The 127,995-nt window shown below is 40.6% G+C and overlaps 1 protein-coding gene across 1 annotated transcript; it reads left to right on the top strand.

Moving 5' to 3' along the window:
* Positions 1-7,786: 7,786 nt before the first annotated feature.
* On the top strand, positions 7,787-126,908 carry LOC131272942 (transport and Golgi organization protein 1 homolog). The gene is made up of 20 exons (XM_071213640.1): positions 7,787-7,813; positions 97,649-97,735; positions 99,164-99,295; positions 106,248-106,269; positions 108,495-108,583; positions 108,819-108,896; positions 108,982-109,092; positions 111,283-111,402; positions 111,486-111,573; positions 113,171-113,223; positions 113,312-113,402; positions 113,581-113,719; positions 119,071-119,172; positions 119,790-119,850; positions 119,962-119,997; positions 120,082-120,149; positions 120,285-120,379; positions 122,046-122,119; positions 124,417-124,564; positions 126,727-126,908. The coding sequence occupies exons 5-20, from the start codon at positions 108,533-108,535 to the stop codon at positions 126,738-126,740; spliced, it is 1,329 nt and encodes a 442-aa protein (XP_071069741.1). The 5' UTR covers positions 7,787-7,813; positions 97,649-97,735; positions 99,164-99,295; positions 106,248-106,269; positions 108,495-108,532; the 3' UTR covers positions 126,741-126,908.
* The last annotated feature ends 1,087 nt before the right edge of the window (positions 126,909-127,995 follow it).

The following is a 127,995-nucleotide window of genomic DNA, read 5'->3' as shown; positions in this document are numbered from 1 at the left end:
GTTCCACACATTTAACGTCCATTTTCCCTTCCACCTTGGTGCCCTCAGTGATAGCCAACCTCCGTTTCCTGAGGAGCCACTTCCAGAGATAGATGGAATAGTGTTCAGGGCCTAACTTGCTCAACTGCCCCAATGCCCTGGGAGCCACCCTTTCTCTCGAGGGATACAGTTCCCTCTATTGGATGGCATTAGTCCTCCCCAGGATGTGGGTCCACCCCCACTCTCACTACTTGGGTTTCTACCCCATGGTGTCACCCACTCTGGCAGAATGAGCATTTAGACATTCCCCAGGAGCCCGTCCTGCATCAGACCCTCCCCTCCGAGCATTCTAAACAGGTAACCCTCTTTATTATATTTTGATATGATTTTCTCGGCATTTTACTCTCCACCAACACCTGACCCTCTCCTGGTTCGTATGCTACCCCTCCCTCCCCCCACTTTTGGGCAACGTTACCCACCCGTCCCTCCCCAGCCACCCTCAAACCCGCAAAGCCCCAAGCAAAGGCAACCCCTTGCCCCCCTTTTATCTCTTCTTTGTGTTCATACTTACCACTATCTCGTCTTAAATTCCACCCCTGCAGACATCGGCTCATATCCTTCCTCCACCCTCCGATTTCCTGCAAGCCTATCGTTCAGTCTCTTGCTATCTAGGGCAGCTTGTTTATTTCATATCATTGAGGTCATGTAGTATTTGTCCTTCAATGTCTGGGTTGCTTCACTCAACATAAGGTTCTCAAGATTCATCCATGTTATCACATGTGTTTGTAGTGTGTTTGTTCTTACAGCCGAGTAGTATTCCATTGTGTGTATATACCACATTTTATTGATCCACTCGTCTGTTGATGGGCATTTGGGTTGATTCCAACTTTTGGCAATAGTGAACAATGCTGCTATGAACATTGGTGTACATATATTGGTTTGTGTTCTTGTTTTCAGTTCTGCTGGGTATATTCCCAGTAGTGGTATTGCTGGGTCATATGGCAAATCTATGGCTAGTTTTTTGAGAAACCGCCATACTGTTCTCCAGAATGGTTGGATCCTTCTGCATTCCCACCAGCAGTGGATGAGTGTTCCCCTTCCTTCACATCCTCTCCAGCACTTGTATTCTTCTGTTTTTTTCATAGCTGCCAATCTTATGGGTGTAAGATGGTATCTCATTGTGGTTTTGATTTGCATTTCCCTGATAGCTAGAGATTTGGAACATTTTTTCATGTGCTTTCTTGCCATTTGTATTTCTTCTTCGGAGAAGTGTCTGTTTAAGTCTTTTTCCCATTTTTTAAATGGATTGTTTATCTTTTTATTTTCAAGATGTAGGAGTTCTTTATATATGCAAGTTATAAGTTTCTTATCAGATATATGATTGCCAAATATTTTCTCCCACTGTGTGGGCTCCCTTTTTACTTTCTTGACAAACTCCTTTGAGGTGCAGAAGGCTTTAATTTTGAGGAAGTCCCATTTATCTATTAGTTCTTTTGCTGCTCGTGCTTTTGGTGAGATATTCATAAATCCATTACCTATTACAAGGTCCTGTAGATGTTTCCCTACACTGCTTTCTAAGGTTTTTATGGTCTTGGCTCTTATATTTAGGTCTTTGATCCATCTTGAGTTGATCTTTGTATAAGGTGTGAGATGGTAATCCTCTTTCATTCTTCTACATATGGCTATCCAGTTCTCCAGACACCATTTGTTGAATAGGCCACTCTCTCCCAGTTGAGAGGGTTTGGTGGCTTTATCGAATATTATGTGGTTGTATATGTGAGGTTCTATATCAGAGCTTTCAATTCGATTCCATTGGTCTATATGTCTCTCCTTATGCCAATACCATGCTGTTTTCACCACCGTAGCTTTATAGTATGTTTTGAAGTCAGGTAGTGTGATTCCTCCAATTTCGTTTTTCTTTTTCAGTATGTCTTTGGCTATTCGGGGTCTCTTTCCTTTCCAAATAAATTTCATAGTTAGTTTTTCTAGTTCCTTAAAGAAGGCTGCATTGATTTTTATTGGGATTGCATTGAATGTGTAGATCAATTTTGGTAGGATAGACATCTTAATAATGTTCAGTCTTCCTATCCATGAACAAGGAATAGTCTTCCATTTATTTAGGTCTTCTTTGATTTCCTTGAACAATCTTGTATAGTTCTCAGTGTATAAGTTCTTTACCTCTTTAGTTAAATTTATTCCTAAGTATTTGATTTTTTTATTTACTATTGTGAATGGTATTTGTTTCTTGATTTCCTCCTGATCTTGCTCATTATTGGTGTACAGAAATGCTACTGTATTTTGCGCATTGATCTTATAACCTGCGACTTTACTAAACTCATTTATGAGTTCTAGAATCTTCGTTGTAGATCTCTCAGGGTTTTCTATGTATAGGATCATGTCATCTGCAAATAATGAAATTTTGACTTCTTCCTTTCCAATTTGAATGCCTTTTATTTCTGGTTCTTGCCTCAGTGCTCGAGCAAGTACTTCTAAGACAATGTTAAATAGGAGCGGCGACAGTGGGCATCCTTGTCTTGTTCCTGAGTTTAGAGGGAAGGAGTCTAGGATTTCTCCATTGTAAACAATATTGGCTTTAGGTTTTTCATATATACTCTTTATCATGTTCAAAAAATTTCCTTGTATTCCAATCATTTGGAGTGTTTTTATCAAGAAAGGGTGCTGTATTTTGTCAAATGCTTTTTCTGCATCAATAGATATAATCATGTGATTTTTTTCCTTCAATCTGTTTATATGGTGTATTACGTTGATTGATTTTCTTATGTTGAACCATCCTTGCATACCTGGGATGAATCCCACTTGGTCATGGTGTATAATTCGTTTAATGTGTTGTTGAATACGATTAGCAAGTATTTTGTTAAGTATTTTTGCGTCTAGGTTCATTAGAGAAATTGGTCTGTAATTTTCCTTTCTTGTGATGTCTTTGTTTGGCTTTGGTACTAGGGTAATGTTGGCATCATAGAAGGAGTTGGGTAATGTTCTTTCTGTTTCGATGGTTTGGAATAGTTTCAGCAGGATTGGTGTCAGTTCTTTCCGGAATGTTTTATAGAATTCACCTGTGAAGCCATCTGGCCCTGGGCTCTTCTTAGTTGGGAGATTTTTAATAACTGATTCTATCTCTCTGCTTGTGATTGGTTTGTTAAGATCATCAATTTCTTCTTTTGTCAATATGGGCTGTTTATGTGTTTCTAGGAATTTGTCCATTTCCTCTAGATTGTCATTTTTGTTGGAATATAGTTTTTCAAAATATCCTCTTATGATAGTCTTTATTTCTGTGGGGTCAGTGGTGATATCGCCTTTCTCATTTCTTATTTTGTGTATTTGCATCTTCTCTCTTTTTTTCTTTGTTAGTGTTGCTAAAGGTTTGTCAATTTTGTTAATCTTCTCAAAAAACCAGCTCTTGGTCTTGTTTATCTGTTCAAGTGCTTTCTTATTTTCTATTTCATTTAGTTCTGCTCTTATCTTTGTTATTTCCTTCCTTCTTCTTCCTGTTGGGTTACTTTGTTGTTGTTTTTCTAATTCCTTCAAATGTGCAGTTAGCTCTTCAATTTTTGCTCTTTCTTCTTTTTTGATATATGAATTTATGGCTATAAACTTCCCTCTCAGTACTGCTTTTGCTGCATCCCATAAATTTTGGTATGTTGTGTTATCATTATCATTTGTTTCAAGGTAGTCATTGATTTCTTTTGAGATTTCCTCTTTGACCCACTGTTTTTCTAAGAGTGTGTTGTTTAATTTCCAAATCGTGGTGTGAAATCTGGGCTTCTTTCCCTTGCAAATCTCCAGCTTGACTCCACTGTGGTCAGAGATAATGTTTTGTATGATTTCAATCTTTCTGAATTCGTTCAGCCTTTCTTTGTGGCCTAGCATATGATCTATCTTGGAGAATGATCCATGTGCGCTTGAGAAAAATGTATATCCTGCTGTGTTTGGGTGTAGCGATCTATATATGTCTATTAGATCGAGCTCCTCTAATATACTATTCAGATGTTTTGTTTCTTTGGTGATTCTCTTTTGAGATGTTCTGTCCAGAGTTGATAGTGGTGTATTAAAATCCCCCACTATAATTGTAGATGTATCTATTCTTTCACTTAGTTTTTCCAGCGTTTGCCTGACGTATTTAGAGGCACCCTTGTTAGGGGCATAGATATTTGTGATTGTTCGATCTTCTTGACAGATTTTCCCTTTGACTAAAATGTAGTATCCTTCTTTGTCTCTCACAATTGTTTCACATTTAAAGTCTATTTTGTCTGATATTAATATAGCTACTCCTGCCTTTTTTTGGTTATTGTTAGCTTGTATGATTGTTTTCCAGCCTTTCACTTTCAATCTCCATGTGTCTCTGGGTCTAAGATGTGTCTCTTGTAGACAGCATATGGATGGGTCATATTTCCTTATCCAGTGTCCCAGTCTAAATCTTTTGATAGTGAGTTTAATCCATTGACATTCAGTGTTATTACTATCAAGGAATTATTTGTGTTAGCCATATTTTGATTGGATTTGTGTTTGTCATATTTTGTTTGTATATTTTTTTTTTGTCTTTTTTGTTGTTGTTGTTGGTCTTATACTCTCCTCCAACTTTGCCTTTCCTGTTTTTTCCTTTCTTCCTGCAGAACTCCCTTTAGAACTTCTTGAAGGGGAGGTTTCTTGTTGGTATACTCTTTCAGTTTCTGCTTGTCTGCGAATATTTTGAACTCTCCATCATATTTGAATGCTAGTTTAGCTGGATAGAGTATTCTTGGTTGGAAATTTTTTCCCTTTAGTACCTTGACTATATCATACCACTGTCTTCTTGCCTCCATGGTTTCAGAAGAGAAATCAGCACTTAATCTAATTGAGCTTCCCTTGTATGTGATGGTTTTCTTTTCTCTTGCTGCTTTTAGGATTTTCTCTTTGTCTTGAGCATTGGATAATTTGACAAGTATATGTCTTGGGGTGGGCCTGTTGGGGTTTATGACTTGTGGAGTGCGCTGTGCTTCTTGGATATGTACATCTGTCTCTTTCAGTAGATTTCGGAAGTTTTCAGCCATTATTTCCTGCAACACTCTTTCTGACCCCTTTCCCTTCTCTTCACCTTCTGGAATGCCTATAATACGTATGTTTGAGCGTTTTGCATTGTCATTCAGGTCCCTAAATCCTAATTGGATTTTTTCTATCTTCTTATTGACCCCTTCTACTATCTGTTTGATTTCTGATGTACTGTCTTCCACATCACTAATTCTCTGCTCTGTCTCTTCTAGTCTGCTGATATTTGCTGCAAGTGTATTTTTGATTTCTTGAACTGTGGTGTTCATTCCCATCATATCTGTTATGTTTTTGCGTATGTCTGCAATTTCCCCTCCAAGTGATGTCTTCATGTTGTTAACCTCTTTCATTACTGCATCAAATTTGTCGGTGATAAATGTTCTGAGATCTTTCATTGCTTGTGCCAAGTTTTGCTCCCCTTCGTGATTATTGGTTTGTTGATTGGATTCAGCCATGTTTTCCTGATTATTGGTTTGGTTCGTAGATTTTTGTTGCTTTCTGGTCATCTCTTTATTTTGACGAATTTAATCAGTTCCTTAGCTTCTTTGTCTGCTCTTGGAGGTTAATTAGTTGTTATTTTTGCACAGGTGTTATATCTTTTCTTTGTCACTTTTTTCTTCTTATTCTAGTTACTTGTTGTTGGTTAAGTTCACTTTAGAGGAAAGTATTAGTGTTGGGGAAAGGCAATTGTGTAAGCAAGGGAAAAGTGTAAAGTTGTATTGGTGAAGTATGTTAATAAAGCAGGAATATGAGATCTGGAAGGATGGAGGTTAGATTCATGTAGATTGTATAGAGTTATAGCTGTAGGTAGAGTACCTTTTATGAAGTTGATGACTGAATTTGGGAGGAATATGTTATGAACTACACAGCTATTGTTTTCATGAGAGAGGGAAAAAGAAAAGAAAGGTAATAGTTTCAAGAGTGGATAATAGACAGAAAACAGAACAAAGGTATTAGAAATTAAGAGTTAGACACTTTGTGGATCAAAGAACGGGAGGTGGGGGGTGGAATATAGGAGAGACAGTAGATGGTAGTGGATATCAAGATGCAGGGGAAGGGGGATAGTGTAGGTAGCCTAAATCAGTTCACACAGAAATGAGGCAGTGGAGGATGGGAAAACCCAGCAAATGTGAGGTGTTCCCTGTAGCACCTATTGTATACTTGAATTAAAGTAAAAATAAGTGGAAGATGAGGGACAAGAGGGAAAGAGAAAACCGAAAAAAAAAAAAAAACTAATTATAATAAAGAAAAAAGAAAGGCAAGAAGAAAGGAAGAAAGAAAAAGAGGATGGGCAAACGGTGGGGAACGGATAGGGAGAAGAGAGATACAGGTACACACGTGTCACAATTGCAACACTATCTAAAACAACAACTTCCCCCCGCTTTGCCCTAAAACCCCCCCGTCTGTCTGCCCAAATGGGTCTGCAAGCACCTCCCTTCCCACAAACCCCCAATAGGCCGCCCAGGGCCCACAAACTCCCCAGTACTGCAGATGCTCAAAAAAAAAAAAAAAAAAAAAAATTAAGTAAAATTAAAAAAACAAAAAAGAAAAAACAAAAAACAAACAAACAAACAAACAAACAAAAAAAACCAGAAACCCCTCCGCAGGCCCGGCTCCGCCCGCCGCGGAGGCTTGGACCGGCTCTGCCCGGCTCCTCACGCCGCCTTTGCCTGGCCTGGCTCCGCCCAGCTCCGCTCGCTACAGCGGCCCAGCCGGCTCCGGCGTCCACCTCCCGCCACCGCGGCCTGGACCGGCCCTGCCCGGCTCCGTACCCGCCGCGGCCTGACCCGGGCCCGCCCGGCTCCAAACGCTACCGCGGCCCGCAGCCGGGGCCTGAACCGGCCCCGCCCGGCTCCAAGCGCTACCGCGGCCCGCAGCCGGGGCCTGCACCGGCCCCGCCCGGCTCCAAGCGCTACCGCGGCCCGCAGCCGGGGCCTGCACCGGCCCCGCCCGGCTCCAAGCGCTACCGCGGCCCGCAGCCGGGGCCTGCACCGGCCCCGCCCGGCTCCAAGCGCTACCGCGGCCCGCAGCCGGGGCCTGCACCGGCCCCGCCCGGCTCCAAACGCTACCGCGGCCCTGCTCGGCCTGGCTCGGCCCCGCCCGGCCCCGCTCACCGCCGGCACAGCGCGGCCCGACTCCGGCGTCCGCCGCTGCGGCCCGGCCTGGCTCAGCCCCCCCGAGCGGGGCTAGATGCCTCGTCTCCGCCTACCCAAGAAGGGAATCCTCTACAGGTAGCTGGGATCTCCGTGTATATTTCACAGACGAATCCTCTCTGTTACCTTCCCTCCAAATCGATGTCCAGACACCTCCGGACCAGCAAAAATCCCGAAACAATCCGGTCCCAAAGAGTCTCCAACGCCGCCCAGCCGATTCCCTGCAGAAGACTCTAACAGGGATGTTCACTCAGCCGCCATCTTGCCCCCTCCCTCCAATCTGGAAGTTCTTTTTGAGTGTGTGTCTGCTCTTGTCCACGCGGGGAGGGCAGTCTTGGGATGGGAGGCTGACCACTCAGGCTCGACTCAGTGGGGCGCATTCCAAATCTTATGCCAAGGTAGTGTCCCAAAGAGCTGGACAGAGGGAGGAGCGGGAGGGTGAAAGTAGCACTGTCACCAACTGTGTCATTTTGTTACTGGACTGTCGAAAGGGTGGTTCAAAATGAATCTGAAACACACCAATAATGCTTTCCATCTCGGCCTTTGCCCTTGCAGGGTGCCTGTGGCTCCCGGCTGCGCCGTTTGGACTCCAGTCAGCAGGAACGTGACGCAAAGCCGAGGGAGTGAAAGGCTGCCAGGTGAGTCTCCTCTTCTGCTTTGCCTCTTGTAGTCCCAGAGAGCAGTCACGCTGCAGGGGGCCGGCCTTTCCCTTTGGGGTGTGTGCACCTCGGCTGTCTCTGCGTGCCCCATCGGGCCTAGCTGCGGGCCATGGGGCAGGGCTCAGGAAAAGAAACAGGAAAGAATGAACAAAGGAGCATGTCTGTGCTCTCCAGAAGCTGCCAGCCCCATGGTACTGAGGAAAGCCTAGTCTTCACGTCGCTTGCTTGAAGTGAGTGTGTTTATTGATTGTTCCAAAACACCCCCGGGTCAGCGCTGCAGCCCCAGGCTTTATTCAGTTTTCCTTAATAACACGGGGAACATTCTATTGAAACATTGAGAAAGAAATGCAGATGCACGGGACACGGGCGTCTGGAGATGGTATTGAAACCCAGAGCCTGAATTAGACAAATGCAGTTAAAGCATCGTGATGTAACTCATGCTGCCCGGGATTTGAGAGCCGCGTGTTCCTAGAAGAATGCCGAGTGGGAAAAACATCAGAAAGATGAAGTGAGTTTATTATGAGTGTCCGATAGTTGCCGAGATGTGGAGGGGAGTGAGGAGAGGGCCTGGAAGGGAGTCTTCTCCAAAGTTATGTTAGCAACTTGCACGTTTGGGGGAGAGTGGAGAAGCTCAAGCATCTTATTTTCATATGTGGTGCAAGAAATAAAGCTCTAGATGATTCTCTGTCCTTATTAAAATCCAATTACAGAATAGCTCAGACTTAAACTTGGAGCACTGTGAATGCGGTGTAAAAGTTTAAACAGCGCATTTCACACGGCACTTCCTCCATTCACGTTTCTCACCATGGATGATCGGGTCTCAATGTGGAGCAACTTTCTGGGGTTTATTTGGTGAAGGGAATTTGAAAGAACCAGCTGCTGAATACATTAAATTGCATCTTCATGATTTATTTCTTTTCCTCCTTAAGGAAAGTGCCTTGCTTTCGCAGTCCAGCAATTAATACTCCTTGAGCTGGGCCGAGCTGCATCCAAGGTTAACGCAGCAAGTGTGTGGCACTTACTGGGCATGTGTAATTTTGCTCTGAGTGATGTAAACATGACCCAGACCAGTAAAGTCAAGAAGGAAAGGGCCAGCAACCCTGCGTGCTGGGAGAAGCAGTTTAAGAAAGGCTCTCTGGGGTGCCAGGGTGGGAAGTGGGGAGGAGGACGGAGGCCTGATGCTTGGAGGCGAAAAGTTCAGAGGCTTCTGAACACTTAGAAAGCTTAGAATGGAGAGGCAGCCAGACCCGACCACTCAGGCAAGTGGCAGAGCTGCTGGAAGAATCAAATGATTTCCCTCAAAAGGCATTTACCCCGCTGTTTTCCTATCATGTGGCTTTAGGGAAATATGCAGGCCAGGGAGGGAGAGACAGCAGCCAGGGAAGGACAGCGGCCAGGGAAGGAGGTACAGCAGCCCAGGGGGAAGTACAGTGGCCAGGGAGGGAAGGACAGTGGCCCTGGGGGGAGGGACAGTGGCCAGGGAAGAACAGTGGCCTTGGAGAGAGGGACAGCAGCTTTGGGGGGAGGGACAGTGGCCAGGAAAGGAGGGACAGCAGCCCACAGGGAAGTACAGCGGCCATAGGGGAGGGACAGCAGCCATGGGGGGAGAGACAGAGGCTGGGGAGGAGGGACATCAGCCAGGGGGAAAAGACAGCAGCCATGGGGAGAGGGACAGTGGCCAGGGAGGGGGGACAGTGGCTGGGGGGAGGGACAGGAGCCAGGGAGAGAGGGACAGTGGTCAGGGAGGGAGGGCCATCAGCCCAGGGGAAGGACAGCAGCCAGAGAGGGACAGCAGCCCTGGAGGGAGGAGCCGGCTGAGCCAAGCTGGGAGGAGGCAAACGGGCCTCAGGTCCCTGCAGACGCCCCTCAGAGTCTGGCTTGGCATTAACGCCCTGGAAAGCTTTCCCTGGGAAGAGGGTCCAGATGTCAGCCTAGGGAAGGGCTGAGTCTCCTGTGAACCATCCTGCCACTCGCGGGGAGTTGGCCTGGAGGAGGCTCCCCCCAGGGACAGCCTGGCCCATCCTGGAGGACAAGGTGGAGCGTTGCGGCAACCCCATCCGTGGTGAGCTCCGCGTGGGGCCCCTGGTGCAGATGCCCAAGGAGGTCCCAGCCCTGCAGGGTCCCGCGTCACTCAAGTCCAGGCCAGCGGCCCCAGGTGCTGAGTTCTTGGAGCTCTTCATGTGCGCTCTCCACGTGCCCCCAGGACGGCTCCACAACACGATCAAGGTCATCCCACTGACAGGTGCAGAGTGGGGGCTGCTCGGCGCGGGCGGCTGCGGTCATGGTCGGTCTCTGTCAGGGGCTCTGGGCTGCTCTCCCTCTGCTCTCCCCCTTGCATCACACCTCGGAGGACACAAGGGTGCTTGTGAGCCCCGGCCTAGCCAGAGGACCAGGACCTGCAGCCCTCGGGGATGCCTGCACCAACCAGCCGCTGGGCACGGGTGGGTGGCCAGAGGTGAGACGGGCTGGTGGGAGGGCATGGCATGGACTACGGGCCCCAGAGCCTCCCCAGCTGTTGCCCCGTCACCACCTCTGGAGCACGAGTCCCTTTCCCCTCACAGAGCAGCTGTTTGGCCCGAGCCCACGCTGGCCCTGCTCTGCAGCCACCGCGGGAAGTGAAAGGGTCTGATGGCACTGCAGGGTCCCTACACTGTGGGTCTGATGGCTTCAGGGTCCCCACACTGTGGGTCTCCTGGGGCCCTCGGGGTCCCCACACTGTGGGTCTCCTGGGGCCCTCGGGGTCCCCACCCTGGCCATGGAGGAAGATGGGAACCTGACTCACCAAGTGTGCACAGAATAAGGTGGGGAAATAGTTCTGGAGGAGAAAACCAGGTCATTCCTGATGCCAGCTGGAGCAAAAGCATCCACCTGGGAGCCTCTGGTCCTGTGGGGGCAAGGCAGGTGCACAGCGGGGGTCGGTCAGGTGGGTGCTCTGCTGCTTGCTCTAGAGGATGAGCTCTCGTGCTGCAGGTGTGCTAGGGAGGACAACCCGCTGTGGTCTCGGGAGCTGGGGGGCTGCAATGAGAAGGTAAGAGGGATGGGGGCAGGTTTGTTCCCAAGGCTGCCATCCCCCAGATGCTTGAACGTGGAGGTGTCTCCTCACCAAGCAGGAGGCCACAGGGCTGTGGTCAAGGCGGGGGCAGGGCGGCTCCTTCTGGAAGCTCAAGGGGGGACCGCCCCGTGCTCCCCTGCAGCCTCCCAGCATGGAGCTGCAAGCTCTGGCGTCTGCCTCGGTCTTCACACGCCTTCTTCCCTCCAAGTCTCTCCGAGTCTGAATCTCCATCCCTCTGTCTTCCAAAGATGGGGGTTCCTGGGGTGCAGGGCCCATTGGTCACCCTGTTACCTCTGCAAAGGCCTGTTCCTGGCAGGGCCCCACTCGGAGGCACCGAGGGTTAGTACTTGAACGTGTCTTTTGAGGGACACGGTTCACCCCTCTGCAGAGGGCGAGGGGGCAGGATTCAGATGAGCGCGGTGGGCTGAAGAGGGGACTGCAGGGGGGCACTGCATGCTGAGGGCGGCAGCTGCTTGGGGAGGTGGAGGCTCCGGGATGGGGAGTGGGTGGGGACAGGGACCAGAGGGCACCACAGGCAGCAGCTGCGGGGGTGTGGCCCTTCTCACGGGGAGGGCGGGGGAGGCCTGGAGCCATGGACGGAATGGCAGTGGCTGTGCCAGCAGAGGAAGGCGGCGGCACAATCCAGTGTAGGGGCGAGGCCCACAGCTGTGAGGCTCCCACAGGGAGCTCCACTAGCTCCTGGTGGCCAGTGGACTGTGGAGCGAAGCCCCCAAGAGAGGCCGGAGGAGGGGCCGCTCAGAGGAGGCCCGCCCCAGAGGAAGGAGGCGAGCCGGGCAAGATGGTGTGCTGGGGAACAGAGCGTGGCAGGGAACATGGCGTGGTGGGGAACATAGCGTGGCAGGGAATGTGTGGAGAATGTGGCATGGCGGGGAACATAGAGAGGCAGGGAACATGGCGTGGTGGGGAACATAGAGTGGCAGGGAATGTGTGGGGAATGTGGCATGGCGGGGAACATAGAGTGGCAGGGAACGAGGCGTGGTGGGGAGCATGGTGTGGCAGGGAACGTGGCATGGCGGGAAATATGAGGTGGTGGGGAACATGCAGTGCTGAGCCCTCGGGGGGCGAGTTTTGAGGGGTGAAGAGCAGTGGATACTGTGGGGCAGCTGGGGATGCGCTGACGAGATCCAGTGAGCGAGGAGGCCGTGGCGGGCACGCCCAGTGACTAGACCCCTGGCTGAGCCGTACAGCCCTGCTCCAGGGTGCCCTGGTGAGCCATGCTTGCACGGCTGCCCCCCTGGACAGTCCCCTCGTCCTTCCAGGTGGGAGCAGAGGGCCTGGGGGAGGTAGTCCTGCTGGAGGTCGGGCTTGACTTGTCCATGTCTGTCTGTCCTGGAAACCGTGGGTGACTGCTGGTCCTACAGTCGGGGGGGCGGTTACTGGCAGTCCCCTCCTCTCTCATCACCAAGCAGCATCTCAGGGCACTGGTGCAGGCCACCCCCTCTTCAGAGGGAATAAATCGGGTGCCTGGCTGGGGGGCTCCTTGTGCCGCAGACCCTGTGCGCAGAGGCCTAATTATCCTCTGTTGGGGGGAGCGGACCTGATGGAAAGCAGCAACAGCAGCAGTGGTTAGAGCTGCAGGGACCCAGCCAGGGGCTCCCACAGGATGGGGGGCAGGGTGAGGAAACCTCCGGGCCTTGCGGTCCCCACACACACATCCGGCTGCACAGTCTTTCCCTGGAAAAGGGATTGGGAGCTTTCCCTTTCGCTTTTGTGAACAGACCCCCCCTCCTGCTTGGGGAGGGGAATTGATGGAATGAGAACCGATTCATTCTGTTTCCATCTGCAGCAGTGGTCATGGGGTGATGTAACTCAGTTTCTACCTTAGATCATTGTTTTAATCTCGTACTTGAGCACCGTCATTTAATTTGCACATCCAACTGGAAACATTGATTTTCAGAGGCATTTATTCTGTGCATTATATAAAATCCTACTTGTACCGTACTGGAGCCGGGTTACTTGGAGGCTTCAATAACCTCCAGCTGGCTCCCTTTTTTCCTTGTTTCCCATTTGTGCCCACGTGTCGTGGCAGCTGTGACCCTCAGTGACTTCTCTGTGGAACTGGGAGGTCCCCGTGGCTGTGGTGAGAAACGTGGTGCTGGCAGATGATCTGGTGGAAGGCACAGAGCCTGGGAAGCAGCATTCACTTTGCTCAGTTTCCATGATCCCAGACTTGGAGAATGAGATCTAGACTCAATGTGTTTTTTAAAAGCTGGTGAAATAGCAGAGTCACGGCTTGACCAGAGGTCAGGAATCCTGCCAGAGCCTCTAGGCACCAGCTTGGGGAGAGCAGGCAGGCAGGAGCAGACGGCTGCGGGTTTGTTTGGATGCAGCAGCCCACAGAGGCTCCTGAGGTGCCGCACAAACCAGACTTGCTTCTGCGAGGGCGTCCAAGCCTGCACCACGGCTGGGCCCCCGGGGCCCCTCTCAGGGACACAACAGAGGAAGCATGCCACTCCCTGGGGCAACCTCTGGCATGGCGGTGGCACAGAAGGCACTTTCAGTCAGGTTCATTGAAAAGTCCTCCTACTCTTTTAGAGGCAATAAAGGAGATGACTGCCGTCCTCCTGTTGCAGGGAAATGAGCACGCAGGGATTGGAGAGCTTCTGCCCTTATACCTGAGCACTTCCTGCAAGGCGCATGGGTGGGTTTTGTGACCTGAGAGTCACCACAGTTCATCTCCCAGGAGGTGTCGACTTTTCCCATCGGGCAGATGAGGGTGTTGCGCTCCAAGGTGAGAGTTAGTGATTTCCTGACTTCAGTGGCAACTAGATGGGCAGTGGTCCCTGAGCCCACAGCGTGTCCTCGATCACCAGAGGGGGTTGGCGGGGGAGGGCCCCAGGAGGCTGCCTCCTGCTTACATGGGGGTCCCATTTGGGAAGAGCATCTACTGCAGTGAGGGGAGAACGGGGCTTAAAATGATAGTAATAAGGCCAGGCTTGGGGCAAAGGCAAATTGCAGTTCCCTAGAAAAGGTTTCAAGTGAAACGCTTTTAGAAATAAATTATATGTGGGGAGTCAGAGCCAGCTGCATAGTTTATGGGGCCCAGGACAAAAGGAAGACACGGGGCCTCTTCCTAAAGAAATAGGAATCCCAGGACGCTGCGGCAGAGCATTGCCCAGCGTGGGCTCCCTGAGGGCGGGAGCCCCAATCCCAAGCACAGGGCTACTAGAGTGTGGGACCCCCTTCATCCTGCTGTCCTCTAGAACAGACCCCATGCTCAGACCCTACAACCCAACCCCTGCCTGCCACCAGGAGCAGCCCTCAGCTTGAGGACAGCCCGGAGCTGACCCCGCTGGGGAATCTGTGCCGCTGACAGCAGCAGTCAGGGCTCAGTGTAACTGAGAACAGGGTTCCACCTTCCACCATAGGGTGCTGAGAGGAAGGGGGTCAGAGGGGGGAAGGGAGCAATGGGGGAGGGAAGGAGCAGAGGGAGGACCCAGGAGGGGGAGGAGGGAGGACAGGCAGTGGGAGGGAAGGAATGGGGAGGGGGGCAGAGACAGCAAGGGAGGGGAGAAAAGAAGAGAGGGAGAGGATGGGATGGGAGGAGGAAGGGAGGGGAGAAGAGAAAGTGGGAGGGATGGAGGAAGGGGACTGGGAGAGGGGAGGAGAGGGAAGTAGGGAGGGAGGGAAGGGAGAGGGAGGGAGAGAGGCAAAAAACTATGCACAAAAATTAAGACAGGCCCTGTCTTGAGCCCCTCTCCTCCCCTCCTGTGGGGTAGCACACTGGGCCTTTCAAAGGAGAGCTTGAAAAGAGCCTCTTTGAGTTGGAGCCGGAAAGGCTCTGGAGTTCAATTTTGAAAGGACAGTCCCCGTCAAGTGACAGAAGCACTGTGGCCCCATGACCTGGCGCTGCATGGTGTATGGTCTGCCTGTCCCCACACAGCTTCTGGGGCAGTGTCTGCTCACCTGGGAACCACCACCGGGTCTCCATCGGGTCGGCCCACCTAACCGCCTTCCTGGGAAGTCAGACTTACAGGCCCTGGTTTAAACAACGGGGCATTTGCTCGTCCCCATCATTCTTAATGTCCCCAGGCTCCCGTCTGAGGAGAAGGAGGGTTGATGGCCCTGGGGCTGTCCTGAGTGGCATAGAATCCAGTGAAGTCAGATGCTCGCCGTCGCCAGGAGAAATGGTGAATCCATTGCCATTTCATGGGCACCCCACTTTCCTTGAAGCTTTCCTCTGGTGTCTCCTGGTTTCAAGAGCCCTTTCTTTGGCAAGTACACCCTTCCAGCCCTTCAACTGTCCCTGTCATGCAAGGGAAAACACCATGTATTTCTGTAGCTTAGCATTTAATACTTAATGTTTTTTATTGTTTGTGTTGTTTTGTTTTGGTTTTCCTTAGGAAATACTGGGGATCGAACCCAGGACCTCATACATGGAAAGCAGGCGCTCAACCACTGAGCTACATCCATGCCCACTTAATGTTGATTTTGAGATCTCTCCTCATTGATACATATTAATCTGGTTCGTTTTAAAGCAGCTGTCATTCAAATGAAATTGCAACAATATATTCTCTATCCTAAGGATTTTGGGTCTTGTATGGACATTTCTACTTTTCACCAATATTTAAACCTCTTTCTCCATCAGGGCATCTGAAAGGATTGTTCTGCCTTGCCTCTTAAAGCTAAGTATAGCCTGCAGCTTGCTTTGACCAATGAGATGGGAGTGGAAATGATATGTGCCACTTTATTTAATTAAATGCTGAAGCATTTGGTTCCCCATGTAAGCTTGCCCAGGACCCTCTTTCCCACAGGGAGACCCATAAAAGCAAGCAGCTTGCAAGGCTGAGCCAACGCCCTCAGGACAGCTGGTCTGGAATGTTGCCCAGACCTACACCAGACTTTATCTAAGCTGGAAATAAACTTTTATTGAGTGATGCTTCCAAGATATTTTGGGTTGGTTGTTAGTGCAGAAAACCCACCCTATCCTGACTAACCAAAGTTGGTTCCAATTTTTTGTTATTATGAAATGTGCAGTGCTAGGCTTTTGTGTGCTCCATGTGTTTATGTCTCTCTGGTGCTATTGGCTGGACACAGAGTTGTTGGGCCAAAGGGCAGCTGCATTTTCAACCAGCACTCCTCGTGTGGCTAACGGGCTGCACTGGTTTATACTCACACTAGTGCAGGAAAGAGCTCAGCACTTGGTATTTTAGACTTTGAATTTCATTGATTTACTTTGCAATAGATAAACTCTTCAGCAGTACAGTGTAAGCTTGGGACCTCCAAAATATTAGAGTTTTCCATGTAATCAAAGTAATATATCTTTTAATGAGGAAAAATCATTTGGCACACAAAAAAGGACAACTCTTTATGTTGGAAAACAAGAGACGCACAAATACCTAAGAACTGAGTAAAGTTTTGGAATATTTATAATTAGAAAAGCTTAAAAGTATTGTTTTTTTTATTCCTTTTAATAAATGACTTGCATTTTAAAAGTCATCAAGGTGCTCTGTCCTTGTGATTACCAGATGAAAAAGTTGGAATGTCGCATTGGCCCTTCAGAAGCCTTTGACAAGACTATAAATGATGTTCGAAGTTCACTGTGATTTGGAAAAGTGACAGTTTCTTTTGTTAGGTAAAGTTTGGATGGCAGCAGCCTTTGGTTAAGTGATGAAAATGTTCCTAAATTCACTAATGTCGCTTAGCTCTGCTAATTTCGCAACCTTAATAGGTTTCCTTTGTCACTTACAACATTACCAAGCCAAGCAATATTTTCTAACTTCAGTCATAAAAATTAAATAAAAATAAAACAACAAAAAAGCTGACAACACATCTGTGATTTGTTGGGGCAGAGACAAACCAGTTGAAGGATTTTAAGTACGGGTAAGTGGAATGGCCAAATTACCCACTCAGCAAAGCTGCTGTAAAAGCTCATGGAATAACAGCTTTAAAACAGTGCCTTCCTAAATACTCTGTGATTACCAGTGATCTTGCAAGTGTCAATTGGCCATTTGTAATGTTTACTTCACAGGGTCTGGTACCTTCCTAGCCCTAAAGCTGCCTTGGGGAGGGCAAACAGCCTTTTCTCCCAACTGGAGCTGAAAGAGCAGCAGGTTCTCGGTCCCCTTCTCTGTGGAAGCAGCAGGAGCCTGGCCTGCATTCCCTCCACCAGCAGGAGGGTGCACTTCTTTGAAAGAGCTGGAAGGAGCACGGTGGGCCACCTCGGAGCTGGCCACATGAGGGTAGCCAGGATCTGGGGTTTCCTGGCCCTCCCCATGCCCTGCACCTGGCCCCTGGTGGAATGGAAGGTCCCACGAGACAGGGCATCATCCTGCTCAGTGGCGGTTTCCTTAGACCAGTGGTTCTCAGTCCCCGAGGGACATTTGGCACCACCTGGGGACTGTTTGCTGTCACCCCTGGGTGGGTGGGGCTTGCTGCTGGCATCAGGTGGGGAGAGCCCAGGAGGCTGCACACTGTCCTTCAGGGCTCAGAATGACCCTGGCCCCAGACAGCAGCTCCCCTGGCGTGCGCCGCCCCAGGTCCCTGAGCTTTCTGTGAAAGGGGGCATCCAGAAGCTTTAAGGTGCAATGGTTTTTACTTCTTAAACGGCTCATGTGAGGTCAACACGGAAGGAGGAGGGGCGGCATCTCGGGGGACAGTGGTGCGGCCATGTCTGGGAATTCAATGTGCTGAAGGAATTCAATGAGCAGATAAACAGGGAATGCCAGCAGGCTCACTCAGGAGCCCCTGCTGCTGGCTCTGGGGACAGAAGCAACCACCCCGCTGTCCTGGGTGAGAAGCCGGTGCTGCTGTGGAAGGGGGAGCCCATGTGTACAGTGCCATCGGGTCCCATGCTCATGCCCAATGAGGCTCTGCAAAGAGAAGGCGCCTGGCAAGTGTTGTGCTCTGCTGCGCGACATCAGGGCCATGTGGCCATTGATTGCTCCCATGAGCTCCTGCGGCTTTTTAGGAAGACCAAGCCATTTGTCGCCTTAAAAATTGTACTTAGAGTGCTAAAATGATGGCCATTTTCATCAAGTACACTTTCAGGAAAGGGCATCAATTCCATGAAATGCCCATTAACATTTCAAAATACTGCCGGGATGTAGATCACCGTCTTGGGTGACCTGTCCACGCTCAGTGTCATCTCTCCTGCTTTCTCACACCCACAGGGGCTGTGACCATCCTGTTTCCTGGATGTCCATGGGAAGGACCTGGCAGGCCACTTGGTCTTCACATCCAGGGGCTTTCCTAGTGCTGGCACCTGATACGAGGTCACTGCCTGGGTGCCCAAATCTCCCCCAGGCAGGACCCCCATCCTTTTTGTAAAGGCCAGCTGCTTTCCTTGTCATGGTCACTGGAAAAATTCTTTTCCCTTGTCAGCCTCCATTGTCTGGCTGTTGGAGCCCTTGGCAGAGGCAGCAAGATTAAAACTCATCTTTGTAGACTTGTGGCATTCTGGCTTGGCACTAACAGGCAGGGAGACGTGGGCTTTGTTCCACACATAAAGTCGTGTGCGGGTGTGTTTGTGTGTGTGTGTGTGTCACAAGGAGATGTGAGCCTTGGACATTCACGCTTTGTGTGATCAGCATGCAAAGGGCTCTGCATGCCGCTTCCCAGCATGAGTTCCAGCTTTCGGTGACAAAGCAAAGTCTCTCACCACATAGCTGAGTCACCTAAAGTGCTCCAAAATTCTGCACAACTCCAAGGCAATTTTTTACCCCAAAATCTAGGTAGATTCCTGTGTGTGTGTGATAATCTAGGTACACATGTGTGTGTTTTCTCTCTGTGCTGCAGTAGAGAAACTAGTAAATGTGTGAAAACAGAGCTGGTGACATGATTTACATACTGCACCCAGTCTTGGGTATGAAATACAGGAAGAAATTCATCAATAAAACCCAGGGAAACTTTGCTTTAGGGGGATAAATATCCGATTGGGAAATGTCAGCTGGAATCTGCTGGAGGGGTGAGGTGGTGGTTGTCGTGCCCCAGGGAGTCCTTCTTTTCTGAAGTAAACACGCAGAAAAGCAGATATGAGGAAAGGGAGAAGTGTCCATTAGACACAGTAGAGGCCCCAGAAAGAGAGACAAGCTAAAGAATTAAGATAATAATGGTTTTATGTAGGGGAGCAGCCATTTTGGTAAGGTTAGCATGATACTCCACAGCTGGTCTTGTGGAGAGAGTGGTAGGTCTCAGGGCACGGCTTTTATGGATAAACTGAGAGGGTATGAAGAAAACTTCAACACAGAGTTAAGCAAACTCTCATTTATTATGTCTGCAGAGGTAAGGAGCCCAGGCCAGTTCAAAGTGATTCAGCCGGAACTCCCTGTGCTGTGATTTTACTCTTGCTTAAATACCTAAGTTACTACTTAGCATTTGCTTTGATTATGCATTAGCTTTTATTATATGGATGAACACACATTGCTTGTTATATGATTATATGATTAGAATGTTCAGGAAATCACACTGGCACATACATTGCATGGTCAAAAAAGGGGTGGACAAGCCCACCCCTGGGTGGGAAATTTCCTACGTTATTTAAGCAAGTTGAACTAAGGAAAGCAAGGGGCTTCTTCTGTGCAGGTCCCGCCAACTGCTTGAAGGTGCTTTGCATATTTCATTGCTTCAACAGGATATTCTTGACCACCAAAGAGAATTTGGCAGAAAGAGAAGGTTGCCTCTCATTACCTTTTGTTTCTGTTATTTTTTAAATTAATTTATTGAAGTATATCACTCATACATAAACATACATAAATGATAAGTTTGGAGTAACAATTGTGAACTTAAAAACGAGCATATATAACATCATACAGGACTCTTATGATTCACTCTACCACCAATACCTTGCATTGTTGTTATACCTTTTAAACTAATGATTAAAGAGCATTGCCAAAATATTACCATTAACCAAAGTATTTTCCCCTCAACCCACCCTATTATTATCTTTATATCATTTATATATGAATATATTTCAGCAATTAAGTGTATAGTAAAAGTTGTGAACTTATGAAGCAAACATGTGTAACATCATACAGGAGTCCCACACATCAACCCTCCACTAACACCTTGCATTGTCTTGAGAAGTTTGCTACAAATTATGACAAAATATTGTCAGAATCTTACTACCAATTATAGTCTTTATCTTACATTTGGAAGTGTTTTCCCCCAACCCACCCTATTATTTTTAAATATATTTTATGACATATTGTAAACTTATAAAACAATCATGTACATGTGCAGAATTCCCAAATAGCACCCCTCTATCAACATGCCACAGTGTGGTGAACATATGTTACAAAAAAGATAATATCATCTGATTGTTACCATGCCCATGGTGTACATTTGGCTCACATTTTCCATTATGCCTCATTATCAACACAGTACATCTTTGGCATAGATGCAAGAATATTTTTACTGCTAACCACAGTCCATAGGTCACTACAGTTGGATTTTTCCCATGCTTCGTATTCCCAACACCCTGCAGTAGTGATGTACATTTCCCCTAGCACACAAAGGACACTTTTGCATCTGTACCATCAATCACAATTCTCATCCACCTGTTGGTTTACTGAGGTATTCAGTTCCTAGATTATTCTATAAAATTCTGGCATTTGCCATTTACGTACCTAGATGACCATTTTCAGTCACATACCCATTTACAAACTAGCTGTTACTCACTGTTTGCTACCATTCACTCTACACATTTCCATACTTTTACAATAAAGTTAATTAAAACTTCTACATACATTAAACATCAGTAGTCCATGTTAGTCCTCCTCTTATCTCCTTTAAGAATCCACCACTTACCACCAGGGCTTGAAGATATTTTCCTACAATTTCTTCTAGAAGTGTTATGGTTCTTGCTTTTATTTTTAGTTTTTTGATCCATTTTGAGGTAATTTTTGGATAGGGTGTGAGGTAGGGTTTCTCTTTCCTTTTTTTGGCTATGGGTATCCATTTATTCAGCACCATTTCTTGAATGGACTGTTCTGTCAGAGCTATGTGGGTTTGGCAGACTAGTCAAAAATCACTTGACTATACGTGTAAGGGTCTGTTTCTGAACCATCAGTTTGGTTCCATTGGTCTATGTGTCTGTCTTTATGCCACTACCATGCTGTTTCTTACCACTATAGCTTCAGGATACTATTTAAAGTCTGGAGATGAGGGTTCACTTTCTCTTTTTTTTTATTTTTTTATTTTTTTATTTTTTTATTTTTTATGTTTCTGACTACTCAGAACCCCTTACCCTTGCAAATAAACTTGATAATTGTGTTTTCAATCTTTTTTTTAAAAATGCTGGTAGAATTTCTATCGGGATTGCAATTTGAGTAGAATTGACATCTTTATGATATTTAGTCTTCCAGCCCATGAGCATGGAATGTTCTTCCAGTTATTTAGAACTTTTTTTTATTTTAATATTGAGCTGCAGTTTTCTGAATACAAGCACTTTATATAGTTGGTTACATTTATTCCTATTTGAGTTTTATCTGTCGTATTTTATTTTTACCATTCTTTTGACACATTATTTACTTTTATTGATACAATCTTTATTTCTAGATGCTCTTCCAGGCCTTTCTCTCCTGCCTTTTATTTTCAGGTTCTAGCACATCCTTTAGCATTTCCTGAAAATCTGCTCTCTTGCTTAGAAATTCTCTCAGTTTCTGTTTATCATTGAATACTCTAATTTGGCCCTGATTGTTGAAAAACAGTCTTGCTGGATATAAGATTCTTGGCTTGAAGTTTTTCTCTTGTAGTATCTTAAATATATCATACTCCTGTCTTCTTGCCTCCATGGTTTCTGGTGAGAAATCAGCAGTTAATCTTGTTGGGTATCCCTAATATATTATGCATTGCTTTTCTCTTGTTGTTCTCAGAATTCTCTTTGTCTTTGGCATTTGACATTCTGATTAATATGTGTCTCAAAGTTGGTCTATTCAGGTTTTTACAGATGGGAGTATGTTGTGCTTCTTGAACATGGATATCTACTGCGGCAGCTTGCTCGGTCGGTAGAGGTGGGGTTTGGCTGCAGACGAGGGGTCGGTCCAGCTTAGGACGAGGGGTCGGTCCCACTTGGGACGAGGGGTCGGTCCGGCAGCAGACGAGGGGTCGGTCTCACAGGGGTTGCGCAGTTCGGCTGATGGGGTCGCCCGGCGAAGCCGGCGATGAACTGGAGACAAGGGAGTCCAGGCCCTTGTCGGGGGCTCTCAGGACTGGAGGGCGCATGGCAGAAGAACTACCGCGGAGACAAGGTAAACACACAAGTCCAACTTTATTGAGGGAGAGGCAACAGTTTTATAGGGGCTGGGGAAGGCTGATTGGTCGAAGCCATGCCCTGTTCTGATTGGTTGCCGGAGAAAGGTCAGTGGGAGGTACTGGAAGGGGGAGGGGTGGTGGTTAGGGATTGGCTGTTGTTGTTGCTGGGGGAAGTGGCAGGGTTTAGGGATTGGTGGCTGCTGTTGCTGGGGTAGAGGGCAGACTTGAGTTTCCCGCCCACGCCTGGCTGTTGCTGCTGTCGGGGGGAGGGGAAAAGGCAGACTGGATTTTTCCGCCCTGCGCCTGCGCAGGGAGAAAGAAGAAGAAGGGTGTTGCCTCATAAGGCATAATGTGGTGCTATCTGGGAGGAGGGGCGGCTGCGGAAGCATGGCTGCCAAGAAGGGGAGACCTGAGGGCACTCTGCGCCCATGCCGAGTTTCCTTCAGGGGTGGCGGTGGGCCCGACCAACCACCCTATTATGGGGGCAATGGTTTGGAATAGGTCTACCGCGGCTGCCGCCCCCCGCCAGGTCAGCAAACCACACTTCAGCCCGAGGGGTGACCGCAATCTACATCTGTCAATAAGGTTGGGAAATTTTCTACCATTATTTCTTCAAATATTCCTTCTGCAACTTTTCCCTTCTCTTCTCCTTCAGGCGAACCCATCACACATATGTTTGCATGCCTTTTGCTGTCTTTAAGTTCTCTGAGACCTTGTTCAATTTTTGCATTCTTTTCTTCATCTGTTCTTTTGTATGTTCACTTTCAGAGGCCATTTCTTCAAGCTCACCAATCCTGTCTTCTGCCTCCTCAAATCTGCTATTATATGACTCCAATGTGTTTTTTTTATTTCATTTATTGTACCTTTCATTCCCATAAAATCTGCTATTTTTCTATGTATGCTTTCAAATTCTTCTTTGTGATCATTCAGTGTCATCTTAACATCCTTAATCTCTTTAGCCACCTCACTGAATTTATTAAGGAGATTTCTTTGAACATCTATGACCAGTTGCCTCAATTCCTTTATGTCATCTGAAGGCTTATCTTGTTCCTTTAACTGGGCCCTAGCTTCCTGGTTCCTGGTGTGGATTGTAATTTTTTCTTGGTGTCTTGACATCTAACTTACTAGATGCAGTTCTGGGTGCAGTTTTTCTCTTTAGCTTAGGGCTCCCTGCCCTTTCTCCCTTGCTGGTTGTGCAGTAGCAGCCAAGGATGTAATTGGTGCTATAAACTGTGGAGGCTCAAGCTGCCTTCATTGCCCCAGAGACCAGTGAAACGTCTCTCAACTTTCTCCTTTGCCCAGAGTAGGAACAGAGTCACAGCTGTGTGGAATAATCCAAGTTGTGCAGGCCTAGACTGTAGTTGCCCAGAGAGATTGATGAAGCTTCACTGCCTGGGGTAGGATTGGGGCTGCAGGTGTGGGGCCATCTATGCAGTATGGTTCAGGATGACCGCAGTTGCCCTGGTAGACTTCCAGTTATTCAGTCTGTGCCATCCAAAGGTACCTGCAGTTAACTGGATAGGCTGGTGCAGGACCTGCCAACCTCCTCCCTGCAGAGGTGGGGCTGAACCCTAGTTTATGGCTGCAGGTTGATCTGGGTGAAAGAACCCAGTTCCTACCATCACTATGATTTTCAGTGAGGCTGGCTTCCCTTCATGGTGGGGGTGGATCAAAATGGTAAGCACTGACCTCTTTCTGACTAGGACAGATTCACACCCCAACTCTTCCCAGGCTTATACCTTAGCTAGCTGATCCTACTAATCAGTAGCCAAAATCAGTAGCCACCCATCTCCTCCTTCCATTTTTGGGAAATGGAACTTCTAATTCCAGCCACAGAATAGATCCTGGGGCAGTTTGCTCCACCAGAGTATGATAATCACTGGTTTCTATGGCTTGGCCGGTAACTTCCCAGAGGCTGGCACAGGTCTCCTCAGCTTCCTCCCTGCTGGAGGTGGGGCTGGAGCCTAGACTGGAGCTACAATCTGATCTGGTTGGAAAGAAGCCGGTCCCCACCAGCTCTGTGATTTTCAGTCCTCCCTGCTTTCCCTCATGCCAGGGGCAGTGTAAAGATGGTGGCTACCAGCCTCTTTCTCACTTGGACAGGCTCAAACTTTAGCTGTTCTTAGGATTATACTTTAGCCTGCTGAATTTACTCATCAGTAGCCTGAATTGGTTCCCAGCTGTCTCTTCCTTGCCCACTTTTGGGAAGTGGAGCTTTCAAGTCCAGCCACAGAACAGCTCCTGAGGCAGCTTGTGCCTCCAGTGGAGGGTGTGCACTGGGCTTCATGGTGTGGAGCACTCTACTTATGAATCTGGTCTGAAGATGGGCAGTCTCCTCCTTCCATTCCTTTAGGTATGTTGCAGGATGCTCTTCTGGCCTCCCAAAGCCCCCAATCAGGTGCTTCAGCTAGCTCCAGATAACTCTGGGTGTTTACTAACTGCCCTGTAGCAGGAGCTGACTCTAGGAGCTCCTTACTCTGCCACCATCTTGCTGATTGTCCCATCTCATTAACTTTTGATTTATATACACTGCTTTCCTCTGTATCCTAGCAGAAGGAAGAGAAGTTATTTTCAGGCATTCAGTCATCCTACAACTATCGATTCCCTCTTCTACTTTTTGGCAATATTCTTATTGCAGGGGAAAGGGAGAAAGCTTAGATCTTCTGTAACTACTTCCTGCTGACATGGGTGTTGATTTTTTAGGAAACTATTGTAAGAGAGTGGTCTGAGGAGTAAAAGTCAGTTTATAAATATTCGCAATTGCTTTTCAATAAAGCATTGTATGCATGATATAAGTACAGGTGAAAATGCTAAGTTTTATGTATGGGAGCAGCCATTTAGTAGGGTTAGATGGGTTCAAAAAAGGAAAATTTCTCTCGTGTTATGAGGTCATTGACTTTGTTCTTTAGTTTCTCAGTGCTTTCAAGGACTTGGCTTGATTCCTTTACATAGTAATGGCATTTTTCTTTGAGGAATAAACATGTTCCTTTTTGTGCGGCTGCTAGCAAATTACATGCTCAAAGGTTTTGCAGCACTAGTGCAGTTAAGGAGTTTGTTTTTGGACTTTTAAGATAGTGCCTGCTAGCTGAGCTATATTTGCTCCCAATTCCTTGGAGAGATCAGTAGCTAGGTACAGAGATGCACCTGCAGTTCCAGTGGATACTGCAATTTCTAAGAAGGTAAATAAGGGGATTAATAGGATTTCTCTCTTTGTTCTGGGGCGAAATCATGTTGTTACTGGGAAGGGTAAGATGATGCTGTCATTCATTGTGAAAACACAGGGAAAATTTATCTAAGACTACAAAGTCCTTTCCAATACAGTGGAAGGGAGGAGAAACAGAGGTTCCATGAAGAAAATATATTCCTAATTTTGGATTTAAGCTAGCAGTAAAAGTTATATTTGCTACACCTTTTTTCCAGTTTCTCTTGCTTAACCGCCAATTGTAGTATGTGAAAAAGGGAAACTTATTGTGTTAAGTCAGCACTGAGCAATGGGTCTATATTTGGGTGATGGGATTGTTTTCCACTAGGAGTTTAAAAAAAGAACATGGATTTAGCTTCATTGTAAAACATGTTAGGATGAGTTACATAGGAAAAGTTTAGTTGTTGCAAGTTTGATCATTTTTGGTAATGAGGATGTTATACATGCTTTGGGGTCTACCTGTACAAAAGTTTGTTGAATTTTGTTTTACATTTCTTACAAAAGCACGAATATATGTTTGTTTTTTTTTTTAAGAATTTGCGACCTCAGTTGGGATGCAAAGTAAAATGGTAATTTGTTGAGTTAGCAGTATACACATTTGCACTATTCTCATTAACGTTTTGTGGGGATACCCAGGCAGTCAAATTACATTGATTTGGGCACAGTGAGCCAAGATGGGGTTCAGCCTTGTAGAACTGGCAAAAATTCAAATGCTATATCTATGATTACTGTTATCTACAGCAAACATTTCTCCAGTTATTGGAGGTTCTGCAGCGATTTGATATGTAGCATTTAGGTGCTGCACAAGTGAGTTGAGTGAACTTTGTTTAAACGGGTTTTCCTGACCACTGCTTTCGAGGTGCAGATTAACTGAAGCATTCCATAATATAGTTGGCCTAGGCAACAGTGGATATTGATGGTGCAAATTTACACAGTGCCAACACTTGGTTCTATTGTAGAGGTTTTGGATGATCTGCAAAATAGGTGTGAGGGATGATCAATATTTTCTCTCAGGCTAGTTACTGGCAGGTCCTGTAGAAGAAAGAACAAGATTAGTATTTGGTGGAGGTTTTTTCTTCTTGAACAAGAGCCCCACATCCTGAAATGGCTGCATTTCATATTTCACTTCATGCTCTCATGTGATCCCTGGCTTAGGGCCTCCTTTATCTCCTGGCTCTGATAAGTAGTAAGGTTTTGCTCTGGTTTGATGGACCCAGAGCTTGATTGCCTGTAACTTAAGAGAATGAGAAGTTGATAGTACTTTGTATGGTTCCTCCCATTTGGGTTTAAGCTGATCTTCAGGGTGTTTGTTTTTCTAAACTTTTAAAAGAACTTGATCTGAACTGAGAAGGGGTAGAAAGGCCGGTTAGTGGGTCTTTTAGGTGCATATTTGCATATGTGTGCATGGTGGTGAAGAGCTTTCCTAACTGCAAGGCCCAATTATGGAGGGCTTCCTCTAAGATTTTTGGTGAATTCGGTTTTTCCCTTGGGTTGTTTAGAGCATAAGTTCGAAAGAACTTAACTCAAGTTATTTTTCAGGCACCACCTAACCCAAAGGAGAGCTAGGTTAAGTGTTTCTGTCTTTTTAAACTGTGTTTCTTGACAAATTTTACTTAAAGTTGTCTTTAAAATATAGTTTATTTTTCCACCTGATGACTCAGGTCTCCAGGCTGCATTTAATTTCCACTTAATTCTAAAACACTGGTTGACATTTTGCATGACAACTGAAATAAAAGCAGGTTCATTATTTGACTGAAAGGTTTGGGGCAGCCCAAACCTGGGGATGATTTCCTAGAGCAAGAACTTCGTTATCATTGAATGCTGTTCTGTACAGCAGGGAAAGTCTTCCACTCCCCCCCCCCCCAAAAAAGCTGTCTACAAATACCAAAAGATGTTTAAACTTTTCTGTGGTTTTTGGCATTACTGTGTAGTTTATTTGCCAGTCTTCAGTTGGAGCAGGTCTTTGACTTTGTGTCCCAAAAGAGTCCATGATGTTCCTTTTGGGTTATTTTTCTAGCAAGTAAGACAGTGGTTAGAGACTTCCTGTACTGCTTGAAAAAGGTGAGATCCCACCCCCAGTCAATTGAAGAAGGTGCAGGAGGGCTTGCTCTCCCAAATGTGTGGTTTGGTGATAGTAAGAGACTAGGGGATATACTAGATTTTTAGGCAGATAAAATTGTCTTTGGCCGTTTTTCAGCCACTTGTCCCCTCTTTCTAGTTTTTCTGAATTTTCTTGAAAATCCTATTCTCTTGTACTTTTGAGGTCTGCAGAGGTATGGGCCAGACAGAAAACTTCCTCTGTATGTTGTGGAATCTGAGGTTTAATGAGTGCAGCTACATGACTAGGGGGGTAGCCTTTTCTTGTGGGCTCTTTTGCTACTTGGTCTGCTTGCTTGTTCATTATGTTGTAGAAGTCAATAGAGGTTAAGTTATTAGCATATAGAAAGGCCAGGACTCAGGAATGATTTTGAGAATGAATAAATTATTTATTGATGACTGGCCAGACTTGGGAGCTTTCTGTTTCAAACCTGAGCCCCCAACAAGATTTTTGAATTCCTTTTATACGGAGGAACGGCCAAATGGTTCTTTGTTTCAGTGCTCAATAGGCTTGAATTAGCATTTATCTTCCAGATCCTACATAAGATTTTAGCATGGACTTCATACATTCTAGATAAGCTTTTAGCACATTTCTTTGCATTTTCCCTGAATATTTAAAGTTTATAAAGTTTGCATTGCAAAATTGCCTCCCAGGACTGGAGTCATTGCCGTGGACACCAAGGGCAGGTTGCAGCCTCTTACTGTCCCACACCCATAAGTCATGACACATACAGCTTAGGTTATCTATGAAGAGATGAACAACCTCCCACCCATAGCCCACATCAATTAGGGTTATATAGGAGTCTCCCTTTTGGTGTCCCCAGCAATGCATTACAGTGGGTAGTTTCACTGCTTCCTGAAGTTCAGTGATTTGTGTGTCATGTTTTGTGTCTTTTTGCCTAGATGACAAAAGTCCTGTTTCCTTCCAAATGGCCCTATGTACATGCAAGATAAGAAAACCATATTTTGAGTCAGTACAAATGTTCACTCTTTTTCCATCTTCTCTTTGCAGGGCTCTAAGAAGAGCAACAATCTCAGCTTTTGGAGCAGAACTCCCTGGGGTTAGGGGTGCAGCTTCTAGTACTTCCCCAGCTGTTACAAGAGCATATCCAGCTTTTTGAACACCCCCTTCAGTGAAGCCGCTTCCCAGTGAAGATTTGTCAATGTAGAGTCAGTAGGGGAGGAGCCCACAAGTCCTTCCTGGAAGAGTAGACTCTTTTTTTTAGCATTTCTATACAATCATGAATAGGCATTTACTTAGTGCTTGATGGGATTCACTCTATTTAAGGTTGCACAAACTTCTAATTTAACTTCTGTGTAGTCTAGGAGTGCTGCTTGATATTTCTGAAGCCTCCCTTGGGTTAGCCAAAGATTTCCTTTTCCTTCAAGCAATGTGAGTACTGGATGCGTGAGGGACTATCCTAATGTCTATTTTTCAGCTTCTTGTAGTAAGACACAGATTGCAGCAACAGATCTTAAACATGCTGGCTCCCCTTTTGCAGTACTGTTTAGCAATTTAGAGGAGTACACTCCCGAACGAGGCTCACTTCTCAATTTCTGGGTTAATACTCCAAGGTCTACAGTTTGCTTCACATGGACAAATTAAAAGGCTTTCTGAGATATAGTAATTCCAGGGCAGAAGCACTCATTAGCTCCCTCTTTAGTAGGCAAAAGGCTTGCTTATATTCAGAGGTCTATTGGAGGGGCTCTGCATACCCACTAACCAAAGTTGCATGTAGGCGTTTAGCTATTACCTTAAAATTTGGAATCCAAATTTGACAGAATTCGGCCATGCCTAAAAATCCCTGCAGATGGCAACAGCTTTTTGGGCTTTTTTGTTTCTAAAATACCTTTTACTCTAGCAGTTGTCAGGGTTCTTGTTCTTTTTAGTTCAAACCCAAGATAGCAGACAGATTTCTGGACTAACTGCCCTTTATCCTTCAAGACTTTGTACCCTAAGTTTGCTAAGCTATTTAGTGTTTCAGTTGTATCTTTAATACATTTTTCTTGGATTGGGCTTGCAATTAGAATGTTTTCTACATACTGAAGGTATTGCCCATTTAACATAACTCTCACAAGTCCGGATTAATTGTTTATTATAAATGGTTGGGGAATTTTTGAACCCTTGGAGCAGCACGGTTCACCTATATTTTTGTTTATGTCCTGCACTTGGTTCTTCCCACTCAAAGGCAAAAATTTGTTGAGGATCTATCCAGAGGAATGCAAAAGAAGGCATCTTTTAAATTTAATACTGAATGCTATTCATTTTTTGCACTGAGAATAGTAAGCAAGGTGGGTGGGTTTCGCACAATCGGGTGAATAACTTCAACTCTTTTATTTATAGCCCTTAAATCTTGGAGAAACCAATACTCTCCATTTGTTCCAGACTTTAACACTAGAGTGTTATATGGTGATCTGCAAGTTCAATAGCCATTGAATTATCAGAGCTAACCCCTTTTTTGCTTTAAAAGGAAGCGGTTATAGCTTGATCAGAATTGTCTAGGCATGAGATTTTAACTGTATTTTTATCAGATTTCCATGCACAGCCGGGCTGGAAATTCCTGTTGCCCAAATACTGCATTTACCTGAGTTTTTTTTTGCAGGGGGTAGTTATTATTCTCTTCATGCTCTCCTCCCGCTTCTGCTAAGAGGACAGCCTGGAGGACCCATGCTTGGTTTGTTGGGACTCTCACATTTAGATATCCTTTTTAAAAAGTGATTTCTGCTTGAAGTTTAGCAAAGAGATCCCTTCCTAAAAGGGGAATTGGACACTCAAGGCATGTAGAGGAATTGGTGAAGACCAGGTCTTTCCCAATCTGGCAGTTTAAAGGGACTGAAAACCACGGTTGTGAAGTTTTTCCCATAGCCCCAGAAACAGTGTTTTTTGTTTTTTGTTTGTTTGTTTGTTTTTTAGTAAGAGGGCCTAGTTGTTCATTAACTACCAGGAAAGTAGCTCCTGCATCCATGAGAAACTTGTCTTACTTCTCTCCCACTGTTGCTCTTACTCGGGGCCATTGTTCCAAGATGAGGATACTGGGTGCGAGGCTTTAGTCCCTGAGCTCCAGGCTCTGTTATTTAGTTACTGTGGGTTTCGCTGGCTACCATCATTTGGGGTTTTCTGCTGTTAGCTTGGGGCACTCCTTTTTCCAGTGGCCTTTCACTTTGCAATAGGCACACTGCTGTGGTCCTCAGGTAGGGTGCTCAGAACCCTTCAACCTTCCTGGCTTTGTGTGCCCAAGATTGCCTATTGCTTTGACCTCCCCTGAGCTGGTGCCACTGCCTGTAATGCTGCTTCTTTCATCTGCTTCTGTTATTTTTCCTCAGTGGCTTGGTGCCTCTTTGTGTACACTTTAAAGGTCACTTTCACTAATGGTGAGATAGGCATACCAAGCCTTCCATCTAACTGTTGCAATTTCCAGTGAATATCAAGCACTTTGACTAATAAAGGTTAAATTTACCATATGTGCATTTTCAGGCTTTTCTGGGTCTATGTCATATATCTGCAAAAAGCATTACAGATACGCTCAAGAGGAGCAGAGGGATTTTACTGCAGTTCTTGTTGGACCTCCTGTAATTTAGTGATTGATTTTTGCTTTGGAGCACCTTTCCATAGCCCAGCAAGAATGCAGACTTTAAAATGCACAAGGTGGTTCATATGGCCTCGGTCATTAGAATTTCAATGAGGAACAGGGACTACCTTATTTGGGGGTGTTGTAAATAGGGTTTTGAGGTGCCACCTGCTGCAATGCCTCAGCTTCTTGTTGCACTTTCTCGAGGTCCATATATGCCTTTCCTCGGGGGCGATCAGGATATTTACACAAGCTTGTATATCAGTTCAGGTTGGGCTGTGTGTAGCAAAAATGTAAACAAACAGGGATGTTACTTTCTTGGGATCTGCACGATAAGCTGTGGTGTTATTTTTCTAATTAAACAAATCGCAGGTGCTGAAAAGAGTGTGTACAAAAAGAAAGATTCAGGGTCATCCCTGACCATCAATTCTATTTGGAACTTGCTGGAGTGGGAACTGACCTACAGCCTCATTTGGGTTGGGGGTTCTACCCTGGCTGAAAATATCTCTGCTCTGAGTGTGGGAGGGATATTGGAGGAATGGCCCTTGTGGGAGAGAAAAGGGGCCTAAGGGAAGTGTGAGTTTTGGCAGTGGCCCTGTGGATGAGGAGGCAGGGACAGTCCAGAATAATGAGGTGGTGGGGTTCTTAAGTCTAGGAGTTTATCAATGGGTTGTAACAGAGGTAAACTTCAGGACCTCAACCCTTTATACAAACAGGGCTGAAGGGGACCCACACAACATTAACCCACAACTCTTTCTAGTTTCCTTTTCTTTCCACAACTCAAAGAAGACTTGGGCATATGGGGCTTCTGCCCATTCTCTTGCTGTTTACAAAACAAGTCCAATTGCAATCTAGAATTAAAATTCAAAGACCCATTTTCTGGCCAAATTTCTCTGTCATCTAATCTGTATGTAGGCCAAGCTTCATTACAAAAAATAGTTTATTTTTCTGTAACCTAGATCCCTCAAAGTTAGACCAGTTTTTCAGGATGCATCTTGGTGCTGAGCACTTGGATACCAATGCCTTGTTCCTCATGGTGACACAGAGAGAAAAAGGACAGACAAAACAGAGACACAAAGAGGCAGTGAGCTTCCCCTTTAAGGGAGCAAGGGAGTGAGACTCAAACCCACGAAACCTCTTGAACTACCATCAAACATTCACTGCTTTAGAGAAGGTAAGCCAAGTGCTAACTCACAGGTAGCTAAAGCCAAACAGTGGGTTTCCCTTTAGGGGAGTGAGGGAGTGGGACTGAAACCCACCAAAACCTCTCTCACTGTAACCAAACCTTCGCTACTTTAGCAAAGGTAAACCAAATGCTAACTCGCGGTCAGCTAGAAGAAAAAAGAGGATATGAATAATGGAATGAATTCACAGGCCAGGGAAGGAGATGACCCTGTCGTCCATCCTAGCCTCCTGAGCCTTGGGTCCTTTGGCAGCTGGAAAGGAGCTCTGCCCCAGGTAACTCCAGAGTCCTAGGGAAAATTCCCAGTGGCTGCTGGAGTCAGGGAAGACCCAGTGCAGACAACCCCCTCTGCAGTTCACCTTGGACGCATTCTCTGGTTACTACCTTTATTTTATTTATTTTAGTCCTGGTGGAGTCACCAATTTAGGCCTCAAGGCAGGGCCTTTATGGATAACCAGAGAAGGCATGTAGAAAACTTCAACATGAGAGTCAGGCAAATTCACATTTATTATGTCTGCAGAGGGAAGGAGCCAAGGTCAGTGCAAAGTGATTCGGACCCAACTCCCCATGCTGTGGTCTGACTTTTGCTTAAATACCTGAGTTATCACTTAGCATTTGCTTTGATTATGCATTAGCATGCATTAGCATGCATGTAGATTATGCATGTAGATGAACACACATAGCTGGTTATATAATTGTGTGATTAGTATGTTTAGGAAATCACACTTGCACATACATTGCATGATCAAAAAGGGATAGATAAGTCCACCGCTGGGTGGGAAATTTACTATGTTAATTAAGCAAGTTGAAGTAAGGACATAAAGGGGCCTCTTCTGTGTAGGTCTGGCAAACCAGTTAAAGCTGGTTTTCATACTCCATTGCTTCAACAGGATATTTTGACCACCAAAAGCAGAATTTGGCAAGAAGAGAGGGTTGCATCCATTGCCTTTTAATTTACATACAAGTCCTGCCTTTGTATTCTAGCAACAGGGAGAGAAAGAAGTTATTTGCAGGTCTTTCATCATATTATAACCATCAAGAGAGCAGAGGAGCTGAGCCAAGAGATAAATGAGCCCTGGGAGAGATGAGGCTTATCCCAGCCTACGGCTGATATTGGAAGAAGCTGGGACCATGGAGCCTTAAGAGGAGGAGGAAGCTTAAACCCTTGCAGATGTCAGCAGCCATGTTGTTCCAACATGGGCAACAGACTTTGGTGAGGGAAGTAACTTGTGCTTTATGGCCTAGTAACTATAAGCCTTTTCCCCAAATAAATACCCTTTATAAAAGCCAACAGATTTCTGGTATTTTGCATCATTAGTCCTTTGGCTGACTAATATATAGGGATTGCATTAAATCTGTAAATGAATTTGAGTAAGACAGGCATCTTAATGATGTTTAGTCATCCGATCCTTGAACAAAGAATATTCTTCCATTTATTTAGGTCTTCTTTGATTTCCTTTAATGATGTTGTGAAGCTTTCAGGGTACAAGTCCTTTACTTTTTTACTTAAGATTATTCCTAGATATTTAATTCTTTTAGTTGCTCTTGCAAATAGAATTTTTTCATTATTCATGTGCAGGAATATTACTAATTTTTGCATGTTGGTCTTATATCCTGCTACTTTACTGAACTCTTATCAACTCTAGAAGCTTTTTTGTAAATTATTCAGGGCATTCTCCATATAGGACCATGTCATCTGCAAATAGTGAAATTTTACTTCTACCCAAGTACATCTAACACAATGTTAAACAAGAGCTTTACTGTGGGCATCCTTGTCTTGTTCCAGATCTCTGAGGGAAGGCTTTAGCATTTCACCATTGAGTATGATGTTAGTTGTGGGTTTTTCATATATACCCTTTATCTTGTTGAGGAATTTTCCTTCTATTCCTGTCTTTTCAAGTGTTTTTTTAATCAAGAAAAGATGCTGTGTTTTATCAAATGTTTTTTTCTGCACCAATAGAGATGATCAGGTGATTTTTTTCTTTTTATCCATTAATGTGGTGTATTATATTGGTTGATTTTCTTATGTTGAGCCACTCTTGCATGAAACCCATGATCAATATGGTGTATAATTCACTTGATGTGTTGACGGATATGATTAGCAAGTTTTTTTAAATGACTTGAGCATCCAGGTTCATTAGAGAGATTGGACTGTAGTTTTCTTCTGGCATCTTTAAGTGGCTTTGATATTAGGGTGACGGCATCATAGAATGAAATAGGTAATGTTCCCTCCACTTCTACTTTCTTGGAAGAGTTTAAGCAGGATTGGTGTTAGTTCTTTTCATAACCGTTGGATAAATTCACCTCTGAAGACATCTGGTCTTGGGCTTTACTTAGTTGAGAAGTTTTTTGATGACTAATTCAGTCATAATCATCAAAGAATTTGTGGTTGTTCTGTTGAGTTCATCAATTTCTTCTTTGGTCAATGTAGGTTACCTGCTTGTTTCTAGAAATTTGTCCCTTTCATCTAAGATATACATCTTACAGGCATGCAATTTTTCAACTTATCCTTTTATGATACTCTTTATTTCTGTGGGGTCAGTGGTGATATCCCCTCTCTTGTTCTTTATTTTATTTATTTTTCTATGTTAGTCTAGCTAACATTTTGTCAATTTCATTAATCTTCTCAAAGAACCAGCTTTTGGTTTTGTTCATTTTCTCTACTGTTCTGTTATATATTCACTCTTTCTTCTTTTTTAATATAGGCATTTATGGCTATAAATTTCCCTCTCAGCACTGCTTTTACTGCATTCCATAGGTTTTGCTATGTTGCGTTCTCCTTTTCATTCTTTTCAAACTACTTAATAATTTCTTTTGCAATTTCCTCTTGACCAATTGATAGTCTAAGAGTATATAATATAATGCCCATATACATATCTCTAGTCTGATTCTCTGCCCCTTATTAACTTCTAGCTTCATTGTCATGTGGTCAGAGAAATGACTTTGTATACTTTTATTTTTTAATAATTATTTTTAAAGAAGCTTCAGATTACATAAATGTTACATAAAACATATAAGGGATTCCCATAGGCCCTACACCCTTCCCTCCCCACATTTTCCCACAATAACACCATATATTGAATCATGGCTATTAATGATGGACTACAGTTTGCATTATAGTTTACACTTTGTCCCACAGAATTTTGTAAGTTTTGAAAAAATATGCAATGGTCTGTATCTGTTCCTGCAGTGTCATGCAGGAGAAATCCAATGTCCCCAAAACTCCCCCATATTACACCTGTTCTTCCCTCCCTCATCCCTCAGAACCTCTGGCAACCAATGCTTTTACATCAATAAGAGTTCTTCCATTGCTAGAATAATAACAAGTCTATAGTAGAATAATAATAAGTCTATATTAGTCCATTGTTCACTTCCCCAATCTTTAGGATTTTGAGATGGCATTGCACGCTCTGCTTATAATTGAGAGGGGTCCTTAGATCTCATGGGGTAGATGGATGAAGCTATCTTCCTTGCAATTATAGATATTCTCTGTTCCTTGGGATGGGCATTGTCTGTCATCCTCTTGTTAGTCATCCCGGGTCAGTCCAATGAACTGGTGAGTAGATGTTGCAACATTGCTGAAATTCAGGGTTCAAATGGCACATGACCAGACCAAAGATTTAAGTCTCTGGGACATATATTTATAAAATATAGTGCTGATTATAGGTTCAAATACAAGGGACACAAGAGCCATGTGTAGTGAACTCACAAATGAGTATAACACATTACACGGGGTAGCATAAATTCCAAAGTAAGGCCCGTGACATGGTACTAAATTCCTGCACTGTCTGTCCTGCTTATAGTTTCTGGATATCTCTGTAGCCCTCAGGAGCTCCACAATTTGAGGCACTGTTTACTGTGGCAGTCAATGAGATCCTTCTGAGATATGCATAAGCATAACCTCTGGAATGATCTCCTCACTCACCTTATCCTCTTATGATACTCTTTATTTCTGTGGGGTGAGTGGTGATATCCCCTCTCTTGTTCTTTATTTTATTTATTTTTCTATATTAGCCTAGTTAATGTTTTGTCAATTTCATTAGTGTTCTCAAATAATCACTTTTTGGTTTTGTTAATTTTCTCTACTGTTTTATTATATTCACTCTTTCTTCTTTGTTAATATAGGCATTTATGGCTATAAATTTCCCTCTCAGCACTGCTTTTACTGCATTCCATAGGTATAAAAACTCATTTGTATTTACCATTTCCCCCTTTTGGTCAAAGTTTTTTTCCAAATGCAGTTCTAGTTGGTGCTTGATAATGATCCCTCAGTGCCAGGGAGTGTGGGGCTCTTCCTCGGGAATCATGCCCCACAGTGGGGGAAAGGTAGTGAGTTTTATGTGCTGATTTTGGCTTAGAGAGATGCAACATTTGAGCAACAAGGAGGCTTTCAGAAACACTCTTAGGCAGTATATAATACTAGGCTTAGTTTCAGTTTCACAAGAAAAGGTTCATAAGTACAATCATCACTGCCAAGGACCTGGTAAAAGAGTCTGTCTTCCTTCACTAGACATTGATCTTCTGCTCTGCAGATTCTTGCTGCCCTATAGAGAATGTAGCAGAACTCCCCAGGATGGGAATTCAATATTCTTTGGTTATTGTGTGGCTCTCCACCTACCAAGATGATGTCCCGTGAACACTTGAACATATTAGACATGCCCCAAGTGAACCCCTTCCCATGTGTGCCCACATCACTGGTACCCTGCACTGGTAACCCTCTCATGCCACTGCTGTGACCCTTCTGTGATCCAAAACCTCTCCAAAAATGAGATCAACAAAATAAGCAAATAATTCATAAGAAAATGAAATAATAGTTTTAAAAATAACCAATAAAAAATTTAAAACTATTTGTAATAATAAAAAAATACAAAAATTTTAGGCATTGTATCTTTCATCACTGTAAAATCTGTTGTCGTGCATGTACAGTGACATTTTCTTCCATCTATTCTCCCAGTGTCTTATTTTTTACATTTTATCTTCAAAGGAGATTTAGGATAAAGGAAAGTAACATAGAGAATACAGGTGACTCCCTGTATATACCCAACATTCTCCCCCTTTCCCCCTCCCCCTAATTAATAACATTTTACATATGGGTGATATATTTGTTACAATCAATGTACAAATATTGAAGCATTGCTACTTACCATGGGTAGTGGTTTACATTATGGCTTACATTTTGAGTTATATACTGTTATAAGTTTTGAGAAAATTTGAAGTGGCCTATACCCATTATTGCTAGATCATGCAACAGTTCTAATGTCCTAAAAATGCCCTACATTCCATCTCTTCTATTCTTCCTTTCCTTTCCCCCAAAACCTAAAGTAATGTTAAGTTTAAACTTTTATAGGATAAGATCCATTGTTACTTGCAATAATATTGAGGACTTGACATATTGGTTGGTTTCCTTTTATTTTGCACTGCCTATGTTCTCAAGGGATACTAGTCCCTCAAAAGAGATCACAGCAGAACTTCCTAGGATGGGAGTTTAATATTTTCTTGTTTATTATGTGGGTCTCCACCCATTGATATAACACCCTCTGACACAATGAAAACTTAGATATTCTATCGAATCCAGCCACAGGTGCACCCTAACTAACCCATATACCCCCCCACACACACACCCCCAACAACCTACACCAGTATCGCTATCCTGCCAAATTTGCCTAAAGAACATTTCCCAACATGATAGGTGTAACCACAGAGCTGCAAATCCCAGAGTTCATCTGCTTCTTCCCTCAACCCTCCCTCCAGTCCCATGGATATTCCAACCGAAACCCCACCCTACTCCTCCTCACAAACCAGCACTGCCAAACCCAGTAACGATACTGCACACTGTCATGCCCATCCCGTGCCCAAACAAACACTTCCATCTTATCATAGATTTTGCCCTTATGGGCATTGGCTCACCAGACTCTACTCCCTTTCTGTTTCCTGTGAACCAGTCTTCCAGACTCTTACATCTGGAATTTGTTTAATTCATTATTTGTTTAATTCATTATCAGTAAGGTCATGCAATATTTGACCTTCAGTGCCTGGCTTCTTACCCAACATAAGGTCTTCAAGATTCATCCATGTTATCTGTGTGATAATACTGCATTCCTTCTTACATCTGAGTAATAGTCCATTGTGTGTGTATACTACTTTGCTTATCCATTCATATCTTGATGGACATTTGGGTTGCTTCCAACTTTTGCCAATAGTGAATAATGCCACTATGAACACTGGTGTGTGTATATTTGTGTCCCTGCTTTCAATTTCTGGGTGTATACATAGCAGTGGGATTGCTGGATCATATGGCAATTCTATTTAGCTTCCTCAGGAACCGCCCAACTGTCCTCTACAATGGCTGTACCATTCTGTATTCCCACCAATGGTAGATAAGCATTCCCCTTGCTCCAAATCCTCTCCAACTCTTGAAGTCCTCTATTTTTTTAATAGCCTCTAGTCTAATCATCATAAGATGATATCTCATTTAGTTTTGATTAGCATTTCCCTATTAGCTAATGATGTTGAGCATCTTTTCATGTGCTTTTTAGCTATTTGCATTTCTTCTTTGGAGAATTGTCTATTCAAATCACTTGCCCTTTTTTAAATGGTCTGTCCTTTTATTTTCAAGTTGTAAGATTTCTTCATATATAATGATAATAGGCCCCCTATCACCTAGATGGTTACTAAAAATTTTCACCCACTAAGTGGCCTTTTCACTTTCTTGACAAACTTCTTTGATGTATAAAAGTTTTTCATTATGAGGAAGTGCCACTTGTTTTTTTCTTTCATTGCTTGTGCTTTGCATGTAAATTCATGAAACCATTTTCTAATACAAAAATCTGTAGAAATTTCCCTTCATTATCTTTCAAGATTTTTATGGTCTTGGCTGTTATATTTAGATCTTTGATCCATCTTGAGTTAATTTTTATAAAAGTTGTGAGATAATGCCCATCTCTCATTCTTTTGACAGTGGATATATCCAGTTATCCAAGCACTGTTTATTGAAGAGGCCTTCCTCTCCCTGTTGAATGGTCTTGATGGCCTTGTTGAATATCAATTGGCTTAATATGTGAAGATGTATATCAGAACACTCAGTTTGTTCTGTTGGCCAGTATATCAACCCTATGCCAATACCATGCAGTTTTGACCATTATAGCTCTATAGCTTTGTAGTATATTTTATAGTCAGATAATGTGATTCCTCCAATTTCATTTTTTTAAATATGTCTTTGGCTATTTGGGGTATCTTGCCTTTCCAAATAAATTTCTCCACGAGGCCAGCTGTAGATTTTCAGGCAAATGGCTCATCTCTCTTACCAGGGCCTCCTCCATGTCTAATCTAGGTTTTTCTCTGCTTCTCTGTGTGCTTACTTACCAGGCTCCAGTATTAAAACTCCAGTTTCAAAATTCCAGCTAACTCCTCTGCTCTGCTGTGTAGTTTTATCTGTGATTTCCCCTACCACCAAGGGAGTGGGGACTCAATGTCCTACTGACATGGCCTAATCAAAGTCTTAGTCGTTAATCAAGTAAAAGTGAAACCTCTGAATCCAATACAATCTAATGTGCATGCAGGCCAGTATGCAAACATAATCCGATATCTATTTTTGGAATTCATAAATAATACCAAACTACTACACCATCCTTGCATACCAGGGATTAAATCCACTTGGTCATGATGTATAATCCATATGATGTGTTGTTGAATACAATTGCCAAATATTTTATTGAGGCCTTTAGCATCCAGCTTCATCAGAGAGACTGGTCTGTAGTTTTCCTCTCTTATGATGTCTTTATTTGGCTTTGGCATTAGGGTGATGATTAGAAAGAGCTAGGCAATATTCCCTCCACTTCTATTTTTTGGAAGAGTGTAAGCAGGATTGGTGTTAGATGTTTCCAGGATGTTTGGTAAAATTCATCTCTAAAGCCATCTGGTCCTGGACTCCTTAGTTGGGAAGTTTTTTGATGACTCATTCAATCTCGTTACTTGTGATTTGTCTGTTGAGTTCATTATTTTCTTCTTTTGTCAATGTAGGCTGTATGTTTCTAGAAATTTGTCCTGATCATCTAAATTAACCATCTTGTTGGCATACAATTTTTCAAAGTATTCTCTTTTGGTACTCTTTATTTCAGTAGGGTCAGTTGTGATATCCCCTTTCTTGTCTCTTACTTGATGTGTTTGTATCTTTTCTCTTTTTTTCTTTATTAGTCTAGCTAAGGGTTGGACAATTTTAGGAAACTTCTCAAAGAAGCTTTTGGTTTTGTTAATTTTTTCTAGTTCTTTCTTATTTTCAATTTCATTTAGCCCTGCTCTTATCTTTGCTATTTCCTTCCTTTCTACTCTTTTTGGCTCACTTTGTTGTTCATTTCCTAATTCCTCCAGGTGTTCAGTTAGGTCTTTGATTTTAGCTCTTTCTTCTTTTTTAATATAGGCTTTTATGACTATAAATTTCCTTTTCAGCACTACTTTTGCTGCATCTCATAGGTTCTGATGTTGTGTTGTCATTTTCATTTGTTTCAAGGTAGTTACTGCTTTGTTTTGTGATTCCCCCTCTTTGACCCACTGTTTGTCTAAGAGTGTGTTGATTAACTTCCATATCATTGTGCCTAATCTGGTTCTCTGCCCCTTACAGATTTCTAGCTTCATTCCATTGTGGTCATAAAAATTTCTTTGTGTAATTTCAGTCTTCCGAATTTGTTGATTGTTGTCCTGTCACCTAGCATATGGGGTATCCTGGAGAATGATCCATGTACACTCAAGAAGAATGTATATCCTGCTGTATTTGGGTAAAATGATTTATATATATTAGCTTTAGATATGGTCCTATAATTCATGTGTGCATTCCACTTCATTTCTACACTTGTCATTCAAAAGGATTTGCTTTTATTCAATGTGAGGATGTTCTTTGTGCTGAAGATGGATTACATACTTTGGACAGAAAATGGATTTGTGGACATCAAATTGAAATCCATTTTGTACAGGGGGATCAGAAGACACCAAATCAGATGAAAGCTAAGGAAGAGTGGAATGTATACAGTTCTTCATGCTATGATGATTATAACAGATATGGATGTCCTAGAAGCTGGAGTTCTGAAAGCAGTGTATCAAGAAGTCAGTCTTTTGATTACAACTATAGAAGATCTTATAGTCCTAGAAATAGACTGACTAGAAGACCACAGCATAACAGAAGCCATTCTGAAAATGATAGCCCAAACTACAACTGGAATACCCAGTATAGTTCTGCTTACTACACTTCAAGAAATATCTGAGAAAGTGTTAAAAGAACCAAAGAAGGGTAGTTCAAGTGAACAAAGAGTTGGTAGAAGGGCTGCAGTTTAAACACTATACAAATATTTTGATGCTGATCTGAAAAGATAAAAGAATGTTATAAAAAACTACATGGAATAATTGAAGTCCCTTCAAGTTTGAAAGTAGGCACTTTAGGACAAATTAAGGGAAATTCAACTTTGTATTTGTGGAAATTAGCTCTTAAATATGATTAGGTTCCTATTGATTCTTGGGTAATAGGTCCATAATAAATTATTGAAAACTAGGATGTCTGACTATCAAGGAAGTCAGCCATAGCCTCTTACAGTGCCTCTGTTGGTCTGTCTCAAACTGAATTGGGTGGGAAAAATCATGGTCCAATATAAATTATCTCTTGGTTGTCAGTTCCAGTTTTGCTGTTATTGGCAAACCTTACCTATGTTTATTCTAGTACCAGTGTTGTTCTGCTTAATTGTTTATTTTGATGGCATCTGAGTTTATTTACTTACACATCATATGCAGCTTACACCTTCCTCTTTCCCAGGTAAATTCCAAATATGATTCTTGATATCCAGCTAAGAAGGTTCATCTCTTCTCACCTCTTACATAGTCAATATTTTCAGCAAACATTTACTGTGTCTTTAATATTGGTCAAAACATTTTATTGGATAATTGGAGAGAAAAAAATAGATAAAATTCATTTATTCAGTGAAGTCCTTTGAGAGGGCAATTTAGTGAATCATTACAGTACGACATCATTGTTTTGTTTGAGTTGTACTGATAACAATATTTTACACCACATCTATCCTAAAGTAATTATAAAATCCAATATATACTATCAAAGATAAATAATTTTGTGGCTGATGTTTTCAAGTATTTCTGTTTGCAACCATTAATACAAATAATGAAAAAATGATTTATTTTAATATGCAATAAACTGATTTATTGTGTAGTGACTGTAATATACTATAGTTATATTAAATTGTTAACTGTCCCCTCAAACACATTAGGAAATAACCCCAAAATATTCAATTTTACATTAGATATAAAGGAGACTGTCAGAATCATCGACCCAAAGGGTATCAGGAATGGAAGACAAAGAGAGATTGGGAACAGGGGACCTGAGAGCATTGAATCCTCAAGCTCATCAGACAAGTTTATTAATTTCAGGGGCTTCCTTTTATACCCCTTCAGAGCATGAAAGCAGGCAATTATTCCTAGTTAGTTATTACCATTACATCAACCCATTCCAGGAAAAGTAGATACTCATCTAATGTACAGAACCTACATGATTACACCTCTAAGTACAAAATCACCATGTTCTTTAACACTATTCTAGAAACAAACCTGTAAACATTGTTGCTCACTTTGCCTTATTCCACCTGAACACATGCATCTCCTTGCTGACCTTGTGACCTGCACGTAAAGCCCTGGTGATAGTATGTTGCAGTTGTCAAGGAAGTAAATTGCTTAATGGAAAGAATGTGCCTTTGATTCCCACAAGAGACCCTTTGGGTGCTAAAATTATTCAATTATTTTGAGGCAGACAAAGCTGTTACCCCAACTGATTTGGTATGATCTGTAATTGAGAAAATGTTGACCAAATTATACTTTTCAGTGTACATTTTATAGGGGACATGATCTGTATATAGTGAATAAATAACTTTTACAGCATCACAAAAGTGTTTATGATTGTTCTTTCTTGATCAATTACCCTTTTCATTAATACATAGTGCCCTTCTTTGTCTCTTACAATAGTTTTGAATTTAAAGTCTATTTTGTCTGATATTAGTGTAGTTGCTCCACAGTTTTTGGTTATGGTTTGCAAGTAAAATTGTTTTCCAATCATTGATTTTCAACCTCCTTGCATCCTTGGGTCCAAGGTGAGTTTCTTGGAGACAGCATATTACCCTATTCATTCTGCCTATCTGTATTTCTTGACTGGAGAGTCTAATTCACTAATATTCAATGTTATTACTGTGAAAGCATTACTTACATTAGCCATATTTTTTAAAGCTTTTTTAATTAAAAAAAATTTTTTTAGATTTATTTATTTCTCTCCTCCCCTCCGCCCCCCCTCCCCCAGTGGTCTGTTGTCTGTGTTCATTTGCTGTGTGGTGTTCTTTTTGTCTGCTTCTGTTGTTGTCAGCGGCACGGGAATCTGTGTTTCCTTTTGTTGCATCATCTTGCTGCATCAGCTCTCCATGTGTACAGCACCATTCTTGGGCAGGCTGCACTTTCTTTCATGCGGGGCAGCTCTCCTTACGGGGTGCACTCCTTGCACGTGGGGCTCCCCTAGACGGGGACACTCCTGTGTGGCACAGCATTCCTTGTGTGCATCAGCACTGCACATGGGCCAGGTCCACATTGGTCAAAGAGGCCCAGGGTTTGAACCGTGGGCCTCCCATGTGGTAGATGGATGCCCTATCCACTGGGCCAAGTCCGCTTCCTGCCATATTTTGTTTAGGTTTATATATATCATATGTTATTTTCATTTCTCTCTTATCTTTTTAGTTTTTCTAATCAATAATGTTCCTTTCTCTACTCTCCTCCAACCATCCCACTGTTTTTTCCTTTCAACCTGCAGAACACCCTTTAGTATTTCTTGAAGGGCAGGTTCCTTGTTGACAAACTCTAAATTTCTCTTTATCTGTGAATATTTTGAACTCTCCCACATTTTTGAATTGGATACAGAATTTTTGGCTGACAGTTTTTCTTTTAGCACCTTAACTATATCATACCAGTGCCCTCTTGTCTTCATGGTTTCAGATGAGAAATCAACATGTAATCTTATTCAGCTTCCATTGTATGTGATGGATCTCTTTTCTTTTACTGTTTTCAGTATTCTCCCTTTGTCTTAAGCATTGGACTATTTGATAAGTATATGTCTTGTGGTAGGTCTGTTAGAATTTATACTGTTTGGGGTATTTCATGATTCCTGGACATATACATCCATGTCCCTCAAAAGAGTTGGGAAATATTTAGCCATTGTTTCCTCGAACACTCCTTCTGCTCCCTTTCCCTTCTCTTCTCCCTCTAGATGCCTATAATGCATAAGTTTGTGCATTTTTTGTTGTCATTCAAGTCCCTAGGGCCCTGCAGTATTTTTTCTTTTTTATCTATCTGTTCATCTATCTGTCTGATTTCAGATGTATGGTCTTCAACCTCACTGATTCTTGCCTCTGCCCATTCAAATCTGCTGTGATGCGCATCCAGTGTATTTTATTTCTTGAATTGTGCCATTTATCACCATCAGATTTTTTATCTTTTTATGCATGTTTACAATTTCTTCAGTATTTTCCCTCAGTGTCTTCTTAATTTCCTTCATATCATCCTTTACTTCATTAAGTTGATTCATGATATCTGTTTGGACATCCTTGATAGGTTGTTCTATGTTTTGCATTTCCTCCTATTCTTTAGTTTGTTCATTAGACTCAACTGTGTCTTCCTGTTTCTTAGTATGGCCTGTAATTTTTGGTGGTGTGTAAGCATCTATTTATCTTGATGGGCTTATTTGATTGGTTAGCTCTCTTTCTATTCTAAGATTTTATTTTGCTGTTCCTTTGTGTGTGGTAAGATTCCTTTTTGATACTTGGGCAATTTTCCACCATTATTCCATTATTCTGTGTCCTTGCAGTTGTCTCTGTTCCCTTGCAAAAGAGTTTTAGGACCAGAGAAAGGAAAGAAATAAGAGAAAAAGAATAATAGTAATTATTTTTAAATGGTAGAAGAGGAACTGTCCAAGATCTAGGAAAATTTTTCCTTTGGCTTCTTTTTCTCTTTGTCCCACTCTCTCCTGGATGATGCTCTGCAGCCTCCTCTTCTGTAGATTCCCAAAGCAGCTCCCTCAAGTAGGTTTTGCCCTTTCTCTGCTGTTTTTCACAAGAGAGTTGCGCAATGCCTACCTATATTGATGCCATTTTCCCAGAAGTGTCTTGTCTTTCCTTTGTATACTTTAAATCTTTTGAAATTTATGGTGATCTGTTCTGTAACTAACGTGTGGTGTATCCTGAAGAATGATCAATGTGTGCTCAAGAAGGATGTATATTCTGCTCTATTTTGGTGTAATGTTCTGTGTATGTCTATTCCCTATACATCCTCTAATGTATTGCTCAAGGTCTTTGTTTCTTTATTGACCCTCTGTCAAGATGTTCTATCTAATGGTGATAATGGTGTATTAAAGTCCCCCACTATAATTGTAGAGGCATCTATTTCTCCATTTAGATTTTCTATTGTTTACCTCATGTGGGACACCCTGTTCAGGTAGGTGCATAAATGCTTATGATTGCTCTTCTTGATAGAGAACCCCTTTTATTTATATATAGTGTCCTTTCTCTTACAGTAGTTTTGCATTTAAAGTCTATTTTGTCTGATATTGCTACTCCCAGCTTTTTTGCTTATTGTTTGCATGTCAAACCATTTTCCAACCATTCATTTGCAAACTCCTGGTGTCCCTGTGTCTAAGATGAGTTTCATGTAGACAAGTGTAAATAAGTCACATTTCCTTATCCATTTTGCTATTGTGTCTTTTGTTTGGAGAGTTGAATACATGAACATATTCACTGTTATTACTTTCAAGGCTGTCCTTACATTAGTCATTTTTTCTTTAGGGTTTTATATGTCATAATTTGTTTTCATTTCTTTTTATTTTTTAATTATTCTTACTAATAATATTCATTTCTACACTCTTTTCCAATGCTCTCTCCTGTTTTTTTTTTTCCTTTCAACCTGCAGAACTCCCTTTATTATTTCTTGATTGGCAGGTTTCTTGTTTACAAGAATAAGAAATGTCTGTTTATCTGGGAATACTTAGAACTACCCCTCATTTATGAATGTTATCATTGCACAAAATTCTTGGCTGGCAGTTTTGTTTTTTTTTTTTCTTTTAGCATTCTTAACTATGTCATACCACTGCCTTCTCACCTATTAATCTTATCAAGCTTCCCTTGTGTGTGATGTATCTCTTTTCTCTTGCTGCTTTCAGTGTTCTGTCTTTGTCTTGAGCATTTGACAATATGATAAGTATATGTCTCAGGGTAGGCCTGTTAGGATTTATACTCTTTGGAGCGCACTGCACTTTCCTGAACATGTACATCCATACCCCTCAATAAAGTTGAGAAATTTTCCACCATTATGTCTTCCAGCACTCCTTCTGCCCCCTTTCCCTTCTCTTCTCCCTCTGAGTAGCCTATAATGCATATGTTTCTGTGTTTCATGTAGTCATTCAACGCCCTGAGTCGCTGCTGATTTTTTTCTTTTTATCTAACTGTTCTCTGTACAATTTCATGTGTACAATCTTCAGTGTCATTAATTCTTTCCCTGCCTGTCCAAATCTGCTGTTATATTCTTCCAGCATATTTTTTATTTCCTGCATTGTGCCATTCATCACCTTCAGGTCTGTTATCTTTTTATGTATGTTTACAGTTTCTTCAGTATGTTCCCAATGTCTTCTTAATATCCTTTATCTCTTCCTTCACTTCATTAATTTGATTCATGATATTTGTTTGAACATCCTTCATTAGTTTTTTCACATTCTGCATCTCCTCTTTTTCAGTTTATTAGACTGGTCCATGTTTCATGTTTTCCTGTTTCTTAGTATGGCTTGTAATTTTTTGCTAGTATCTGTGCATCTGTTTTTTATTGATGGACTTATTCAAATGGTTAACTTGTCTTTCTTTTCTGGTGTTTTATATGGTTTTCTTTTAAGGTTTTCTCTTTGATGCTTGGTTCCCCTTATTTTATATCCTTGTAGTTGTCCATTGTCCATGTGCCCCCAAAATTATTAAGTCCATAGAAAAGTAAAAAAAAAAAAAAAAGAAGAGAAAAAGTATATAAAAAGATAAAGATGGAAAATGGACCTTAAAAGAACCAAGAAGAAAAATTAAGTAATAAGAATGAAAAATCATAAAAAGTAAAAAAAAAAATGAGAATAAAAATGTGGAATAAAAGAAGAAATTAAACAGGAAAAAATAGAACAAAATTTTTAAAAATGGAAAGACAAAAGAAGAAAGAAAATGAGTGTCAAACAAGAGAAGGTGGAATGAAAGAAAAGCAATGGAGGAGGAGAAAATGAACAAAAGAAAAGAAATAAACTAAGGAGAAAAGAGAGGTCAAAGATGGGGAAAAAACAACAAAACAAAAATCCAGGAAGAAACAGGCTTCCCTCTCAAACCACTAGCAACCATTCCTGGCTGCCAGTGCTGACCAGTCACTCACCTTGCAGCCTGCCCTGACAGTACCCAGGTGTAGAGAAAAGAATAAGGAATAACATTAAAAAAATAAATAAGTTTAAAAACTTTTCAGTTTAAGTTCCCTGCCCCCAGGTTGCTTTTCTTTAACTCCTGCTCCCTGCAGTTCCTGGGGTACCTCTCTGTGTCTCTCCACTCCTTTCATTACTCAGGACAATTAGGCTCTTTTATTTTTTAAGAGGTACCAAGGATTGAACTAAGGTACCAAGGCTCTTTTATATGTTAGCAGGTACCAAGGATTGAACCCTTACGTATGTGAAGCAGGAGTTTAACCACTGAGATACACCCACTCCACCTGTTAGCTTCAGCTTCTGAAGGCTTCTGAAGACTTGTCATCTGCCTCTGCCTCCCCTTTTTACCTCATACTAGGTAGGCTTCTGATTTGCCATTGCTTCTCCAGGCTTTCCACTCTCTCAGGTTGCCAGTGCACCCCCTCACTGACCTGGTTCCTCCTTCTCCCAGGGCAAGTAGGTATGAGAGCCTGCATGATAAGCTCACTCCTCCCATCTCCCTGCTGCAGCTGCTTCAGCACCTGCTGGCATTGTTTCTGTTTCTGGTCCACCCACCCTATCTCCCCTCCTTTCCTACACCTCTCTCCCCCTGACTTGGCTGTGTGATGATCCCCCACACCTTTTTGTACTGAAGCTCACCCACCTCAAAAGCCAGCTGGGTATCAGGGCACTCCACTGGTCACCTGGGAGACAGATTTAACTCCATCTTGGAGCCCATGGAGGGCTGATATTCCAGCCAAGTCAATTCCCTGGCTTCCTCCACCCTCTGAGGCAGCTTGAGTGCCCTATCTCTTTTGGGTCACTTTCCTCTGGCCAACTGGGTCCTCCCTCTCCAATTGCCCCCACACTCCTGCAGCTTCCTTTCTGCTAGCTAAACCTGCTTATATTCCCAAAGTTTCTGGAGGAGGATTGAAGCCTGCCATTCCCTACTCCTCCATCTTGCAGCTCCTCTCCTTAACTTCCTGATTTGCCTGAATGTTTCAGAGTGGAAGGGCATGTTTAAGGTCATGCAACACCCAAAGCTCTATGTGAACAGTCACAGATGGCTGAACATAATCCAGGCCCATGACATGTCCTTCCTGATGGGCCAAATAGCCTGGTAGTTGGGGGGAAAAAAAGGTGTTGAAAATTTTGTTTATCCTGGGAAGGGAAATTGTCCTGTTCCTCCTATGAATCCCACATGAAACACTGCAGATGAAGTGAAACACTGCTGATGAAGCAGCTGATATGTTTCTTACACATTGACTGTGCCCATTACTGAGGTAATAGTAAATTCTGTGATTAAGATGGCCCTTTTGCATGGGAACGCTATGTAAGTTACTGCTGCAAAGTCTGGCATTGGTTTGAAAAACATTAATGAATTTGCTTCCTCAACATCCCCTGATGGGTCTTTTCTTTTTCTTTTTTAAAAAGATACATAGATCACATAAATGTTATATAAAGTATAGAGGAGTTTATGGCTCTTATAGATGCTAAAAAAATATTAGAGTATTTCACAGGAAAATGGATGAAGACGAAGATGAGTCAAAGGGCTTGTCCCAACAGGGTGGAACTATTTAGGTGGTTATTAATAAATAGAATGGATAAAGCAATATTGATGGGGTTGAAATGAAGCAAGACTATCATAGGTTAACAGACAAACATAGAGTCCCTTAAACAAATCTGCTCACTTTATCCTAATATGGAGAAATTTTAAAAAGAGGAAGTAAAAGATGATGGCAGAACTCTAACCTGAAATTGCCTCAGGCAGCAGCCTGGCAGTTAATCAAGAGGGAATGTGTTTGGCCACATTTGAGCAACAAAGAGACCCTGAAGAGGTAACTTTTGGGCAACATATAATACTAAGCTAAGTATCAGTTTCAAAAGAAAAGGATCATAAGTACAATCGTCAATATCAAGGGACCATCACAATGGTCTGTCCTCCTCTAGGCATCACCCCTGTATTTGGGGGATTCTTGCTGTCCAATTAGAGAATGTAGCAGAGCTCCCCATGATGGGGATTCAGTATTCTTTTTGTTATTGTGTGGACCTCCACCCACTGTGACAAAACCCCATGAACACTTGAACACATTCATATGCCTTAGAGGTATGCTCCAGCTGAACCCCCTCCCATGCATCCCATCATTACTGACAACCTGCACCAATGATCATCCCCTGCCACTACTGTGACCCTTCTGTGATCCAAAATCTCTCCAAAACTGAAGCCAGCAAAGTAAACAAATACAATTAAAAGAAAATGAAATAATAATGATAGTTTTTACAATAAATAAAAGAGAGAAAAGTTTTTAAAAATTGAAATAATAAAATTTTTAGGCATTGTCTTTCATTGCCAACCCAAAATCCTCAAGATTGGGGAATGAACAATGGACCAAAGTAGACTTGTTATTTCTCTATTGTGAACTTATTTTTATTCTTGGAGTGGCAGAACTTGTATCATTGATACAAAGGCAATGACCACCAGAGGCTCTGAGGGAAGAGAGAGGGAAGGATAGGTATAATATGGGGGCATTTTTGGACAATTGGACAATTTGAAATTGTCCTGGATGATGTTGCAGTGATGGATATAGGCCATTATATATTTTGGCAAGGTTTACAAAACTTTGTGGGACAGACTGTAAACTATAACGTAAGTTATAATCCATGGTTACTGGCAATGCTTCATTATGTGTTCATCAATTGTAACAAATATATCACACTAATGAAGGACATTGTTAATGTGGAAAGCATGGGATGAAGAGGGAATGGGACACATGGGAATCCCCTATATTTTCATGTAACAATTATGTAATCTAACGTATCATTTCAAAAATAAAATGTATTTTTTAAAAAGATGAAATGTGACTAGCCAGGGTCCCGTAGCCCAGACTCCAGCTGGGGACCCAAGGCCATATGTACATGAAAGGGTAAAATGATGAGAGGTAAGAGAAGTTTTGGGGATTCTCTGACACAGTAGTCCCATGCTCTGTGATTTCAAAACTTATAAGGGAAATCCAAATGGGGGTCATGATTAGATTGGGAGGATATGAAAATGCAAGAGTTAATGGGATTATGAAAATTGTTATGCTTGAAAAGACTGTAAAGTGTTTGTGTCTCCTTTGCCTGAAAGTTTTGTGGGATTGAACATTAGATCTGACTGAAGAATACTTGCCATATATTATTATGATCCTGAAACCTGTTTTTAGAATGTTTCAGCAGACTTTATGTCAGGTGAGAGTTTCTCCCTTACTTGAATGTATTTTGGGAATGGATATTATTTCTGACCTGGGAGCATTTCCCCTACCTGGTATTGAAAAGCACAAGGGAGCTCCAGGAAAATGGTGCTGAGTTGGCTGGTCAGAGACTGACTCTATTGGAAAAAAGGAGCAGAGAGCAGGCTGAGACCTACCCAGAAGAGCTGCTTTTATATAGAGAATGGGACAGTGCTCTGAGCCATCTAGGGGGGTGCTGGCAATATAAAGAAGCCAAAGGAAAACCAGGAATTGCTCACCCCTGTGGCTGGAAAAGGCACATACACCCCACCCTCAGGACAAGGAGCCTGGGTGGAGCCCCAGGACCACTACTTCGAGTGGAGTGTGAGAGCATTCCTTGGGAGGAAGAGGGGTCTGGGAGGGTGGAGAGTTGTTTATTTGCAGTGAGTTTGGCCAGCTGAGCCCCCTCTGAATCTCAAAAGGGACCCCAGTCAAGTGGAGAGAGGGGAGGGACTATCTCATCAGGCAGGCAGTCAAGCCTAGCTACCCACCCCTGTAAAGAGCAGAATTAGAGAGGCACTAGAGACAAGCAGGCAACTAATCAGCATTGATCTGGCAGACTACTAGGAATATGCCCTGCCAGAGGGAAAGAGGGGTGGATAGGTTTCTGAAAGGCTAACTGTCCTAAAGAGACAGTTTAGTTCAGTGTAAGAATTCTTGTCTTGTATATACAAGATCCCTGGTTCAATTCCTGGCTCTTCTTAGAAATGACCCACTGGTTGTCAAGCATCCAGCTGATACTTTATGACAGAGAACATAAAGAACATTCTTTTGGTATGAGTTTTTCTTGGATCTCTTCTTTTTTTAAGAAAGGTTACTTTTCCCTCCCTAATTTTACTCACTAAAACCTGGTTGAAAACATGCAGAGGGCAAGCTGCAGGATGATTGATTGATGAAATACCAGCAACCTGAGAAGCCCCTTATGGACCTAAGAGGAAAGGCTGTTTTTCTTTGTGTTTCTTTGTTTTCTTTTGTTTTTTCATTCTGTCCTTTTTTAAAATGTTTATTTGTTGCTGCTGTCTTGTTTCTTGTTTGTTGTGTTTCCCCTTTCTTTGTTTTTCTTTTTTCTCATACCAATTTTTCTACCTATGCTATTTCCATTCTTTCTGTCATTTCTCTATCTTCTGTTTTCTTTCATTGTTCTTTCATTCCACCTCTTTTTGTTTGGCCTTCAATTTTTCTTGCTTTATTTCTCTCTCTTTTCTGTTTTTGTTCTTTTTAAATTTTTCATTCCTTTTTCATTTTTCTTTTCTCTCTTCTTATCATTATGGTCTTTTAATTCATTCTATATATTTTTCTCTATTTTGTTTCTTATCTCATTATTTCTATGCCACATTTTTATTCTTATTCCTCTGCACTTCTTACTCATGTTACTTCTTTTCCTATCTCTTGTATGGTTCCTTGTCTACCTTTTATTATTATTACTATTATTATTCTTTTTCTCTTATGTCTTTCCTTTTCTCTGTCCCTAATTTCTTTTTGAGGGAACATAGAAAAAAGCAAGGAAAAAGAATAAGAGGAAAGAAGTGCCAAACTGAAATCCTACACAGAAACAAAAACAATGAAATAAAACCCTAGAGTAGAAAGAGAAGTTAACAAACCAATACACCCATCAAGATAAATAGATGCCTAGATACCAACAAAAAATTACAAACCATACTAAGAAATAGGAAGGCAAGATCCAATCCAGCAAACAAACTAAAAAACAGGAGGAGATGCAGACATGGAAAAACTAATCAGAGATGTCCAAACAAAATATCATGAATGAACTTAATGAAATGAAGGAAGAGATTAAGAAGACACTGAGAGAACATAATGAAGAAATTATAAACATACTTAAAAAGATAACATATGAAGGTGATGAATAGCAAAATAAAAGAAATAAAAGATACGCTTAAAGCACATAACAGCAAATTTGAAAATGGAAAGAATCAGTGATGTAGGAGATAGTATAACTGAAATCAGATAAATAGTAGAAAGATAGATAAAAAGATAGAAAACATCCAAAATGGATGTAGAGATTTCAATGGCAACACAAAATGCACAAACCTATGCATTATAGGCATCCCAGAGGGAGAAGAGAACGGAAAGGGGACAGAAGTATGGAGGAAATAATGGCTGAAAAATTCCCGACTCTACTGAAGAGTGTGGACATACATGTCCAGGAAGTGCAGCACAACCCAAAAAACTATGCTAACAGGCCTACTCTAAGATATATGGTTGTTAAATAGTTCAATGTTCATGACAGAGAATACTGACAGCAACAGAAAAGAGATCCATCACATACAAGGGAAACTCAATAAGATTAAGTACTGATTTCTCATCAGAAACCTTGGAGGAAAGAAGGCAGCAATAGGACATAGTTAAGGTGGTAAAAGTAAAACGTTCCAGCCAAGATTCTCTATCTAGCAAACCTGGCATTCAAAAATGAGGGAAACTATAACCCATGCTGTGTCGCAGTGCTCCAAAATGTAGTCATTAAATACAATGAAATAAGTAGTCAATGTGGCAGGAGTGGGTGGTGTGGGGAGTGGGATTTTTAATGTAAAGTTTTGTGTGATCTATGTATCTTTTTAAAAAAGATAATTAAAAATCATTAAAATGAGGGAAATTTCAAAATACTCACAGATATACAGAAATTGAGAGTTTGTCTACAAGAAACTGCCCCTTCAAGAAATACTAAAAGGAGTTCTACAGGTTGAAAGGAAAAAAGGGGAGAGAGATGGAGGGTGTAAGAATAACTAAAAAGATACAAAAGGAAATAAAAATAACATGTGGCATAAATAAAACTAAAGAAAATATGACTAAGTAATTCCTTGTCAATAACAACATTGAATGTTAATGGATTAAACTTTCAAGTCAAGAGACACAGATTGGCAGAATGGATGAAGAAATATGACACATCTATATGTTGTCTACAGGAAACTCACCTTAGACACAGGGAAGCAAGGAAGCTGAAATTGAATGGCTGGAAAACAATTTTACATGCAAACAATCAGAAAAGAGCAGGAGTAGCTGTATTAACATCATACAAAATAGACTTTAAATGCAAAACTATGGTAAGAGACAAAGGTGGCCACTGTATATTAATAAAATAATCTGTCAAGAAGGAAGAACAAGCATAAACATATATGCATCTTACCAGGGCACCTCAAAATACTTGAGACAAACACTGAAAAAACTAAGTGGAGAAAAAATGTCTCTACAAAACTAAGTGGAGAAATAGTGGGGGACTTTAATACACCGTTATCATCATTAGACAGAATATCTTGACAGAGAATAAAGAAACAAAGACTCTAAATAATATAATGGAGGAACCTGACCTAGTAGACAAATACAGAAAAATATACACAAATAAAGTGGGATGTACATTTGTAGCAGTTTGATATAATTGATGAATTCCAAAAAGAAATATTGGATTATGCTAGTAATCTGACCTGTACCTGGGCATAATTGAGTTATGATTAGGGCGTTGAGTCCCCATCCATTCCCCACCCCTTGGTGGGTGGGGATTCACAGATAAAAAGCATGGCAAAGAACAGAGTTGAGGGTTTCTGATGTTGAAGTTTCGATATTGGAGTTTGATGCTGAAAACTTAAGCTGGAGCTCCAGGAAGTAAACTCACAGAGGAAAGAGAAGCCAGCCCCAGGAAGGAAGGAAACTTGAACCCAGAGAAAAGCAAGCCCCAGGACTTAGGAACCCAGGAAGCCTGAACCCTTAGACTTTGGCAGCCATCTTGTTCCAATTAGACTTTGGTGAGGCAAGTAACTTATGCTTTATGGCCTGGTATCTGTAAGCACCTACCCCAAATAAATACCCTTTATAACACCCAGCAGATTTCTGATATTTTGCATCAGCATCCCTTTGGTTAACTAAATACAACATTCTTCTTGATTGCACATGGATCTTTCTCCAGTAGAGGACCACATTCTAGGTCACAGAAACTCTAAATGAATTCATAAAGATTGAGATTATACCAAGTAATTTCTCTGACCACAATGGAATGAAGCTCGAAATCTGTAAGAGGAAGAGAAGCAGATTAGGCATGAAGATATGGAAGCTAAACAACACACTCTTAGACAAACAGTAGGTCAAGGAGGAAACCACCAAAAAAAAAAAAGGAGTAGTAACCTTCAAACTAATGAAAATGACAACACAACATATGAAAGCATATGGGATGCAGCAAAACCTGTACTGGCAGGGAAATTCAGAGCCAAAAGATTAGAGCAGGGCTAAACAAAATTGGAAAGAAGAAATAACTACAAAAAAACAAAACAAAACAAAACTAAGCACTCATTCTTTAAGAAGATTAATGAAATTGACAAACCTTAGCTAGACAAACAAAGAAAAAAAGAGAGAAGATTCAAATACATACAATAAGAAATGAGGAAGGGCGAACCGCTACCAGCAACACTGAAATAAACAGTATCAAAAGAGGATACTTTGAAAAATTGCATGCCAACAACATAAATAATTTGGGAGAAATGGACAGATTCCTAGAAATGCACAAGGAGTCTACAATGACAAAAGAAGAAATTGATGAACTCAACAGACCAATCCAAGTAACAAGATTGAATTAGTCATCAAAAACCTCCCAGTGAAGAAACAGGACCAGATGGCATCACAGGTGAATTCTACCAAATATTCCAGAAAGAACTAACACCAATCCTGATTAAACTCTTTCAAAAATAAAAGTGGAGGGAACATTGCCCAATTCATTCTGTGATGCCAACATCACCTTAATACCAAAGTCAAACAAAGAAGCCATGAGAAAGGAAAATACAGACCAAACTCTCTAATGAACATAGATTTTAAAATCCTCACCAAAATACTTGCTAATCATATTCAACAACACATGAAACAAATTAAACACCATGACCATAGGTATTTCATCCCTGGTATGCAGGGATGATTCAACATAAGAAAATCAATCAATGTAATACACTACACAAACAGATCAAAAGGAAAAGTCACATGATCATATCTATACATCCAGAAAAATCATTCAACAAATTACAGCACACTTTCCTGATTAAAGAAACACTTCAAAAGTTGGGAATAACAGGAAACTTCCTCAATATGATAAAAAAGTATTTGTGAAAAACCCAGAGTTAACATCATATTTAATGGTGAAATCCTAAAAGCTTTCTCTTTAAGATCGGAAACCACGCAAGGATGCCCAATGACACCACTCTCATTTAACATTATGTTAGAAGTACTTGCTTGAGCACTTAGGCAAGAAAAAGGTATAAAAGCTATCCAAGTTGGAAAGGAAGAAGTAAAAATTTCACTGTTTGCAAATGGCATGATCCTATCCATAGAAAGGCCTGAGAAATCTACAACAAAGATTCTAGAGCTTATAAATCAGTTCAGTAAAGTGACAGGTTATAAGATCACTGTGGAAAAATCAGTAGCATTTCTGTACACTGATAATGAGGAATCTGAGGAGGAATTCAAGAAAAAAAAATCCGATTTACAATAGCAACTAAATGAATCAAATACCTAGGGATAAAATTAAAGATGTAAGCAACTTGTATGCAGAAAATTACATGACACTGGTAAAGGAAATCAAAGAACACCTAAAGAAATGGAAGAATATTCCCTGCTCATGGATAAGAATAAACATCTTAAGATGTCTATCCTACCCAAACTGATTTGCATATTTAAAGCAACCCCAATAAAAATTACCACAGCATAATTTACAGAATTGGAAAAGCTAACTCTGAAATTTATTTGGAGGGACAAGGGGCCCTGAAGAGCCAAAGACATATTGAAGAAGAAAAGAGAAATTGGAGGAATCACACTACTTGACTTTAAAACATCCTACAAGACTGCAGTGGTCAAAACTGCATGGTATTGGCACAAGGACACACATATTGACCAATGGAACCAAGTTGAGAGTTTTGATATAGATCCTTGCATATAGAGTCAACTGATTTTCAACAAGGCCACCAAGCCCACTCAACTGGGAGAGAATGGCCTTTTCAAGAAATGGTCCTTGGAGAGCTGGATATCCATATCCAAAAGAACAAGAGAGGAACACCATCTCACACCATATACAAAAATTAACTCAAGATGAATCAAAGATCTAAATGTAAGAGCCAAGACTATAAGATCTTGGAAAATAATATAAGGAAGCATCTGCTGGATCTTGTATTAGGACTGGTTTCATGAACTTTACACACAAAGCATGAGCAACGAAAGAAAAAAATAGATAAATGGGACCTTCTCAAAATTAAAAACTTTTGCACCTCAAAGGAGTTTGTCAAGAACGGGAAATGGCAGTCAACTCAATGGAAGAAAATATTCGGTAAACATATATTTGATAGGGCCCTAATATCCAGCATATATAAAGAAGTCCTATACCTTTGGGGGAAAAAATTTTTTTTTAAATAGGCAAGTGATTTTAATAGACATTTCTCCAGAAAAGAAATAGAAATGGCTAAAAAGCACATGAAAAGATGCTCGACATCACCAGCTTTTAGTGAAATGCAAATCAAACGTAGAATGAGGTATCATCTTATGCACATTAGACTGGTAGCTATTTAAAAAAAATTAGACCTGCCAGTGTTAGGATGTGGAAGAATGCAAACTCTTATCCACTGCTATTGGAAATGTAGAATTATTCAGCCATTGTAGAGGACAGTTTCATGATTCCTCTGAAAGCTCATGATAAACTGCCATATGATCCATCAATCCCACCCAAAACAATTGAAAACAGGCATAAACAGATATACGCAGGCCGATGTTCATAGTGACATTATGACAAGCCAAATGTCCATCAACAGATGAATTAATGTACAAATTGTGGCATATACATACAATGGAGTATTACTTAACTTTAAAAAGGAATGCAGTATTAACACATGGGATAATATGGATCAATATTGAAGACCTTATGTTGAGCGAATCAAGCCAAGCACTTCAGGACAAATATTATGTGGCCTCAATGATGTAAATTAAGCAAAGTAAGCAAAATCACAGAACTAAAATCTGGAAGGTAAGTTTACAGGAGACTGAAAGGGAGAAGAAAGTTGTGAGCCAATGCCCATATGGGCAAAATCTATGATAAAGTGGAAGGATGTAGTTGTGCAGTGGGTGGGTATGACAGATTTGCAGTGATGATATTGGGTTGGGCAGTGCTGGTTTGTGAGGGGGTAGGGTGAGGAATGAGGGTTGGACTGACCAACGAACTGCAGGGAGGATTGGGGGCTGGAGCAGGTGAACTCTGGGCAATTGCAGGTCTGTCATTGAAGCTTCAGTGTTGGGAATTTCTTTTGGCAAATATGGCAGTGAAGGGTTACTGGTTTAGGGTGTTGATGTGGGAGCAGGCAGGAGAGGGCACACATTGGGCAGGTTTCTAGGGAGTGTGTGAGACTCTCTTGCCATAGTGTGTCATATCAAGATGTGGAGACCCACATAATGAGCTGAAAGGTGTTGGACTCTCATCCTGGGGAGTGCTGCTGTGTTCTCAAACAGAGGGGTGGTAGTCTCTTGAGAGCATATGAAGTGCCCGATAGGGGAGGACAGGCCAATGTGTTAAACTCTCAATGTTGTTGCATGTATCTATGAATCTTGTTCTTCAAGGAGTGGGGCTTGATGGTTACAGTGGGTCCAGAGGGGAGGGGGAGGGAGGAATAGAAAAGTGGGACATGGGGCATTTTAGGGGCAATGGAATTGTTCTACATAATCTGCAATGATGCATATTGGCCATGTTAAATTTTATCAAAATTTTCAAAAGGTTGTAATCCAAAATGTGAACCATAATGTAAATCATTGACCATGGTTAATAACAATGTTTCAATATTTGTATATCAACTGTAAGAAATGTACCATTCACATGTAAAATGTTATTAATAGGGGAAAGGAGGCAAGGGGGAGGATGTTGGGTGTATGAGAATTCCCTATATTCTGGGTTCTTTTTTTTTTTTAATATACTTTTTTTAAAAAAGATACTTGTATTACATAAATGCTACATTAAAAATACACCTGTGGTTGGTGTTGGGGTTTAATGTATACTCAGGGGACCTGAATCTCTGGACTGTCCATATGATAGCCAGACCCTGAGCCTCAACAGGCTTGCAACTCCTACTCTCTGATTTACTGGACTTACCCCAGCCAGCTAACAGGGAGGTGAAGAAGGTCAACCACCACACGAGGTAGCCAAGAGTGCCTGCAACTGCAAGCAAGAGAATTGCATCCATCATCCAAGTGGAATCTAAGTACCCTCTCGATATAGAGGTGGAGTGGACATAACCATCCCAAGGTCCACAGGCTGGAGGAATAGAGTATGGATTAGAATGGACTTACTGATATTCTATGCTGGAACTATTGTGATTAGTAATGGAAGTAAATGTAGCACTGATGTGGAGAAAATGGCCACGGTAACTGCTGAGGGTAGGGAGTGGGAAGAAGAGATGTGATGGGGCATTTTCAGGACTTGGAGTTGTCCTGAGTGGTACTGCAGGGACAGTTACTGGACATTGTATGTCCTTCCATGGCCCACTGGGTGGACTGGGGGAGAGTGTAAACTATAATGTGGACCATTGACCATGTGGTGCAGCCAGTGCTCAGAGATGTAGTCACCAAGTGCGGTGAATGTTCCATGATGATGGAGGAGGTTGTTTTTATAGGAGGAGTGGGGTGAGAGGGGTGGGTATATGTGAACCTCATATTTTTTAATATAACATTAAAAATATATAAAGATAAACACTAAAAAAAAATACAGAGAATTCCCATATGCCGTGCTCCCAACCTCTCCCACATTTTCCCACATTACTAGCATCTTTCATTAGTGTGGTACATTCATTACAATTGATGAACACATTTTGGAGTACCATGATAATGCCCCATGAATACTTGAACACAATTGTATGCCTTATAGGTATGCCCCAGGTGAGCCTCCTCCCATCACTGACCCCCAACACCAATGATCCTCCCCTGCCAAAGTTATAACCCTTCTGAGATAGAACATTTCTTCAAAAATGAAGCCAACAAAATAACCAGACACAAGAAAATGAAATAATAATGATAGTTTTTAAAACATAACAAATAAAATACCAAAAAAAGTTAAAAATTGGAATAATAAAAAATAGAAAACTAAAAAGAATTTTTTGACATTGTCTCTCATCTCTGTAATATCTTTTATCTTGTAGGTACAGTGACATTTTCTTCTAATTATACCCCCAGTGTCTTATTTTTTCCATTTTGTCTTCAAAGAAGTTTTGGGTTACAGAAAAGTCATGTACAGAATATAGGGGATTCCTGTCTAAATGCTCATTCTGCCAGAGTGGGTGACACCATGGGGTAGAAACCCAAGTAGTGAGAGTGGGGTTGGACCCACATCCTGGGGAGGACTAATGCCATCCAATAGAGGGAACTGTATCCCTCGAGAGAAAGGGTGGCTCCCAGGGCATTGGGGCAGTTGAGCAAGTTAGGCCCTGAACACTATTCCATCTATCTCTGGAAGTGGCTCCTCAGGAAACGGAGGTTGGCTATCACTGAGGGCACCAAGGTGGAAGGGAAAATGGACGTTAAATGTGTGGAACCAAAGTAAATGGGGGGTAAGAGAGGAGTTTCTTGAGAGTACACAAGGATGGATATAAAACATGTAATATTACACCATAACATATAGGAGATGACAGACTGATAATGTAAACCATAATGTAAAACATAGGATAACTAAAAATGTAAAGAACTGTGTATCCTAAAGTATGCACCATAATGTAAACACAGATGTCACCTTGTTAGAAAGCTAATGTCTCAGACTCTGTACATCACTTTAAGTAAATATGATATGAATAGGGCGTAAGAGTATCACTGTGGAAGGGAAAAGGTTTTCTGGTGGATGTGTGGGAGTGCTGTATATTATATATATACATTGCTGTGGTCTAGGACTCCTGTGAAGAAAAGCTGAATAATTGGGGGGGGGGGGGGAAAGAAAAAAAAAAAAAGAAAAAAATAGGATGTGGAATTTTTTCAAGTCAACATTCTTTATCTAAGTTCTTTATCTAACTTTATCCAAGTTCTTTATCTATCCTTTAAACTCATCGCTATATGCCATTCCCTAGTAAGGGACCATGACATTATATTGGGCTTCAAATTTCGGGGAGTTCTGGATCACAGAGTGTTTCAACAATGGCAATGGAGGGATACTGGTATGGGATACCAATGACAGGTGATATTTGACTGACAGGGAGCTGTACAGAACATATGTCCAGGGTGCATGGTAATGTTTGGATATACTCATAGTGGCAACAATTAAAAACCACAGTAGGGGGGGTACTGGGTTCCTGGCCAGTGGTGCTCTGTCGTGGTCCCTAGGGGAGCAGCGACAGTCTCCCAGGTACAGTGGTGGGGACCGGGAGGGAGTGAGGGTTCAACAGTGAGCCCCTGATACTAATGACTATGCTTGTGAGCTGATAAACCCAAAATAATAACAAGGCCTAGAGCAACTTTGTGCCTGGGAATTTCCTTCTGTCAGCCTTCATGTTACTCAAATGTGGCCAGTCTCGAAGCCAAACTCAGCATGTAAATGCAATGCCTTCCCCCCAGCGTGGGACATGACACCCGGGGATGAGCCTCCCTGGCAACGAGGGACCACTATCAACTACCAACTGATGATGCAACTGGAAAATGACCTTATACGGAAGGTTCAATGCGGATCAGCAGAATATCCATGTCTACATAAAATACCATGACTTTAAAATGCTGTTTGACCTAAAGTAAGGGGGAAATGGAAAGGAGAAATGAGTTTATATGGCTACGAGTTTCTAAAAAAGAGTCTGGAGGCTGGCAGAAGGTTTGCCCTCATGCACAACTGAGCAGAGTCAGAGAGACAGATAAAGCAGATACAACCCCCAGATATTGGTTCCTTTGAGGGCTAAAGAGACCCATGGGAATTATGGTCATGGCCGATGGGGTTAACTACCAGGGCAGATGGCCCCTCTTTGGAAATGGTGTTTATGTGTGATGAATCTGGACTCAGATGGGATCTCCCTTCATAAGACTTTCATGCTAATGTGCTGGAGGTGCAGTTAATGTTGGGGTTTAAGATATATTTAGGGGATTTGAATCTCTGGACTGACAATGTGATAGCCAGATCCTGAGCCTCAACAGACTCCAGCACCTACAATCTGATTTATTGGACTTACCACACTCAGCTAAGATGGAGGTGAAGAAGGACAACCACCACACCATGGAGCCTAGAGTGATTACAACTGAAAATGGGAGGATTGCATCCAGCATCCAGGTGGAATCTGAGCCTCCTCTTGACATAAAGGTGCAATGGACACAACCAATCCAGTGTCCACATAGAAGAGGTGGCATTGGATTGGGAAAAGTGGACATAATGGACAAAGGGTATGGGGAAAGGCAGGAAGAGATGAGAGGTGGAGGCATCTTCGGGACATGGAGCTGCCCTGGATGGTGCTTCAGAGGTAATCACCGGACATTGTAAATCCTCACAGGGCCTACATGATGGAATAGAGGAGAGTATGGGCCATGATGTGAACCAATGTATATGAGGTGCAGAGGTGCCCAAAGATGTACTTACCAAATCCAATGGATGTGTCATGATGATGGGAACGAGTGTTGTTGGTGGGGGGGGAGAGGGGGGGTGGGGGGGTGGGGTTGAATGGGACCTCACATATATATTTTTAATGTAATATTATTACAAAGTCAATAAAAAATAAAAAAATTTAAAAAAAAAGAATATAGGGGATTCCATATAACCAACATCCTCCCCCCTTTCCCCTGTTAATAACATTTTATATGAGGATAGTATATTTGTTAAAATTGATGTACAAATATTGAAACATAGCTCCCAACCATCATCAGTGATTTATGTTATGGTTTAGATTTTGGACCATACACTCTAGAAATTTTGATGGAATTTAACATGGCCTGTATCTATCACTGCAAAATCATGTAGAACACTTCCATTGCCCCTAAATGGCCCATTTTCCATCTGTTCTATTCTTCCCTCCCTCTGCCTTTGGGACCCACTGCAACTACAAAGCTTCAATCTTTGAAGAACAAGAGTCATAGTTACAGTTACATGCAACAACATTGAGGGCTTGACATACTGGTTTGTCCACCCCTATTAGGCACTGCCTATGCTCTCAAGAGACTCCCACCCCTCTATTTGAAAACATAGAGTCCCATACTTTCCTGGTCATTGTGTGAGTCTCCACCCACTGATACAACACACTATGACAAGAAGAACATTCGCAGACTCCCTAGAAGCCTGCCCCAGGTGCACCTCATCCCTAATGCCTCCCACATCCAACACCCTAAAATGTGACTCTCCCTGCCATATTGCCAAAGGAACACTCCCAACATTGTACTTCCAACCACGTATCCACAAGTCTCCAGAGTTCACCTTCTCCCTCCCCCATCCTTCCTCCCAGTTCCGTGGACATTCCAAACCACACTCCCCCACCCTATACCACTATACCCCTGAAAAACCAGCACCACCCAACTCATTAGTATCACTGTACCACTGTCGTGCCCATCCACTTCACAACGTCACACTTCCATCTTATAGATTTTACCCGTATGGACATGCCTCACAACCTTCTCCTCCCTATCTCTTCTAAACTTATCTTCAAGACTCTAACTCTGTAGTTCTGCTCAATTTGCTTAATTCATATCAGTGAGGTCATATAATATTTGTCCTTAAGTGCCTGGCTTGCCTCACTCAACATAAGGTCTTCAAGATTCATCCATGTTAGCCCATGTGGTAATACTGCATTCCTTCTTCCAGTTGAGTCATAATTTCATTGTATGTGCATACCACAATTTGCTTATCCATTCATCTGTTGATGGACATTTGGCTTGTTTCCAACTTTTGGTAATAATGAATAATGCCACTCTAAACGTTGGTGTGCATATATAGTGTTGGTGTCCTTGCTTTCAATTCTTCTGGGTATATACCCAGCAGTGTGATTGCTGGATTATACGGTACTTGTATAGTTAGTTTCCTGAGGAACCACTGAACTGTCCTCCACAACGGCTGCACCATTCTACCTTCCCAACAGCAGTGGATGAGCTTTCCCATTCCTGCACATCCTTCCCAAAATTGGCAGTCCTCTTTTTTTTAGCAGGCTCCAATCTAATGGGTGTAAGATGATACCTCATTGTAGTTTTGGTTTGCCTTTCCCTTACAGCTAGTGACGTTGAGCATCATTTCCTGTGCTTTTATCCATTTTTATTTCTTCTTTGGAGAAGTGTCTTTTCAATTCATTTGCCCATTTTTTTAATAGGTTCTTTTTCTTTTTCTTTTGAGGTGCAGGATCTCTTTATACATGCTGGATATTAGGCCCCTATCAAATATATGGTTACCAAATATTTTCTCCCATTGTTTAAGCTACAATTTCATGACAAACTCCTTTGAGGTGCAAAAGATTTACTTTTAAGGAGGTTCAATTTATTTTTCTTTAATTGCTTATGCTTTGGGTGTAAAGTTCATGAAACCAGCCCTAATACAAGATCCAGTTAATGCTTCCCTACATTGTCTTCCAAGATCTTATGGTCTTGGCTCTTATATTTAAATCTTTAATCCACCTTGAATTAATTTTTGTATAAGGTGTGAGATGGTGTTCCTCTCTCATTATTTGGATATGGATATCCAGCTCTCCAAGCACCATTTCTTGGGGAGGTCATTCTCTCCCAGTTGGATGGGCTTGGTGACCTTATCAAATATCAGTTGACTATATATGCAAGGGCCTATATCAGAACTCTTTAATTTGGTTCCATTGGTGAGTAAGTCTATCCTCATGCCAATACCATGCACTTTTCACCACTGTAGCATTGTAGTATGGCTTAAAGTCAGGTAGTTTTTCCTCTGACTTCATTTTTCTTTTTCAATATGTCTTTGGCTTTTGGGGGCCTCTTGCCTTCCAATAAATTTCATAGATAGATTTTCCAATTCAGTAAAACGTGGTAATTTGGGGGGTGGGGGGTGGATTGCCTTAAATCTGAGAATCGGTTTGGGTGGGATAGACATCTTAATGATGTTTAGTCTTCCGTCCATGAACAGGGAATATTCCTCCACTTATTTAGGTCCCTTATGATTTCCATTAAGAGTGTCATGTAGTTTGTGTGCACTAGTTGTTTACATCTTTAGTTGCTATTGTAAATGGGATTTTTTCTTGGTTTCCCCTCAGATTGCTCATTATTGGCGTACAGATATGCTATTGATTTTTGCACAAAAATCTTATAACCTGCCATTTTACTGAACTCATTTATAAGCCCTAGAAGCTCTGATGTAGATTTCTCAGGACTTTTGAGGTATAAGACCATGTCTCTGCAAATAGTGAAATCTTTACCTCTTCCTTCCCAATTTGGATGCCTTTTATATCTTTTTCTTGCCTAAGTGCTTGAGCAAGTACTTCTCACACAGTGTTAAATAAGTGTGATGATAGTGGGCATCCTTGTCTTGTTTCAGATTTAGAAGGAAAGCTTTTAATATTTTACCTTTGAACATGTTGTTAGCAGTGGGTTTTTCATTTATACCCTTTATCACACTGAGGAACTTTCCTTGTTTTCCTATCGTTTGAAGTGTTTTTATCAGAATAATGTGCTGTATTTTGTCAAATGCTTTTTCTGCATCTATAAAATGATCGTGTGATTTTTTTTCTTTTAATCTGTTTATGTGGTGTAGTATTTTGATGGTTTTTCTTACATTGAAACATCCTAACATACCAAGGATGAAACCCACTTGGTCATTGTGTATAATTCAATTGATGGGTTGTTGAATATGATTAGCAAATAGTTTACTGAAGATTTTACCATCTAGATTCATTAAAGAAATTGGTCTATAGTTTTCCTTTCTTGTGGCGTCTTTGTTCGACTTTGGTATTAGGGTGATGTTGGCAAAATAGAATGAGTTAGGCAATATTCCCTCCACTTCTATGTTTTAGAAGAGTTTAGGCAGGATTGGTGTTAGTTCTTTCCAGAATGCTTGGTAGAATTCACCTGTGAAGACATCTGGTTCTGGGCTCTTCTTAATAGAAGGTTTTTGATGACTAATTCAATCCTGTTACTTCTGATTGGTCTGTTGAGTTCATTAATTTCTTCTTTTGTCAGTGTAGATTGTTTATGTATTTCTAGGAATTTGCCCATTTCCTCTAAATTTTCCATTTATTGGCACACAATTTTTTAAGTATCCCCTTAATGATACTCTTTATTTCAGTGGGGTCAGTGGTGATATCTTCTTCCTCTTTTCTTATTGTATGTGTTTGCATCTTCTCTCTTTTTACCTTCATTAGTCTAGCTAAGGGTTTGTCAATTTTATTAATCTTCTCAAAGAACCAGCTTTTGGTTTTATTTTTTCTAGTGCTTTCTTATATTCAGTGTAATTTAATTTTGCTCTAATTTTTTATTCTTTCTACTACCTTTGGGGTTAGTTTGTTGTTCTTTTTCTACTTCTCCAGGTATGCAGTTAGGTCTTTGATTTTAACTCTTTCTTCTTTTTTAATATAGGCATTTTTGGCTGTGAGTTTCCTTCTCAGTACAGCTTTACTGCAACCCACAGGTTTTGATATGTGGTGTTGTCATTTTCATTAGTTTGAAGGTTGCTACTCATTTCTTTTGCAATGTCATCCTCAACCCAATGATCGGCTGAGAGCGTGTTGCTTAACTTCCATATCTTAGTGCCTAATCTGCTTCTTTACCCCTTACAGATCTGCAGCTTTATTCCATTGTGGTCAGAGAAATTACTCTGTATGATTTCAATCTTTCTGAATTCATTGAGAGTGTTTCTGTGGCCTAGCATGTCATCCTACCTGCAGAATGTTCCATATGCCCTTGAGAAGAATGTATATCCTGCTGTTTTTATGTGTAATGTTCTGTATGTCTATACGGGCCAAATCCTCTAATGTATTATTCAAGGTCTTTGTTTCTTCATTGATTCTCTGTAGAGATGTTCTATCTAAAGGTGATAGCTGTGTATTAAATTCCACCCCCTCCCCATAATTGTAGAGACATCTATTTCTACACTTAGTTTTTCCAGTGTTGGCCACATGTATTTTGAGGTGCCCTGGTTAGGTGCATAAATGCTTATGATTGTTCTTTCTTCTTGACAGATTATCCCTTTTATTAGTATACAGTGACCTTCTTTGTCTCATAAAATAATTTTCCATTTAAAGTCTATTTTGTCCAATATTAGGATAGCTATTTCCCTGTTTTTGGTTATTGTTTGCATGTACTTTTTTCCAACCACTCACTTTCAGCTTCCTTGAGTCCCTGGAGCTAAGGTGAGTTTCTTGTAGACAGCATATAGATGGGTCATATTTCTTTATCCATTTTGCCAATCTGTGTTTCTTGACTGGAGATTATAATCCGTTAACATTCAGTGTTATTTCTGCCAAGCATTTACTTACACTGGCCTTATTTTCTTTAGGCTTGTGAATGCCATATGTTGTTTTTATTTCTCTTATCTTTTTAGTTGTTCTTACACTCTCCTCCAAGTCTCTTTCACCTCTTTTTTCCTTTCAACCTTTAGAAGTCCTTTGAGTATTTCTTGAAGTGCAGGTTTCTTATTGACAAACTCTCATAATTTCTGTTTATCTGTGAATATTTTGAATTCTCCCTCCTTTTGAATGTCAGCTTTGCTGGACAGAGAAGTCTTGGCTGGAAATTTTTTCTTTCAGCATCTTAACTATGTCATACCACTGCTTTCTTGCCTTTATGGTTTCAGATGAGAAATCAGCACTTAATCTTATTGAGCTTCCTTGTATGTTATGGATCTCTTTTGTCTTGCTGCTTTCAATATTCTCTCTTTTTCTTGAGTATGGACAATTTTTCAAGTATTTGTCTTGGAGTAGGCCTTTTAAGATTTATAGTGTTTTGGGTGTCCTGCACTTCCTGGACATATATATCCATGTCCCTCAATAGGGTTGGGAAGTTTTCAGCCATTATTTTCTCCAACACTCCTTCTGTCCCCTTTCCCTTCTCTTCTCCCACTGGGATCCCTATAACACATATGTTTGTGCATTTCCTGTTATCATTTAAATCCTTAAGTCCCTGCTAGATTTTTTTCAATCTTTTTATCTATCTGTTCTACTATCTGCCTGATTTCAGCTGTACTGTCTTCCACATTGCTGATTCTTTCCTCTGCATGTTCAAATCTGCTGTTATTTTTTATATCTTGCATTGTACCATTCATCACCATCATATCTGTTATCTTTTTATGTATGTTTACACTCTCCCAATGTCTTCTTAATGTCCTTAATCTCTTCCTTCACCTCATTATGTTGATTCATATTTGTTTGGACATCTCTGATTATTTGTTCCATGTTGTGCATCTCCTATTTTTTGTTTGCAAGTTAGACTCAACCATGTCTTTGTTTTTCTTAGTATGGCTTGTAATTTTTTGTTGGTGTCTAGGGATCAGTTTATCTTGGAGGGTTTACTCAGTTGATTAGCTTCTCTTTCTACTCTAGGGATTCATTTTTTTGTTTCTGTGTGTGTGTGATAAGTTTTCACTGTGGCACTGTTGTAGAATTTGAGAGAAGTTCAACTGTTTGAGTATGGAGAGGCCAGGACTCAGGAATGATTTTGAGAAGGAAAAATGGTTTATTGACGGCCGGCCGGACTCGGGAGCTTTCTGTTTGAATCCCGAGCCCTGAACAAGATTTTCAAACGTCTTTTATACAGAGAGGAAAGGCCAAATGGTTCCTTTGTTTTAGTTTTCAGTAGGCTTCAATTAGCATATATATCTTCCACATCTTAGGTAAGCTTTTAGCATGGACTCCAGATATTCTAGATAAGCTTTTAGCATATTTTTTTTTGCATTTCCCCTAAATAATTAAAGTTTATAGCCCTTGCATTGTTAAACTGTTTGCTGGGACTGGAGCCCGTTGCCATTGTCCCTAAGGGCAGGACTGCAGCCTCTTACCGTTCCACACCCACAGCCTTCAGCTTAGGTTATCTCTGAAGAGACAAAGAGCCTTCCACCCATAGCCCACATCAGCACAATCATTCCTCTTATTCTATTTCCTTGCTCTCGTCTGTGTTCCTTTGAAGAAGAAATTTAGGAGCAGAGAAAAGGAAAGAGGTAAGAGGAGAAAAAGCACAATAGTAAAAAGAATATTAAATGTAGAGGATGAACCGTGTAAGACCCAACAAAATGAATAATTAACACACATAGGAAGTAGAGAGGAATAAGAATTAAAAAATGGAAGAGAAACAATGAAATGAAAGGCAGAATAGAGAAAAACATATGGAATGCATTAAAAAGGCCAGAATTATGAGAAGAAAGGAAAAGAAAAAGAGAAAAAGTAAATTAGAAAAAAAAAGAGAAATAAAAGGAAAAAAATTGAAGACCAAACAAAAAAGATGAAAGAATGACAGAATACAGAACATAGAAAAATGAAGGGGAAAAAAAAAGAAATTGTATAGGTAGAAAAAAACCAGTAAAAGGAAAAAAGGGAAACAAAGGGGAAGGGTAATCACAACAAACAAGAAACAAGAAAGTGGGAACTAATTTTTTTAAAAAGGAGAAAGAAAGAGAATAAAAGTAAAACAGACAAACAAGCAAAAAACAAACAATGAAAAACATCCTTCTCTCTTAGGTCCCTACAAAGCTTCTCAGGCTGTTGGTGTTCATCAGTTAAACTCCCTGCAGCCTACCCTCTGCAGGTTTTGAACCAGTTTTTGGTGAGTAAATGAAGTTAAATTAAGGAAAAGAACTTTTATTTGAAAAATGAGAGATCCAAGAGAAGCTAATACGAAAAGAATGTCTATATGTTCCCTGTCATAAAGTACCAGCGAGGCCTGATAACCTAGTGGGTCACTTCTCTAAGAAGAGCTAGGAATCGACCCAGAGACCTCATATATATGCAAGGCAGGAATTCCTCCACCGAGCTAAACTTTCTCCTTAGGTTAGTTGGCGTTTCAGAAAGCTATCTGCCCCCTTTACTCTCCAGGGCAGGTTAGATTCTTAGCAGTTTGTCAGAGTCCTCCTGCTTAAGTCCCTGTCTGTCCCTGCCCGTTCTCTAGTCTAATTGCTTTCTCTCCCAGGGTAGCTGGGCATGACAGCCTGCCCGAGCAGATTCCCCTCCCTATCCTAGTCAGGTCCAGGTCCCTTCTGAGATTCAAAGGAGTCTCAACTGGCCAAAATCACCACAAAGAAACCACTGTCAACTCTCTGCCACACCCTTCTTCCTCCCAGAGAACCCTAAACAGGCTTTTGGAAATTTATTGAGCTCTTCCTACTGTCTGTTTCCCTTAAGCGAGTTGGGCTTTTAACAGTTTTCAGTGCCTGAGCTAATTAGTGGCCTGTCTCTGCCCCCTAGGCCCTGCCCAAGTTCCTCTCTCCCAGGGCAGCTGGGTGTAATAGGTGACCTGAGCAGATTTGCCTTTCCCTTCTCCCCCCTGAACCACCTCTGTGCTGGTTGGTATCTTCCCTGGGATTCAAAGAGGGCTCAGGAGGTGGCTTGGGGGGATGGGGTTGAATGGGACCTCATATATATATTTTTAATGTAATATTATTACAAAGTCAATTAAAAAAAGAAAAAATAAATAAATAAATAAATAAAAACAAACAAACAAACAAAAAAAAACAAAAAACAAAGAGGGCTCAGGTGTCCAAACCCACAGAAAGGAAACCACTCCCCACCCTTTGCCAGAACTCTCTTCCTCCCACTCAGTTGACTTCTGAGAATCAGGGGATCCAGTGAGGCTATTTGCCTTGAGGGTGGGGCTTAGCTGCCCATTGTTTCCAGCCACAGGGGCAAGGAACTCATGGTTTTCCCCTGGGCTCTTTATCTCCTTCTCCAGTTTCCTCCAGATCAATGCTCTGAAGCTCTGTGGGTTCCCAAAACAGCTCATTCAGGTAGGATTTTGCCCCTTCTCACCCATTTTTTTGTGAAAGAACAGGGCGGTGTCTCCCTACAATGATGCCATTTTTCCAGAACTCCTCTAACGCTTCTTAGAAGACAAAATGAAAAACGTAAGACACTGAGGGGATAAATGGAAGAAAATGTCACTGTACATACAGGACAACAGATCTTACAGTGATGAAAGACATACTGTCAAAAAATTTATTGAATTTTATATTTTTAAAATATTCTTATTCCAATTTTTTGTTATTTTTTTGTTATTTTTACAACTATCATTTTTTTCCTTATTAATTGTAATTGGTTATTTTATTGGCTTCATTTTTTAAAGTTTTGGATAACAGAAGGGTTACAACTGTGGCAGCTGGGGATCATTGGTGTAGGGTACCAGTGATGGGGGATTCATGGGAGGAGGTTCACCTGGGGCATAACTATAAGGCATATCAATGTCTTCAAGTGTTCATGGGGCATTGTCACAGTGGGTAGAGATTCACACAATAACCAAAAGAATATTGAATTCCCATCCTAGGGAGGTCTGCCATCTTCTCTAGTGGGACAGCAAGAATCCCCCAAGTACAAGGGCAGTGGCTAGTGAAGTAGGATGGACCACTGACAGGCCCTTTAGATTGATGACTGTGCTTATGAGCCTTTACTTTTGACATTGAAACTTAGCCTAGTATTACAGGGTGCCTAAGTGTTACCTCCTAAGAGCCTCCTTATTGCTCAAATGTGGCCTTTCTCTAAGCCAAACTCAGCATGCCCCAGCATGGGACATAACTCACATGACTCACAGGGATGAGCTTCCCTGGCACAGAGGGATTACTACCAAACATCAACTAGCAATGCAAGTGGAAAAGAAAGCCTTGACCAAAAGGAATAAAGGGTAAAGAAAAATTAGTTTAAACAGCTAAGAGACTTCAAAGTGAGTCAGGAGGTCATTTCAAAAGTTACACTTAGGCACATTTCAGCAGGATCTCATTAACTGTCAGAGTAAATATTGCCTCCTGTAGCTGGACTCCTGAGGGCTCTGGAGACATCCAGACACTATAGCCCGGATGGACAGCTCAGGAGCTTGGTGCCCTGCCAGTGGGCACTACTTGGGAAGTTATGCTCCCCAGGTTGACAAAACTGGATTCAGTTGTGGTTTCCCTACACATTGCTCTTCTGCCCCTTCTACTTGAACCTATAGTTAGTACTAGAATTGATAGGTGTATGTCCAAGAGACTTAAATCTTTGGGCTGTCCATGTGCCAGCTGGTCCCTGAATCGCCACAGAGTTGTACCACCTATTCTCCAGTACAACACTCACCCAGCACAAATAACAATGAGATGACGATGGGCAATAACCATCCCAAGGAAAAGAGAGAGCCTGCAACTGCAGGCAAGATAGTCCCATCCACCTGCCTCATGGGCTCTAAGCCCACTCTCAATTAGAGGCAGACTGCATGTCCATCCCAGAATCCTTAGGACTGGGGAATGAATGGTGGACTAAAGTAGACTTACTGTGATTCTACTATAGACTTAATGTGATTCTAGGAATGGAAGAACTTTTATCACTGATGTGGAGGAAGTGGCCACTGGAGGTTCTGAGGGGAGGGAGTGGGAAAAACTGGTATAATACGGGGGCATTTGCAGGACTTAAGTATTGCCCTGAATGGCATTGCAATGACAGATACAGGCCAATATATATCTTGTCAAACTTACGAAGTTGTATGAAGACAGTGTAAACTACAATGTAAACTATAATCCATGGTTAGTGGCAATGCTCCAAAATCTGCTCATTAATTGTAACAAATGTACCACATTAATGAAGGATGTTGTTAATTTGAGAAAATTTGGGAGGGGTACAGAGCATGGCATATGGGAATCCCCTATATTTTTTATGTAACATTTATTTAATCCAAGTATTTTGTTTTTAAAGTAAAAATATATATATATATATATTAGTAAAAAAAGCTCAATGCATGTAAATCCACCCTTTAGGTTATGTTATTATAATTGGGTATCCTAAAAGAGCCAAAAGTTCAGAGCCCATGCTGGTCGTTAATTTAAAGGAGTTTAGTATAGTAGCTAGATTGCTGGTTCAGGCCAATTCTCTGTATAATATATCTGTGTGCTGAGCCTAGGCTGGTGCTATGGTTAGATTCTGTGAGTACCACCCAGCAACAACCACTGGGAATTTGGAGCAGTAATCTTCCATCTGAATGTCCATTACTAGCTGGATGTCAGACTTTGATTTAGACTGTCCTTATGACTGAATGGCATAAAATAATCTTGACACATGAAATACTCATAATATTTTTTTGATGGAGTGGGTGTTAGAGAAATACTGTAATAGGAATTGCAACCCCCAGAGGAGTTCCTTAATAAAATGAAAAGGTTTATTCAGGAACATGCTATCAAGGGAATGCAAGGAGATACTTATGAGTAAATAGGGTCTTTTACTCTAGGACCAGCTCTGGAAATACACGAGTAGTTGCCTAACCCCATTGCCATTTGAGTGGTGCACTTGTAGAGTAGTGGTCTGATAGAGAATTGGAATGGATCATTGAAACACTCGTTGTCTAAAATGGAGGGAGTAGCAACGTGAAGAGTTGGCTCACATGCCTCCATGATGTATCTCCCATTTAACAACTCAACATCTCAACATGTCAACGTCAGGGAGTGGGAGTGACCTCAGTGGTTGAGCACTTGATTCACATGTATGAGGTTCCTGGTCCAATGCCTGGTACCTCCAAAGAATAAAAATAAAAACTAAAATTCACCATGGGAAGAGAGTACTGAAAAGGAGGGTCTCAATTGGATAGATTTAATTCATAGGGGCCCGATAGTGAGGTGTGTGCTTTCCTCCTGTCTGACAAAAATGGGTTTAACAGTAAATGCAGCAAAAGCAGTGGCATTGCCTCATGTAGAGATAAGTCACTAGTCCTGTGCCTGTGTAAATGTATATGAATGGGAGTGGACTGAGGAGGTAACATTTGCTAGAGTGGTATTGCTGCCTACACTCTGGAACAAAACAGTGGCCAAAGCTAAAGTTTTTTTCCCCACAAGTGGAAGATTTGGGGGTAAAAATAAATGGCAAATTGAGTGGAGAGATAGCTGAGAGTAGAGAAATGCATGAGTGGGTTCTGCAGTAAGATAATTTTGGCCAAAGACCAGAGGGTAGTCTGTAGTATAATAAAGAACTTCACTGGTGTATGTTCCTGGTCCTAAGAAGTACCCTCCCCATCTTTAGAATTTCCTGTAAGAGTGCCTCATGTTGTTCATATGCTAACAAGAAGAGAATATAGGGCCGGCCCTACCAGTAGTCTTGTGGTGGTCACACCAGAAAGACCAACCATGGATTTAGGGGTTTGGGGCTTTGATCCACTATGTCCCTGACTTCTGAAGAGGGATGGGGAGCTGGAGATTGCTTAAGTCTCAGGAGCATTAATTCCCTAAATTATGCCTTTGTAGAAACTTCATATAGATTATGGACACACTCTCTCTCTCTCTCTCTCACACACACACATACTTGATATTAGGGAACTAAGAGCAGAACTAAACTCCTATACTCTGGGGCAGAATCAAAAATCTTTGGTTGCTTCACATGGCAATACCCTGTAATCTCACCCAGTACACCTTGGTGAACACAGCTTGTCAATGTAACTCTGGAGACCTGGGTCTGAGTAGTTTTCATCCATTCCCTGCTGCTTCTCACTTTCTTTCTTTTCCCATTTTCAATGTGGGCCATGAGTGTCTGCATTAGAAGGCCATACCATCACTTCCACAGTGATGGTATTTGCCAACCCACTCTTCTATGGCTTCAGGTGGGATTCCATGAGTATCTTGTTCTTGAGAACCCAGTGCATTTTTCATTGCTGCTGGCTGGGAAAATACCCTTCAGGATCTGCCTTCTTTGGAGTGAACTATTTCTTGCTTGGAAGCTTCTCCAGGGCAGAATCATAGCTTTCTTCTTTTCCAGACCCTACTTTTCCTAGAATCTGGGAGAGGGTTTGGCTTACAACAACATTAATAGAGGCTTGTTGAACTGAATCATGACTGCTTGACAAATGGCAGGACTCCTCCAGGTCACTCCTGTCTCTGCTTAGAGCCATGCAGAACTGCTGACATCCAGAAACTAGGATCCTCAAAGGGATTCATTTTTTATAACTTTAAGGATTAATGCCTACATCCACGAAGACTAGGCTAGAAATTTAATCCCTGTAAAAATAAATCCATGGTATCTTGAGAATAAAGTGTAAGCTAAGTTTATAAAGGAAAGCTTATAAAGGAAAACTCAATTTATTTTTTGAGTTTTTGTTTTAAACAAGTGAATTATATTGAAGAAAAGAAAAGATCCCACCATCTGGTATCTGTGATGCTGGCTTTCCCTAACTCATCTCTTTCAGCCAAGCAGCTTTTAAGATGCCAATTGAAGAATTTCTGACCACAATTTCACAATTTCATGAGGGGGGGAAATGTTTATGCAGACCTCAAGTCAGAGAAAAGTGTGAGTGATAGAGCATGTGCTCTCAAGGCATAGTCTCTATAGATTGGAGTTTGACCCATGTTAGGTCTTCAGGATCCCATTCTGAGACATACTTCAACATAAATACACACACATATCAAAGATCAGGGAAAGATCGCCACATGAGGTGGAGAGAAAAGCTGCCTGAGGGGAAGAACCAGGGGACCCTGTTCTAGTCAAACTCCCTTCTCATAACATCACATCTCATAAACACAAACACAGCTGGACCCCAGCCCCTCTTTCTCCTCACCCATCCCACCCCACCACACAGCCCCCATAGAGCAAAGAGGATACCTTGGACTTACTTTTCCTACAGTGTCATAGAAGGCCATCCTGTCAAAGTTGCTTGAGTGTTGCCATTACTGAACAGCCCACCACGATCTGTTCTCCAGGGTCCTGCTAGGCTTCAGGTAGCCCAGGGATCAATGCACTGGGCTTAATCTCTCTTTCAGCAACATTCTAAAAGCACTTCCCTGTTCCAAGCCCTCCACTACGCCTACCCCCACCCCTCATCACTTCTATCTTGCCTTCTATTCCATCATGTCCTCCACCCAATTTTCATTATCTCAGGAACTTTACCTTCAGGATACCTTTCACACAGTATCAAATAACAATTTTAGGAATCATATCTGTAAGGCCCATTATAGTGCATGGACTTTGTTTTGGCCTCCCTTTGAGTTCCTTTTGAGTACTCAATTTCATTGTGCATAGAATGCCCTGGGTGAGTGCATTAAAATACACATTCCATGGTTCCTTTCCCTGAATCCCAGGACTTTAATAACCAGTTCCTTGGGTCCCCATTGGGTGGGGAGACTGCAGTCCCAGAGATCCAGGGTGTGAAGAGCTCAAGTATGTTACCAGAACTAAGGGGTAATGTAACCCATGGCCATTAAGAGAATCTTGGACTGGATCAAGATTAGAAATAGGCTGCCTGATAGTATTTAAGACTGGTCCAAATGCAAATGCAGAAGTGATCAAGAATGCAGGGAAACCATTAGACTGAAACTAGGTCTTTGCAGGACCAATTTCAATTATTCACTGGGACAGTGGGATTCTTTTAAGAGTACAACCAAGGGAGCACAACGTGTAAGTGAAACAGTATCCTGTGCTCTATAGAGGTTGGCCCATAAATTACTGAGGGGCCATACAGAATTGAGGGAGAAGGGTCATCTGGGTGTGAAAAGACAAAATTTCCAAGACCTCTAATGACTGCCTCACTCACATTCACAATACAATCGTGCAAGGACTGGGACTTCTTGACCATTTGCATATTCACTCTCTCTAGCAAAGGCAATCTGGCTTGCATGAGTTCTTTTGCACTCCCACATTGCTTTTTAAGAATGATAGAAATAGTGAAAATTATAACAGTTTTCATTTAATAAGGCGTACTGTGTGTCAGGCTCTTTGGTAAACACGTAATATTAGCACAGGTAATTTTCTCAGTAATCCCCTGAACTAAGTATAATTGTTTCTCCTATCAGACAAGGTAATCAAGGGTGAAGATATTAAATGGCCTGCTGAGGTTATCATCCAGTGAGGGGTAGCCCAAGCATGTCACCACTATGTATATTCCATGACCTTCCTATTCTAAAAGAAATTCTCCGGAACAGTGTGTGGGAATATCTCTAAAGTTCTGTCTGGTCCGCACACCTCTTATGCTTCCCTCTCCCCCGGAATCGATATCACCTTGGCTTAAGGCCTACATTGGAAGGTGAAGTACACTGGGAGGAGTGTGGTTTGTGTAGTCAGACACCTCAATTCAAATGGTTGATCCTCACTTCACAACAAGAAAACTTGTATGAAATTTATTATTAGCAATATGATACAAAATTTAAAACTTACTGAACTCGCAGGGGATGAGAGTCAATTCAAATAAATAAAGCAAATGAAATATGTTAGAAACTGCAAGATTGAGGATGCATCTTCTATGACATACCTCCTTGCCCTCGTGACCTAAATAGTCCAACTACTATTGTCAATCCCCAAACCTTCTTTACTTGAATGCTTCAGGAAAATCCAATGTCTCCTTATTAGGTAGTTGCTTACAAGAGAAAGCAGGGCACCAGGACTTTGGGGAATGTGCCTCCAGGTTAGAGACTCTGAACACTGTATGGCAGAAGTTCTCATAAATAGCCTTGGGGTTCAAGGAGAAATCATCCAGCCAGGGATGGACTGGTTGGTGGCCTGGTCTTCCTCCTGCGAAACCCCATGTAGAACTGGCCTAGTGATGACTGAAGGGATGACAAGGTCCAGCTAAGTAGGTGGTAGTGGACTTAGGAGGAAGGTTTGGGGACCACCACCACTCAGTACCCTGGGTACCCCAAAAGATGGTGTTGGGTAAAATGACTTCACAACAGAAGTTACTAAGAATCAGTTTGGAGGACATTCAACACCCCTCATAAGGTCCCAGTTTCAACCCAAATGAGGGAGATCCTAGGAAAGACTAAAGGCTGGGTTTTGAGGGGAACAGCTGGGCCCCTTTCTGTTTTGACCTGGACAAACAACTTGTAAGTCCTATCCCATAACATCTGGTCCAACATACACTCCCATCTCCTAGCACTGCCCACCAAAACACTTACTAGCGGTCCAGCTTTAGGCCCCTCCTGCCCCTGCTGTTCAGTGATTACAACCACCACTCAGGAAATTGTTCCAGGGGGTTCATATGTGAACTACATGCTAAATTCCCCCAAGATTCTAGAACTTAACAACCAGGAAGGAATGGAGACTTAGAAGAATGGTCCTAGAAATGATGGAGGGGAAGGTGAATCAGGGGACAAGTGTTCCCACGCTTTAAGTAGGTGCTGGCCTTGTTAAATTTTATTGTTTTAATTAGAGAGGGCAGCAGCACCCAGGATGAGAAACAGTCCAGGACACAGAGAGTACACTGCTTCCAGCAGATTCTTAGGGTTGCAAGTAAAGGAGTGAAATATTGGTACCTAAACAGGAGTAGAATGTAGGAATGGGGAGAGTTGGAGGTCAGGTGGGGCTGGGTGGGGAAGGGGAGACATCCCATGAAAGAATCTCACAGGTAGGCAAAAAACCAGAAATTTCCTTCAAATTATGGTATGGTAACAGAATTTGAATGTATCCTTTCAGGGCAACTTGTCAATGATTTCTCAGATTTATAGCTCAAAAGCTTATTCCAAGTTCCCCATATTTCAATTCTTTATATAAAAAACTAGTTTTGTGGCCCTCAATCCATCAGGCTCTGCCACTATAGGGGTCAGTTTTTCATTTACTTCAATGAGAAATCCAGAGTCAAATGATGAGTTTCTGTTCTCTCAGAAATCACAAACCTGGTCTGCTTATTATCCAAGACCTAAAAGCCAATACTTAACACATTTTGTCCAGTGTGTAGTTGTTTATAGGAGAAGGGCTTGCACCTCCATCATGGCTAGTTTATAGGAGGAGGGCTTGCACCTCCACCATATGGCCACAGTGGACTCCCTATCCAGCATGTGAAAAAATATATATATATATATATATGTATGTATGTATGTATTTAGAACAGGTGAGGTTTTAGAGAAAAATCATGCTAACAGTAAGGAGTTCTCATATTATCCTCCTCACACATGCAGTTTTTCCTATTATTATTTTACTAAGAATGGTATCTTTGTTACAACTGATGAACAAATAAATTATAATTCTATTAACTATAGTCCATAGTTTACTTCAGGGTTCATTTTTTGTGGAATTAATTGCATTTAATTATGTTCTTTAAAAAACATATTTTATATAACCAAGAATTTGAAGGACTTGTATACTGAAAAGTATAAACATGGCTGAAAGAAATGAAAACTGACTCACATATATGGAAAAATATCCTTTGTTCATGGGTAGGAAATATTGTTATATAGTTAAGATGTCATTACTACCCAAGGTTATTTACAGGTTCAACACAATACCTAGTAAAAGGCAAGCAGTCTTTTATTATTTTACAGAAATGGAGACGCTGATACTCAACTTCATTTGGCCATGCAAAGGGCCTCCAATAGAAAAATCAATGTTGTAGAAGATGAACAAAGTTTGAGGTCTCACACTTCCCAGTTAAAAACTTACTACAAGGCCACTATAATCACAACAGAATGGTATTAAAAGATAGATGTATAGATCAATGGAATAGAAATTAGCGATCAGAAGTTAACCCATACATGTTTGCCCAACTCATTTTTTACATTTTTTACAAGGGTGCCGTGATGGTTAAGCTCATGTGTCAACTTGGCCAGGGTTTGGTGTCCAGTCATTCGGTCAGGCAAGCACTGGCCTGCTTGTTACCATGAGGATATTTCTTGGACTTAAATCATTAGTAAGTTGATTGCATCAATGGTTGATTTTATCTACAGTCAGCTAAAAAGATTGCCTTCAACAATGAGATATCTGATCCACTCATTGTAAGCCCTTAAAAGAGAAGCAGTCAGGAGAGAGAATTTCTATCTCTATTTCAGCTAGCCAGCTTCTCCTGGGGAATTCAGCAATGACCTTCATTGGAGTTCCCAGCTTGCAGGCTGTCCTAATGAATTTGAGCTTGCCCATCTCTACAGTTGCATGAAACCATTCTTACAAAGATCTCATAATATTTACAGATATATCTCCTATTTGTTCTGTCTCCCTAGAGAACGCTTAGTAATACAAGTGTAAAAGACATTAATTAGAGAGTCATCTCTTCAATAAATGGTACCAGAAATACTGAATACCCACAAGCAAAAGAATGAAGTTGGAACCCTATAACATTTCATGTATAAAAAGTAACTCTAAGTGGATCCAGGACCTAAATTTAAGAATTAAGAATACAAAACTTCTGGAAGAAAACATAGGGGAACATCTGGACCTTTTGTTTTATGCAATGGATTCCTGGACTTTGCACCCAAACACAAGCAACAAAAGGAAAAATAGTTAACTCGGGCTTCATCAAAATTAAAAAAACTTTTGTGCAAAAAGAACATTATCAAGAAAGTGAAAAGGAAAGCAACAGAATGGAAGAAAGTATTTTAAACCATATATCTAATAAAGATTAAATAGTTAGAATAAATATAGAATTCCAACAAATCAACAACAAAATGACAAATAATCTAACTTAAAACTGGGTGAATGACTTGAATAGACAATTCTTCAATGAAGATATATGAATGGCCAATAAGTACTTGAAAAGATGCTCAACACCACTAGCCATTTGGAAATCAAAACCACAGTGAGATGTCATTTCATATGCATTAGAATGTCTATTATTTTATAAAACAACAGAAAAAAGAGGTGTTTGAAAAGGTGTAAGAAAGGGTAATCATCATACATTGTTTTGAAAAATATATGTTGCAACCACTGTGGGTAACAATTTGGCAGATATTTTAAAAGTTTAATGTAGAACATATGACCTGGCAATCCATCTTCTGGGCATATCCCGAGGAGAAATGAAAGCAGGAACTCAGCCAGATATTCCAGTGTTCATTACTGCATTAGTCATAATAGCTGAAAGATGGACACAACCCAGATGTTCACTAATGGATGAGTAGAGTAAATATAATGAGATATATACACACAATTGTAAAAAAAAAAAACTGAGATGTTCTGATACATGCTGCGATGGTTAGGCTCTTGTGTCAACTTAGCCAGGTAATGACATCTGGTAGTCTGGTCAAGCAAGATCTGGCCCACTTGTTACTGTGAGGACATTTTGTGGACTTAAATTGTTAGTAATTTGATTGCACCTACGGATGACTGCATCCACAATCAACTAAGCCGTTTGTCTTCAGGAATGAGAGATATTTTAACCAATCAGTTGAAGACTTTAAAAGGAGAAGTGATGATTTCAGCAGAAAGAAGAGAAAAAACTTTCATCGCTACTTCAACCAGCCAGCTTCTCTTGGGAAAATTATTGAGGATCTTCATTGGAGTTCCCGGATTGCAGCCTGCCCTATGGACTTTGGACTTGTGCATTCTCACAGTCATGTGAGACAATTTTATTAAAAATCTCATAATATATACAGATCTCTCCTGTATGGTCTGTTTCCCTAGAGAACCCTGAGTAATACAGCTTGATACCAAGAGTGGGTGGTTCTTGAGAAAGAGAATCTTAAAAATGGGATTTCTGAATTGGTTCTGGGTTCTTTGTAATTGGCTCTCTACTGTGACTAGATTCAAAGTCAGTAATGGCTTTATTTCCAATGATCAAGATGCCAATGAGAGTTCATGGTGTGAGTCGGCAATAGGTTTGCAAAATATCACCACTGGATATGGCTAATTACATGTTTATAAGAGGCAAGGCTCTGGGTAAGAGTAGTGTTTTTGACACCTTAACAGAGTATTGTGGAATTGAAAGGTATAATGATGTTGACTGGTTGCTCCTAAATACACTTGATACAGTTAAAAAAGAAAGGATGAGTTGAAGGCTTCAGATTTTCAACTTAAGTGCTGATTGAAGGATATGAACGTTTCTATCTGTGCACTGAAAGAAAATCTCATTTCATGTAGTCACAGACTTAAGATGTCTGAAAAAGAGACCCAGAGTCTCACTGTGAGAGTAACAGAGTTGAAATGAAAACTAAACATCTCAACCTTGCAGAGTGCCTGCTGTAAAGTGAAGGCATTGATTGGAAAGGAATGGGATCATGAAAATCAGAATGGAGATATATGGGTTGATAATGATGGCAATGGGGACAGTGAAACCCTAAATTCTGCTAAGTCCTTGCTAGATAAACCTGTAATGTTTCCTGAGGAAACAGCAACTTGACCTATGGCTGAAGGAAACAATGCCAGACCTCCAGTCTACCTTAAAGAGTCTGCTGTTTTACCTCCACCTGAAGAGATTAATCCTTTCTCAGCTGATGAAACTGGAAAGGAATGTCCTGAGGTAATTGGCTTGCAAGAAACTTCTAATCTCTCTTGTTTACCACCCCTCTTTACTTCCAGGCCTATAACTAGAATAAAATCCCAAAATCCCAACAGACCCCAAAGAGTGAGGTACAAAGTTTGAACCATGAGGAAGTACACTATTGTCCAAAAGAACTACATGAGTTTTCTAATTTACATAGCATAAATCTGGAGAATATGTGTGGGAATGTATATTAAGGGTATGGATAAATGATGGAAGAAATATAAAATTGTGTTAGGTTGAATTTATTGACATAGGACCACTACGCATAGATGCTGGATACAAAATTGTCGCTCATGGATTAGAAAGGATTCTAACAGTTTGTTTGCCTGGCTGACTGAAACATGGATCACAAGATGGCTAACATTACTGCCCTGGTATACTGTAGATGAGGGGACCCAAAGGCTTAGAGAGATTGGAATACTAGAGTAGATGTAGCATGTAAGGCCTGCTCGCCCATGCCAGGAAGGTCCAGAAGATACACCTTTCACTAGGACTGTAAGTAATAAATTTGTGGAACTAGCTCCATCTTCCCTGAAGATCTTGGTGGTTACTCTTCTCTGTTGTCAGATTTTGCCTTGGTACCAGCTGTCACTGAATTGGGATCCTTAAACACAATAGGAATGATCAGGTCTTGGGTTAGCAGAAGCCAACTGGCAGCACTTAATCACCAAGATGAATGTGATAACCACAATGAACAGCAGACCGAAAGCAGTAATCAAAATAATCTTAGCTGCAGAGACCTATAACATTGTCTTGTAGATCATGGGATACCAAGACATAAAATATAAGACAATATACCAAATTCCTCCCGGATTTTTAAGAGCAAGAATTCTGGACCAAGTGAACAAAATTCTAATTTGAATTACAGAAATAGAGAGCCATGGCTCCTTAATCAATTCCCAGACTTGAGACAGTTTACTGACCCAGAGCCCCTTGAATGACACGAGGGCTGGGTCCCTTTGGGGAAGGACCATATTACACTGCCAAAAATATATACTATGAATATGACTCCTAGTCTTCCCCAAAGAGACTTGTGGCCTTCTACCAGGGTAACTGTGCTTTGGGAAAAAGGAAAAGATAAGATGTTTTGGGGATTATTAGACACTGGCTCAGAAATGACATTCATCCCAGGAAACCCAAAACATCATGGTGATCCCCCAGTCAGAGAAGGGGTTTATGCAGGTCAGGTGATCAATGGAGTTTTAGCTCAGATCCATCTCACAGTCGGTCCAGTGTGTTCCCATTCTGTGGTTGTGATCCCAGTTGTGGAATGCATAATTGCTATAGGCCCACTTAGCAACTCACAGAATCCCCTCATTGGTTCCTTGACTTGTGGAGTGATGGCCCTTAAGACCAAGTGGAAACCACTAGAACTGTGCCTACCTAACAAATCAACAGCAATACCAGATCCCTGGAGGGGTTGCAGAGATCAGTGCCACCATCAGGTACTTAAAGGATGCAGGGGTGGTGATTCCCATCACATCCCCATTCAACTTTCCTATTTCACCTGTGCAGAAAATAAATGGAACTTGGAGGATGACAGTGGGTTATTGTAAAATTAATCAGATGCTGACCCCAGTTGCAGCTTCTGTTGCAGATGTGGTATCATTGTTTGAGCAAACTAACACATCCCCCACCTGGTATGCAGCTATTGATCTGGCAAATGCCTTTTCCCCAATTGCTGTTAGTAAAGATCACAAGAAACAGTTTGCTTTCAGCGGGAAAGACCAGCAGTATGCTTTCACTGTCCTACCTCAGGGGTGTATCAACTCTCCACCCCTGTGTTATAATATTGCCCAGAGGGACCTTGATCATCTCTCCTTCCCAGAAAACATCTCACTGTCCTGTTATATTGATGATATCATGTTGATTGGATCTAGTGAGCAATAAGTAGCAAGTACTCTAGACTTATTGGTAAGGTGTGTACATGTCAATGAATGAGAGCTAAGCCCAACAAAACTACAGAGGCCTCCCACCTTGGTGAAATGTCCAGTGGCATGGGACATGTTGAGATATCCCTTATAATGTGAAGGATAATTGTTGCCTATGGCCCTTTCTATGACCAAAAAGAGGCACAATGCCTAGTTCACCTCTTTGGACTTTGGAGACAACATATTTGTTATTTGGATGTGCCTCTCCATTCCACTTACTGAGTGACCAGAAAAGCTATTAGTTCTGAGTGGGGACCAGGACACTAGGAGGCACTGCCACTGGTCGTTTGCTGTATAAGCTGCTTTGCCCCTTGGGCCATATGATCCAGCAGATCCAATGGTGTTGGGAATTTCAGTGGCAAATAAAGATGATGTCTGGAGCCTTTGGCAGGAACCCAAAGGAAAACCACAACACAGACCGTTAGAATTTTTGGAGCAAAGCCCTGCCATCCTCTGCAGATTACTGTTCTCCTTCTGAGAAACAGCTTTTGGCCTGCTTCTGAATCTTAGTAGAAACGAAACACTTAATCATGGGCCACCAAATTACCAGAAGACCTGAGTTTCCTGTCATGAGCTGGGTGTTGTCTGACCCACTAAAACCATGAAGTTGGGTATGCAGAGCAGCACTGCACCATCAAATGGAAGCGGTATATGCCAAGAAGGGCTTGAGCACATCCTGAAGACACACTTTTTTATGAGGAAGTGGCCCATATGCCCATGGCCTCCATCCTGCCACATTACGTTTCCTTTCCTAGTCCATAGCTATGACCTCTTGTGGAGTTCCTTACAATCAGTTTTCTAGGAAGATAAAACTCAGGCTTAGTTTACAGAGGGTTCTGCACCATATGCAGGTGCCACCCCCTTTCTGGAACATCCCTGAAGGGCAGTGGTGAGTGGAAATCCTGCCAGTGGGTAGAACACTGAGCCGTGTATCTGGTCGTTCATTTTGTTTGGAAGGAGAAATGGCTAGAAGTGAATTTGTAAACTTTTTCACAAGTTGTCTCCAAAGGCTTGGCTGGATAGTCAGGGACTTAGAAGTAATGTGATTGGAAAATTGGTGACAAACATGTCCGGGGAAGAATCATATGGGTAGACATTCCAGTGTATGGAAAAAAAGCATCTACATCCCATGTGAATGCTCAGCAGAGAGTAACTTCAGCAGAGGAATATTTTAATAGCCAAGTAGTTAAGATGGCCCATTCTATGGATACCAGTCGGTCTCTTTCCCCAGCTACTCTCACTCCCCTCTACCACAGCTCAGCTGTGAGTTATAAGGAATATGGCCCATCTCTTTCTGGGTTTCATCTCTTCAACTTCAGGCTGCTCTGCTGCTTCCAGCCTCTGGTTTCTCTCTCATCCTCTCAGGGTTCCTCTGTCTTTCTGCAGCTGTTGGCAATCCTGGAGTCTTCTTTCACATAGCAGGGTAAAATGGCAGCTGTCTTTCTCTCTGTGGGTTGGTTTATATAAGACTCCAGTAAAATGATTAAGATCTACCCTGGATCCCATAATCTAATCAGAGGCCTTTAATTGATGTGGCCTAACCAAAGGTGATCTAATCAAAAGGTCTCTTAACTGAATCTAACCAAAGGCCCCACATACAATAGGCTTCCATGCACAAGAATGGACTAGTTTAAGAATGTAATTTTATGAGGCCCACAAAAGACTAAAACCCAATGTATTAGTCAGCCAAACAGGGTGCTGATGAAGTACCAGGAATGTGTTGGCTTTTATGAAGGGTATTTCTTTAGGGTAAAAGCTTACAGTTGCAAGACCCTAAAGAGCTCAACTCAAGGTTAGTCCCTCACCTAAGTCTGTTGTCATGTGTTGAAGCAAGATGGCAGGCCACATCTACAAGGATTCAGCCCTCCTCTCTCCTCTTAAGTTTCCATGGGCCTCGCTTCTTCTGATCTCAACTGAAGGCTGGAGGGCTCATTTCTTTCCCAGCCTGCTCAGCTTCTCAGGCTCTGGTTTCTTCAGCTGCAAACTCTCAGGCGAATGGCTCATCTCTCTTCCTGGGGTCTCAGCTGTCTCTCTACCTCTGTGTATCTCTTTCTGTGGTCTCATTGAGTGAGTGTCCATTTATATAGCCCACTGAGGGGGCAGGGACTCAAACTGAGTCACCCTAATGATGTGATCAAATCAAAGCCTTAATCTTGATTTAATCAAGTAAACATAAAGCCTTTGAATTTGAACGAATCACAAAAGGGTATCATGCCCAGAGGAATGGACCAATTTACAAATATAATATCACTTTTGGAATTCATAAGTAATATCAAACTACCAAACCCAAACACTTGCCACTGAACATGTCACTTCTGGCTTAGAGTCTACTGTGGATGCTCTACTGTCTATAGGGTGAGATCAGGGTTCCTGAGTAGTGTACAGGGTGCTTCCTCATGGTTGGTCACTTCCTGGCCCAGTTCATTCCCTGTTGTCCAGGGCCTCTGATCAATAACTTCCACAAAACCCTCAATCTATAGCCCATACAGGCCAATAATGGATATTGTCTGCAGGTTCTCCAATCTCTTAGCGCTACAGAACCTGGTTTACTGTCTACATATGGTGAAGACTCAGAACAATGCTCCCCAGTCCCACCCAATAAGCATATTATATCCATACTCACTCATACACTTACTCAGAAACACATACATCCCACAATGACCACACACCCACTGACCACATGCAAATGCTGACAACGTACACACATATTCCAAATGACTATATAGGTTTTACTACACACAAATAGAGTGACTGAAACTTGTCCCCAGTCCCACACATCTATACATATTCTAACCATATCAAACCTAAAAAGCCACACATATCCTGAAATGATCATTTACTTTCTGATAAGAAACAAGCACTAAAATCATAAGCACACACTAACAAAATACTTTGCACTTGCTCATGTTCCACAATATCCATACACTCCTTGCATATACACAAACACTGTCAAAGCACACACACATTCACACAAAGAGTTACCAGGCTGTGTATGAGTGGGCCCTGATAATGGGGCCTCTCATACCTCAGCATCAACATAGAAATCCATAGATTGTGGGGGGAGGCATGTGGCACAAGGACAGAATGCAGGATGTGGTTAGTTTGCACTTGCATAAAGTGCATCTTAGCATTACTGAGCTGGTAGGTTCAGAGGTTTGTGAAATAAGATGAATAGACAAGAGGATCTGGAATAATTCAGAAGTAACAGTTACACATCCACTTCCAAAAAGAATAGAAAGAATCTATTTAGACTCTGCGGGAAACATGTAAAGGATCCGATATGTTTCCATTTGAATGTAATGATGGAGAATTATTTCTAGAAGAATAGTCATTATTGCTGGTGAAATTCCTGTTTAATTGCCACTCTGTATAAACATAAATAAGTTATATATACCCAAAGAAGATGAAAATAAGGTCTCAAACAGTTAACCGAGACACACACTGGGACATTTCCAGGGGTTATGGTGGCATACCTTGGTTTACCAGAGGGCTGGCAATACAACAGACCAGAAATGTGTTTGCTTTTATAATGGGAAATTTATTAGGGTAAAAGCTTATGTTCAGAGGCCGTGAAATATCCAAATCAAGGCACCATCACAGATTCCTTCTCACCAAAGTCAGCAGGTGGTGATCCTGGCATTCTGCCCCATGACGATCTGGCATATGACAAGCAAGGCTTGTCTCCTCAGCCTTCAGCTGCTCTGTGGGCTCAGCCCACTGGGGGCCTCTTTTCTTGCTTCTGTGCTATGCTGTTTCTAGACTCTGGGACCTTTCTCAGCCTCTTGGGACTTCTCTACTTTTCTACGGCTGTAGGAAAACTTGGAATCTCTTTCTACTTTCTCCTTTCTCTCATATGGCAGGATGAAAGTGGCAGCTTCCTTTTTCTGTGTCTCTGTGTCTCCATTTGTATAAAGTCCCAGTAAGAGGGTAGAGACTCAACCTGAGACATACCTCACTGATGTAGTCCAATCAAAAGGGCTCCACACCCACGAGAATTTATTAGTTCAAAAACACGATCATTTTCTTTTGGGAACTCATAAAATAACTTCATACTCGCACATGAACTCACCATTTCTGACCCTTAGAAATAGGGACTGAATCCCTAGAAAGCTTAAAAGCACTGTCCCATGGCCAGGCAGGCCAGGTCTTGTGTTTCTACTCTGCTGCTCTGCAGGTCTCTGGCCTTGGTCGGGTATTGTTCTTTTACCTCTCTTAACCTCAGTCTCTCCATCTGTCAAGGGGTTAACAACTACATATGGGGAGGCCGTGATGTCGACATGAGATATTAGCAGTGATAGAAAATTTCCTTTTTGCAATATATTTACTTAATTCTAAAGCATGATGAAGTTTGAAACATTATTCTTGTAGCTTCCATGTGCCAGAGTGACTTTAGTAACCATGAGTGCAATCAAGCAGATAAATACACCTAGGCCGCTCAGAACAGGGTCCCAGAGAGATGATCAGCGGTGGAGTTATCCCTTGTCACCTTGGTCCCTGGGACCCTGTCTGCCTGTTCCACACCTGGCACCCCTCACTCCTGGTGTTGACAAGCAATTGGGGTATTATCTGGTTAAACCCCAAGGGGAGATGAGGAAGAACTTTCTGAGTAAGCTCTGAGTTGCTTGGTCTTCCAAGGGGCTTCAAGCACTAGAATAGCCTTGGATTTTCCCCCCATTCATGTTCATAACTTAAAGCCCAGGCTCATGGGCAGGAGGATCCGTGACATCTTCACAGTTGTTTAACATTTAGGTTAATAAGCAGAGATTTTAAGTCAAAATCTTTCCAAACCAAAGAATTCTCAGACAAGAAAGAGACAATGTTTCAGCCCTTATTATCATGATCATTTCCATTGAGATGAATTTTGCTCCCTTTTTCTTTGAAATTTCTTCTACAAGTCATGTTTTACTTAGAAGGGCACCTCTCAATTTCTAAACATATGTAATATTTCTAGTATTTTATCACTGATTTATACCACAACTACCTTATGAGGAGAGAGCATGTTTAATTTTATATCCCTGAAATGTATTGAGAGTAATTTTTGATGAAAATTAATTTTTTTAATGTTAATGTTTTAAAAATACTGGATTTTCCACAGTTGTTAGATATAATAGTCTGTCTCTCTCCCTCCCTCCCCCCCCTCTTTATATATATATACACAGACATATACATATTTCACTGTAAGGTTTAGATGTTTTGCATTGCATATCTCCTAAACCTTTCTGAATTTTTGACTGATTCTATCAATTGTTGGGCAAGGGTTGTGATAATCCTCCACTCTGCCTGTATATTTGCTGTCTTCTTGAAGTTTTGAAATCATTTGCTTTACAAGGTTTGCTAAGGTTTGCTGCTAAGACTGTCCATTGAAACAACGGGATTTCACAAAAGGAGGGAAGCAAAGAGAAGGGGACAAAGGGTGAAGTGGACAGCGAAGGGGCAGAAATCCAAAAGCCGGCCAATGTTCCAGAGAGGAGATATCAGTTGGAATGTCGTTAGGTAGGGGGAGGGGGAATCCTTAGAATGGGGTCGCGAGGGCGTCCACTATGATGGGCAAGGAGCAAAGGCAGGGGATTGGTCGAGGAGAGATGCAAAGCATCCAGGTTGCCAAGGCAGCAGCCACACAGGAGAAGGCAGGAAGGAGGACGGAGCCTAGTCCTTGTCCTTCACTTGCTCCTGGCAGTTTAAATTGGCCTGCACCTAGTGCCGGCAGAACTTGCGTACCTGCTGACTTACTGATACCCTCACCTACTGAGCTGAACCCTATTCCACTCTCCAGCTAGATCCCTCTCCTTCTACCCTCCCCTAAATCCCCCCAACCCTGTCTCTTCCTCCTCAGAGATATCCACCCACTCTGCCCTTTCCCATTTCTCACACCTCAACTCTGAGCCTGGCCACACCCTCACCCCATTTGCATTATCGGGACCACCCCCACCCTAGACCCAGCCTTAGCCCCTCCCCTTCCCCTCTTGGTGGCGCCAACACCGCCCCCCAGGGAGCCAGGACATGGGGTTATCCTGGCTACTCTTCTGGCTCATTCTGCTGGGATTTCCAAGTGACCCACCCATTACCGTGAGTAAATGTTGGGCATACCTGCTTCCTTCCGTTTTATTGGACTCTCTGTTTCATACTGATTTAAATCAGGTTCTTCTTGGGTGCTTTGAGTGGGCTCTCCTTACTCCTGTAGAAAGCTGCAGTTTCCTAACTAGCCTTATTAGACTGGCACCATCTGTCCAGGTGGGGTTCTGTGTCCTCCAGATCCTACTTATTTCACACACAGGAAATGATGAAATAGTTGAAATGTGAAGATAGTAACTTTATAACCTCAAAAGGCAAAGAACTGTACATGTTCTAAAAGCTGTTGAATTGTACAGTTTTAATGGGGGATCAAATGGTATGTGAATTATCTTAATGAGCCTGTTCTATGAAAAAGGAAGAACCTCGTATTTGATCAGACTCCTGCTCATTACACTTGATCTTGGAAGCTCTAGTAAGGTTCTCCTTCAAATCTACGGTTTAGATTCCATCCCATGTACATTTACTTTTTTCTTAAGTATATTATTCATATTTCTGAAAGCATGTCTGTGATGGGAACTGTTTTTCCTAATAACTGGTATTATTAACACTGTGTGAAAAAAATATCATTGACCTTTTGTGCTTTCTTGTTTCTTCCTTGGCTTTAACAACGTCTGAGTCATACCTTTCCTTCTGTGCCTGGGAGCTGCCCCAGGTGCATTTCAATATTTACTTCTGAAAGGAAGATGAAAAGAAATCCTGGTAAAGTCATTCTAGTTTTGAACATGATAGTTGATTATGTCCAACATACTGTCTAACTAAAAGCAACTGCAAAAGTTGAGAAAGTATGTAAAACAGTAGAGGGGAAGGCATTGGAGAACCAAACCAAAAGGACTTGAAGTACTACATCCCCGAAGGAAAGGAATCACCCTGATCTAAGCACCACATGCATACTCTCTTTCCCCTGAAGCACTTTCTAGTTTTGTAGGTGGAGAAATAGAATCCCAGCAGAAAATGACAGTCATGCTGGACTGAGAGGAGCTTGGCTTTTAATCCTGGAGAAGGGAATGGTACTTACACTTCCAGGGAGATGTAACAAGCAGAGGCATAACAGTAATAGGAAAAAAAAAGTGGTTACCTTACAAAACTTGCTTATTGGAAAACATCAGAGCCAACCAGGGGACTGAGAAAGTGAAGTAATATAACTAGATTAAAATTTCAGTAAGAGAAGAGCCATTACTAGATGAACTAGAGGAAACCAGTCATTTCCTACCTAAGGGAGTTTGATTAGTCTGTACCCTGAGGCTGAGACTGCTGTAGACAAAAAGCCCCTACTAAGGAAAAATAAGCCAGTAGAGCTTTAAATGTGGGTTGGAATCTGGGAGAGTCCTAAACACATTCCTGGGTTTTCCTGTAGGGTATTTGCCGAGGACTGGGATGGTAAATGCAGCTGTAGGTTAATATTTTGGCCCCATCTGCTGCTGTTGGATTGTTCCCATAGGGTGTTTTACAACCATTCCAGCCACTTTCCAGTCCAGGGTGTGCGCTGGAACAGGAGAGTCAGAGGTGAACATACTGTATGTGTTCTTTAAGATGCTACAGACAGTCTGGAAGGTGGACCCTGTTCTCTCCAGACCTAGGACCAGGAACCTGCAGAGGGAGCGTGAGCTGCCTCTGTACAAAACTGGGGGAAGGCTAGTAAAAGTGCTGTGAGGTTTTCCTGCTGTTCTTAAGTTGCCTTTTTCTTGATTCAGCATTCATTTGGTTGCTGTACACCTTTGACTGTTTCCCCAAAGTTCTCATTTATTTGTTTCAGCCAGTCTCTGCCTGTTTTCTAAGGTGCTGTGAGGAGACAGGGTTTTTAAACTTCTTACTCAACCATCTTGGTCAGGTAAACCCCTTCCTCAGATGCTTCTAATTGTTTTAGCATGGCACGTACTGCAACCTAGTCAGAAAAGATGAAAGATTCCACCCTATGTACATTTGAAAGCAATTATAAGTTTTGTCATGGCCATTTTGCCAGGATCTTTTCTTTCAGATTGAAGAAAATTTTCTGATATCATTTCAGTTATAAAGATGAAAAATTGCTGCTGAATTACACACACAAAAAAAAACTAAACTAAAGATTTTCACATATATTTCCATTTAGTTTTAGTCATTTTTATCTTCCCATAAGTATTCCATTTGTAATGTCTTAAATTTACTAAGGTAATGTTGCCTATACTATGTTTTTTATAGTTCTTTTAATCTGTATTTCTCTTTCTTTACTAACTCTTGATTTTGAAATGGTTTGTTAATTGTTTTAGAATGTGTTCTCAAATGTTTGATGTTATGTCTGCCTATTCTAATCACAGATGTTTACTTTTTTCTGTTATATGTCTGTAGTTTTTCTTTTTGGCCCTTGTCCATATATCCCTTTTTCCTAAAAGTCAATTCATGTACCATTTATATTGTAGCTTTAAGAAAGGAATTTAAGGTTTTTTCCTGAGAAGTAAAATGCTGAAGCAATCATAAAATAGAAATTGTCTGTTTCTCTAAAGGAAAAATGAATGTATATAGAGGCAAACAGTACAAGCAGAGATAAATACAGGGAGAAGTCATGAATGTGTGCCAGGAAATAAAACTGAAGACAAGAAAGAGGATGCCAAATGCTTAACTATGTCCAAACAGTTTAGTGTTTCCTCCTTCAAGTCTGCAATTTAGATTCCATGCCATGTGCACTTGCATTTTTGTTAAGCATATTACTCATATTTCTGAAAGCTTGGCCACCCTGGGAACTATGGTGTCTAATAATTGGTGTTATTACTACTATGTGAAAAAAAGCAAAATATCATTTGCATTCTGTGATATCTTGTTTCTTCTTTGGCTTTAACAACTTGCTTGTCATACCTTCCCTTCTGTTTCTGGGGACTCCCTCAGGGATTCTGTGTCCATATAGTTTAAGGGGAGCCCTCAAAAGTCTGTGACATGAAAATAAATGGCTGTTACTTGCTGGGATTGTTAAAAAATGAGTGGATTTATGGCATGGAGGACATGACAGGCAGGAAGATGAGTTCCTGTCCTCATGTGGTGTTCAGACTCCTGATACACCCAGAGCAGAAAGGGTCAGTGGCGACCTTAGTATCTTCTTTCTCTCTCTCTCTCTCTCTCTCTCTCTCTCTCTCTCTCTCTCTCTCTCTCTCTCTCTCTCTCTCTCTCTCTCTAAGATATTTTGATTACATAAATGTTACAGAGAATATACAGGGGATTCACATATGCCTTAGTAGCTTCTAAGCATATAGAAATATCCAGTGTCAACTGGGAAGATTTCAAAGTAAGCCCTCCAAAAGAGGGAAAGAAGCAGAGGAAAGCAGAGAGAAAGATTGGAAACACACTTTGGAGATCATTAATTTTTCTTTCTTTTCTTGCATGCACCAGTTACCAAGGAAGGATCTAGAAAACTCCAGTGGGACCTTGTATTGACACAGAACCAAGACAATTGAACCACTCCAGGAAGAGAAAAATCTAATCTCTTCCTTGTGAGTCTAATATATGGTGTAATTTCATGATAGCCTTTATTCTTGCCTTTTTTTCCCCATTTAGGTTTCATTTTTCATAGCTCAGTTAAGCTCTCTTTCCCTAGTGCATCTGTGAGCATTTGGATAAGTTAACCCATTTTTCATTTCCCACCGCTACCCTTGTTCATGGCCATGTCCACCAGTAAAATCCTGAAGTCAAGTTATTTTATCCCACTTTAGTAAAACCAGCTTTAGGACCAGACAAAATATATCTTTGCTCTTTTAGTATGTGTCCATGATGCTTTGCTTCCCTTTATCAGAAGCATTTGTATTCATTGCTTTGTAAGACAGTTAATTTGTTTACATGGTTTTGTCTCACCTAGAAAGTCACAGCTCTGTACAGAAAGGGTCTTGTCTGGCCCATTCACCTGCATTCCGGGGTATTTCCATACAGGATGGTTGTGAAGGAGACCGGAACAACCCATAGGCTCATCCCTCGGTATGGCAGAATAGACAGGCACACCAAACTAGGCTGGGAAGGAAAAGGGGCTGTATTAGCTGGAGGAGGAGAGTAGACCTAATCAATCTCAAATCTGAAATCTGCCTCCCTGCCAAGGTTTTTTTTTGGTTTTATTTTAACAACTTTTATACAGGTTTGAAACAAAGAGAATTAATTGTAGCATGATTTGAAACAAAGAAAATTAATCATTGGGGAGGGGTTGGAGGAGCTTTTCTAATGTTTCTGCTCTGGTTAATATTTAAGATACATATTGTGCCTGTTGCCTCTAAATTTCACGGGGGTAAGAGTAGGGAATGAGTGAAGCATTACGAAGGTATATTTTTCTCTACAAAGAAAGAGAATTAAAATGTCTAGTTAATGTTCAACTCAACATGCAACAAAAGACACAAGAAGAAAAATCATGAGAGACACAACAAAGCAGGGAACGGAAATGACTCCAGCAATTAGGTGCCTCCCTCCCAGGTTGGAGGTCCTGGGCTCAGTTCCCAGTGCCTCCTAAAGACACAGCACACAGTAAGTGCAAACAAGGAGGGGATGGGGAGAGATAAATAAATAAAATAAATCTTTAAAAAAACACATTGAACTCGACAGAGCTATGTGCTTTTCTTTAGAGACTTTATGCCTATTCTAAGGTGCTTGCTAGGTTACAAGTATATTGTATTCTGTTCATGCTACAAATCCCCCCGGTTATTCTTGAGCTACAGATTCCCTTTGATTTTACTTTTATTTCCAATCGTGGAATTAATTTTGGGGGGACTCAGTTGTTCGTTCTGGCTGCTTCCTACTGAAATGGGTTGTAGTAGTTACGGGGTTTCTTGCTGGAAACATTGGTCCATGGTATGTAAGCAAAATTGATCATTGTTCAAAGGATTGGGGGTAATCTTGAAAGTAGCTCTAGGCGAGGACTCCTGACTTAGGGATTCACAGGTATATTTTTATGTTCAGGATCTTCAGGTGGGTTGCTGACAACAGCTGCTTTTTGGCGGAGTGGTAGAGAATCACTGTGCAAGATTGGTTGTAGCTTGACTCTAGTATGATGTATCCATGGTTTGATGCTGTAGTTTAAGAGAAGAGTGAGTGTGAAGCAACACCAGATATGCTCCTACCAATCTGGAACTTAGTTGTGTTTGGGGGTGTAAGTTTTTCCATGTTTGTAACCATATCCAATCTCCAGGATGGGAGTTGTGTAAAGGAGCGCCTGCAGGGAACTTAAGATAGTTGGAAGCTTAGTTATTGATTTCAGTTAGAGTTCCTCCTAGGGGTTTTATAAGTTGAATAGTGGGTAATTCAAAACTAGGATGTATATTCCCAGCATATTCTACTTTTAGAAATGGCCTTCCACATGTCATTTCATAAGACTTAAACCTAATCCACTTTGGGGTTCTACTCATCCTCAGGAGTGCAACGGGCAGGGCTTTATCTCATTTTAACTGTATTTCCAAACAAATTTTTGCTAGATGTTCTTTTAATGTTCTGTTCATTCATTCTTTTTTTTTCCCCCTGTGGATTGAGCTCGATAAGAGAAGTGAAGCCACCAATCAATACCCAGTAAATCGGAAACATCTTTGACTACATTAGAGACAAGGGCAGCACTATTATCACTTTGAATGGGCAGAGGGAGCCCAAACCCAGAAATAATTTCTTTTAGAAAACACTGAATAACTTCATGGATTTTCTCAGTTAGACAAGGGAAAGCTTCTACCCATCTAGTAAACTGTCAACAAATACTAGCAGAGATTTCAAATTTCCAGGTGCCTGAGGCATTATGGTAAAATCAATTTGCCAATCATCACCTCTGCCTGGTCACCGATAGTGTACTCCTTTTGTTAAAGCTGGTACTTTAGGGCGGGCCAAAGATTGACTAGAGTGCATGTTATGCATGCATTAGTTACAGCTTGACTAGTTCGGCTTAGGTTAGGTCTGCTTAGAAAATAAACCATTTGTAAAGGGTTTCTCGTCCATAGTGTGTGATTTGGTAAACGTGTGTTATGATGGGTTTGAGGAGGTTTTCTGGGACATGAGTTTTACTCATCTCCCTGCATTCATTTTCATTTTGTAAACATCCCTGTTTAATTAGACTTTGAAATCCCATTCTTTTGCCCTTGCTAAGTCTTTTTCTGAATACTGAGGTTTTCTAAATGTCTCTAGTTCAGGTCTTCACTCACTGTGAGGTAATAGTGTGTGGTTTGGGTAAAACTAAGCAAGGGTTGGAAGGGTAATTTCCCCTTTGGCCACCTCTCTTGCTGCTTTATCTGCCTGTCTATTGCCTTTAGCTTCTTTGCTATCAGTAGCTTGATGTCCCTTACAAGGAATAACTGCCAGTCTTTTGGCTGTAAAACTACAGTTAACAACTGCAAGATCAAGTCTACACGTTTTGATATTTTTATTGGCAGTGCTTAATAAACCACGTTCTTTCCAAATGGCTCCACATGCTTGTAGGACAACAGAAGCATGTCTGGACTCTGCATATATGTTTGCCTTTTGTCCTGTACTTAGCTGCAGGATGCTTACGAGAGCAACTAGTTTGGCTTTTGGTGCTGAAGTTCTTTGCTTCTAATATTCCAGTGAGAGTGACTACCGAATAGCCTGCTCTGCACTTTCCATGGTCCATGTAGCTGCTTCCATCTAATATTCCAATTTTATGGGAATATTAATCCCAGGATAATATAATAACTGCCACCTGTATCTCTCAGTTTGTCCATAACTGCAGATACTTCTTTAATTTATATCTTTAGTACAGAATTTTTTAAAAGACTAAATCCTTTTATTTATAATCAAATTATACCACCCATATGAACTTTGTAATTTGAAGGAGCATTTCCATTATCCAATGTTATTTTTTAAAATTTTAATTAGAGAAGTTGTTGGCTTACAGAAGCATCATACATAAAATACAGAGTTCCCATATACCACCCTATAATTAATATCTTGGATTAGCATAGAACATTAGTTGCAATTGATAAAAGAACATTTTATAATTGAAATATTAACTATAGTCCGTGGATTTACCTTAGGGTTCATAGTTTGTGTTGTACGTCTTATGTAATTTTTAAAAAATTTATTCTGGTATCATATATACATTCCAAAATTTCTCTTTTTAAATATATATTTCAGTGCTGTTTAATTATGTTCACAATCTCACAGTACCATCGCCACCATCCATTACCAAAATGTTTCCATCTTCCCAAATAAAACTTTGTACAATTTTAAACATTAACTCCCCACTTCCTACTCCCACCCTGGCTCCTGGTAACCTATATTCCAGTTTATGACTCTATGAATTTATTTATTCTAATTGTTTAATATTCATAGATCATATAATATCTGTCCTTTTCTGTCTGGCTTATTTCAGTCACCATGATGTCTTTAAGGCTGATCCATGTTGTCGCTTATATCAGAACTTTATTCCTTTTTACAGCCGAATAATATTCCAACGTGTGTCTATACTATATTTTATCTACTTCTTGATTGGTGGGTATGTGGTTGACTTCCATCTTTTGACAGTTGTGACATATGCTGCTATGATAATTTTGATTTCTGTTTCTCTGTTCATTCTACAGGTTGAGCGTACGTTTGGAAATGTTCCAAAAGATTTAGTCCAGTTAATTCATAAGTATATCAAAGAAGATCTATACTTTACATTCCATGTAAGTCTGAATTTATATTATTTTGTCAATTACAAATCGATTTATAAAATGATAAATTAAATTAACAATATTTAAAAATGTGCTCTATTTTGATAGAAAAATAACAAAGTTAGTATATCCAATTTTTCCCCCTAATCCTTGAGTCATATGTAAGTGATGTAAACAGCACCTATTTAATATATAAAATATGTTGAATTTTGACATGTATATGTAACTATGAAATAATCACCACCGTGAAGATAATAATCATACCCAACAAGCCCAAAAGCTTTTCTGTGCTCCATTGTAATCCATCCATCCATCCCCTCCATCTTTCCTAATACCCCTTCCTCACAATTACGGAAGGACATGGAAAGTTTTCTATTATTGGAGCAAGATTCTTTTTAGTAACATAATCATTTTGACATTTACCCTTGTGGTTTTATATATTGATGGTTTTGTTCATTTCCATTCCTGGGTAGTATTCCATTTTATGGATATACTACAATTTGCTTATTGTTAATTCTTATCCTTGGTAAGAAATTTGGGGCTGATTCATCCATAAAAACATAAACCCAGAAATTAGCACCTCTGCAGAATTCTACCTGCGCATAGTTATAATTTGCAACTTATGCTGAATTGAGAGTGTACCTAAAAGCGTTTATATACCTACCATTTAATAGCAATTGCTTTTGAAAGGCTTGCTGAAAAACGCAGAACAGAAAAAGTCAAAGCACTGCTATGTGTTATTTTGGTTTTGCTCTTATTCTGACTTTTTTATTATGAAAATTTTCAGCCTTAAAGCAACATTTTCCATTAACAGTTCACTAAACATAATCACCTACCTTCCTATCCAACCATCTATTCATCATATTTTAGTGCATTTCAAAGTAAATTGGAGACATCAGAATATTTCCTCCTAAATACTTTACCATGCCTGTCATTAAGCATTGTTAAATATTTATTTACAGATTTTTCTTTTAATGTGCAATTTACATAGAGTAAATAAACAAATCTTAAGAGAACATCATGGAAGTTTGACATACATATACACATGCATAATACAAACCCCTTTCAAAACGTGTTTCTCTTGCACAGTAGAGGCCCAGATGGCCTGAGGGGGGTGGGAAACACCCCAGAAAGTGTCATTACCCTACTTTCATTCAATCTTTGCCTTCATTATAACAATTTTACTTGTTCTAGAATTTCATATAAATGGAAGCACGTTATATGTACTCTTCCGTGTGTGTCTTTCTCTGCTCAGTATAGTGTTTCTGAGATTTGTTCTTGTTTCTGCATGGATCAGTAATTTATTCTTTTTCATTCCTGATTCCTATTCTGTTGAATGAATCTCTCTTTTTTAATACTTTGTATTTTAAAATGTACAGTATTGTGAATTACTGTAAATTACTTTGAGGCTTCTCATTATTTCCGATATTGTTATTCTAGCTAGCTGATCTACTGCCTGACAGCTTTCCTTCTGGGTCTGACTTGTACAGATTTTTTTGGAATTGTATCATTACTACTGGCTACTTGGGAATTTCTTTATTTGCCATTTTCATCTGGAGCAAAGTCCTTGCTGTGAGTATATTAAAGTACCTTGTAGGTAAACTTTGACTCATAAATAATAAGTAGGCCATTTTTTAGTTGCTGGTTTTTTAACTTGTTTCCTTTATTGTATTTTATTTATTTATTTGTTTGTTTGTTTATTTATTTATTTCCCCTGCTCCCCTGCTCTGGTTGTCTGTTCTCCGTGTCTATTTGCTGCATCTTCTTCTTTGTCCACTTCTGTTGTTGTCAGTGGCACGGGAATCTGTGTTTCTTTTTGTTGCGTCATCTTGTGTCAGCTCTCCGTGTGGGTGGTGCCATTCTTAGGCAGGCTGCACTTTCTTTCCCGCTGGGCAGCTCTCCTTACGGGGCACACTCCTTGCACGTGGGCCTCCCCTATGCGGGGGACACCCCTGCGTGCCATGGCATTCCTTGTGCGGATCAGCACTGCGCATGGGCCAGCTCTACATGGGTCAGGGTGTCCCAGGGTTTGAACCGCGGACCTCCCATGTGATAAACGGACGCCCTAACCACTGGGCCAAGTCCGCTTCCCAAGTTGTTTCCTTTAGATTGCTGAAATATGAATAGAAATTAATGTTTGAAATGGAAACTAACCTTGTAAAATAATCTAAATTTTAAATTAATATCTCAGTGAACACATGAACTATATAGCTTTGATGAGAATATTTTAATTTAGAAATCCTTTCTATCAAAAATAAATACTAACTATTAACTATTTATGGGCTTTTTCATGTACTGTTCATGAAATTGAAAATTCTCTTGAAAAATAGTTTAATATAATTTATCTGACACCTTTAACATGTTCGTATTATTTTTAATCACTGTATTTCCACTCCTTGTTATCTGCCCTAATGATATAAATGTTTTTGAAATCTTATATGAGGATTTTCAATAAAATAATATTTATTACAGCAAAAATATGGCAACTACCAAACTCATCCATGACGCGGGAAGTACTGCACATCCTTACAATGGAATAAACAAAGATCTTAAAATTCATTCTTTCAATGTCATTTCAAGAAAAACACAATGCTGTTGATCTAATGTCAATGAGAAAAAACAGAAACAGGCAGCTTCTATGTAGTCTGGTTTAAAATATATACACCTCTATACACACATAGAATAAAAGAATGCTGCATGAAAATACTATAAAATGGTTAGAAATACTAGTTTCTAAGGGATTTTTTTTTATTCCTATCCCTGATATAACATTATTTCTAAAAATTTCTAACTGAATTATATACTATTATATTCAGAAAATATATTTTGTTTGAAAATACAGAGTAGGTCATGCCTAAATTCTAAAAATTGGATTCCTTTGGGTACTTTTGTTTTCCGCAGTGGATCTTGCGCATCGTTGTGATAATGTATTCCACAGTACTTAAAAAATAAAAGTCTTAGACTTTTTAAAAATGAAAATTGCTGACTGGTTTTCTGATTATATCTATAATATCCATCACCAAATACAAAATATGGTGCATTTTCATATACCACAAATAATCCCTTACACTTTTTGCAGTCTAATCCCTCAACTCCCACACAGGCCCAAGCACCAACTGATCTGCTCTCTGTCACTGTGCATTCCTTTTGCCTGTAATAGAATTTCACATACATGGAATTAATTACACAGTGTGTACTCTTCTGTGTCTGATTTCTCTTACCAGGCACAAAGATTTTGAGTTTCATATTGCAAGTATCAGTCATTTGCTCCTTTCTGCTGGTTAAAAAGTATGGTTTATCTACTCATTAACTGATGTTTCTCATGTGTCCTACTGAATCAGCAGCAGCACTCACCCTTAAAGGAGAAATGGGGTGACCCAGCTGGGATGGCCCCAAACTGCCCCAAAATGAGGCCTGTTGAGATTTTGAGGAAAAAGTCACTGAACACCAGGGTGATTAGTCCTTAAGCATTTATTAAGGGCATTTACAGAGAACTGCTGTTACCTGGAGATGGAAGGCAAGAAGTTCCTTCAAGTAATTAACATAGGGCTAGGCACCAAAGTTGGCTGAATGCCACAGGCTCAAATGCATATATTTCATTTTATTTTTTAAGGTTTATTTTTTTTTCCCCACCCCCCATTCCCCCCATTGTCTATTCTCTGTGTCCATTCACTGTGTGTTCTTCTCTGTTTGCTTGTATACTCATTAGAGGGCTCCAGGAACTGATCCTGGGACCTTCCGGAGTAGGAGAGAAGGGATTGCTCTCTTGCACCACCTCAACTCCCTGTTCTGCTATGCCTTCTTATTTTCTCGCCTCTGTGTCTCTTGTTGCATCATCTTACTGGGCCAGCTCTCAGCACTGGCCAGCACTCTTGCATGGGGCAACATTCCGGTGTGGGCTTGCACTCCATGTGGGCCAGCTCACTGCATGGGCCAGCTTGCCCTCACCAGGAAACCCTGGGCATCGAAGCCTAGACCTCCTACAGTAGATGGGAGCCCAATTGGTTGAGCCACATCTGTTTCTCTGAATATATTTTAAAAACATCTTGTACGTGCACTTTTCTCAAAACAAGATGTGCTCAGTATGGCAGCATTCAAGAGTATAGCAGACAAATCTCAGTGTGCATCCAAGGAGTTATGGGAAGAGATGACTTGTGGGTAAGAGTGGGTTGGGTGTTGGGTGGAACAGGGATGAGGACAATACTCAATCAGGCAGGAGATGCTATATGTATCATATATTTGCTGTAAAGTTTTTGCCCATGTATTTCACTTAAAAGTAATCCTCTGCATTCCTACAAACTCATATGTAATTTTCTCCTAAAATAAAGGTCTTTACTTATTTTTTATTATGCCAATAATACATGCACCTTGAAAAATCAGTGTATAAGAGGAACAAAATTCAAGTCAAGTGTGATCCCTCCCTAAAAGTCCCCTTTTTAATTTGAGTTGGTTTACCCTTAAATTGAGTTGAACTTTCTGCTCAAACATATTCCCACATTTAAGTAAAAGAGAGTTTTTCTATGCGTACTCTTTTAACTTTTTAATTCATGTGCTAGTTTGAATCTTTTGTGGACCCCAGAAAATCATGTTCTTAAGGTAACCCATTCCTATGCATGTGAATCTATTGCATGTGGCAACTTTTAGTTAGACTCAGTTAAGGAATCTTTGGACTCGATCATTTTTTATTAGATCACTTCAGTTAAGGGCCTTGGATTAGACTGTGGAACTTCTAATCCTCTTTTGGGAGTCCTGTCTAAATGGAGGAGAAGGGAGAGAAAAGGAGCCATCATTTTACCCTGCCATGTGAGAGGACTCTAGTATCACCTGCAGCCCCAGAAAGGGAAATCCTGGGAGGCTGAGAGAGACCAGAGGCTGGACGCAAAGGAGCAGCCCAAAGGTGAAGCAATGAACCCTGGAGGAGCAGGAGAGTTGAGCCACGAGCCTGGTCACCCACAGCTGAGCCCTGGGAGAAAGTGTTCTGGAGGAGAAGGCAGAGATCACTTCCTGTTTTGTCTTACCATGTGGCAAAAGTCTAGGATCTCTGGCCGCTGACCTTTGGTGAGACAGTATCTCTAACAATGCCCTGATTTGGACAATTTCATAGTTTCAGAACTGTAAGCTTTTACCCTAATACATTCACATTATAAAAGCCATTCCATTTTTTTTATATTGGCAGCCTTTTGCAAACTAAAACAACTCAATATGTCAATATATGGATAAATGTATTAATGAATGCAAAATATTTTAACAGATGTTATACCAGTATTAGACCTTGAGACTTTTTCATTTGTTTTACTATTATAAATAACTCACCTGGCATGAGAAGAAAAATCTTAATCACTAAACTAAACCAAAATTTGAAAAATATCTATCTTTTTTGTCTGTTTGTGTGATTAAAATAATATCAAGACCACATTTCATTAGATAAATTTTATTAGGTTAAATATTCCAAATCTGCTTTGCTTTATTTTTTTATATATTTTTTCTCTGAATTAGAAAAATCCTTACAAAGTCCTAAAAAAATCTGGAAAACGAAGGTAAAATGCAAAAATAAAAATCATGCAATCATACCACCAAACTAATATTATCATTTTGATATGTTTCATTCACATTTTCTACCTTTATTCTTCCTTTCTCACCCTTGCCCCTAGAGAAACCTATAAACGTATTGTAGTGAGTATGTGCATATCGCTATGCTTTCTTCTCTGTGGTTTTCTATAATAAATTTAGAAGCGTATGATGTATACTTGTAAGTATATTTAAATAATAATTAAAATCTTTACAATACTCTGTTGGAATTAATGCATAATCTCTTATGGATATCTTGTAGTTTATCTTTCCATTTAACACTCTTTCCATATAGACAGCATTTAAGTTGTTTCTGCATTTATACTTTGAAGATGATTTAAGGAACAACTTTGTGTAAATCTCATCTGAGTATTTTAACTTTTGGGGGTATTATAAATTGGGTGTTTGCGTCAAAAAGAGGGTGCTGTAAGCAGATGTAGCTCAGTGGTTGAGCACCTATTTCCCATGTACAAGGTCCTGGGTTCAATCCCAGGTACTTCAAAAAAAAAAAAAAAAAAGAGAATGCTGGTACACAACTGAATGCATCACTCTCTTATGGTTTGTCTCATGTGCTGGGCAAAATCAATTGATTCTGTGTGTTCCCAGACCAGTAAAGTAATTTTATTTTCTATGTAGAAAATAATCCATTTCCGACTCATAGATGTAAGAAATAATTATACTCACCAAATATTTGTTGCATGGGTTTTCTTATGGTAGACCAGAATGAAAACTGAAGACCTGGATAGACTGAGGCCAACACTAGGGCACAATTAATTGAAACATAATGTGCCATTTAGAAATGAAATGATTTCTCATGCCAGGCAAAAAAAAAAAAAAAGTGTGTTCTGCTCACATGTTCTGACATATCCCCTCATTTGTTCCACATTCAAGGAGGGAGGTACCTTTGGATTTGATTTGTAATTTAGGTTCTTTTTAACTTCTTAATTGGGAAAAGAATAGGACATTAGTATATTTTTTGACAGTCCTAATTCCTCACTTATAAACATAATTTGCAGAACAGATCATTCTGTAAAAATGAGTTTGGCAGATGACTGAGGCTAGCATGATAAAGGGGCAGAAGTTTTGAATGCAAGTTTTCTAAAATTGAGAACAGTTTCCTGGTTTACTAAAGGGGCAGAAGTTTTGAATGCAAGTTTTCTAAAATTGAGAACAGTTTCCTGGTTTCTTAATTATAATGGACTTATCAACATAATTGAATGGTCCCCATGGCATAGCTATTGTAATAACCTTTTAAAGCAATGTCTTTCCCCCTGGATTTGTGCTTTGCCTTATCCCTTCCTTGCCTCTGGGATTGCCCTCAGAAAAAGGAAAAGCACAGAGTACAAGGGGAAATGGAGAGGAAGAATGAATGCATTTCATACTTACCACTACATTTCTCTGGTTCCAAGTCCCCAATCCCTGCTCTGATTTTTCAGTTGGCTCTGTGGCTACTTTCTCCTGTGCTGCAGAACTTTATTCTGGGCTTGCTTGTCCTCAGTCTCCTGTCCATCTCTCCTCTCAGCTTGCCCCTGGCTGTTGGGATGGGTGGCTGTTTGCAGAGGAAGCTCACTGGTCTTGTGAGCAAGTGCAACAATACTGGAAAATCCTTGTTCTGGTTGGACCTCTCTGGTTGCATTTTTACTGTAATGAAATTATTATGAATGGTGTTTAGATACTACAGTTAAATTCTCATCTCACAGCAAGATTTTTGGGTTTCCCTCAGCATCTGATCACCATTTATAATATTTGAACGGAGAAATATGTTCTGCATGACAAGGAAGTTTGTCTTCTCATGGGATATACATGGTGTACCGCCTGTGTTATATTGTGCGGTAATTCTTTAATGACTTCAGGAAAAGTTTGGGGTTAGGGAAACAGTTTTTGCCCTTTCCTGAAATGTTAACTGTCATTTCGCTTGTTGCTTGTGCATTTTCTCTGGCCCTGTCCTACTCTTTTTCTGATTTGAAGACATAAATTTTTAGTGGTCTGACAAAGTTAGAGCACCCGATTCCTTAGAATTGTTTCCCAATTCAGCAAATAACCATGCCTGAATAAGATGTCTAAGATGTATCTGATGAGAGAATGAGGTATATCTTAGTGCAAACCAAATATGCTAGAAGCTTACCTAGAATGCCTGAGGTCCATGCTAAAAGCTTACCTAAGATGTGGAAGATATATATGCTAATTCAAGCCTATTGAGAACTGAAACAAAAGGCCCATTTGGCCTTTCCTCTCTGTATAAAAGGGACTCAAAAATCTTATTCGGGGCTCGGGATTGAAACAGAAAGCTCCCGAGTCCAGCCGATTGACTATGAGGTGCAGAGGTGCCCAAAGATGTACTTACCAAATCCAATGGATGTGTCATGATGATGGGAATGAGTGTTGCTGGGGGGGGGGGGGAGAGGTGGTGTGGGGGGGTGGGGTTGAATGGGACCTCACATATATATTTTTAATGTAATATTATTACAAAGTCAATTAAAAAAAAAAGGAAAAAAAAATAAACCATTTTTCCTTCTCAAAATCATTGCTGAGTCCTGGCCTCTCTATATGCAAATAATTGAACCTCTCAAATTCTACAACATTAGTGTGAATACTTAACATTTGTTTTGTATTCTCAGAGACTTCTAATACAATAAAGGGATTTAAACTTAATTATCTATATTGAGGCTGACAAAAATAATTTTAGGTTAATGATGCTTTAGAGCATATAAAAATTCTGTCATTAGCTTTTTAAAAATTAGGTAGATTTGTGTTCATTTAAAGTACTTTAGAGAGACTTCGGTCCAAAATAAAGTATTTACCTTAGTGCTTTGACTGGAAATGGCCTATAAGATATCACCATTTTAAAAAGGAAACTTTTATTTTTACTGGAATACATTTTTTACTATTTTCTTAGGAACTATAGGTTTCTGTTTAATATATTTGTCATATTTTAATTTTGTTTTCCATCTTCTAGGTAAAACCTCATACATATCAAGGTAAGCATTTAGGTTTCCATTAGTTTTGTAATATATTCTCCATACTGGTATTTCATGAGGATGCTAATTCAACTAAAGGGAATATGGTGACTTCTGATATCTGGTTGACTTCTTATTTCTTGGAGTTTCCCTGTTGCTGGGTTATTCCCCCGTATGACAGAGTAGATGGAGATGTAACCAACTGAGAAAGGAGACCAGGAAGAGGAAAATGTTGAGGAAACAAGTGATGATTTGAGTCTGAAATTTGCAAGGTTTGTCCATAACTTGGCTCTTGGGTAAAAGTAAAGATGAATCTGAAATTGTTTGTGCCTGCTAAAACCTCAAGGCTCAGAGAAAATTCTAGATAATACTGGATGTAGTATTTGTTATAAATGAGGTTTAAACAAAAGTTTGTGAGTGTTAAGTGGAGGGAGCCATTAATTTCAGTGGAGAATGAGTGGAAAGGAATATGATACAAAGTGGAGATAATAAACTCAGCGAATGTTTCATTGATTGTGATGAGTAAGTGCTTAAGTGGTGGTGTCTGTTGAGATCCAGGGAAGCTGCCTGCCTAAATTAAAGTCCCCCTGTTGCTGATGTTAGTTCCAGGATTGGTAGCATTTGTATGGTAAGAACAGTGATTTCAAGCAATAGAGCATTCGTGTTGGGTAAAGAGAAGGTAAGTGTGCAATTTGGGGTCAGGTGAGAGAATAAAATGCCAGGTGGAGGAGGAGGGAATACTGGACCCTGATCTAGATGATTTACATGTGTTATCCTTCTGTGAGGTACAGGTACTTTATGTATATTGTTTTCCTCGGCAGTAGGTGCTAGCATTCACATCTTGGAGATGAAAATCTTGAGTCTTAGTGGAATTTTGAATTGTCCAACATCTCTAATAGGCTAACTGGTAAAGCTAAAGATAGACCTGTGTGTACTCATTCCATTGTCCTTACCCTTCACATCCCCGCACTCTGATTCTTATGAAATGGAATCTGCTGGGCAGTAAGAAAATTAGAGTCCTGTGGCTAGGCCAATAATGTAACACTTTAGAAGGGACTTTAAGGAATTGTAAAATAAATAGCCTTAGAAGAGGGGAGAATCAGAGAGAATAATTTTTAAAACAATCGCAGTGACCTGTTTCTTTACCTTGATATTTAGAATTTGTAGTATGTATAGAGTGTGCAAATTTCTGTTTCATCACTGGTAATGATAAAGCTATTTAATGTACTTTCATTTTCTAAGAGTGATATAAATGAAAAGAGAGATAAGCTCTTTAGTTCTTTTTCTTATCACATGGGATGTTTATTTTTTGTTTATTAAAGAAGCTTTGCACCTCAGTTGTAGACTTTTTCACATAATTCACTTGTGTACACATAAAAAGAATAACAAGAGGGAGACAAATTGATAAAAAGTATTTCTACTACCTACATTCAAATTTCTACTCTCAGAGTGACTTTTCAACAAAAAGTCACTGATGTCTCTGTTTTTCCACACAAATAAAATCTTCAGGCCTGCTATCGATGCAACATTTTATAGAGAACCCTCCATTATTGAGAGATGAGTTCTTTTATTGATCTCCCCATCTTTGAAAAAAATAGGAATCTCATGGAAATAATGTTTTTCATTTTTATTTTTTTATAAACTTTTTAGAGAAGTGCTTAGCATTACAAGAAAATTACACTGAAAGTATAGGGAATTCCCATATAACATGCACACCCATGCACTGTTTTCCCTATTATTAACATCTTATATTAGTGTAGTACATTTGTTACAATTGATAAACCAATATTGAAGCATTGCAACTAACCAGAGTATTGTTTACATTATGTTTTACGCTTTGTACTGTACGGTTTTATCAGTTTTGGCAAAAGTATAATGCCATGTGTCCATCATTGCAGTATCGTACGGAAAAATGTTAGCATCTTAAATATGCCCTGTGTTCCACCTATTCATCCCACCCACTCCCTTCTAAAACCCTGCCGTATCAATGCCACAATTTCTTCTCTTAACACTAGCTGAAAAAAAATAACTACTTTGATCTGGTTACACTTCCCCCTTATGTTGATATTTATTTATAAGTATAGAATGCCATGGAATTAAAAGATGCTGTTTTCATGCATGATGCTAATACTGTATAGATAATTTATGTCTAAAAGGAAGATAATGTACCTTTGCAGTTAATAAAATAGTGAATTCAATTTTGGGTTTTCCTAATAATCTTAGAGATTGTTTTTCTTTGTTTTTAGTCAATTTACAACAAATTTCTAACAAGATCAAGAATTTCATGGACGAAAATGCTGAAATTGCCCAAAAAATATCCATTTTGGAGCAGAAGGTATAATTTTCCTTTCACCATTTTTTCCCATGGCTTCACCTTGAATTGCTTCCCTTTTCCTGTAGTTCAGGTATTATGCTACTTTTTCTTTCATCTTGTAAATTTATGTCATCATGTTCTTTAGATAGTCCAAATTCAAAGCAAACACTATCTGTGCAAAGTAATGCTTTCAGTAAGATGGTTTTACTAGCACTATAATTAATGTTTTATCATGAATGGCTCTTTTATTATATAGACCAGTGAATTCAAGAAATGCATAAAAGAAACCAAGAGGGAATTTAATGTTCTTTCTGATGAGGCAAATAAATTTAAGGTAAATATCCCTTCTTTTCCTTAATTATATTTCTAAAACAGAAGAAAATAGTGAATATTACTGATCTTGATATGATTTATTGCAGGATAACATCAAAACACTTAACGGGAGTAATGAAATGCTGAATCAGAGCATTGAAATTACACGTGTGGCCTTGATTTTTAAGAGAAATGAGGAAATAAAAAATCAGATCTTGGTAAGAGTTTTGCTCCTAAGGTGTTACCATAATTTATACATTGTGTACGTTGTGTGGATTTCTATTGCTATTGATAGCAGTACGTGGGAGTCTGGGAATCTGAAAAATGTGAACAATTGTCTGGATTTTCAGGCACTAGTATTAAAAGACATTTGATTTCTTCAAGCCTAGGCAATATTTGTTTTCCCCAAACCCTGGTTAATTCTCACATCATTAGGTACTTCCCACCAAGTTTCATAAACTGAGAAACTGTGGGAGAGATGATTCTAAATGCCTATCCAAGGAGAATAGTCTTTGCCTTAACACAAAACAGAATTTTCTAGGTGATGAAGATTTTTATCTACCAGTAAGGAAAACCTTTCATTTGAGCTGCTTGACTTGGATGATATAAAACCTTCTGTGTGGTTACCTTGTCATTCAGTCATCAAGCATTATTTGAAAAGCATAAACGTTGTGGATGTAATCAAATATTTTTGCTTCCAGTATCTTTCCATTCCTCTTTTCTTTATGTGGTTGACTTACTCCTAAATCCAAATTAGAGCACCTTCTTTTATGTCAAAAAGCAGATCTAGAGGAGGGATATGTTCTTTTGACTTCCTCCTTTTTACCTTATTGCCTTTTGAAATCCGGAAATATGTTTTGTTTCTTTCCTATGTGCTGATACAGAGAGAAAATATTTCTCTTAGGAACAAGAAAGATGAGGTAAAAATAAATCCCATAGTTTATATAAAATAGAGAACTTAAAAAGCATACTTCCTGGATGACATTTTTCAAGTCAGTTTTAAAATCAGGAGATATGAGGACAAGTTTGTTTTAAAATCAGGAGATATGAGGACAAGTTTGTTTTCAGATTGGCAAAAATTTGAAATGTGACTCCAGGATTAGGGGTATTTGCTTACTTCTGCATTTCTTTTCCTTGGCACTATTTCTTGTGACCATCAGGATTTTTGCTTCTCCTGTCACACCACAATCAGTTTCTAACCTGAGTCACCCCAAGGGCTGATGACAAGATAATTAGAACAAAAGTCAGGTCTTTGATGACCCTGCTTGGGCAGTTACTGCTCCAGTGACCAAGTGAGGGTGGTTACGGTGGAGTTCAAGATATGGCACAGACTCTTACTGGGAGACACTGAGATAAGATCCTTCCACTCACATGGAAAATGGATCATGCGTATGAACTGTCTATCCCTTAAATATTGTTATTCAGGCACAAATGTGCTTTCTGAGGCATGTTCTAAACTCGACCAGCTTACTTAACAGCTAATTCTGGGGCCCAAACACGCAATTCTGTCTTCACTGTAGGGTTGATGGTGGGAGAACCTTCACTCCTTTCCTTCAAGGCTATAAGCTGAAATGTTTGGAATGTGAGGCCAACAAGGAGACATAGATTCCTTCTTCCTTGCTTCAGTCATATGATGCTAACATCTCTTGTGTAAAAATACTGAATTATTTCATACAGTTTTTTTTTTAAATTTTTTTATTTTTTATTGACTTTGTAATATTACATTAAAAATATATATGTGAGGTCCCATTCAACCCCACCCCCCCACCCCCCCTCTCCCCCCCCCCCAACAACACTCGTTCCCATCATCATGACACATCCATTGGATTTGGTAAGTACATCTTTGGGCACCTCTGCACCTCATATACATTGGTTCACATCATGGCCCATACTCTCCTCTATTCCATCATGTAGGCCCTGTGAGGATTTACAATGTCCGGTGATTACCTCTGAAGCACCATCCAGGGCAGCTCCATGTCCTGAAGACGCCTCCACCTCTCATCTCTTCCTGCCTTTCCCCATACCCTTTGTCCATTATGTCCACTTTTCCCAATCCAATGCCACCTCTTCTATGTGGACACTGGATTGGTTGTGTCCATTGCACCTTTATGTCAAGAGGAGGCTCAGATTCCACCTGGATGCTGGATGCAATCCTCCCATTTTCAGTTGTAATCACTCTAGGCTCCATGGTGTGGTGGTTGTCCTTCTTCACCTCCATCTTAGCTGAGTGTGGTAAGTCCAATAAATCAGATTGTAGGTGCTGGAGTCTGTTGAGGCTCAGGATCTGGCTATCACATTGTCAGTCCAGAGATTCAAATCCCCTAAATATATCTTAAACCCCAACATTAACTGCACCTCCAGCACATTAGCATGAAAGTCTTTTTCATACAGTTTTTATCTCTTTCCAGATGCAGCAACAAATTGAAGGTAGAAAGGAGCACTCTGAGCTCCTTGAAAAAATCAAGTACCTGGAAAACAAACAGAAAGACATGGAAAAAGCTATGACTGAGAAAGACAATACTATTGCTGTAAGTTCATCTCATGGATAAACTTTTAAATCTCCTTAACTAAAAGGGGGTCTTCATTCTAACGGTCTTTTTTCACTTTTTAGGCTTTGACTAATTGTATTGCACAGTTGAATGAGTCATATGAATCTGAATTTGAGGACAAAAATCTTGGCGTTAATGAAGTCCTGACAGGTAAGATGACTCTCAGGGAGGCTGGATCCCTTATGCTGTAGTTAAGGACAGAAGTACTTTCTTGATTAGGCTGCACCTCCTAACTATTTGCACGGTGGGGGCCTATCACTGGTTTTGTTATATGCTTGTTTCTGTCCAGCTCCGTTATATGAGTTATATGCTTGTTTCTGTCCAGCCTTTGCTTTCCTTTCCATTAAAAGCAAATTATACCTCAATTAAACTCTTGTTAAACACGTATCCCCACACAGTGTGATACCTCTTCATATCCTCTGGATGAATATAATTAAAAGGAGAGAGAATAAGAACTATTGACTAGGATCTAGAAATTGGAACCGCTCATACATCACTAGTGTGAATGTAAGAGGGCAATACTTTTGGAATCATCCTGGCAGTAACTCAAAAAGTTAAATATAGTTGTACCATCTGATCTTGGAATTCCACTTGTAAATATAACCCAGTGGAATGACAGCATATGTCCACAGAAAAACTTGTACGTGGGTACTAATTGCAGCAGTATTCATAATAGCCCAAATTGGAAATAAACCAAATGTCCATGAACTAGTTAATGGATAAATAAAATGTGATATTTCCATGTTTTAGCCAAAATTCTCTAGAAAAATAGAACTGACTGAATACATGTGTGTGTGTGTGTTTGTGTGTGTGTGAATTGGCTCACATGACCCAGGAATTTGGCAGACTTAAATTCCATAGGGCAGGATCCAAGTTGCAAACTCTGTAGTAACAATGAATTCCCTAGGAGAAGGAGAAGCTGAATGGCTTCAGTAGGCATAAAAATTCTTTTTTTCTGACTACTTAAATCCTAAATTCTCCCTTTAAGACCTCCAGCTGAGTAAATGAAAAGATTATTCATTCAGAAAGCAGTTAACTTTTTTGGTTGTAGGTATAATCTGCCATAAATACAAATGACTGGTCAATGTTTTAAATCTATGAAACACTCTCACAGTAAGAACTATGCCAGTACTTATTTGACCACACAACTGGACACCGTAACCTAGCCAAGTGGGCCTGTGAAATTAACACTTACCATATAATGGAATGTAACCTGGCAATAAAAAAGGAGGTATCCATATATGCTATGTGTAGATAAACCATTGTAACATTATGCTATGGAGAAGAGCCAGATGCAAAAGATCACATTGTATAATTTCATAAAATTCAGGAATAGGCAAATCAAAAGAGAAAAAAAAGTAGATTCGTGGTTGCCAGGGGATAGAAGACAGAGTTTTGATGGAAGTGGCAAGAGATTGCTAATGGGTAATGGATGCTAATGGTTCCTTTGGGGGTGAAGGATAATGCTCTGAAGTTCGATAGTGGTGATTGTCTCATGACTATAAAGAAACTAATAACCACGGAATTGTACACGTTGAAAAGGTGCATTTGTGGTATGTGAATTATATTCCAATTTCTTAAAGTGCATTATAGTTGATCAGTTCTGCTGACTAACTCGTTTTTCCTTTCAATGTTTGAAAATGATAATGGAATAAGCCTCTATTTTCTTGGAAAACTTTAGAAGCATGAAAACTTAAAGTTACAAAACAAAGAAATATAAAGCAATTAAACTCTTCTGGTTTTTTAGATGTGAATAGAAAGATGGAAATTCCAGCGACACAGATGATGGATGTCTCCCAGGTATAACAATTTTTACAGAGTATTCTAGTGCTACCTGGATTCTTATACGCCCTGAATTTTACAGTATTTCTCTTTCTGAAATTCTTAGACAAAAGCAGCAATATCAGCACCTGAGGATGACCTGGAAAAATTACAGTTTAGACTGGGATCCATGACGACTACTAAATGTAACCTGGAGGGTATGTTGCCTGTTTGGAAAATTCCCCACTTAGCAGAAATGATTTTACACTGGAAAGCTAAAAAATGGCTTCATGCTTTCAGGATGCCAATCTCTCTCCTCTCCCTACCTCAAACAGGTTCACTACTTTTAAGTCCATATGCAAACACATGGGGGGGGGAAATATTTTATCTTTTCAGAATATCTAAAGCAACTGGAAGATGAATGCAATGCTTTGAGGTCTGTGAAACATGCCAAGGAAGAGGAATGCAAAACCCTAAGCATGAAATTAGAGATTTTTGATGAAATCTATGCACAGAGAAAGATGTCTGCAGAAAAGTAAGGTTATTTTTGAACAGTGTAGATAATTGTTTTTTATATAATTAACCCAGTATTTTTGCTGTTTTCAATCTGTGCAGAATGAGCTTTATCCTTTCTGTCTTCAATTCCATATTCTATAGTTTATAAAATCCCTGCTCCTGTGTTTTTAATGATCCATGCCTTTTCTGTTGTGGAAATAAATGAAAAAACCCAAAGAAGAACAGACTAACTATAAATGGCTTTCTTTGGTAAGAGAGTCAACACCACCACTCATTTTATGCAGCAAGTCAAAGGCAGGCAGGGGAATGGAAAAGATTTAGTAGGAAAGGAAAAGGAAGATTCTACATATGTCCTGACTGTAGACTGTTGTCATGAGAAAGCTGAGATTGGCTAACTAGAAGTGGGGCATCCTACGTGGCTGGTTAAGCATATTTGGCCTCCCCCGTTGGGCATAATTTGGAAGCAGGGGCAAAAAAGTAGGGAAGTTGTCAGTTAATGTTCAGATTCTCACTATTTTTGTGTGATTGTTACAGGGTTTGTGGTTTGCCTTCCTCAACTGAAAGTGTAGATACTGCACTGATGGCTACAGTTAGTGGGCCAGAGTTTCCTGGTTAGTTACTGTAGCTAAAGGTGGTTTGCAGTTTGCTGGTACTTGTCCATTAATATGTTCAGGCTCTCACATTGTTCTACCAGTTAATTCATATTTGCTTTCTCTATGACCAAGTAGCCTAATTTGGACTTCTCTTCCCTTTGTTGTAGTACCTCTTACAATTGTTTTGTGTTTTTTAGTAGGATAAAATCTTTAAGGACTTGAAAAAACTTTAGGTATAAAAGGTGTCATATTATTTTTTACTCAATAAAAAGCAATTATCCAGACCAACTGCTATAAAATGTGGCTTGGCAAGAATGCTGGAGGTTTAGAACATAGAAAGAGCTCTTTGGTAAATCTACTTGGGTAATTCATTACTTCTCAGAAGAATACATCTCAAAATTTGGAGTTAGATAACATATCCTTGTACCAGGAGGATGATGCATTCTGTTTCCACGAGGAAAGAGCACGGTAACTTGCATTTGAGAATCCCTCGTATCCCTTCCAATGCATCATTTATTTTGGCTCTTTCTTATTTGTATCCTTTTCACTATAATAAGTACGTCACTTTCAGAGACATTTGTGTATCGTTCCGGCAACTTAGTGGACCCTTGATTATGGGAACCCATACAACTTTATAACCAGTTTCTCTGAAGCATGCATGGCCTATGCCCTTGAACTTGTGGTTGGTGTGGAGTGGAGGCAGTCTTACAGAAGCTTGCCCTTGATCTCTGAAGTCTTGAATAATTCTGTGTAGAGTCAGACTTGAATTGAATTGAGTTGCTGTTGAAAGTTTTATGTTATTTCAGTCTACATAAATTTTATAGTGCTATTTGAGATCTTCCATGAAAATACCAGACTTACTGTAAATGGGTTTCTTGTAGCTGTAGAAATTTAAACCTGTGGATATACTTTTTAATCCATCTATGTGGCTATCTCTGAGAAGACCTCTCTTGCTGAGCAAATACAGTTTAGTCTTTTTCATTGTCCAGGCCACTACTGTTTAATGCCATTAAACAACAAAACCAGGCAGTCACTTTTCTGTCATTTAGGGCTCATGTTTAATGGCTTTTCAAAAACAAATCTCTGCAACCTATAGATCTTTGGTTCCTCAACAACAATTTTTATTTTGCTGAGTTTTGGGGGGAGAGTCAAGCTTTTTATTAGAGAAGTAGTAGATTTACCAAAAAAGAATGCATAAAATACAGAGTTCACATATTCTACCCTATTATTAATAACATGCCTTATTGTGATACATTTGTTAGAATTCATGAAAGAACATTTTAGAAGTTTTTTATTCAAGCAACCTATATACAACTTAAAATGTCACCTTTTATCCACCTTCGCATATATAATTCAGTGCTATCAATTACATTCACAATGTTATGAATATATTGTCACCATTTATTACCCAAACTTCATAATCACCTGAAATAGCCACAATTGTTTTTAATCATGAAATGGATTCAGTTGCTCCTTCATCCATGACGGTCCCCTTGTTTGTTTGCTACCCTCTCTGTCTCAAAGCCACTGAGTTCAGACCCTGATCTTGTTTCTTGTCCTGGTATCCTAAATGATGTACTTATCTCCAATTTCTTGTCTTTACCTGCCTCTTCCAGGCTCTGATCCTTCCTCTTCAGAACTGCTAGTGTAAACTTGCTCAACTGTACATCATCCATGTCATTCCAAGCTTACATTCTAAGGAGGATGCTCTGCTCCCTCCAGAGTCAAATCCAGGTTTTTCAGCAGAATACAGGGTGTTTCTCCTCGTAGATCCCTGCTATCATATTCTTGCTGCTTATTCCCTCCAGTTTCCTCTCAAGTGTATAGTGCTGCAGCCCCCTCCCGAGCACTCTTGAGCCACCTAAAACTTTATTTGACTTAGTGCATACCATTAGCCCCACAACAAAAATGTTCTATTACATTCTTTCTGCGTGGCAACCTCCTGCCCACTGAGGTCTCTATGCTCTTCTAAGTATCTTCTAGAGGATGATGATGCAAGAACAGATGAAGAGACAAAAAGACAGGTCATTGTTTCAAATGTAATATGACCCCTGAAAAATGAGTTTGAATCTACACATAACGGGCTTTAAATTATCCTTTTCCTCTTCTTTCTTCCCATCTTTCACAGACTTATTTATTCTGAATTTTTCCCACTGTTTGAAAGACATATGACCTTTTACTCTTCTTTTTGTAATTACCCTAAAATGGTCTTCCTCTTGCCATATTCACGTCTTATATGTATTAATATTTTATCTCTTCCTAACTTTTAACTCTACTATCTTCCTGAAATATTTGATATTACAATAAATATATTTAAATCTATGTATGGTTTAACCCCACAAGACTTTAGTGTATTGGACATGTTCTATGGAAATTTCTTTTTAGATATGTTTCTTTTATCATTTTGCAATCTTCATTGTTTCCTACATCTTCAGACTTCTGTCAGATTTTTTCCATTTATCTGAAGAAAATACTTTAATAAACATCCCTATGGTTTATTATTTGAATGACAAAATGTTTATATTAACTCTTTTTTAAAAAAGATATTCCCTTTGACTTTGATTTTGCAGTTAGTTACCACAAAGAAAATCTATTGTCTTCAATGCCCATTGATTTTTTGAAGGAAAGAAATAAGAAATATTCTTATTTTTGATCTTCTGAAGCTGTCCCACCCAGCGCTCTTGCTTTCTTTTTGATTTATAATTGATTTTGTTTTCCATTGGTTTTTACTGAGATATACCTGGTTACTGATTATGTGTGTGTATTTATACTGTTATCATTAGCCTGCCTTGAAATTTTGTTGTAATGTCTTTCCTCGGTTTTGAATTAACTCAGCTATTATCTCACTGTATTAGTCAGCCAAAAGGATGCTGATGCAAAATACCAGAAATCTGCTGGCTTTTATAAAGGGTATTTATTTGGGGTAGTAGCTTACAGTTACCAGGCCTTAAAGCATAGGTTACTTCCCTCACCAAAGTCTTTTGCCACATGTTGGAGCAAGATGGCTGCCAATATCTGCCTGGGTTCAGGCTTCCTCTCTTCCCAGGGCTTGCTTCTCTTTCCTCACAACCAAGCCCCTCTGTGTGCTTACTTCCCGGGGCTCCAGTTCAAGACTCCAGCATCAAAACTCCAACATCAGATATCCAACTCTGTCCTTTTCCATGTCTTTTATCTGTGAGGCCCCACCCACCAAGGGTTGGACCTCAACACCCTACTGACATGGCCCAATCAAAGCCCCTAATCATAATTTAATCATGCCCAGGTACGGACCGGTTTACAAACATAATCCAATATCTCATCATATGATGCTTCTGTCTCACTCTTTCCTTCTGAGATTCCCTTTAAACATTTTCCTGCTTCCACAGTGTCTCCTACTTCTCTTTCTAATTTTTAATCTCTTTTATTGCATTGACATCATGCCAGGTACTTTTTCCAAGAAATTTTCCTATGCCCTAAATCACTCATCTGTTGTGGTCAAACTTGCTGTTGAAACTATTCTTAGAGTTCTTAATTTGATGTACTTCATTTTTCAGTTTTATAGTTTCTAGTTCTTTGATAAAATTTGTCGTCTGACCTTTAAATTTCTTGAAAATTTAGGCAGTTATTTTAATGTGTGAGTGATGAAGCAAAAGAGTCCCTCATCTTCCAGCAAGCATCAGGTTTAGCTTTATCCCATCTCAAGTCTGAAGCAAGCGTTGCTCTGCCCTTACTGGCAACTTGTTTGAGGTAAACTGTGAGCCATATTAGGGCCAGAGCAGTGCTCTGTACCCCTTGACATCCTTACCTTACTGCACACCATCTCCATGATAGTGACTACAGAGAGCACTTGCTGAAGTACGCCCTGGGTGGCCAGAAACAAGTGCATAAATCTTACTTTCTGTGTGTGTGTGTGTGTGTGTGTGCGTGTGTCTTTTCCCTCATTCCTAGAGATTTTTTTAAATAATGTTCTTGATTTATAGAAAATCAAGAGTCATTTTGGGAAGTTTGAATGAGAACCCCCCCAAAAATTAACACAAGACAACATAGCAAATCAAGCATTCTTTGACCATTGTCCTTTGCCAACACTATCAGTGAACTGAATCCAGTTAAAGATTGATACCCTGAGCTTGAAGGTTGTACCTAAAATCTCTTTGGAGGGAAAATATTCAGACTCTGGGGAAGGGGAGATCATTTTTTAATTCCATAGATGTTGCCTTTACTAAGATTTGCCTTTTTTCTCAACCAGAAACTTCTGAAGGAGGTGTTAGACATTCCACTTCTGAGCTGTGGGAATGTCATGTAGCTAACTGCACATTTTTAATAATGCCAAATCCTGCAGTTATCTCTTTTTATCAGTGTTATTCATAAGATGTGCAATCAAAAACGTCTTCCCATAGAGAAATCAGACCAATAACCATCTCCTGTTTCATCCTAATCTGATTAGTTGTGACAAATTGGTCAATCCTCATTTCCCACATGGAATTAAAAGTTCCACCACAAATGACTTTCCCCCAAAGGTCATTTAGAATGTCTCATATGTACTATTTACATTTGCTAATTTTATTGACTATTGAGTAGGATCTAATGAAGGGAAGGTCCAAAAGTAGACAACTTGCCAGCAGTCCAGAGTTTGTCAAAAGGAGACTTGCATCTTTCCTCTAATCGTGTTTGTGAACGTATGCATTTATGTGGAAGAATGGAAAGGACATTTGAATGAAGGTCTTCAAAGTGATGGGAGGGAATAAACATGAATTTCACAAGTGAATGGACAGTGTTGTGTATTTATTTCTCATCTTAGGAAACTTGAGCATGAAGAGCACAAGCAGCAGAAAACCCAGAAGGAGCTGTCAGCTGCAGAGGAAAAAAACAGTTTGGCTATGGAGGAAGTAGAGAATTACAAGTGAGCTCACCTTCTCACCACCAGCAGTTTGTGTATCCAGTGTTGAATGTTTTTGAACTATTGTACATTATTTAGACCCAAGTAGTTCAGAAACATAAATATATGATGAGAAGAAATTGGGAATTTACACAAGGGAAAAAAGTTACTTTTATGAAAGAAGAAAAATGTTCAGTTACTAATACTTTATTGATTCCCAGCGCTAGCCAGAAATGGGGGTGATGTAATTGTTGGGATCCCTAAGGAAGTTTGGCATAGTGATAATACCATTTGACAGACCAAGTTGTCATAGCCATGGGAAATATGGACTGAACATAAGGAAAGTAAGAAAAACACATTAAAATGAAAGATACTCATTCTAGGATTGATTAGAGAAATTTTAAGAATGGGTCAAGACATGATGAAATGTAAGCTGAGATATTTCCAATTGGTAAGTAGTAAATAAACTGAGACAATATCTTTGATCCTACTGTACTCTTAAAATCATGTGAAGTATGTTTTAATTTGTATAGGTGAAGTCTATAAGGGTGCAGTTTATAGGGTCCTGGGAATATAGAAAGGATATTTGATTTTGTGGTCACTACTTTGCTTTATCTGATGAAAGTGATTGTAACTCATAGGAAAATAATTGAAGAAATGGAGAAAAAACTACAGCAAGCAGAGAGCTCATTCAAACAAGAGGTAACAGTCTTTCTATTGGCAATCCCAGCATTCTACAGCATCTAACTCATATATAAGTACTAGTCTTTAGAATCCCCAAACATATATATGTTTATATGTTGTGTTTTTCAGATTGCTCTTTATGAGAAGAAGGAACATGACAACTGGGTAGGATTTTGTTGTTGTGGTGGCTCCTTCCTTTTTTTCAGTTTCTACTACAAATGAATGTGCATGTATGTTTGTCCTCTATAGATCAGAATTCAGGATCTAGAGAGAGCGATGGTCGAGGAGACCAGAGCAGCTGCCTACTTGAGATGCAGGTACAGGATTTTTGGCATCCATTTTTTTCTCAGCATGTTTTTGAGTTTTTAAGGCCACATTATTTGGTATCAAATAAGGGATAGTTTTATCTTGTTCTAATGTTCATTCAATTCTATTCTTTCTTTGTGTTGAAGATTGGAAAAAAATCAAAATAAGAAGGCACAAGAAAAATGTGGCATTAAGGCCCCAATGCTGGGAAGAACTGACATGCAAAACCCTCCGTGCAGAGGTAGGAAGCATTTTGTGAAGAGCAGCAACTTAATTTCTGCTGGAAAATCCACATAGAGTGCTTTTTGTTCCACTTGGCTGTCCTCGTGCTGCCAGAAATTGTCCTACGAACTTAGTAAAGAAATCAGATTGTCTTACTGGGATGACAGGGTATTGTTGTCAAAGGGTCCCCCAGTCAGAATGTCTCCTTGTCTGTCTCCTGTGAATGGTGGAGCTCACACCTGTCCACTGAAAACGCACACCTGCTACAATGACCTCTTTGTTATTCTCAGATGATGATGAAGCATCCATAGAAGATCATTGGGTCAAAGTTCATTCCCCCCTTTAGGGTATATGGTTCAAGGAGTTTTTTCTCATTTCTTTTAGAATATGGACTAAATGTCCTGCCTCAGGAAGAAATTTTCCTGATTATTCTGAGAGGAATAATAGTGTACTGTAAGATCTTTTAAAATCAAACACTTATTTAAAATTTTTTGAGTTTCTTCTTTTTCTTCATGTGTTCTAATATTTCGTTATGAATTATAGTACTTTATCCATACATTAAATTTCCATGTAAATTTACTCATCCTACATCAAGTCTACTACCCTACAATTGTACTATTAAACCCAATAATTATCTTCTTATTACTATTAATGCCTCTAAGTCCATTTCTTTTTTATTATCTTTTTTTTAAAGATACATAAGTCACACAAAATGCTACAATAAAAAATATAAGAGGTTCCCATGTACCCCACACACCCCACTCCTCCCACACTGACAACTTCTTTCATTAGTGTGGTACATTCATTGCACTTGATGGGTACATTTTGGAGCATTGCTACACAGCCTGGATTATAGCTTATGTTGTAGCTTACACTCTCTCCCAGTCAGTTCAGTGGGTTATGGCAGGATATGTAACGTCCTGCATCTGTCCCTGCAATAACATTCAGGACCACGCCAAGTGCCAAAAATGCCCCCCATATCACACCTCCTTTTCCCTCTCCCTGCCTCCAGCAATTCCCATGGCCACTGTCTTCTCATCAATGAGATAGTTTCTTCCATTGCTAGAGTCACAATAATTCTATAGTAGAGTACCAATAAGCCCACTCTAATCCATATTCGATTCCTCCATCCTGATGTCCACTTCACCTCTAAATCAAGAAGGGGTGTAAGTCCATTTCTATGCATAAAATTTCTAAATTACCTGGCCAATATAGGAGTCAGGTTACACAGAGATAGAAAGATTTAAAAATATCCACCTGTGGTTTGAAGAACAGTTCCAGTGAGGTTAATGTGTAGGATTTAAAGATATTCTTCCTCTCCAAGGCTGTTCTTATTTTAATTTTCTAACTTGGCTTAGATTGCAAGGCATTTACACGATGTGTACGGGGAGATCCCTGGTTTTAATGTCCATTGCCAGCTAGTATGATCCCTAAACCATCCACTTTTCCTTGATTTGGTTTGAATACACCCATGTTCTGTGATGTCATTCTCAGTGGTCAGGGGATGTGCCTCCCCCTTGTCTTAAAGGGCCACCTGAGATATCTTAGGACTGGTGAGGGAACTAAGTGAGGTAAAGAGCCCAAGATGAATGGAGGAAAGGAGTGGGGGGTTTGTTATTCTTCTGTAAAGAAATATGCAAATCAGGGTAAACCTTGGCGCGGTCTCTGACCTTTGTCTGATTCAGGACCTGGTGCAGCTCCCGTGAAGAACAACAACTCCAGAAGCTCATTCCCTGCCAAGATGATGGAAGAAGGCAAGGTAAATGCTGCCATCCTTTTCATGCATAAGTAAATATTTCAGGAAAATTGGATCTTTTCATATAACACCCTCTTCTTGCCTCATTCTCTTCCTTGTTCATTGATATCTTTGCTGTCTCTTTACAAATAGAAAACTCTTCCCCCAAGTCCTGCAGCCTTCCCATTCCCAGCTTGCCATTTTGCTGGCACTTCCAGGAGCTTTAAGTCCTTAAGAGGGTATGTTAGCCAGCAAAGGGGGTGCTGATGCAACATACCAGAAATCAGTTGGTTTTTATAAAAGGTATTTATTCGAGGTAGCAGCTTACAGTTACCAGGCCATAGAGCATAAGTTTCTTTCCTCACCAAAGTCTCTTGCTCCGTGTTGGAGCAAGATGGCTGCCAATATCTTCTAGGATTCAGGCTTTCTTCTTTTCCCAGGGTTCATTTTCTCCAGGCTCAGCTCCTCTGCTTTCCCCACAAGGTCAGCTGTAGTCTATGAGGCTCTCTACCCTTTGCCTCACTCCACAAGGCCTGTAGACTAGTAGGCAAATGACTTGTTTCTCTTCCCGGGGCCTTCTGTCTTTCCTCACAACCAAGCTCCCTTTGTGTGCTTATTCCTGGGGCTCCAGCTCAAGACTTCAGCATCAAAATCTCCAACATCAAAACTCCAACCTCCCTTCTCTGCTCTGTGGTTTTACTGAGTCCTCACCCACCAAGGGGGTAGGATGCAACGCCTCATTGATGTGGCCCAATCAAAGCCTCAATCATTATTTAGTCAAGTAAAGTTAAACCAATACACTCTAATACGTCCGGAGGAAAAGACCAGTTTACAAACATAATCCAATATTCCATTTTGGAGTTCATCAACAATATCAAACTGCCACAGAGGGTGAGGAATTAAGGGCTAGCACTCCTCTATCTCTGGAAGGAACAGAATAAGAAAGGCACTTCCCTCCACTACTGGAAAATCATGGCACGCTTGATTCCTTACTAATCTCCTTTATTTGGAAATGTTGCTGGGTTACTGCATACTGGTTTTTGTTATTGTTATTACTTTATTCCATTCTTATATAAGATTATGAGATTATACATGTTTAGAACATCTTCTCTAATCCTCATATTTGAAAATGTGAAATGACATCCCTCCAACTTTGTTTGTAAGCTTCATGCAATTTGAATGCTCTTAGGGAAATCCATAATGAATAACATAATTCAGCATCGCGTCATCTCTATTGGAAAATGTGCTATAGCAGAATCCCAGCAGCCAGACATTAGGTAAATTCATCAAAATTATAAAAAATTACAAATTGGCAACACTGGAAGTGAAATAGTGAAGAGTGAAAATCAATTATTACCTGTATGGCCAATAAAGGTCTTGGAATACATTGGTGAAAGTATGTTCTTTATTGGTCTGTGTAAATGTTAATGTGGTAAATCCTCTTAACATATACTATGGGACTTCTCCACCTTGAAATCAGAATGCATTTATTTTAATTCTGTCATTTAGCATTCTCATCTGCAGCTCATGCAATACTTAAAATACAGTATAACCTATGAATTCAGACACATATAGCTGTGCCTATCTAACTTCTATTGGTAATAATGATTTTGTTTGAAAACATTTTCCCTGTTTCCACACTAGACTTCAGGAATATGCATCTCTCTAGTGCCCACGAGAGAGAAATTCCAGAGTAGAAGAACTATTTGTCAGGGAGAGAAGCAGATGGGGAAAAAACCGGGCTGGCAGGCAGACCCGGTGTCCATTCTGGCTGTGTCTCTTGCAAGCTGTGACCCTGGGCAAACGATCTAATTCTCCTCAGAGTCTCTATTCACCCAAATTTAGGTTGGTCCTTCTAACTTTCAGAGTTCTGTGAATGAGATATGACATGAAAGGCTTATCTAAGGTGTCTGAAGAGCAGCTATTTTTCTTTTGGTTTTCATTTTCTCTCGTTATGGTTTTAATGCAAATAGGTAGGTTTTGTGGTGATTGAAAGGGAGGTTTGAAAGGTGGTTTTGGGGAAAAAGTGTCATTTAGGAATATGCTCTTCTATTAATTGGAGTTACATCTATTACTTCCCTAGCATTTCCCTTGTCTTTCCTTACATGTTCTCACAGGGAGTGAAATAAGTGGCATGAGTGGTGACAGAAGTTCACCCTCTCGGCGTGTATTAACATCTCTAAGTAGCATGGGTGGGGCTGCGTGGGAGGGATGTGTTTTCCCACACTGGTACTCGTATGTATTGGATTTCAGTTTTCTTGATGTTGGTGGTTTTGTCTGTCAAATCAACATATTTCTTAACTTTGACTACTGCTTTGCAGGATAATATGGCTGCAAGTGGGCCCCCTCCTTTCCAAGGATCACCCTTCATGCCCTACCCCATGGGAGGCCCTCCACCACCACGAATGGGCTATTGGTGGCCTCCTCCACCCTGGTGGCTTCACCCACGGCCTCCACCTCCTCCATTTGGTAAGATGAAGTGAAAAGTCAGAGTCCAATTGTAAAGCACTTTCATTTACAACTCCTTTTTTTGTCTTTATTTTGTAATGTTATATTCAAAAAATATGAGGTCCCCATATACCCCCCACCCCCTTCACCCCACTCCTCCCCTCATAACAACAACCTCCTCCATCATCATGAGACATTCATTGCACTTGGTGCATACATCTCTGATCACCGCTGTACCTCATGGTCAGTGGTCCACACCATAGCCCACACTCTCCCACAGTCCACCCAGTGGGCCATGGGAGGGCATACAGTGTCCAGTAACTCCCTGCAGCACCATCTAGGACAGTTCTAACCCCCAAAAATGTCCCCATATCATATCTCTTCCTCCCACTCTGTACCCCCAGCAGCCACCATGGCCACTTTCTCCACAGCAATGCCACATTCTCTTTGATTACTCATCACAATAGTTCATGAATAGAATATCAGTAAGTCCACTCTAATCCATACTCTATTCCTCCATCCTGTGGACCTTAGAATGGTTGTGTCCACTCCACATCTCTATCAAGAGGGGGCTTAGATTCCACATGGATGCTGGATGCAATTCTCCTGCTTTCATACAACTCCTTCTTGTAAAGCCACACTTGCTTTGGCGCAGCTTTCCAATGCAAGTGTAATTCTGGTTGAGGACTTTGTAACTTTCCTCAAGTTACTTAGGATATATGATGGCCTTAATCATCTCCCCATACTGAGCTGGAAAGCAGATGTATCTTTTAGACAACAAAAGAGGCTGGTTTTAGAAAGCCAGAAATAAACAGTTCTGCAAATGTATATAGAACACTGATCTTGGCCTGACCGTGTAAGGGATAAGAAAAATTCCTACCTTCAAGAGCTTAAGATGTTTCTAGGAGAGAGATTAATACAATAAATGGCACAATGTTGACAATCACCCATAAGAGAAACACAAATGAAGGGCCCTGGAGGTCAAAAGAAAGGCCATATGAATCCCTGGATGCCCAGGGATACGTGAGTATGTTGCAGAAAAGGAAAAACTGAGTAGATGAAAAATGAATATTTCTTGAATCCAAGAACATGGACCTCAAAACAGTTCCTGCTGGGATAAGAGCTAGCTAGAGTTGGGAGTTGGAAGCCTAGCATGAGGCCCCAGCAGAACTGCTGCGTGAATGTTCAAAATGCCCAATAGTGGACAATGAAGTTATCTTCACCAGCATTTCTTTGTTGCCATAATACCCTGAGTTCATCGCCTGAAGTATATGTGGCTTTCCTCTTGGAGTCCTGACCTGAATGTAGTGAATTTGTTTGAAAAAAAAATTCTTTGTAGAATTTGGTAGTTTAATTCAGTTTTGACAGGATATTTTGCCTTACTATGCCCCAGTGAACCAAAATTGAAGACAGGATCTAGTCTTCTTTCAGGTATAGTCTAGGGGAACAACTCCCTTGGCCTCATAATAAGTCAGTCTTCTAGCAGAAAATTCATAACTTCATGATCTGCCTCAGCTCTACCTCTATCACCACATTCCAGCATTCCAATTCCTACCCCTGATACTTGTCTTCATGCCCACAAATACATCTTGCACTCTCCCAATAAAGTGCCTGTGTTCCTGCCTTTTACTCACAATACCAACTTTATCTGGATTCTACTCTTAATCTTAGCCCTTATATATATGAAACTGATATACTACTTGTTTTCTGAAGCCATTATGAGGACCAAACAATATACACATAAATAAAGAACCTTTCAAAATATCTAGTGCCTACTGCATACTTTTCCTACTCACGGTTTAAATGACATTACTTCCACACAGAAGATCTTCTAAAAGTTGTCCTATGAGGTACATTAAATTGAACTAATACTACATCCAGTGAGTGTTCAGATTATTTGCAATTCCAATTTCAAAATTTAAGGCAAAGACTCCACCCCGCATTTATAAAAATTCAACTCCTACCAGATGAAAAAATGGTAATGGTCAGATTCTGTACAAAGTTCAATTCAGAGATGTATATCTGATATATGAAAGCAAGTTTGTTTCATTACATATAGACACCCAGATGCAGGCACACTAAAATATTCAACATGGGCCACAGAAATATCACAGAAGACAAAATGTATAAAGGGAAAATAAAGATCACAAAGATTGCTCTAAATGTAATCCTTTGCCTTACAGGACCATCATTTTGATATTTGAAGAGGATCTTCAGCAGTAATCATCATGCTGCAGTTATTACAATCTTAGAAAATGTGACAGATCTACATTAATATCTGATGATTTCCCCTGTCCAAACCTGTTTCTTGTTCCCTTTATCTTTCATAGGTCGTCCCCTAATAAATTTCTTGCTATCAAACGCCCTCTAATTGTCTCCTTTCTGTAGGACTCACTAACACTAATCCCTGTCAGAGGAGTACAGACAGTGTGCTTTATTGTGTACGCTGTTCAAAAACAGGTAGGTCAACACGGCAATGTAAGACATCCCCTGAAAAAGCCTCCCTAGATATTCAGCAAATGTAAGGACAAATTTCACTCTTTTATAACTCTGGAGGACATAGAGACTGGAGACGGACTCCACAAACATTGAATCAAAGAAAGAGACAAATATCAGGTAGGAAACTTCAGTCCCAGACCAGCTAGTCCTCTCCCCTCTCCTCAATTTTCCCACATAGCTTGGAGTTTTCCAGAGGCAGCAGCATGGAGCCCTCCCACTGGGGACCCAGACTATAGAGGTATTCACAGCACTGAGTTAGAACCCAATGCATATATAGGCACAGGGACCCAAGTCCCCTGAGACTCCCAGGCAGAACACTAGCTTCTGAGGAATGCTGCATACAAAAGGACTTCTGGAGAGATCAGAGGGATACCTCAGAAAAGATCAACTACCAAAAAAAAAAAAAAAAAAAAGAAGTTGCAACGAAGGACAAGAGATAAAAAAATAGATATGACATATAAAAATCAAAGGACAAAATGACTGAAGTAAGTACTGTTTTTCCAGTACTAACACTGATTGTTAATGGATTAAACTCCCCAATCAAAAGACATAGATTGACAGGATGGATTAAAAACCATGATCCAACTGTATGGTTTTTACAGAGACTCACCTTAGAACAAAGATATAAAGAGGTTGAAAGGGAAAGTTTGGGAAAAGATAGTCCATGCAAATAGTAACCAAAAAGAGATGGGATAGCCACCTAACATTGGACAAAATATACTTCAGGTTAAAAGCTATTGTAAGGGACAAAGAAAGACACTATATATTAAAAAGGGGGAAACCATTAAAAAAAAAAAAAAAACCACGTAAATATTTATTCACCTAACCATGGTGCCCCAAAATACATAAGGCAAAACTGAAGGGAGAAATAGTCACCTCTACAATAGCAGTTGGAAACTTATCAACAGAAGTTCAATAAGGAAGCATAGAACTTGAATAATGTGATAAATGAA

This window comes from Dasypus novemcinctus, unplaced genomic scaffold, assembly GCF_030445035.2.
Source record: "Dasypus novemcinctus isolate mDasNov1 unplaced genomic scaffold, mDasNov1.1.hap2 scaffold_254, whole genome shotgun sequence".
Taxonomy (NCBI): domain Eukaryota; kingdom Metazoa; phylum Chordata; class Mammalia; order Cingulata; family Dasypodidae; genus Dasypus; species Dasypus novemcinctus.
Note: the sequence above shows the minus strand (reverse complement) of the source record. Positions and strands in the feature narration are given on the sequence as shown.

Coding starts and splice junctions, on each gene's coding strand:
- LOC131272942 (XM_071213640.1), top strand. CDS start 108,533: ATGGACGAAAATGCTGAAATTGCCCAAAAAATATCCATTTTGGAGCAG. Junction 113,403..113,580: donor TACTAAATGTAACCTGGAGG/GTATGTTGCCTG, acceptor TTATCTTTTCAG/AATATCTAAAGCAACTGGAA. Junction 122,120..124,416: donor AGATGATGGAAGAAGGCAAG/GTAAATGCTGCC, acceptor ACTGCTTTGCAG/GATAATATGGCTGCAAGTGG.